This window comes from Tasmannia lanceolata, unplaced genomic scaffold (genome assembly GCF_043159265.1).
Source record: "Tasmannia lanceolata isolate RefF3 unplaced genomic scaffold, GAP_Taslan_0.1 ptg000008l, whole genome shotgun sequence".
In the NCBI taxonomy this organism is placed as follows: Eukaryota; Viridiplantae; Streptophyta; class Magnoliopsida; order Canellales; family Winteraceae; genus Tasmannia; species Tasmannia lanceolata.
The window spans coordinates 67,505,395-67,627,290 of NW_027518685.1; the positions used below are offsets into that span (position 1 = coordinate 67,505,395).

The window sequence follows — 121,896 nt, forward strand, 5'->3', positions numbered from 1 at the left end:
ATCAACCCAGTGCCGAAGGGGGCGCATCGTCTCCAAGGGTAGAGTGTTTTCCGGGGCTTGGGTAGCATGTTTTCAATTACTTTGATTTGGAATATCATTCTGGGGCTTGAGTAGCGAGTTTTCCAGCTGGGTCACGTTAGTTTAGCATAAACTACCGTTATGGAAACATTTCAAAACAGTTTTCAACATAACTTTTCATTAATCGCATCTCTTTAACTTTTTGAAATATTCGATCGAGAATACATAAAAGTTATTCTAGAATATGTTTGTTCTCTGCCTGCTTCTCCTGTTAAGTTTGCCCCCTTTTCAGTTCAATTTTTTAATCATGGCAAACATAATCATGTTCTCAAGGTGTCCAGGTTGTGTGAGTGCACAACCCTGGAGCGAAGTCGTTGTATCCTGGAGGCATACATTGGCGATCCATATGTACCATCCATTAGTCGTTTATGAGCTCAATATTTGCCTTATGGATAGCAGATTCATATTCATGCCTCAACTAAATTGATAAGTCACTTCTTTAGCATTTGATTCTTACATTACTTTCTTGCGATCAATTACTTCAGTTATGCCGTTTATTAGTATAATCCCAAAGCCCATGCTCATTTTCAATCACAAGTACTATAGTGAATAGTTATACTTAAAATGTTATTAGCATGGATAACCACACCGAAAATTTACTATAGTGTGGACACCCACACGGAGTATTCTATAAAGTGCGGATGGATTCAGTGAGAAAAGCTAAGCTAGTGAGGATGGCTATCATATGTTCTAGTGTGGATAACTACAATTAAAGTATGTCTTAGGTGTGGATCTCCACACTAAGAAACCCATACCGAATAAGGTATGGATAGCCACAATGAATTGTAACTAGATTTTTTTATGGGTGAGCTGGGGTTTGGCGGAACCCCTATTAGTGCATTGAATAGAAGGAAATAATACAAGAAGAACACATGAAAGTAGAGAACTAATTATAAACAAGAGTACAATTTTCCTTCCCTATCTGACTGGATTATTTCCATGAGCATTGGAGGGATGAGGGGAAGAGGGATATCTTCTCCCTTGCATGGGCAACCTCACTTTGAGAGGAAGTTTGCGGCCGAGTTTGCTTCCATCGACACGTGAGTTATGCACCGGGCTTTGAAAGTGTTGAGGATTTCTCGAATGTGGGTTATCATTGGGATATTTTCCATGGGGGCTTGGATTTTCCTCGTAATTACATCTACTGCATATAATTAATCGGCTCCAATCTATAGATTTGGGGTTCCCCATTTTTGCACCATTTTCACTCCCTCGAAAATGGATGAGAGCGCTAGTCCAAAAAATTGTTCTTTCATGACTTCAATGGAGAATAAACCAAGAACCATTCTTTCGTCATCTTGAAGAATTCCACCAATTCCAGCTTCTTCGATATTAATCATGAGCTCTCCAGGATCAGGATTCTTCGTTTCATATGGTTTGATTTGGAATATCCTTTCAGTAATAATGTCTGGTGTTAAAGAGTGTAGCATTTCTGACTCTTCAACAAATAGCATTAGTTTTATGCTAGTCGTTAGCAAGTGTTGTATTTTTAGGTGCCTTGAAGTCCTCCTTTGGAATGTATTAAGTTAGTCATTAAGATTACTTATTAGGTCTAGCTTAAGGCCTTGTTTGAATTGTAAGAAAAAAATTTCAGATGGAAAAAACTTTCTTGGAAAATTTTCTTCTTTCCACGATTTAGATGGAAATGATATGATTATGGTTAATTTGGAAGGATATTATTATAAATTGTAAGTTCCTCTTAGTAAAATTTGAATAGTGGTGGTTCCAATTAGCTTTTTCATCTGTAAAACAAGTAGGAAATTTTAGAAATATTTTTCCTTTCCAAACTCTTCCACAAAATCCTTGCCATCTAAACAGGGCCTAAAGGTTTTCAAGTCTGCTAGGAAGAGCTTGAAGTCTTCTGTAAGTTTTCGATAGCTTTCACAAGCAAGCAAAGGTTATTACTTTCCTTTTTTCGGTAGGTAAGCTGGGATTGAACTGCCAACCTCTAGGTTATCTTGTGCAGTTGTGGATATAATATTATACTATATTCTGATGGCTATAGATAGTTAACAATTTGACCTCAACCATTTTGGCATACTTTATGGATTTACTATGGGGTGATGATAAATTCGCACCCCCTGTAGGATTATTCACACCCTTTAACGTGAACTGACGTCAAAAAAGCGTTAAAGGCTGGTACTTGTTTATGATTTTTGACGCTTTTTGAAGTCAATTCACCTTAAATGGGTGCGAATCATCCTACAGGGGGTTCGAATTTATCATCTCCCTTTACTATATTCCAATGACTAAGGTAAATGGTATATATCTTGATGAGTTTGTGCTATATGGATTAACTAGATAGTAGAATGTTTTGAGCAAGGTATTCCATATTGTTTGTCATAGATATGTATTATGTGATATGAAGCTACTTTTGAGTGTGATGATAGATCATACATGGGGCCTTGTTTTCACCATATATGATCTCTCTTTAGTGTGTATGATGTGCCACATATAATCAGTCGAGATATCTGACACACAACATCCACATTGGATGTGGCAATTTGTAGAACATGACGAGAACAAGGTTTATAAAGCCCTATTTTACACAGTGATCTTTTCGTCATACTTGGAAAATTTTAATATGAGGAAATTGAGCTCTATCAAAAGAAATTTTTACAAGGTTTATAAAGCCCTATCAAAAGAAAGTATCAAATTTTATTTTTTCAAAATTTCTACTTTAAAACAAAAAACTAAATGTCAATTGTTTATTGTCTAGGACAAGATATATGCACCCATTGGCTACATATTATTATTTCCTCCTCTTCTTCCACTTGTGGGTTTCATTGGTAGTTGGTAGTACAACGAGCACAATTGCAGGAGATGAAAATATAGGAAAAATTATATGAGAAGAAGATGACAAAATGGTCTTTCGAACCGTGAGACACGCCTCTTAAGTCAATAGTTTTTAAACTACCATTCATCCAGAAATTCAGAAATTTTGAGTAATTACTTAGTAAAATGTCTATATATTATAGCGAAGATATCTCAGCTATCACTCTAAGAGGATGTTCTAGTCTAAAGAGATTGCTAGGAACATCCAACACAATCTGCGAGATCCTCACAACGCAGGTGATGATTATCTAACAATAATTTATTAAAAGTTCAAGAAGTTATTTTTGTGTGCTATCCCAGCCATATAATTGTTGATATGGAGTGATCAACACCATTGATTTGGGTAGGCGGTTTGATCTTTGTGGTCATAAGCCATTCATTGCAAAAATATCAAATTATTAACTTAAAACTCAAGATAAAGCTTATTATTAGTTCCAACAATCATTTTGCATTACAACTAAAGGAAAATTGTACCATTATTTGAAACAACAATTTTTCAAGTAACTACGGAATTCTGAGAGGTTCTCAATCGACCGGTCAATATATGCATCCATAGCTCTGAAGTATTTATGCCTCCCATTTTTGTTGAGGATGAGAAAGCCGATGAATCCCCAAAATCCCAAAGCATATGACATTGCCACGAATGAGTAGAAAATCACAGGATTATCAAGAACCCTAGAATTTTTTCCCTCATCTTTAGGAGGTTGTGAAGGGTTTTCCAAGGAGCAATTTCTTTCTAGTGGTGGTCCACAAAGATTTGGATTTCCCTCATAGCTATCCTTACCAAATGTGGTAAGGTGTTTATCAAAAGGGATCTTACCTGATAGGTTATTGTAGGCGACAGAGAAAGCACCAAGTGAATCCAGTTGAGATAATTCACAAGGGATTCTCCCAACTAACTTGTTGTGGGAAAGATCCAAACTCTCCAAGCTTTTTAGGTTTTGAAAGGATTGTGGAAGATAGCCAGTTTGCAGGTTGTTGGAAAAATTTAATGAGCGAAGCATTTCCAAGTCTCCTGTTTGGAATGGAATATCACCCTGCAATTGATTCATGGACAAATCAATTCCAGTCATCAAGCCAAAAGGAAGGCCCTCGTAAGTGTAAGTTTCACCCTTTGTGGTGAAAGAAGTTGAAGGCCTAGGAAGAAAGGCAAGAAAGGCTGTTGTATTTAAAGGAACAGAGAAAATTTGGATTTGATATGTTTTCTTCCATGAACTTATGTTGTTGAGACAAGAAGGTATATTTCCAGAAAAAGAATTGTTGGAGAGATCCAAGGTATGGAGGTTACTTAGTTGACACAGTTGTATTGGAATGTTTCTTCGAAAGAAATTATTCCCTAAAAGAATTGATACCAATTTTGAGAGGGAGAATAACCAACTAGGAATAGTGTCGGATAGGGTATTTTTTTGCATATCAAGAATCATCAAGTCAGGGCTATTTAACAGGCCAGATGGAATTTTTCCAGTGAAGTTATTGTGGCTGGCAAATAAATATTGCAATCGTATCAAGTTAGCATCAACTGGGAGAATGTCTCCTTGCAATCTATTACTTGATATATTAAGGTAAACCAGCTGAGTGCAATTTTTGGTGAGTTGATGTGGCATTTCTCCTGAAAAGTTGTTGGAAGATAGGTCCAATATAGATAAGCTTTCTATTTCACCCATGGATGAGGGGATCCTACCTTGCAAAATATTTTTGGATAGGTTGAAGTAATTCAATTGAGGGAAGAGTGTGCCGATGTTTGTAGGAAGTGACCCGCTTAGATTATTGTCAGAGATATCTAGAACAGTGAGATTTGATATAGTGTTGTGGGTAGACTGAGGAATTGAGCCTTCGAACAAGTTACCCGTCAACGACAAGGAATCACTTGACATATTGTACAATAGCCAAGATGGGATGATCCCTTTAAGAGAGTTATGACCCAAATTTAAATTCTGTAAATGAAGCTGAGTTGAAATGAAGCTAGGAATGGTACGAGTGCTATGTTTGTTGAGGTTGCAATTTTCTAAGGACAACCTCCGGAGTTGAAAAGTAGGAACCGAATGTGGGTGTTGGGTTTCGACTTCTAATTGGACATTGTTTGAAAGGTCAACATTTAAAAGTTGCGAGAGGTTGGCAAAACTAGAAAATGAGAACACACCCATGAACTGATTATTTGAAAGATAAATAGACTCTATCTTCGTTAGGTTGTTGAAAATGAATGAAGGAATCTTCCCTGTAACGCAATTGTCGGAGAGAAAAAGCCCTCGCAGGTTATGCATGCCTTCCATACATGGATGAATGCCCTCAATTGAATTGCTCATGAGATACAAGTAACTCAGGTTCCTTAGTTTGCAAATCCCTGTAAGAATAAGACAGAGAGAAAATTGTGACAAAATTAGATTGATGTTGCAAAATGATAACGAGGAAGCCCCATTGTATGATTATGAGGCAAGATAAAATTCTTCGCTAAAAAACAAGTTTCTAATAATTAAAATTCTATTTTTCTTTTTTTCCAATTTATTAGTGTAAATATAAATAGTCATATTTTGGGAAATAATATTCTCACACCTTGACTCAATGTAAGGCCTATCAAATGTAAGGATAAGATCAATCAAAGGTGGGACCCTCAAGACCACCAACTTCCTCTGGATGACGCCCTCATACATCAAATCTCCAACGTGGGGTCCCATTCGCTATTTCTTCCCTTTTTCATTTTTTTGCTTATCTTCATAAAAAGGCCAGTGAAGTACGTAGAATAACATAACAATAATATGTAGGGAGGTTATCATGCTTTGTCATGTGTGTAACGTTACACTCATAATTATTTTTTAAGACAAAAATATCCCTCTTGTTAGGAAAATGATAAAACATTCCGTTATGTTTGAGAAAATCATGAAGGAAGTTCCGCTTCCTTTTTCAATGTTTTGTAGGCCTTAATCTGACGAATGGGATCTCAGTTAGGCATAAGACTTGGACAGTATGGGTTGACTTATGATGGTCAACTTGATCAACGGTCTTGATTACATCCCTGAGTCCCCTGACCATATGTGGAACTTAATGTTGACCCTAGGCTTCATCCTAATTAGTCCTGTAAACATGTGGAGATGATATACCTACAAGATATGGCCCAGTCATTGTATTTGGTTGTCTCTGTGTTGTGACTTGACTTGTGAGATCCAAAGATCTTAAAAGAGGGGGTGGGAATATCATTGCCCATTTTCTTTATTAAATGTATAGTTTAATTTTCTTAAAGCGGGTACTATGCCAGAAAGATAACAAAATCTTGTCAAAAAAATACCTGTTGAGATGGCGCCAGATGTGAATGTCAGATTATTCCCTGATAAATCCAGGGTTTGAAGGGAGGAGAGGTTGCCTAGACATGATGGAAGACTTTGATCGTGAAGATTGTTATCGCTGAGATCTAGATACGTGAGTCTCTTCAAGCCACATAAACCTACAAGAAAAATGATCAAGACATAAACACCCAAAACCCATTTCATTTATTACTAAACAATAAATTGCTCTCAATGGAAGGGAGAAATCTCAAAGTTTTATATTACTTATATGAAAAATACTAAACAAATCACCCTCAGTGGACATGATCAATGTGGCTCTTTATCATTTTCCCAATCTTGATAAGATGATCTTGAGCCTTGATTTAGGAGGTCTCACATCAAAAGCCGCTAAAGCTTTCATATTTGTATTCAATAATTAATCTTACTGATGGGATGGCCGTCAGAGGTGGTGCTTGGGCCATATGTGTTGCCTTATGATGGTTTGCCAGATCAAGGGCCTTGGTTACGCCCACCCTTGTGCCTTTATGCGATGTATCTGATCTTGGCCTAGTATTCATCCTATGAGATTTGTTTAGGCCCTGTTTGTATTGCAGAAACACATTTCTCGAACAAAATATTTCCGTTGATTTTGTTTATTTCACAATTTAGACTGAAATCATATGGTTACAGTTTGTTTAGACTGGTGCCATTATAAAATGAAAGTCCTAATAAATAGAACTTTGTAATCAATCAATGGAAAAGGAAGAAATTTTATAAAAATTTTCTTTTCCAAACTTTTTAAGAAAATTCCTGCAATCCAAAATGGCCATGACCATGAATGTGATTATAAGCATTGACCCTCATGGGGTAGCCGATAAGGTTCTGATCCCATTAGAAAGGGAGGTGATAAATTCACCCCTTGGACTCGGCATTCACTTCTCTAATAGAAGCTAAAGCTTTAAGAGGGTGTTTTTGTCTATTTGCAAAACCTGGGTTAGGGCTTCATATTAAACACCTAAAAATACAACTTTTGGGTGGTTTTTCTAGAGTTTAACCTAATCTAATCGTGCAACAGCCCTAAAGGAGCGTGTTCGTGTGGGAGAAAGTGGAGAGACCATCTTGGAGGCCGAAATAGTGATCCAAGCTAAGATCCATCCAAAAAATGATTTTGATCTTTAAAAACACTAAGATTTAAGTTCTGTTGATTTGGAATAATGTCGTTTTGGACATATAATTGCGTTTGAGAGGTCTCCGTGATTGATCTCAAATTCCTTGCTGTTCACCTTGTTCTTGGATCTCCATCGAACCCAAGATCTTTCGGTTTTGGCCTAACCCTCTGATCGGCGCACCAATGGACCCACTTTTCATTTCTTCCCCTTTTATTCCCCCTTTTTTTTTTTTTTTTTTGCCTAATTTATCCAAGAAAAACAAAACTTTTTTGTATGGCATTGATCGACCAGCATATGAGCATGAGTTGAATGGCTTGGATAACCAAACAATGGACCCCACCTTGCAACAAAAATATATTGTTTTTGCTAAAACCGAATAGACAATTAATCTAATGTGTATTTGTGTTATTTTAAAAATGGGAAAATGACCAAATAGAAGCGGTTTCTACTGAGAATGACATTTCAAAAGGGCTGTTTTCTAAATCACCAAACAGAAGTGATGTTGACTGGTTTGGATGACCATGGGACGGAAATACCCTTAGTTAAAAAACACGGTTTTAACTTTACTCTCTTTCTCTCCCTCTGTTTTTACTCTCTTGATTTTTTTTTTACTTTTTACTTTCCACTGTTTACTCTCTCTCTCTCTCTCTCTCTCTCTCTCTCTCGCTGCAAATACGAGCGTCGGCGGAGAAATTCCGGCAAGTCTCTCCATCTCTCCGTCTCTCTCTCTCTCTCTCTCTCTCTCTCTCTCTCTCTCTCTCTCTCTCTCTCTCTCTCTCTCTCTCGGCCTCTCTGTATCTCTCTCTAGGTAAATCTGAGCGGCAAATCTCAGCGGCAAATCTCACAGGTTGGTAACCCATTTCTCTCACTGTCACTCTCTCCCTTTCAGTCTCTATGTGGTTTTGTCATTTAGGGTTTTGATAAGTCAGTGATTTAGTCGTTTTCTCAGTTAGGGTTATGAAAAATCAGTGGTTTAAACCAATCTCAGTGATTTAATTGATAAATGAGGGATTTGAAGTAACTATTGATGGTTATAATCCCCTAATTTGTTAGAAAGCAGTGGTTTAAACACCTAATTTCTGAGAAATCGGTGGTTTAAACTCCTAAGTTCTGAGAAATTATTTGTTGAAACACCTAATTTGTGAGAAATCAGTCGTTTAATTGATAAATAAGGTGTTTGAACTAACTATTGGTGGTTTAAAAACCTAATTTAGGAGAAATTAGTGGTTTAATTGAGAAATGACGCGTTTATTCTCCATAGTGATTTGCTCAACACCCTAATAGGCTTGTAATAAAATGAATGGACATGTCATTGCTCTATAGGGGCTGAATTTGTTACAAATCAGTTGTTTAAACCCTTACTTTTTTATGTTAACAGTGATTTAATTGATAAATTAGGGGTTTATTCTCCGTAGTGATTTGGTCAGCACCCTACTAGGCTATTAAAAAATAGAATAGACATTTCAGTGGTATATTGGGTTTGAGTTTGCGAGCAATCAGGTGTTTAAACCCCTAATTTTTCATGTTAACAGTGGTTTAATAGATAAATTAGGGGTTTAATTCTCCTTAGAGATTTGCTCAACACCCTAATAGGCTGAGATTTGCTCAACACCCTAATAGGCTTCTAAGAAATTAAATGGATATTTGTTAATTTGTTTCCTCACCTTGTGTTTGAACAGGTCCACATCTGATTATTTGGATTCATATTCATCTTTTGCATATAATAATCATCTCGTGAAATCATGGTAATGCCTCCTGTTATTCTTTTAAGTGTTGTATTTCTGGTAATGTGCTATATATATATCTAATAATGCTTTATTTTCCAGCCGTCTTATGTTACGTCAAGATGCTGCCCCTCCAAGTTTTACGACTTCTTCCAGTCCCTGCAGTTGAGGAATGTACATACTGATATCCTAAGTAGAAGCCCATTTGGAGGCTTGCTTAACCTAGAAGGTGTATAATTGCACAAGGCAATTTTGACCACCCTCGTGCGATCCTGGATACCCAAGTCCAGGGCATTTAGAGTAGGCGGCATCGTGATCCCCTTTGAGGTTAAGGATGTAGCATTAGCATTAGGTCTAAGCCTTAAAGGGGATAGAATAAGGATAGACTGGCATTCGACGGAAGAGGTCGAAGGTTGGAGGTTTGGCAGTCCAACGGCAAGATTCGCTGAGATTGCGAAGGTTATTAGGGCAGAGTCCATGTCGGACGAGATTTTATCGATCCAGGCGACAGTCAGACATGTCTTGCTACTCCTCTGCTGCTCTGTGCTTTTTGCACATGCCGACGCCACGGATCACAAGACGAAATCCTGCATTTTCCCCTACTTAGAAGCAGAGACCATCAGAAGAATTGGTTGGGCATACCCTGTCTATGACTTCCTCATAGAGTCATTGGATTCATATTCGAAGAAGGGGATGGGATATATCAACGGTTGTGCTATTCTGCTACAGGTAAAGAGTACATATAGTATGTACCATATAAGTGATATGTAAGTTAAATTTTTGTTCTCTAATCATCGTACGTCTTCATTCCAGGTGTGGCTATTCGAGCATACTACCCTGTGGGAACCTTCAGTTCCAGATGCGCGTCCACACCTATTGAAGTGGACCTCGAGGATCGATACACGGATGAAGGAGCAGACAACCCTCATTACCCTGATCCGTGATAGGAAGCTAAAGAAGAAGGAGGTGAGACATAAAGCTTCTGTACTCCTCTAGGTCTCACTTATTCTAACCGAAATGAACTATTCGATTTCAGGTTCTGAAGTGCTTACTACCTATTCCTGAAGAAGAGAGTCTCTTATCCATCGTAGCAGATGATGTAGACAATCTCGACGATCCTCTTCTTCCTCGAGAAGAGGGACAGCGGCAGTCCGTCGTAGAAGATGATGTCTTAGATGTCGAGAATGTGTTGATCGAAAAACGTTCTACTCCGATATCAGTGGTAAGGAACATCACTCTCTTGCTTACATAGGGTCATTGTATTCAAGTTATCTAAATTTCCTTTAATCTTCGTAGGTTTATAAGAGAAAAGGTGTTGGAGACAAGGATCGTCTCCAAGACATTCACATTTCAGAGGAAGAAACGATAGCGTCCCTGAGTCTACTGGTACGGTCTTTATAGTTCATTTTCAATAACTATATATTTCATATGTTATTAACTTCACATTTACGTTTTGCAGAGCAACGTAGCTGTTAAGAGAAGAAGATGGACAAAAAAAGAAACTGATAAGGAAAAGAATAAAGTGGATGGAGAAGAGAAGCCTATCAGCAGGGCTGAATTAAATTTCATAGTGGGGAGGTTAAGACAACTTGAAGATGAAGTAGCTGAGTTGGAAGATGAAGTAGCTGAGTTGAAGAGGAAGCTGGCTGAAGGGGACCAGGAGGCTGAAGGGGAGCAGGAGGCCGAAGGCCAGGATGGAGATGAAGGAGGGGGGGAGGTGATGAAAGGAGGGGATGACCGACAGTTGGTCATCATTCCCAGCCAGGATACACCGAAGGTGGTTGAAGGTGAAGGTCCGGATGGAGGGGACGACCAGCAGTTGGTCATGTTTGGAAGCCAAGACCGACGGGAGGGAATAGAGCCGGTAGTAATTTCCATCCACGACACTCCAGTAAAACCTATGGGTCCGAAAGTTTGGAGTATTGAGAGAGTAGTGAAGCTGGGTTTAAGAAGGAAGAAAGCCTCTAAATACACTAGTTCGCCGTTTAGAGGTATTGGGCGTAAGAAGACGAACAATAAACAGACGGTGACAGAGCCGCAAAACCATCGGTTGCTCGGACCGCTTCTTGCACTTCCGAAAAGGTAAATTGGATTGAAGCTCTTCTGTAATATAGTTATCTACCCTTTGTAAATGCTAAACAATTCGGAGTTTTGCAGCCACCGAGTCATACAGATCAACAACGCGTACATGTGTGCGGAAGACTTGGTTATTCTTAACGACCCCGTAGCGTGGTTAACTTCTCCGGTAAGTGTTTTGGTTATTTTTTCTAATACTGACTTCTTTCAGTAGTGATATTCGTCTCTAATATCTATATGTTATCTTACGTAGCTTATGAACGTATACGGCGAGTATCTGAACGTCCGGGATGAACGGAATAGAAAACCTGGAGAAAGAGCCTGTGTTTCCATCAGCACCTACCTCTACGTAAGAATAAATCGTTTTTCATTCCCAAACTTTCATTTTATAATTTTTTAGGAAGCTTTGAATGTGTTTTGGTCACGAATCACTTTGCTTGTATTGCTTCTGTAGGATTGTATAACTGACAAGGGCTACGCCGGGCCCGACTCCGTTGAGAAGTACGTTTGCCGCTTGAATCAATGCCCGCCGGATACCCTAAAAAGAGTCCTCTTCCCGGTGCATGTCCCTCAGCATTGGATTCTTCTGGTCCTTGATATGGTGGACGAAAAGTTCTACATCTACAACTCCTTGAAAGATGTTAAGTACTGGACAGAGGTTCGACCATTGGTGAGTTCGAGTCTCACCTTCCTTCGTTAAATTTGTAAGTATATAAAACTGTTACCCTGTAATGATTGTTTCATAGGTTCGATACCTGGAGGGGCTATACTTAGAAAAGTGGAAGGTGGACGTAAGTAAGTTTCTAGTGGAAGAACTTGACAAGAGGCCCATACAGAGAAACAGGTACTAAATTTCATTAGAATCAGGGGTTAGGAAACTTAAATTCATTGTGCCTCTTATTTGCGCTCCACGAGCTTGGTGGATGATGTCTTCTTCTCTTGCAGCAATGATTGTGGGTTGTTTGTGCTGAAGGAGATGGATTTCCTGGCACGTGATGTGCCGCCAAAGTTCAGTCAGGCAGAAATCACGGTCATGAGAAGACAACTACTGGAGGATTTTTTAGATGGCCGGTGTGGCACGACTGTCAACTTGTAGGGGCTGTGGTGGTGTTGTTGCAGGTCGACGCTCTCGAGACATATCATTTCGAAATTGTAATGTCTGTAAATTGTAATGTATTATGGTGATTGTCAGACCACTTATTCCATTTCTTCAGTTCCAAATTGTAATGTGTGTAAATTTGTCCATTGTGTAAGGATCAGACAATCTCTTCCATTTTCCAACTCCAATGCAGGTTCAAATCGAATGTAACTTTCATGACCTTGGCATCTAATAATTGGTTGGATTAGGATTTGATTGTTGCGCATGGTCATGAGTTCACATATGCTGCTTGCAGTGAGATACACTATTCGAAACAAATTCAATTTTTTTTGTTTTCATGGGGATAGGATGGATGGAAAAGGCTTCAAAATAATGGACATAATGGAGGTGGTCAAACAAATCCAACATAGCACAATAGGGTACATATGATATTTATGTTAGAAAAAAAAATTTTAGTACTGGTCGGAAGTCCGACATTTACTCGGAATTCCGCAGCAAAAATAAAAATTCTCGGAATTCTCGGAATTATTTTCGGAATTCCGTAGAAAGTATATGCAAATTTATGGGTTTTTCACAACCCTGGTCGGAATTCCGAGAGTTTCTTCTCGAAATTCCGCAGTAAACTTCGACTTTTTGGAAAATGCAAAATCTATGTGGTCGGAACTCCGAGAATTATGTCTCGAAATTCCGCAGCGAGTCTGATGGTTTTTAAAAAACTTTCGGAATTCCGAGACATAGTCTCAGAATTCCGACACTTATGTAACCCCTTTTAAACCCTCGAACGTGCTTTTTTTTTCATTTCCCTCTTCTAATCTCCCTTCGTTTTCCGTTCTCTCTGAAAACCGTTTCCAAACCCTAACTCCATTAACCATTCTCCCTTACAATCCGTTCAAATCTAACCCTAATTTATCATCTTCATCCTCCACAACCCTGTTTTTTACCCAAAAACCCATAAAATGCGTCATCCCTGCTAAAACCCCCAATTTCTCTTCCTATTCCTCAATTTCTTCCTCCTTTTGTCAATTTTCTTCCATTCACACACCTTCTCCTTCCATTTTCTCTTCTTTTTCTTCCACATTCCTCATTTTCTTTGTCATCTCTTCCATTATAATCAATTTCTCTTCCATTTTCTTTCATAATCTCCATTTTCAGAAATCTAAGGTTTCCCATCTTCCGTTTTACCCTCCATTACAACTTCTCTTATTCCCTAACTGTTCTCAAGATGCCTCGAACCAAAAATGTCCAAATCAGAGGTTCTACCCAACGCCAGGACGATGAAGGACCATCGAGGAAGCGGTCTAAGAAAGCTACGGCTCCGGCTCCCGAACCGGAGCTTATTCCAAATTCCTACTTCTCCTCTGCACAAGCAAAGAAGGCATGGCCGAAAATGGCTAATCGTGGTGTCCGCACCGGACGCTTCATAGAGCCCGACGTCCTCAAACACTTCGACCTTAAAGCTCGGTTTGACGCTCTTGGATGGACACAATTTCTTCATCTTGATGAGCTTATCTATCCTAGATTGGTACGTCTTTTCTATGCCAATCTCACAATCAATCCTACGTACTTCGAAATTGAGTCTCGCGTCAAGAAAACAACGATTCGACTCAATTATCATAAACTTGCTGAGATGCTTGAGATTAGTCCCAATGGTTTTGAGCATTACTTTTGGCCTGGAAATGGGATCCATTCACTTAATGATCTTGATCACGACACTGTGTATGGTCGGATTACCCGGAGTTATAGATCCAACATGATAGTGAAAGCCTCCCATCTCATTCCTGAAGCTAAGATGCTTCACAACTTCATGTTCAGCAACTTCACCCCTCGCGGGGGCATGACCGATGCTCTAAGGCCCTTAGAGGCCTACCTCATCTATTGTATTCTTGAGCGTCGCAAGGTTTGCCTACCCTATATCATCTTCCGTTTTATGTTCCAAACACTTAAGCGGTCCAGAGCCTCCTTGCCATATGGCATGCTCCTTACGTGTATCTTCCGTAACTTTGGCATTGCTCTGGATAGTGAGGCGACCATCATTCCTACCGCTCCATTTGATGATAAGTCTTTCCGGCGCATGGCTCTAAACAAAGAAGTAGTTGAAGTTGCAACTGGAGAAGAAGACGAAGAAGGAGAAGAAGAAGGAGAGGAAGAAGAAGAAGAAGAAGATGAAGAAGAAGAGGCGGATCAGGATACTGAGGCACCTGTGGCACCACGGGTATCTCAGGATTTCACCGCTATGCAGGAGGCCCTTCAGCTATCCATGGCTTCTCAGTTTGAGAAGCTCACTACTCACGTTGACAGGGAGATGACCAGTCGCTTCGAAACGCTCACTACTCACGTTGGCACGGAGATGGCCAGTCGCTTCCAGGCGCTCAGTACTCACGTTGACACGGAGATGGGTAGTCGCTTTCAGACTCTTACTACACACATTGATGAACAGTGGACCACCTATTACCAGTACCTCTCCGGTGGTCAGTGGGGTCAGCAGCCTGCCAGTTCCTCATATCCTCCACCACCACCTCCAGAGCAGTAGATGGCTTCAGTTATCCGATGATGATGGATACTTTTTTGCTCAGACGCTTTATATATACTGACATATGATGTATTAAGCTTATCTTCTTGGATGATAATTTGGATAATGTAGTTCGTATGCTGGCCAAGCACCTGATAGGTAGATTCTCTGATCAGTCGCTTTCAGGTTTTGACAATTGTAAGTGCTCCTTTGCTTCGTAAAAAAAAAATTCTCATTAATTATAGCACCCCATTACAGAAAACATACATGTACTCCAAAAAAACATACAATTATTCCAAAAAATGTTTATGAATTCCAAAAAATGCCGGGCCTGCAATTCATACTTACAGAAAAAACGGAGGCAGGCAGGATAGACCAGGCCTGCAATAAAATTTGCACGAATCGATTAACGCCAGCACGGGTTGTATCGAGGACTAGTAAAAAAAACATGTTAGATTGATCATACCTGTTCTCCATTGGTGCAGAAGGCCCGATTGGAGCCTCGTTTTGCTGACGATTTACGATGGGAGGATTCTTGCACGATCTCTTATTATGTCCAAGTTGCCCCCGCAGGTACCGCACTTATGATGCACTCCTCTTTCCAGTCCTCTCTCCACTCTGACTTTTTTTGGTCGCCCTGGTTGTCGTCTTACTTTTGGCGGCAATACCAACGGCAAAGTATGGGAAGGATCTGGCCATTGCGATCGATCTAACGTGGGATAAACTACTCCATCATAAGTCTTCCGATATGCATCGGCCAGATACCAATCCTGGCAGTAACAGTATGGATCTTGGTGGTTTAGTCCCATGGCTGCTATCGCATGCCCGCACGGAATTCCCATCGTTTGGAACATACGACACGTACATGTTTGCTTAGCTAAGTCCACCTGGTCAACGTGATACCTGGACGTTACTTGAAATTCGGTCCAACTACACTGCCCGGCGTATAGGCACCTGCTTCTTTACGTGCTTCCACCAACCAGGATTTCGCTTTTGGTGTCAAACGAGTCGTCCATTTGCTACATGTCTTCTGACGGAACTGAAAGAAGTCGCAAACTTTCCATCTTGTGTGTTCGACAAGTGCTGCAATTGGCAACTCCCTTGCTCCCTTTAAAACGGCATTGAAGCACTCAGCTGCGTTAGTTGTCAACACATTATATCTGCATCCCTCAAAATACGCGCTCGCCCAATTTTCTTTAGGAATGTCCGATATCCATTGGTGTGCTCTTTTACTCTGACTTTTAATACTCTCCATCGCATCCTTAAAAGCACCCTCCCTTAGGGAATATGCAGCTGTCATAAAGAATTTCCGGAGCTTTTCATTTTTAAAGGTTGAATGGAAGTTGGCACTGAGGTGATGGATGCAATAGCTATGGTGTGACCTGGGCAAAGCTTCAGTTACGGCTCTAGGCAACCCCTTCATCCGGTCCGACCCAATCGTGATGACATCTCGACCCTCTGAAATGAAATTATGACGGAACAAATGCAGAAACCATACCCAGCTTTCATACGTCTCAGCCTCGACTACTGCAAATGCTAGCGGGAATAACCCACCGTTGCCGTCTATCCCAGTTGCGGCTAGTAGAGTCCCCCTGTACTTCCCCCGCAAATGGGTCCCGTCAATTAGGGCGAGGGGCCTAACTGTTCGGTTGAATGCAAGTATGCTAGGGCCAAATGACCAAAATAAACGGGCGAAAGTATCATCCCCTCTTGGCCGTAACTCTCGGGATCGGCACAACCGTATTATTGTGCCATGATTCCTTCTTACCAACTCCTCAGTATACGCAGGCAGGATGCGGTAAGACGCCTCGGCATTTCCGCACTTAATTTCGTGTATAAGCTCCTTCGCCATGTGGGCTTTTCGATAGGACAAAGTTATACCCCACTGGACCTTGATGTACTCTCTTATCAAAGTAGCCTTGACGTCTTCTGGCCGAGGGAATAAGGCTACACAATTTTCAGCAGCCCATTTTGCAGTGGCCATGGGATGATCGTTCCCTTTCACTGTGCCTGAGCATGTGTGTTGGGGGATAAATGTTTTTACCTTAACATAATCTGTGTAAGTGGTCCCTGTGATACGCCACGGGCAACTACGCTCCTTGCATCTAACGCCATACTTTGTGGGATTTTTCTCCTGTGGGACAAACACAAAATGATGCTGGATTGCATAGTCTCTGACTTTCTTTTCAAAGACTTTAAGATTTGGGAACATTGCCCCAACCGTGAACTCCTCAAGTCGCACAATCTCATTTACTTCATCAGCCCCTACAACCATTTCATCTGCTTCCATCGGCTGCCTTTCATACATATTTCCCAAAGCATTGCCTAGATAATTAGTAGGTTCATCCTGCTCATCACCCATGTCCTCACTGTCACTGAAGTCCTCTTCATCATCACCAAAGTCATCATCATCGTTATTACTGCCATCGTTCGGTCTAATCAATTCATTAGCATGAACATCACCTCCAAAATTCCTAGACAACTCCTCCTCGTATTGGCTTGGGTGGGTTGTCTCAAACTCGGTCTCAGTGGTGTCGGTCTCATTAAAATTGGGATCATCAAAATCCTGATTCAAGTCCACTTCGTAGCTGCACATCGGGTAGCAATTAGAGATAAAATATTCGATTCATAAATGAAAGGAAGGAATATGAATAGCACTCAACAATTGCTCTCTACTATAATTTACCGATGTATGTTATGACTACTGCTATGTCTTCTTTTTTTTCCTTCTCGAGCAACGACCGATGGACTCGGTAATGCAGGGACAGAATTAATTTTCGGCCTCGAAGCGTCTGCAAATGAGGTAGGGATCGTTGCGACACCAACATTCCGGTAAGAAATATGATCTTCATAAACTTCACTTAAGTTGGCGTGACATATGCGCAAAGGTGAGTAACAATAAAGGGAAGGCAATTTCACAAATGGATTGTAAACAATCAACTATTTTACCTATCACTCGTATATCTATCACCACATCTTCCTTCATTAAGAGGATCTCCACACCGATACAGCAGACCGACATCCGTAGGGTGAGGAGAATTGTTTCCTCCAAAATTGTACTCTTTAGTTACATACAAGCTCAGAGAATTAATAACCGTACTATCAAAAAGCATCATCACCAGATCAAGGTCGTTATCATCTCGAATATCGTATAAGATGATCTGATATGGGTCTAAAATATATCGACACTTGATGGATAAAGAAACATTACTTCGATTAGTCCCAATTTTCCTGTGAATTAGAGTGTCAAATTCTCTAAATTTTATTTTCTGACCCACAATTAATGGCAACTTCTTCCCTCCTACGTATTCAAATGATACCGCATCCTTTACAAAGCCGTCGACGTGTAAGATAAAAGAAGCTCTTCGTTCTACTGTTCTCCTGTTTACACAAAATTAAACCATTGTCAAAATAACCAATTCAAAAAAAACCATTCCAATTAACAAGTAAAGCACCCATTTTTGAATTATGCACAACTTCAACCATTGCTAAGTCTCCATAAAACAACATAAACCACTACTAAGACCTACTAAGTCATGACAAGGAAATATGAACCACTACTTACCCCATATAAAGCACTTAGAAATACTATAAACCACTGTTAAGCCAATATAAACCACTGTTAAGCCAATATAAACCACTTATAAACACTTTAAACCAATGGTTATCCTAAATAAACAACTTATAAACACTCTAAAACCACTGGTAACTCTATATAAACTACTTATAAACACTCTAAACCACTGATAGGGTTATATAAAGCAGTTGTAAAAACTCTAAACCACTGATAAACCTATATAAACCACTTATAAACAGTATAAACTACTTCTTACCCTGTATAAACCATGTATAAACACTCTAAACCACTGATAAGCCTACATAAACCACTTATAAACAGTATAAACCACTGATAGGCTTATATAAACCACTGATAGGCTTATATAAACCACTGTTTACTTTATATAAAGCAGTTGTAAAAACTCTAAACCACTGATAAACCTATAAAAACCACTTTTAAACAGTATAAACTACTTCTTACCCTGTATAAACCATGTATAAACACTCTAAACCACTGATAAGCCTACATAAACCACTTATAAACAGTCTAAACCACTGATAGACTTATATAAACCACTGTTTACCTTATATAAAGCAGTTGTAAAAACTCTAAACCACTGATAAACCTATATAAACCACTTATAAACACTATAAACTACTTCTTACCTTGTATAAACCATGTATAAACATTCTAAACCACTGATAAGCCTACATAAACCAGTTATAAACAGTCTAAACCACTGATAAGCTTATATAAACCACTGTTTATCCTATATAAACAAGTTGTAAAAACTCTAAACCACTGATAAACCTATATAAACCACTTATAAACAGTATAAACTACTTCTTACCCTGTATAAACCATGTATAAACACTCTAAACCACTGATAAGCCTACATAAACCACTTATAAACAGTCTAAACCACTGATAGGCTTATATAAACTACTGATAGGCTTATATAAACCACTGTTTACCTTATATAAAGCAGTTGTAAAAACTCTAAACCACTGATAAACCTATATAAACCACTTATAAACACTATAAACTACTTCTTACCCTGTATAAACCATCTATAAACACTCTAAACCACTGATAAGCTTATATAAACCACTTATAAACAGTCTAAACCACTGATAGGCCTATATAAACCACTGTTTACCTTATATAAACCAGTTGTAAAAACTTAAACCACTGATAAACCTATATAAACCACTTATAAACAGTATAAAATACTTATTTCCCTGTATAAACCATGTATAAGTACTTTAAACCACTGATAAGCCTACATAAACAACTTATAAACAGTCTAAACCACTGATAGGCTTATATAAACCACTGTTTACCCTATATAAACCAGTTGTAAACACTCTAAACCACTGATAAGCCTATATAAACCACTTATAAACACTATAAACTACTTCTTACCCTGTATAAATCATTTATAAACATTTTAAACCATTGTTAATCCTTATAAACCAATTATAAACACTCTAAACCACTGGTAACCCTTAATAAACCACTACTTACGATTATAAACCACTACGGAGGAATCTTACCCAAAGAACCTATATAAACCACTTATAAACACCCACTTGAGTACTGGTTTATGGTAGTGAAATACTGGTTTAACTTAAGAAATTAGTGGATTACAGTAAAATAACAACGATTATAAAGTGTTTAAAGTAATTTAAATAAGATTAAATAGTGATTGAAGGCTTTCTGCAATGGAAGACAGTAGTTTAACATGAAAAACTTTCATTCAAGTTTATAAACATGCCTTATAATGGAAAGAGAAGGGAGAGGGGTACCTTTCCATTCAATGGAAGCTTTCTGCAATGGAATGGTGGTCTCTAGTGAACATTTTTAAGATTTCCAAATCTAATAACGTTTTTTCCCAATATTTGTTGAAAATGGAAGCGTTGTGCAATGCAATGAAGGGTTAGGAAGGCTTTCACATCTAAAAATGAGGTTTTTAGCATTAGAATGGAGCTTTTGGCATCTAACAATGGAGGTTTTTGGGTTTCAAAAATGGAGGTTTTTGGGTTTTTCATACGTACGTTTTTTTGGTAGGTGGGAGGAAGAAGAAGAAGAGGGAAAAAGGTGGGTTTTGGGATTTGTTTTCTCCTAAATGTAATCATTTCAAATAGGTGATTTGATAGGGGGAGAGAGAGAGAGAATCAAGGGCATTTTAGTCATATGCACTCTTGATTGGTGATTTAGAAAACAGCCTCTTGAAATGTCATAGTCAGAAGAAACCCCTTCTATTTGGTCATTTCCCCTATTTTTTAAGACAAAAATATCCCTCTTGTTAGGAAAATGATAAAACATTCCGTTATGTTTGAGAAAATCGTGAAGGAAGTTCCGCATCCTTTTTCATTGTTTTGTAGGCCTTAATCTGACGAATGGGATCTCAGTTAGGCATAAGACTTGGACAGTATGGGTTGACTTATGATGGTCAACTTGATCAACGGTCTTGATTACATCCCTGAGTCCCCTGACCATATGTGGAACTTAATGTTGACCCTAGGCTTCATCCTAATTAGTCCTGTAAACATGTGGAGATGATATACCTACAAGATATGGCCCAGTCATTGTAGTAGTTGTCTCTGTGTTGTGACTTGACTTGTGAGATCCAAATATCTTAAAAGAGGGGGTGGGAATATCATTTCCCATTTTCTTTATTAAATGTATAGTTTAATTTTCTTAAAGCGGGTACTATGCCAGAAAGATAACAAAATCCTGTCAAAAAATACCTGTTGAGATGGCGCCAGATGTGAATGTCAGATTATTCTCTGATAAATGCAGTTCTACCAGGGAGGAGAGGTTGCCTAGACATGATGGAAGACTTTGATCGTGAAGATTGTTATGGCTGAGATTCTGTTTTGTTAACTAACTGACGAACACAAACCTGGCCCATTATTGTTTGTCCAACCTTGATTGAATGATCCTAGCACTTGAGTATTAGGATTCGTTAAGTTTTCCCTATCAGAAGCTAAAGCTTTGATTATTTATAGCAGCTAATTGGGTGAATGGGATGCCCATTAGGTATCGGACTAGAACCATATGGGTTTTCCTTGTATCACAAGGCTTGGAGTCGTGCACTCATATCTCTAGGCTATATGTTATATATTGGGATAATGCTACAGTAGGTTTCTTCTCTAAGGAGAAAGAAGAGTGACAATGACAATAAGCATAATTACTTAAAGTATCATATTGTTAGGGAGAACGTTCGGGATCATCATTTGGGTATTAAGTACATATACACTGTGATGATAGTTGCTTACCAAGTGACCAAAAGGCTTCCAGACATATCACATAAGGGGCATGTAGAGCATATGAGATTGATTAGTTCAGTTAGGTCCTGTTTGTTTTGGATGCCAAATGTGAATGGTCATGTCATTTAGGCTCTGTGCATATATATGGGAATTTCAGAGTTCATTTTTGAGAACTTGAGATACTTGATCGCATGAAGGGTCACCATGTCCCATTACATCTTGTAAATGACAAAAGTTTTAATGCATTTTTTTGTGTTTTCATTTTTACTACATTTTTTGAACCAATATTGTATTGAACTTGAATTTTTCCAATCCCCGTCCTTTTTGTGGTGCCGAATCACGTTTTGCTAAGTACGCTTTTAACTTAGGTTTCGAGCGCGGTGGATCATGTTTCATCTGGGACGGTTGCTCTCCAAAAGGCTAAGAAATTGCAAAGGAACAAACGGAAATGGACGTGCTTTGCTATTATACTCCTTCTCATAATCGTGGTTATCATTGTCGTTGTTGTCATCAAGCCTTGGAGTAAGAGTGGTGCGTGATTTGCGTAGTGTTTGCGTAATATACATCAACAAAAGCCCAACTAAAATCTTTCATTTTTTTTCTTTTTTCTTCTTTCCCCTTTTCAGTGTGGTTTATTTCCCTGCATTATTGTTATATATTCTTTTCTGATCTATGTTTTGTGTACTTTATTATGAGAAAAACAGATCTTTTATTTTGAAATATGAACTTGCAATTGTCTTTATATTGTTCAATAAAATTGAAAGGTGCAAAAATTGAACTTCCATCTTAGGTATTGTATTAGTGTATATTCTAGGCTACTAATGTTGACACTCCCATGTTTTGATAATTGCACTAACTCATCTTGTCTTTTATCATTTAAATAGCTGTCAAAGGTTATTATAGTTCCCCAAAAGCACTCAAAGCAATTAAGGAAGAAAAGACAAGCTGAGATTCTGCAATTATGAAAACAGAGTAGTGCCAATATCAGTAGCCAAATTCTACTGTCACAAGGTTGGAAGATTATTTTAGGGGGACTGATATCTGCACTACCATATTTTGATAATGACACCACAATATTCAAGATGGTATAAACATCCACTCATAAAAGGTGCAAAACAAAGTGAGTAATAGCATTATCACTGTACTTGGTTAAAGAAGCAAAAACACCGCCCGCATGTTACAAACTTATATCATCTTTTAAAGCACCCTTAGATTTTTTTCCTATTGATCACTTTCTGGGCCCACTGGTGCCATGTGGAAGTTGATCAATTCTGTTGATTTAGCTGACAGCCACAAAAATGGGCTCTTTATCATTTTCCCAATCTTGATCAGATGCTATTTTCTTTATTAAATGTATAGTTTACTTTTCTTAAAGCGGGTAAAGAAATGCTAATAGCCCCGTACCTGTTGAGATGGCACCAGATGTGAATGTCAGATTATTCCTTGATAAATCCAGGGTTTGAAGGGAGGAGAGGTTGCCTAGACATGATGCAAGACTTTGATTGTGAAGATTGTTATGTCCGAGACCTAGTTGCGTGAGTCTCTTCAAGCCACATAAACCTACAAGAAAAATGATCAAGACATAAAAACCCAAAACCCATTTCATTTATTACTAAACAATAAATGGCTCTCAATGCAAGGGAGAAATCTCACACTAAAAGTGGACATGATCAATTCTGTTGATTTAGCAGACAGCCACAAAAGTGGCTCTTTATCATTTTCCCAATCTTGATGAGATGATCCTGAGCCTTGATTTAGGAGGTCTCAAACCAAAACCCGCTAAAGCTTTCAAATTGGGAAAATGACCAAATAGAAGGGGTTTCTACTGACTATGACATTTCAAGAGGGGTGTTTTCTAAATCACCAATCAAGAGTGCATATGACTAAAATGCCCTTGACTCTCTCTCTCTCTCTCTCTCTCTCTCTCTCTCTCCCTATCAAATCACCTTTTTGAAATGATTACATTTAGAGAAAAACAAATCCCAAAACCCACCTTTTTCCCTCTTCTTCTTCTTCCTCCCACCTACCAAAAAAACGTACGTATGAAAAACCCAAAAACCTCCATTTTTGAAACCCAAAAACCTCCATTGTTAGATGCCAAAAGCTCCATTCTATTGCTGAAAATCTCATTTTTAGATGCGAAAGCCTTCCTAACCTTTCATTGCATTGCATTGCACAACGCCTCCATTTTCAACAAATATTGGAAAAAAACGTTATTGGATTTGAAAATCTTAAAAATCCTCACTAGAAACCACCATTCCATTGCAGAAAGCTTCCATTTAATGGAAAGGTGTGTATTTTTACCCCTCTCCCCTCTCTTTCCATTATAAGGCATGTTTATAAACTTGAATGAAAGTTTTCCATGTTAAACTATTGTCTTCCATTGCAGAAAGCCTTCAATCACTATTTAATCTTATTTAAATTACTTTAAACACTTTATAATCATTGTTATTTTTCTGTAAATCACTAATTTCTTAAGTTTAACCAGTATTTCACTACCATAAACCGGTACTGAAGTGGGTGTTTATAAGTGGTTTATATAGCTTCTTTGGCTAAGAATCCTCCGTAGTGGTTTATAATCGTAATTAGTGGTTTATTAAGGCTTACCAGTGGTTTAGAGTGTTTATAATTGGTTTATAAGGATTTATAAATGATTTATACAGGATGAGCAGTAGTTTATAGTGTTTATAAGTGGTTTATATAGGCTTATAAGTGGTTTAGAGTGTTTACAACTGGTTTATATAGGGTAAACAGTGGTTTATATAAGCCTATCAGTGATTTAGAGTGTTTATAAGTGGTTTATGTAGGCTTATCAGTGGTTTAGAGTGTTTATCATTGGTTTATACAGGGTAAGAAGTAGTTTATAGTGTTTATAAGTGGTTTATATAAGCTTATCAGTGGTTTAGAGTGTTTACAACTGGTTTATATAGGGTAAACAGTGGCTTATATAAGCCTATCATTGGTTTAGACTATTTATAAGTAGTTTATGTAGGCTTATCAGTGGTTTAGAGTGTTTATACATGGTTTATACAGGGTAAGAAGTAGTTTATAGTGTTTGTAAGTGGTTTATATAGGTTTATCAGTGGTTTAGAGTTTTTACAACTGGTTTATATAGGGTAAACAGTGGTTTATATAAGCCTATCAGTGGTTTAGACTGTTTATAAGTGGTTTATGTAGGCTTATCAGTGGTTTAGAGTGTTTATACATGGTTTATACAGGGTAAGAAGTGGTTTATATAGACTTACCAGTGGTTTTAGAGTGGCTTATCAGTGGTTTATAGTGTTTATAAGTGGTTTATATAACCTTATCAGTGGTTTAGAGTGTTTATAAGTGGTTTATATAGACTTACCAGTGGTTTTAGAGTGTTTATAAGTTGTTTATTTAGGATTACCAATGGTTTAGAGTGTTTATAAGTGGTTTATATTGGCTTAACAGTGGTTTATAGAATTTATAAGTGGTTTATATAGGGTAAGCAGTGGTTCATATTTCCTTGTAATGACTTAGTAGTGGTCTAGAGTGTTTAAAAGTGGCCCGAATTGTCTTAGTAGTGGTTTATGTTGTTTTATGGAGATTTAGTAGTGGTTGAAGTTGTGCATAATTCTAAAATGGCTGCTTTACTTGTTAATTGGAATGATTTTTTTTCAATTGGTTATTTTGACAATGGTTTAATTTTGTGTAAACAGAAGAACGGTAGAACGAAGAGCTTCTTTTATCTTACACGTCGACGGCTTTGTAAAGGATGCGGTATCATTTGAATACATCGGCGGGAAGAAGTTGCCCGTAATTGTGGGTCAAAAAAAATTGTGAAAAAATTGGAAGCAATTAGGGGTTTAAACCAAACTTTAGGGCTCTAAACCATACAATTCTAAGAAATTAGGGGTTCAGACAAAACTTTACGACTTTAAACCATATATTTCTAAAAAACATAACCAAACTTTAGGGCTTTAAACCATAGATTTCTAAAAAAAATTAGGGTTTTAGTTGCTGATTTTCCAAACTGAAAGAGAGAGAGTACCAACCCTAACTTATTGGTTTGAGTCTAAACTGATTTGGGAAAATTATAGAGTTTTCTAAACTGATTTTTCAAAATATACGGTTTTCTCAACTAATTTGGGAAAATATAGGGTTTTCTAAACTAAATTTCTAAACCAAACTTGGAGGTTTAAACCAATAATCTGTCAAAAATTTGGGGAAAATTAGGGGTTTAAACCAAACTTTAAGGCTTTAAACTAGGGTGGACATGGTTCCGGTTCGAGCCGAGGAACCGAACCGAACCGGCACATATGGTTCGGTTCGGTTCGGTTCTATATGTATATGGTTCGGTTCCGGTTCCGAAATCCGGGAACCGGTTCAGATTCGGTTCGGTTCTGGGTTTTGGATTCCGGAACCGAAAACCGAACCGAGAACCGACCCTCACCTTAAGTTCTTAAAATCACCCCCCGCCAATTTGATAAAATCACCCCACTATCTATATAAAGTTATAAACACTCTGGACTGCCAGAAAAATGGAAAATGGTACAATAAAAAAGTGCATGAGAGGCCTGATATGCGCCCACCCATGTCAGATAGTGTGATCTGAACCCTTTATTTGGTAGACCTTGTTGTGAACATGACATGATCAGAAAGTTAGTCTCACCGGATGATCCCAAACATCCAATCAATGCCTACAAACAGACAGCTGCAAAAACAGAGTAATATCCACAATCAGGTTGTATGAATGAATTGTTAGAAATTAGGGGTGGACATGGCCTAATAAACAGGGCCATTGGTGAAGGTTGGGTAAACCCAGAACCGAACCGAACCGAACCAATTATATATGGTTCTAGTTCGGTTCGGTTCCAAACATATATGGTTCGGTTCTGGGTGTAGCCCAAAACCGAACCGAACCATGTCCACCCCTACTTTAAACCATAGATTTCTAAAAAAATTAGGGGTTTAAACAACTGAAAGGGAGAGACTACCAACCTGTGAGAGGAGGTTCACTCAGAATAAGAGGATACCGGAGAGAGGTGTACGAACCTGAGGGGCATTGTGACCCTCTAATGGACGGTTGGGATCATCCCATGAGAGAAAGAGGGCATTGTGGCCCTCTAATGGACGGTTGGGATCATCCCATGAGAGAGAGGGGCATTGCGACCCTCTAATGGACGGTTGGGATCATCTCATGAGAGAGAGGGGGCATTGGGGCCCTCTAATGGACGGTTGGGATCATCCCACGAGAGAGAGAGAGAGAGGGGCATTGTGGCCCTCTAATGGACTGTTGGGATCATCCCATGAGAGAGAAAGAGAGAGGAATTGTGGCCCTCTAATAGACGGTTGGGATCATCCCATGAGAGAGAGGGGGGCATTGTGGCCCTTTAATGGATGGTTGGGATCATCCCATGAGAGAGAGGGGGGCATTGGGGCCCTTTAATGGACGGTTGGGATCATCCCATGAGAGAGAGGGGGGCATTGGGGCCCTCTAATGGACGGTTGGGATCATCCCACGAGAGAGAGAGAGAGAGAGCCCTCTAATGGACTGTTGGGATCATCCCATGAGAGAGAAAGAGAGAGGAATTGTGACCCTCTAATTGATGGTTAGGATCATCCCATGAGAGAGAGAGAGAGGTGACGGTATTTTAAAAATGAGGGTATTTTTGTCCTAAACCCTTGCAAACCAGTCACCATCACTATAGATTGGTTATTTCCAAGTCTCCCCTCTTCATATGTCATAGTCAGTAGAAAGTCCTTTCATTTGGTCATTTTCCCTTTCATATTTGTATTCAATAATTAATGTTACTGATGGGATGGCAGTTAGGTGTGGTGTTAGGGCCATATGCATTGCCTCATGATGGTCTGCCAGATCAAGGGCCTTGGTTACGTACACCCTTGTACTTCATCATGGGGCAGCCCATAAGGTTCTGATCCCATTAGAAAGGGCGGTGATAAATTCGCCCCTTGGACTCGGCATTCGCCCCCTTTAACTCCTCTCTAGTAGAAGCTAAAGCTTTAAGAGGGTGTTTTTGTCTATTTGCAAAACCTTGGTTAGGGCTTCATATTAAACACCTAAAAATACAACTTTTGGGTTGTTTTTCCAAAGTTTAACCTACTCTAATCGTGCAACAGCCCTAAAAGAGCGTGTTCCTGTGCCCTAAAGGAGCGTGTTCGTGTGGGAGAAAGTGGAGAGACCATTCTTGGAGGCTGGAAATCGTGATCCAAGCTAAGATCCCATCCAAAAAATCTTTAAAAACCTTAAGCTTTAAAGCGGGTTTTTTTTTCCGCCTCCATTGTTTTTTTTTCCTTGGATCATACCAGGAAAACCATCCCCGTCACACGAACTGCAGCTTATTAGGATACTTGAGGAATTCTCTTTGTTTTCATTAGACTTAGAGTTTTAGAGATTTAGCAATTGGAGGAGAGCCTCGTTGTTCGATTCCATAAGTGTTCTTTTTCGCTTTGTTCTGGACGTGCAATCCATTCGGTCCTCTCTGCTTTCATTGCTGGACATCATCTCTGAGATCTTTCCTCATAAAGATCTAATAGATCAAAATAGAAAATGAAGGAATCTATTCATGTTTTTCATGGAATTTCGAAAGCCTTCCTTGAACAGAATTGAAATGGGGAAAGGAGTCATCTAGGAGGCAATAAAACCACTGTGTTTTTACACTACTTCATGGCAGATAATTCGTCTTTGGGAAAACTGATCATTCGTCTTAATGAAATACAGAGTGCTAACTGTTAACAACAAGTATTGTGGATCCTATACTTATTATCTTCTTACATCTCTACAAAACAACAAATCCACTTGATCTTAAAGAATTCAACTTTTGTTTCTTATATTCTAGAAGAACACAGAAACAGAGTACCACCGACACTCTATTTTTGAGAAAATTCTATGCTTTTTGGTTGTTCGATCCAAGCAGATATTTGAGAATTGGTATTGATGAACCTTAGATCCATTTTGAGCTGGAAGGAGAAAAGACAGCGTGCTTTGTTATCATGAAAATCAACTATGTGGAGTTTGAGCTGCCACCTGCTTGTCGTATCCTGGCTTGAGGCGATAATTTTCTGAAGCTGAGCTTCGGTCTACCTGAATACAAAGGCATTCCGGATCTACAAGTTCCGGCTCTCCACTCTGGAATTCTACAAGTTCTAGGTCCTATTGCTCCTTCTCTCTGATTTGTATTTTTTCCCCTCCAATACTTGGGTTCAAGTGCTAGATCTAAGTTTCATAGAACAGGAGAACTCAGAGCTGAAGGTATTCAGTTACCGATTTGATACTTCTTAATATCTTCTCTGGATCTACTTCTCCTCTTCACAATAAACTTGAACCAGTTCAGAGAGTGAAGGAAACCTCGCTGAACTCCAATCCAGCCAACTATTGTCAAACAACAAGTGAGTGAATCTGGCCAAATTGAGTTTACTAAGGAGCAATCATTGGAGGAGTTTGTTTCAACCTGGAGCTTGCAAATCTGAGATTGTTTTGCAGCTTCCATCACTGAAACACAACTGAATCCCAAAGAATCAAAAGTCCTTGGTTAGAAGAATCTTCAATCTGAGCAGTAGTATACATTCGTGAGCATTAATTTTACAAAGAATATAGTGATAGTGAAGCCTCAGCCTGACCAGAATTCTAAAACTCATTTATGAAGAGTGAGTAGATCGAACTTCATCACTGTTGTTGAAAGCTTTGCATTTAGATCCAAGTCTTGAATATCAGATCTTCAGAGTTTCTGCTAACCTTTGGGAACTAGTATGACAATTTGATCTAAACATGGCGATCTACATCAATTGATGTGTGTACAATGAGCAGGTTGATGATAGATTCTTGTGTGGAGACGGGGGAGTTTGACACACAAAGTGAGATTTGTGAGGATTGTGGTACACTAGTTGAGATTTGGGAGGATTGTCAGTCTGACGTCGTAGATACAAGGAACACTTCATAGAGGATGAGGGAGAATGGATGGCATTTGCAGAGGACGACCATATTGTGCCCAGAGGTGTGGGCAGTGGACGGTCTGGATCTTGAGATGACAAGGGACCATTTTGACTTAATAGAGCTTTTCATTCACGATCCTTTTCTGGATCATGATAGAACATTATGGCAAAAACATTTGATTCGTGAGGATAGCCTTGGGACATAAAACTTACTTGAAATTCAAGATGGAGATAAAGACAAGGCACTATCAGAATTAGCCAGGTGGTGCGATACACCATTGACAACGAGGCAAGGTGTTGACACGGATCGGCCCCGGGCAAAGGGCCTCCTAGAACCTGTGTCGAGTCTGCCTGGAGAAAGACGTGAGCTTGAGGGAATGTTCTTTTGAAGGGGGAGAGTTCGAGGAGCGCGGGTTTCTTTTTAGCATAGAGTAGTCGTATTTTTACTTTCCTTTATGCGTACAGGGGGTTAAATATTGTAATGTCAATGTTGTCATATGAGAGGCAATATCAGGTAGAAAGGATGGTTGGGCATAGTCGGTTGGGAGGACTGATTGTTAAAAGGCGTTAAAGCACAAGAACACACCATGTGTCACTCAATTGGGAGCTTAGAGAAAGCGAGAAGGGGGGCCTTTGGGCAAGAAGGGACCACATGATTGGGAGCCTTACAAGAAGCCATGTGGCATGCCACCTCAGCAAGCCAGCTGGCTTGAGCTGTCATAAGATGGCAGCAGCTTCTAGTAGACTTCTCTTCCTCTATAAATAAGGAGTTTCATTTTTGGCCGTTTTCAAAGGTAAGGTGCTTCATTTCATCTCCTTTATCTTGAATTTCTTTGAATGTAATCAGTCCCACACTTGTAAAATTTCTCTTTCAAGTAACTTTGAATCTGCAAGGATCTTTCCCATCTCATGTCATTTCTATGTTCAGATGACAAGTGTGAAGAGAAATTAAGGAATCTCCTTTAGCTTCCACCTACTAAATCAGTTCTGCATCCATAGTGATCAGAATCAGATCCGATCATTTCCCTAAGCGGTCAGTGGGCCAAGAAAAATAGAAACATGTTCTTTCATGAGTTGAAGTTAACGTTCTGTTTTAAGTGTTTCTTTTCGGCCTATCGGTTCTGAGTTGTTATTGATAAATCCTCATTCATTACAATGTTCCAAGATAGAGTGTGGTGTTTCTCTAAAAATTAAACTTGAATTTTGACCTAAAACACCTCAGTCTATAGAGATTAAAGTTTTTCAGCTTAAGACCCATTCCCTACTCACCTGTTCCACATCACTTTATGAGAGAGTGAGGTGTTGATGACTATATTTCCTCCCCCTTTGTAATAATAATAAAAAATATATGGGCCTCATGCCGGTAATGAACTAAAAGAAAAACTTGATTTGCTAAACATCCATCAATATCTTTGAATTGCCTAAGAAAAGAGATTGAGGGTTTTTATGCAATTTGAGGAAGTATTTTATAAAATTGGAGGAAACAAGCATTACCTTCTGGCATAACCCATCCACCGATCTGATTCAAATTCAAAACTAGTGACTCCAATTCTTTGAATTGGGCAAACAGAGTAGCATTAGGATACCACACTCCTAATGAAGGATCCCTTGCATTGAAAAGGTCGATTCCTATCACGCGAGTTGAAGAATTAGAGCATGATACACCCCCCCATTGACAGCAATCCTCTCCAACCCAATGTTCCAAGACAGGATAAGTAGCATTAGTTGGATAGTCGTTGATGGAGTCTTTCAATTGCAAGAGAGCTTTTCTCTCTTCCTCCAAACATGCTTGGCCCCCGTAAAAGCAGCAACACACACTCACAAACCACAACACCCCAACAATACTATACGCGTGTAAACCCCTCATATTTTTAGCAAGTATATCTCCAAACTAAAAGCTCGGTTGTAGTTTCACTCTATATGTAGAGAAGGAAAGGTGGAAGGTGGATCCAAAGTCTTTCTAGTCTTCGCCACCTCACCATTCATAAATCTGGACCGTCCAAATGTCTAAAGTAGAAGCTGAGGTCACAAATAAGGGAAAAACGCTTACTAATAATGACATCTCATAAAGAGTGAGACCCACAAGTGTGACAGGAAAGGTCGTCTCTTTTTCTATCCGTGGTAGGTCACAAACTCATTATCATTTTTTGTAACGTTTATTTATTTGTTTTCTATTTATTTAAAGAAGATGCAGGTTTATATATTACAAAATGAGAATTAGATCAAAGACACTTTTGTCATTTTTATATTAGATCAAAGACACTTTTGTATGCACAGCTAAAAACAAATAAGGTTCAAAATTTTAAAGTAAATAATTCACGGCTGTAAACTTTTACGCCCATTTTATGGCAAAACAAATTGACCCTAAAAAGGAAATATATGATGATTGGATTTTTTTTTCATGGGTACTTCCTGCTAAATTCACACCCAAAATTTCTTCCATTCGCCCTTGGCTCAAAACTGGCAACCTGATTTTTGGGGTGTCAACAAGCCCACTGTCCACTCGGATCTGTTTCAAAGCGGATCCAAATTGTTCAAACTCAGGTTGTTCAATATCTTAATGGAGAATGCTAGGTTGATAACCCATGGACAATATTTATGTGTGGATTATGCACACATGTAAGCGGGAGAAGTAGATCCAGAGATGATTATTGAGGCACAACATATTTATGTTATGGTAATCCATATGAAGGGTTTGGATCTTTGAACAAAGCGGGACCGACTTTTTTTGAAAAATACTCATATCTAAGCACATACATCATATTTAAAATTTAGAACTATGGTTTCATAATAAATTTCCTATTTGTTGAGTTATACAAGTTTTTCTCCAAACTAAAAGCTCGGTTGTAGTTTCACTCTAAGCTTTAACATAGATATATATGTAGAGAAGGAAAGGTGGAAGGTGAATCCAAAGTCTTCCCAGTCTTGGCCACCTCACCATTCATAAATGTGGACCGTCCAAAATGTCTAAAGTAGAAGCTCAGCTCACAAATAAGGAAAAAACGCGTAGTAATAGCGACATCTCATAAAGAGTGAGACCCACAACTGTGACAGGAAAGGTCGTCTCTTTTTCTATCCGTCTAACATGAGAGTAAAGAGAATACTTCCACTGCGTGCCTCACACTCTAAATCACTCATCAATAATTCCTTCACCTTACATTAAAGGATGGTAGGTCTCACACTCATTATCATTTTGTGTAACCTTTATTTATTTATTTTCTATTTATTTAAAGAAGACGCAGGTATATATATTACAAAATGAGAATTAGATCAAAGACACTTTTGTTCAATCTAGACCGTAAAAAAACTACAGAGCTGTCCATGATACTAATCCCGTCAAACCCTACCAATGGATTATCCACAAAAGTGACCGTTAGGATTTGTTTGAATATAGGCTCTGTTCGGATTGTAGGAATTCTCTCCTTTCAGGAAAATAGAGGAAAATGATATGGCTACGGCTTATTTAGAAAAATACATCATAAATTGAAAGTTTGTTTTTCACCAAAAATTGAACAGGTTCAAGTTATTTTTTTCATATAAAATCAAACAATGGAAAAGAAGGAAAAATTGGATAAGTGTTTCCTTTCATTTTTCATAAAATTCCTGCAATCCAAACCAGGAATATACATATTGTAATACATGCATGCAAGAAAGATTTCGTTTGGGAAAATGTTTTGATAATTTCACTAACTCACATTGTATTGTACTATTCAACCAGCGGTCAATGGCTATGACAATTTCATAAAATGCTATAGAAGCAAATTATGAAATAAAAGACAAGGTAACCTAGTGCAAATATCAAAACACAGCAGTGCCAAAATCAATAGCCTTCTTATAAACTGCATATTTAAAACTGGTGGGACTGATATCTCCACGACAATGTTTTGATAATGAGGACAACCCACCTGGTTTTACATTTTTTTAACGAGCTGTACTTTGGTTATTTTTATGAGATATGAGTATTTTTGTCATGAGAGAGTTGCTTTGGGCATTTTTCAAAAGGAGATAACGAGTTATGCACAGCTAAAAACAAATAAGGTGCAAAACTGGCAACCTGATTTTTGGGGAGTCAACAAGCCCACTGTCCACTCGGATCTGTTTCAAAAGCGGATCCAAATTAATTGGGTTTTCCCTCGGATCGTACATTCAATTTTATAATCCATAATTGTTCAAAATCAGGCCATCCATTGGATTGTTCAATATCTTAATGCAGAATGCTAGGTTGATAACCCATGGACAATATTTATGTGCGGATTACTGGATTATGCACACATATCACATGACCTAACATTATCAGATTGGAATGACTTTTTAAATAATGCTTAGGCGTAGTTATGCCTTATTTATTTTTTATTTTAAAAACAAATAGTTGAGCCGAAGTTTGTCTACAGATTAATGAGGAATGATAGATGCAAGGGCGCCCTTGCATAAAGAGCTGGAAAAGGGCCCTTGATTGCATCACATCATTTTCTGAAATACAAAAATTACACTTGTGGGACTTGAGTTTGAGTAAATCCATAGCCAAAATTACTCTCTTGGAAGTTTATCAACTTTGTTCTTTGCTTTCTTTTCACAAATCTATTCTAGTGTACTGTTTTCTGCAGAAACAGTAACCGGTGTCTCAAATACTTGTTCATCCAAAGGTGATTTAGAGTTTGTTTCTGCTTAGTGCAAAGCGTCAACAAACATTAGATATAGATAACACCAAGCTTCATTGTATTGTGGAGGCAAATTCTTGATACCCCTTGCACACTAACTAGTGGGGGCGAATATTATCTTAAGGAAAGCGACAACGCGCTTTGAAGCATCTCTTTCTTTTCTATTTCCCACCATCACCACCGACATATTCTCTCCAACAATAACTACTCAATAGGGAGGAGACAAACATTTGATCTACCTAGAATTTACCTCTTCGAATAGTGACAAGTAGTGCATGGTTGCCAACCTTGTAGAGTAGTGGGAGGGGTGTCATTACTGGTATAAAAAGGAAAGAGAGAGAGAGAGAAAGAGAGAGAAAAGGCATTATTCTCCAAGCCAAAATCCACATATTTTGAGAAATTTGGCTTGGAAAGGTGGAAGGTGGATCCAAAGTCTTCCCAGTCTTCGCCACCTCACCGTTCATAAATCCAAACCGTCCAAACGTCTAAACTAGACGCTGAGCTCACAAATAAGGGAAAAACGAGTACTAATAGTGACATCTCATGAAGAGTGAGACCCATAACTGTGACAGGAAAGGTCGTCTCTTTCTCTATCTGTCTAACACGAGAGTCAAGAGAATACTTCCACTGCGTGCCTCACACTCTAAATCATTCATCAATAATTAAAGGATGGTAGGTCTCACACACATTATCATTTTCTTTATTTATTTTCTATTTATTTAAAGAAGATACAGGTATATATATTACAAAATGAGAATTAGATCAAAGACACTTTTGGTCAATCTAGACCGTCAAACCAGGCATATACATATTGTACTACAAGCATGCAAGAAAGATTTCGTTTGGGAAAATGTTTTGATAATTTCACTAACTCACATTGTCTTGTACTATTCAAGCAGCTGTCAATGGCTATGACAATTTCATAAAATGCTATAGAACCAAATTATGAAATAAAAGACAAGGTAACCTAGTGCAAATATCAAAACACAGCAGTGCCAAAATCAATAGCCTTCTTATAAACTGCATATTTAAAACTGGTGGGACTGATATCTCCACGACAATGTTTTGATAATGAGGACAACCCACCTGGTTTTACATTTTTTTAACGAGCTGTATTTTGGTTATTTTTATGAGATATGAGTATTTTTGTCATGAGAGAGTTGCTTTGGGCATTTTTCAAAGGAGATAACGAGTTATGCACAGCTAAAAACAAATAAGGTGCAAAATTTTAAAGTAAACAATTCACGACTGTAAACTTTTACGCCCATTTTATGGCAAAACAAATTGACCCATTTTTATGGCAAAACAAATTGACCCATTTTTTTCACACCCAAAATTTCTTCCATTCGCCCAAAATTATTATATAACGCTTGGCTCAAAATTGGCAACCTGATTTTTGGGGAGTCAACAAGCCCACTGTCCACTCGGATCTGTTTCAAAGCGGATCCAAATTGTTCAAACTCAGGCTATCCATTGGATTGTTCAATATCTTAATGCAGAATGCTAGGTTGATAACCCATAGACAATATTTATGTGTGGATTACTGGATTATGCACACATGTAAGTAGGAAAAGATGGCGACACTCATATCACATGACCTAACATTATCAGATTGGAATGAGATTTTATATAATGGTTAGGAGTAGCTGTGCCTTATTTATAATGATAGATGCAAGGGCGCCCTTGGATAAAGAGCTGGAAAAAGGCCCTTGATTGCATCACATCATTTTCAGTAACTGTCCAAATCTTTATACTATATATAAAGCGTGAATCAAGGGTTAAAGTCATCCTCACTTTTTCACTATTTCCGTTCATGTCCCACAGCCCAGCACAATACCCTTTGCATTGACATTTCTGATTTTCTTTAGGGGTATTCTCGTCATTCATGTTGGGCAATAAATACGCGTAAACGTCCAAAAATAATGCCCTTAACTTTTTCTTTTACCGTTAACCCCTTTAGGATCAGCCTATATCGATTGGAGGGCTACGATCAACCTATGGAAATGATTTTACGGGCACAACAACCGATTGATGTTGTGTTCCATCCATGGTTTAAATTTTTTGTTTCGGTAACAGATCAGTTATAGAAGTAATGATACAGACCTTTTGACACTAATAAAAAAATGAGAAGTTATCCAGGTCACAGGCGTGTGTTTGCACACAGAGGTGTTTGAACTTTCTCCAAACAATACTTCCACTACGTGCCTCACACTCTAAATCACTCATCAATAATTAAAGGATGGTAGGTCTCACACTCATTATCATTTTGTGTAACCTTTATTTATTTATTTTCTATTTATTTAAAGAAGATGCAGCAGGTATATATATATATTACAAAATGAGAATTAGATGAAAGACACTTTTGGTCAATCTAGACCGTCAAAAACCACAGAGCTGTCCATGATACTAATCCCGTCAAACCTACCGATGGATTATCCACAAAAGTGACCGTTAGGATTTGTTTCAATATAGGCTCTGATCGGATTATAGGAATTCTCTGAGGAATATAGAGGAAAATGATATGGTTATGGGCCCTGTGGCTTATTTAGAGGAATACCTTCATAAATTGAAAGTTCCTTTTTCACTAAAATTTGAACTGGTGGGTTCAAGTTATTTTAATTTTTCATATTAATCAAACAAAAGAAAAGAAGGAAAAATTGGAAAAGTTTTTCCTTTCCAAACATTTTCATAAAATTCCTGCAATCAAAACGAGGCCATGGTGATTTGGTCCAGATTGAACAAGTTGGGTGGCATATACATTTTGTAATACATCCATGAAAGAAAATTTTAGTTAGGAGATGTACACCGTGGTGAGTTTCACCTTTGATTAATCTGGACCATCCATTAGGGTCGGCCCCATCTTTCCTTCTCAAATTAGCTTGGTGATCCATGTATCCTTGTTCAGAGTTGGGTGGAGAAAAATTAAAACATTAATTTTCATATCCATTAATCTATAAGATACAACGATTTGGACAGGAATTTACAGTTGGGGGCCGGACTAATTTACACTTGGCTGCATTGGTCGTTGGGGGACACGACGACTAAACTAGCTAACCATGCATCATAAAAGAGATTTTGCCAGTCAGTGGGGGCCATGGCACCCCTCATGCTATGTGTGCAAGACCCAAAAGTTCACTGTTAAAATTAAATTCGACCAAATTGTATTAAAAGTTTACCGTCATACGCAATCCAAATAACATCTCTTAAGTATGTGATATGATACACAGACTCTGTTGTAGCACATTCAATCATTTTGATAGGCTCCTGAAATTTGCACGCCATAATTCCGTCTCAAATTGGCTTGGTGATCCATGTATCCTTGTTCAGAGTTGGCGTGGGTGGAGAAAAATTAAAACATTAATTTTCATATCCATTAATCTATAAGGTACAACGATTTGGACAAGAATTTACAGTTGGGGGCCGGACTAATTTACACTTGGCTGCATTGGTCGTTGGGGGACATGACCACTAAACTACCTAACCATGCATGTAAAGCCATGCATCATAAAGGAGATTTTGCCAGTCAGTGGGGGCCATGGCATCCCTCATGCTATGTGTGCAAGACCAAAAGTTCACTTTTAAAATTAAATTCGACCAAATTGTATTAAAAGTTTTCCGTCATACGCAATCCAAATAACATCTCTTAAGTATGTGATATCATACACAGACTCCGTTGTAGCACATTCAATCATTTTGATAGGCTTCTGAAATTTGCACCCTATGTTCTGATAATTTCACTAACTCACATTGTCTTGTACTATTTTACCAGCTGTCAATGGTATCACAATTTCAAAATAGGGATTTGCTGGCGTCCTTCGCAGACGGCATTTCACGGAGAGTCTTTTGCATGAGGGAGCAGCCAGCTCAGATGAATTAAATGAATAAGATGCTCCGCAAAATGCCTTCGGCGATGGACGCTAGCAAATCCCTTTAAAAAAATCTCGTAAAAGCAAATTAGGAAATAAAAGACAAGGTAAATTAGTGCAAGTTAAAAGTGCGGAAGTGTCACTCGGATCTGTTTCAAAGCGGATCCAAATTAATTGGGTTTCCCCTAGGATCGTACATTCAATTTCAAACTCAGGCCATCCATTGGATTGTTCAATATCTTAATGCAGAATGCTCCATTCGCCAACCCTATAACATGAACAGTAGGCAACTTAATGCTTTTTTACTTCAAATCACGATACGCGGCGGAGGGGAGGTTGATGCGTCCTGCAGGGGGTGAAAATATCATCGCCCAATGACAAAACTTAAAGTTAAAGATATTTTAGGTTTTTTAATTCTTTAAGGTTAAATTTTAACTTTTAATAAAATTCCATAAGTACTATTTTATAAAGAGGAACAAAACCATGGGGGGCCATATTTTTGGGGGATCCAAAGCATTCATTTAGAAGGCCCTTCCAAAGATAGTGTGCGTACCAAGAATCAACCCTATAAGATCATCTTAATCCAATCAAAGATAGAGGGGAAAATGGACAGACACTGTGTGTCCATGTTTGTGCTCATTTCCCCCCTCCACAACTGGCAGGGTTAGGATGATCCTATAGGGCTGATTTTCGGTACGCACCCTATCCATGGAAGGGCCTTCCAAATGAATGCTTTGGATCCCCCAAAAATGCGGCCACCCTATGGTGTGGGCTCTGCTCAGATAAGCCTATTTGAGCAGCTGCTCACAAACCATTTCCTCTTTTATAAAATATGTAGCCAGGTATTCCCTTGTTGATGGCTTATGAAAAGTATGGGACCCAACTGAAAATGAAAGGACATCTCCTGTGGACAACTTTTACACCTAAGAAAAGCGTTAACATCTGCCACAATTCATGGTAAAAGGGGTGCTAATCATCCTACAGGGGGTGCAAAGTTATCATCTCCCAGAAGATCAAAAATCTTAATTTGTGGGACCTATCATCCTTGGATGGAAGATGATGAGTAATCGAGATGGTTATGTCTAGTGTGGAGTACGCGTCGGGCTGTTTTTAATGTCTACTAGTGAAAAAGCAGTCTTGCTGATAGAGATTTAAACAACTAAAATTTAGTAGACCATGTCGTGTCATACACACCACGTGACCATCACAATCACTCGTTAGTATGTCTCTCCTTAGATTCATTGATAACAGTCCCACATGACTCAAAGTAGTCTCCACGTAGACCTGGCAAAAAGTGACCCGGACCCGCGGGTCCACCCGGCCCACCCGTAAATTACGGGTCTGGGTCACCAATCAGTGACCCGTTTGAAATTGACCCGCGGGTTCACCCGGCCCGTCAAACTGGGCCGGGCCGAGTGGACCTGCGGGTGCCCATAGAGAAGTTATTTTGGCACCTTATGACACTTTTTTCTCCGTAATTGTCATAACTTTGATATTTTCTATGTATTTTTTTTCCGTCATTGTCATAACATTTGATTTTTCTACGTATTTGTTTCCTTAATTGTCATATTTTAGGACATTCTTTTGGGTTTTTTTTTTTTGTAATTTTTATACTTTGCTTCCAATTTTCCGTAATTTCTCATTTTAAACTTAGTACCCATGGTTATTATTTATTGCTAGCCACCTTTTCACAAATGGTACTTCTGCCAATCTTTGCAGTTTTCACCATGCCACAATAAGACAAATCTCTCAAACAGTGAACATAAATGGGTTGCGAAGGTGGCTAGCAAATCCCTATACAAATAAAAAAAAATCTTAAAAAATATGTCAAAAATCGGGGTGGCCCGCGGGTCGACTCGGCCCGTACGGGCCGGGTCTGTGTCCAAGCATAGTGACCCATTGTAGACACTCCCATTTTGTTCCATTTTAGCCAACAAAGGCTTCTTCTTTTTTTTTTCCACATTTTAGAGTTAGATTCTTGGTGTTTTCCCTAGGTATGCATCCTTTTCCGTTCGTCTCCATCTATTATCTCTCATTTTCTTAGGGGATTTTTCATGGAAAATTGGAGTTCTAAAGAGGGTAGAATTTGGCTTATTTTCTTTTGGGGCCAACCAACTTTGAGGAAAGTGAAAAAGAATAATTCGAATTTAAAGGAAATATCAATTCGGCCAATTCTAGTGGGGACTACCATTTTAAATTTTGATTTTTAGTGGGGCCGTTATTGTTAAAAATGCCAAATTTTATGGGAGGCCTATCATTTTAAAATTTAAATTCCAAGGATATTCGGCCTACTATGGTGGGATCCACTAATGGATTCAAGTATCATTTTAAATCTTCAGATTTCATTGTGGAACCCGCCTTTGTTTTGAAAAATCATATTTTGTGGCAAATAGAGAATTCACCCAACTTGTAGTTGGGCCCTTTATCATTTTAATCCTTGGAATTCGATCACACTAGGAAGGGCCCATCCGCATTAGATTTCGAATTTTATTTTATAAAAAGTAGGGCCATTTTGGAAATGAACCCCACTCGTATTTAAATTGTGTGTGAAATTTGGTCAATATAGGTAGGGTCCACTTTGGGAAAGATAAGCTTATCATCTCTAAAAAGGAGAGAAGGAAAAGAACATTTCTTATTTAACCTTTTCATCTTAGAAACAATTTTTTTGAAAAAGGAAAAGATCCTTGGAGATATTATTTTATTGTTTTCAAAATGTTGTGGCTTTAAAAAGTGAAAGCAAAGCTTGCTGATGGAAACAAATTGGGGAAAGCTTCTACATTTAATAAAAAAATACTTTTTTTACTATATCTCGTAAGATAAATACCTATGAGATGTACATGTATTTGAATCGCCCAAATTCTTTTCAATGTGCACTGTGTCAATTCTATATACACCGAGTGCACTTCAAGGGCTATACACGAACATATCTCCAAGCCCTATGACATGCATATGAGTAATGCACATCAAAAATAATAATTAAGACCATACATTGTGCACTGATTATAAGTGTTGTGCAAGCCTCTTCAACTTACACTCGGGTCCACCCCAAGTCAACCCTACCTAACCCAACCCGGCTTGACTCAACCTAGCCCCGTCAAGCTCAACCCGGTCCGAGCCGCACCCCTAACCTGGACCCTACTCAGCCATGTCTTAGAACTCAGCCACTTCGGCTCACCTATAGAACTAACTCGACCCATGTAGCGCAACCCATGTACCCTAACTCATGTAGTGTAACCTAGGTAACCTACCCATCATACTTATGCACAAACCACATGCCCCATTCACCAGTAGCAGACCCCACCACAATAAGCTCACGGTCAAAATTCATACTCCATCACGCATAGCCATAAGCCTCACATCTCATCACCCATGGTCATTACCCCCATCCCTATATCCACACACACATACTCCCATCCTCCATCCCCATGTCCCATGAGGCCATCAGCCAACTAGTTTACTTCATGACCATTACCCCATGCAACCATCTCATAGCTTCATCATTCCAATCAGACATACCCATCTCATCCCTCATCACCCATTTAAATACTCACTCCATCAGACATCCCAATTAATTCCATTGACCCCTGGTTATTCCAAATAATTGCTATCCAATAAATCTTAGCCACCTAGCTTAATCCCATGTCTCATCTCTCCTAGCTTAAGCTACATCCCATAACTGAGCACCCACACCCCAGCCCAAGCACATTCATCATCTTCAATCCCCATGGCCATCATGTCCCATGCCTCAACACCCATGCCTCATATCCACATCCCTTCATATTTAATTCCGTCCAGCCAGCCCCCCTAAACCAACCGAGCCATGACACCAGAGCCATGACACCCAAGCCAACTTGGATCAGTCCAACCCGGACCCAACCCAGACAAATCCAAGTCAACCCAGACAGACCCGGTCCCACTTAATCCGATCGGTCCAACCCCAAGTCAGCCCTTACCCAAACCTGCGGCCACCCTCAACCGGCCTATTCAGCCTACCGCAGGACCCCACACTACTCGGCCTAGCCAAGGAACCCACCTAATCGGACCAACCCGGTCCAATCTAACGTAATCTGGTCCAACTCGCACCCAACCTTGTTCAACCCGGTTCAGTCCCCACTCGGTCCAACCCAAGCCGTGCCCAAGCTGAGTCTAACCTGAGCCGCACCCAACCGGATCCAGGTTACACCTAACCCAATCCCTCAACCTTAAAGCAGCCAGACCCAATCCGGTCCAACTGGTTCAATCCAACCCAACCCGGTCCAGCCCAAGCCAACCAGAACCAACCCGGTTCAGCCCCAACCCAACCTGATCTCAATCCCAACCGAGCACCCGTTATCCTTATTCAATCCCCACCTAATTCATATCCCATCCCATGCTGCATCCGATCAACATGCCTCTCCTATCACCACACCCCATAGCCCATCATCTATCTTACCCAAAGTACATGTATCATGCCTACTCCCATTATTCTACCATATCAGTAACTATATCTACTCATTAGGCACATCCAACCTCCTTATTGACCCCATTCATGTCACCCATAACATGCCACTTACATCCATTAGTCCGTGCACCCAACCCATGCCCATTAGCCTACTTATCCTATGCCATCCCATGTACCCATAACCCATCTGACCCCCTCTCTATGCAATGGACCTCATAAACAATATATTAATGGAACAGTCCTTGCACTCAAACCATGGCCCACTCTGCCAATGAACCGCACCCAACCAAAATCCAAGCAACCTCCCTATGGAACTACGTGTGGCTTGATCCCCACTACGGGGTATGTAGGCAACTTGGCACTCCCAAGTTCAGTCGCACATTTCTCCTTCCTTCTCATTCCCCCACATCCTTCTTCATCTCTTCCATTCCCTTTTCCACCATTTTCTTTTTCTTAAACCTTTTTTTGCATGATAGATGTTTCTTTTCGTCTAGTTGCATGATTAATTACATGTTTAGATTTCTTCAGTATCATATGCTTGTTAGTTGTTTTGCTTTGTTACTTTGCATATTAGTTATTTTGTATGATTAGTAGTGTTTGTTAGATTTGAAACTCAAAAGAATTCACAAATCTTAAAGAATTTAAAAACTCGTAATCACTTAAATTGAAACATCCAAGACATAAAGTTGTAAGGTTCTAGACTTAGAAATCACACTCCAGGTTCCCCAAAATAAAATTCTTGGAATCCAAAATTCACAAATATACTAAAAGTGCAACTAAAATCCATTGCATTAGTCTTAGGTGCATGTAACGTAGTTCTCACAATATAATCCAACTCAAACCAAATCTCATCAATCTCAATAAAATATCAAAAAAAGTAAGCATGTAGTTGCATGCAGGATGCACACCTGGCCCGCATGAGTCTAAACTGTGCACGGTCAAATCATTAGTAATATTTAGATTTTCCAAATAAAACTCACATTCACCCCGTTTTAGTTAAAACTTAAACAACTAAAGCATTTAAAAGGTAAAGTCTGACTTTCGTCAGGCAAGATCATTGATGTACACTTCGTGCGGTACACCTTCCGATCTCGTAACCAGATAACTTACCCAGAATTTAAATCGTAGAACAAATATACAGAGTTAATCATGGGTCTTAGATCCCTAATCTAGGTGGCGACTCTGGCCAGTTGCTTCTTTCGTGAAGTTAGGATTTTCATCCTAAATTTATGGAAAAAGCAACCATATTCAAATCCAATGGACAAAAGCGCCATCATCATAAAAAAACACACCCTCGTGGGCCACCACCCTCCGAGACAGTATCCACACCCGTAAAATTTTCTGGGTCATTTTGACCCTGACCCGTACGAGCCGGGTCAAAACCGGCCCAGCCCATCCATTTGCCAGGTCTATCTCCACGGGATCTAAAATCCAAGAGATATTATGGGAATGATGAAGAGGTATAGTCAATTTGTTTACCTTCCAATTTGCTTTTTAGGCCACTTAGCAATTGGAGGTAGGAGACTTTTTATTGTTATCATCTTTTCTCAATTGCAAACAACATGGGTTGCCCACTAAAGTTAGTCTCTCTCTCTCTCTCTCTCTCTCTCTCTCTCTCTCTCTCTCTCTCTCTCTCTCTCCCATCTACTTTCTTTTTCTCATTGTCCATGTATATTCCTCTTATGAAAAGAACACCCCACTAAATGTCTATGTCGTGCCATATACTCCATATGCTGGGGCGGAGCCAGGAATTTACTCAAGGGGAAGACAATGGTTGTTATAGCACGTTGGGCCCACCATTTTACACTTCATGTTTTGATAGGTGGGGCCCACCACCTCCCCATGACCCAAGAATGTTAGTGATTTAATAAATTCGATCTGCCCAGAAAAAGATCACTCTTTACTTTGAAAATCTCAATAATTTGATCTGCTCCTCACTTCCGCTACACCAATTGTACCATCTAACACCTTTTTACGAATGAAATGATTATTGATCTCAATATGCTTTGTTCTTGCATGACAAACCGGATTTGTAGTAAGTTTGCGTGCACTTTGGTTGTCACAAAAAATAGTTGTCGCCTTGTGAATAGGTAAATGAACATCTTCAATCAACTGCTACAACCAAACACATTCTTGAGACGCAAGAGCGGCGGCCTTATATTCCGCTTCCGTTGTTGAAAGAGACACCAAGTCTTGTTACTTACTACACCAAGAAACACCTGCCGATCCACACAAAAACACATGACCGGAAGTAGATCTTCAATCATCCAAGTCCCGTCCATAATCGGCATCGGTAAATCCATTCAATACAAAATCAACTCCTCTCTTGTAAAGCAACCCACGAATAATATGCCGCTTCATTCGTGCCTCTGAAATGGGCTCTTCCGGATCCAATAAAGAAATCTCAGAACAAAGATTCTTGATCTTAAAAAGAATTGAGAAATAGAGAGACTACCTTGTATAGTATTTGCCAACTCATTCTCCAACATTTCTAAACGAGCTATATTTTTCTTGTTGAGCAATCCATTAAGGGTAATCCAAATCTCACTTGCCGATTTACACCCAATGACGTGCTCAAACAAGTAATGTGAAATAGACCTCTTCAAAAGAAATTCGGCCTTGGCATTCTTCATCATCCACGCCTTCAATACATCAGCATTCTCTTGTGTATCTTCCGAAACTACTACGGCATTGCCACAAACAACCTCCCATAAATCTTCTCCCACAAGATAAGACTCCATACATGTTCTCCATATCTTGTAATTTGATCGATTTAACAACTCAATATTGAGTCCACTAACCCTTCCACTCATATCCATCTTCAAAGCACCGATGGAACTTCTTCACCAAGGAAATCTAGACAAGCACCAACTACCACCCTTGTGGCTTTGATACCATATGGAGAAAGACAGATTTCACAACACCAGAATATCCACTTCTCAAATAGTGCAACCGAGGTTTACACTAGCCCAAGAACAATAACCAAAAGAGAAGAAGAACAATCACCACAAGATGTAATCCAATATATATGAGAGAAGAACAAAACTACAAGTAGAAAGTTTCAAGAGGAAAGCTTCAACACATAGAGAAAATATGGAAAGTTGGTCTTTGCTTCAAACCTAAGCTTGAACACAACAAAGCTTCAATAGCTTCAATGGAGGTCTAGGTAGATAGTGGAGAATCTCTACCAAAATGAAGTTAATGAGAATAGGCTTAGTCAATGGCAAGTAAAGAGAAAATAGCTTAGGTAAGTGGAAGTGGGTATGGGAAAGTGGTGTCATTATTGCTTAGGGAAATGGTGGGTTTAGAGTTTCAAGTAGGGTTTGAATTTGAAATAGAAGAGTAGTGGGAAAAGATGGAACAAACATGTGTGGCTCACACATGTGCAAGCTAGGCCAACAAAAGACCAAAATGTCCATGGACACAAAATACATATTTCTCCCCACTACATCTCTCAAAATAAAAGCTACCCAAAAATACACTTTAAAATTTAACATCATCGTCCTTTCCCTTTCCAAACATCACTAACTTTGTTTCCGTAAAACTTGACGGATCCAACTACCTACTATGGGAAGATGAAATGAATTCCATCTAATCTCCTCTGATCTTTTGGGCCATGTTTACTGTTCCATTGAGGCCCAACCAAAAACAATTGAAAAATACCTTCGGAACCAGTACCATTGCTAACCCGGAATACACAAAATGGCGTAAAACCGACCATTATGTCAAGAGTTGGCAACTCTAACTGAAGGATTATCTGCACAAATACTTGGTATTCCAACCTCAAAAGAAATATGGGATACACTATATGAACTCTTCATCTAACAATCACAAGCAAGACGTTCTTTCCTTCGAAATGAACTCGTTGAACTCAGAAAAGGGTAAAAACCCATCACCGAATATCTTCAAACCATTAGATCAATTTTTGACTCCTTGGCTGCCAATGATGACCATTTATAAGATAACAACCTTGTCACATCGAATCTTAATGGATTAGGTCCGGAGTATTATTCCTTTGTCATTGCCATGGAGAGTAGATCGAATGCACCAGGTTTCAATAAGCTGCATGCTCGTCTTTTGAGTCATGAACAACGACTCACCAGCATGCATGTTGCCATCGCTGACTTAGGCAACCAATCAACACTTTACTCTAGCCAAATCACAAGAATGGACAGCGTAACAACTCCAATAGACGGAATAACAACTCTTGGAATCGTGGCTTTTCTTATGGTTCTGGATCTTGTCCTTGTCAAATTGACTCTAGCAGCAACAATGAGCCTCGCAACTCCAATACCAACCAATCCAACTCCAAATCATCTGATGGTCCAAATCGGTGTCAAATATGCGAAAAAATAGGTCATGAGGCAGATAAGTGTTATTTTTCATTATGGATCTTACAGCAATAGTGGGCTATCTCATGATTTTGCAGGCTAACATCTTACTCCTCGAAATCAAGGACAACAAAATACTCCCCGCAATTTGCAATGGATTCTCGATTCAGGAGCGACCAGTCATATGAGCTTTGACCCATCACTCCTTCAGCAATCACAGGCTTAAGATGGATCGGATCAAGTCTTCATTGGTGATGGTAAGGCACTACCTATTAAGAATATTGGCCACTCATTTATTTCCACTCTGCAATCTAAATTGGCACATGAAAATGTTCTTCTGGTACCTGGCATTACACAAAACTTGTTATCAGTTGCACAACTCACAAAGGATAATAATTGTTCTATTGATTTTTTTCAATGGGGCTTTTCTATTAAGGATCTGCGGTCCAAGATACTGGTGCTAACGGGCCCCGTTAAGGACAACCTCTATCCTATCCCAATATGATGTCAAGATGCAGTTACTAAGCAGTTCATCGTGTATTATGGGACCAAAGCTCCAGCACGCATCCGGCATAGGCGACATGGATATCCTTTCGCAAGGATACTTCTGATTTTAAGATGAGTAGAACTCTAGAATTTTCAGACTTCTTATCTGTTAATACTATTTGTGACTCTTGTCAGATGGGTAAAAGTAGGGAACTTTCATTCTCTTCATCTAGTAGGCAGTCTACTGCTCCATTGCAACTTGTCTATTGTGACATTTGGGGACCTGCACCAGTTAATTCTACTAGTGGTTTCAAGTACTATATTTTGTTTATTGATGACTTTAGTCGCTATGCTTAGATTTATCCTCTGGTTGTTAAGTCTTCTAGCATTGAGTGCTTTAGACACTTTAAGTTAATGGTTGAAAATCTCTTCTCTACTACTATTAAGTGCTTTCAAAGCGATATTGCCTATGAGTTAACTAAAGGGGACATTAAAATTTTTAAGATATATGTGGTATTGTTTTGCGGATATTTTGTCCCCATACCCCTAAACAAAATGGGGTAGTTGAGCGCAAGATTAGACATAATAGTAAGATGGGTACCACTCTTCTATTTCAGGCTTCCATGCCTAGATGTTTCTGGCTTGAGACTTTCTATGCTACGATTTATTTAATTAATCAGCTGCCTACACCTGTACTACATGGAAAATTTCCTCATGAAACTCTTTATGGACAAAGTCCAGACTATGGGCTACTTCGCGTGTTTGGCTGTCAGTGTTTTCCATATCTTAGGCCATATCAGCGTGACAAACTGAGTCCAAAGTCACTCTCATGTGTTTTCCTGGGCAACAATGACACTCAAAAGGGATATCGCTGTTATGAACCCACATCAGAACGTGTTTATATCTCGACAGTTGTCTTTAATGAGGACATTTTTTCATTTGCTATCTCGCATGTTGTGTCTCAATCTCCCTCTACAGTGAAATCTGCTACCACCTCAATTCCTATCCCTATTGTGGATCTACCAACATTACCCACTAACTCCTCTCAGTTGGCTCCTCCTTCACCACCGCAACTACCTCATTTGGCTGATCCCATATCCCCATCTTCACCACCACCCAAGTCCCCTCATTTGGTTGATCGAACATCCCCACCTTCACACCCCCTCCCCCACCACGGCATCCCATGGTTACATATCTTCAAGACAGTACTCAAAAGCTCAAAGTGTACTTTGCCACGGAACATCCTCTTCCATCAGCCTATGTAGCCATCCTTGAGTCCAATTCCCTTGAGCCATCCACCTACAAACAACACATCATGATCCTAAGTAGGTAGCTGCAGTGTCTGAAGAATACAATTCCCTTCATGAGAACAACACGTGGACCCTTGTTCCTCCTCATCCAACTATGAATGTTGTTGGTTGTTGTTGGGTCTATAGGATTAAACATTGCAGTAATGGTACAATTGAGAGGTACAAAGCATGAATCGTTACTAAAGGATTTCACCAACAGCCTGGCATAGATTTCTCAGAAACATTCAGCCCCGTTGTCAAACCTGCCACCATTAGAACCATTCTAACTGTTGCTCTCTCTAACGGTTGGTCTATTCGCTAACTTAATGTTAATAATGCCTTCCTTCGTGGTCTTCTTGAAGAAGAGGTTTACATGGACCGGCCTTCTAGCTTCATTGATGCTGCTCATCCTAAATATGTTTGCAAGTTACATAATGCCATCTTTGGACATTGTAAGGCCCCACGTGCATGGTTTCAACAATTTAGCACATTTCTTCTTACTATTGGATTCCGTCATAGTATGGCAGATACTTCCATGTTCGTTTTTTCTTGCTCTGTTGGCACTATTGATCTCTTACTCTATATTATCCTCACTGGTAACAATACAACACTTATTTCTACCTTTATTCGCCATTTGGGGAAAAATTTGCTATGAAAGATCTTGGTGATCTTCACTATTTTTTGGGTGTTGAGGTCAAACGCTCTTCATCAGGCCTTCTTCTCACTCAAACCAAGTATACATTGGATATTCATAGCCGCACAGGAATGATAGGCTGCAAGCCATGCTCCACACCTATTACTAGTGGTTCTAAAATGTTTATATCGAAGGATCTCAGACCCTCATGAATACCGCAGTATTGTTGGAGTATTACAATATCTTACTCTTACCGAACCAAATATTTGTTATGCTGTTAATCAAGTTTGTCAGTTTATGCACAATCCGACAACAATTCATGAACAAGCCGTTAAGCGTATTCTTCGCTATCTCAAAGGAACATTGGGGCTTGGCCTCACTCTTCGACCTGGACCTCTATCGCTTATGGTATCCTTTTCCATTGCTGATTGGGCCGGTTACCCCACTAGTCTTCGCTCCACCACCGGATATTGTGTATTTCTTGGCTCCAATCTTCTCTCATGGGGCTCAAAGAAAAAACTCATTGTTGCTCGCTCAAGTGCCAAAGCTGAGTACAAGGCTCTTGCTATCACCGTATCAGAGATGTTATGGCTTATGTACATCCTGTGTGATCTTCATATCGCTCCTAAGCTTCCTCTTACCCTCTATTGCGACATTGTTAGTGCTACCCACATGGCTTCTAATCCTGTTTTTCATGCCCACACTATACACATTGAAATTGATTACCACTTTGTTCCCAAAATAATTGTAAAAAACCTGTGAAGATCACGTGTGATTAATGAGACTTAACATTAAAATTCACCTTTGGTCAATCTAGACGGTCACATTGTCATAGGTCACCTTGGCCTGTAACCATCCAAAAGCACAGAGATGACAGAGCCAATAAACGTAAACATCTGATAAAGACCGGACAAATGGATGATCATATAAAAAAAAAGGGAAATGATATTTACACCCCTTTTATCACCAGGGACACCCATTTGCTAGTGTACTTTGCAACCAAAGCCACAGGATTTTTCTAACATAAAGTACATTAGCCCCCTTTTTGCCATTGATACAATGATGCTGGGTGTCCCTAGTGATCAAGAGGGGCGTAACTATCACTTCCCAAAAGAAAAGGAAGCAAAGATCCATATTTAGTTGACAAAAGTATACTTTTGAATAGGCAATTTCGGGGAAAGCCATTTCGCGACTGGTTTTTGCATGTGAGAAACTCTAATCACTGCAAATTGTAATTTCAAAAGTTGGTTGAAACTCTAGCAAAACTTTCCAAAATTCTGCAATTTCGAAATTAAGGTAGAAGGTTTAGTACCACATCGACTCAAACCATCCATATCCCATAATTTGAGGACTATATATCGCACTCAAATCAATACAATTAGGGCCCGTTTGGATACCTCATATTTTGTATTTGGATTTGGAATTGAGTTTTGACTACAAAATGAATAGATCCGGCAACTGATGTTGAGAGAGAGAGAGAGAGAGAGAGAGAGAGAGAGAGAGAGAGAGAGAGAGAGAGAGGCGAGGGTACTCCCAAGTGGAGGAGAGAGATCGAGGAGCAAAGAGGGTGAAGGAAACTGCCATAATTGTGGATTTCCAATTTCTTATTTTCACAGCAAATTTAGAAATCTGATTTTTTTCATTGTCAGATGCTGAATTAGAAATCCAAGAATTTGATCCGATCCAAATTACAATGCAAAAAGGGCTGCAAATGTGAGAAATCAAAATCAAAATCTTTTCAGCATCCAAACAGGCCCTTAGATATATAAGAAAATTCCATGTACAATAAAACTCAGAACGTTGTACAAGAGAATTCAATGTATAAGAGCAATCCTTCATCCTTCCAGGAGAGAATGTGCCTGAGTTCTTCTAGAACAGAGTTAAATAACACTCGATCTTTAGAAATGTTTCCCCATTTTTGGATTGTGACTCGTAGAAAAAAAAGAAGATCTTAAGAGTAGTCACTACAACAACAGGCCCATTTCTAGTTATATCTCTAAGTATATTTGCTGCGTTTTCATAGTAAATTTCCATTATTACATTAGGAAACTGAGTTTCCTTCTAATTTCAATTCCTTAGGAAAGATCCATATTAGTTGAGATTTTTTTCCCTTTCCTTGTTTCTTATCCTTCCAATTCTAGAGTTGGATATTATTGAGGCTAAGCTCTAGATCATAGGAATTCAGGTTTGAATCACTGGGGACATGTTTGAGCTCAAGGTTTCGTGAAAATGTCAAATAGGTCTTCCTAAATAGAATAGCCTTATACAACATAGCCAAAAAAATTTTGATATAATTGACATTGGATAGATAGAATGGTGGGTACAATGATGGGTTTTCTATGTTCAATTACTTGTCTATTTGGTCAGTTTTATTCTATTAGACCTAATTAAATAAAGAATGAAAGCATTCTAGAGCTATATATTTGTTTCATTATGAATTTCAGAAACATGGAGATCAAATCCATGCAAATGGATCTGAGTCCGGATTTTGATGATTCAGGATAACAATCTTTGAGCTATTCATGATCGCATACGATCATGCAATCACAAATGGCATCAGAACAGTTTATTCATGGAAGCCATATTTTCAAGTAGAGACTAATTCATAAAATCATGCAGAGCCGATGCCGTTTGATTCCATAACCTGTCCGGGAGCCCATTTCCAAGTGTAGACCGATCTCTATAGAGTTAATTTCGGTCCTACAACTATTGTGGGTGGCGAATAGTGTAAAATTTGAGAGGCTAGAGCCTTTTTCTCCAATTTTGAAAAATGAAGATGAAGAAAAGTAAACAGATGAAGGGAGACACGTGCTATCTATCAATACAAATGGGAGAAGATGGCTCTCCTCCCCGGTTGAAATCTAGTATCTTTACAATAGGATTTTGATGATGTGGCTTTGTTTGGCTGCAGGTAGTTACCTTGATAATTAGTGGTATAAGTAGTCTATAGGGAGGAGAGAAACATTTGATTTACTTCGAATTTACCTTGTAGAATAGTGATAAGTAGTGTTCAGTTACCAAACTCATAGAATTTGACTTGGAGAATGATGCTCTTCCTTTCTTGTCTCTCCCTCTTCGTTTTCTATATTGGTAATGACAACCCCTCCCACTACGAGATTCGGAACAAACACCAAGGGGCCGTTTGGATATGCGGATTTTAGAATCTTGGATTTTCTCAAAATCCTGGATGGAAGATGAGAGAAGAAGGAGACCGTCTGTCGTTTTCAGATTTGACGCTCTTCTTTCCGTCGAGCCAGAGAGCAGGAGATCGTCCCATTTCCAGGTTTTAGAAAGGGATTTTTGCTGATTAGTCCCTACATGGCAAAATAATTGCTTATTAGTCCTTAAGAAAAGCATATTTGCTTAACGGCCCTACTTTTAGAAAATATTTGCTAAAAGGTCCCTAAAACTCACGAACTTCAATTTTCTCCGTTAAAAATTTTAAAATGGCAAATTTACCCCCCAACCCATTTAATCTTTTTTAGCGTTTTTGGATTTCCCCTCCAATTTTTTAGGAAAAAAACTAGGAAATAGGCGACAATATTATCTCTTCCAATATTCTTGCCAAAAAACCTCCAACAAAAAAATCGTTTTAGGAATTAAAAAAAATGAAAATCCCTCTAAAATAAATTAAATAGGGTCAGTTTGAGTTATCTTTTCTTCATAGATAAATAAAGTAAGAAATTTTTTGAATATTTTTCGTTTCTAATTTTTCTAAGAAATTCCTATCTTGGTTGGATTGCAAGAAAATATCTCTAATGGAAAAAAATTTCTAGATATTAAATCGAGGCACCTATTCTATGACAGATCTCAACTTACCCTCTATTTTTGTGCCTTTAGTGGGCCTAGTATTTCCGGCAATTGCAATGGCGTCTTTATCTCTTCATGTTCAAAAAAACAAGATTGATGAAAAATTGCAGAATTCTTGGTAAAACTTCGTTTGAAACGATGTGGTAGAAAGCAACGTGCGACTTGAAAGACAACGAGAAAAGTTCAAAAAAAATATTTTCGAGTTTTCAGAATTTTAAAAGAAAGAACAAAATGTTGTCTAAAGGTCTAAATTTTTTCATTGAGGAATTATGTCTCATTAATTTAGAGGGATAACATCATAAACCAAAGGTCCCTAACTGAAAATTTGAATAGGGTTGGTTTACCTTATCTTTTTTTTATGTGTAATAAGAAATTTTAGGTTTTTTTTTCCTGTCCTAACTTTTCCAATAAAATTCCTACAATCCAACGGGGCCTAAGTAGAAGGCATTTTGTAAGAGAAGCACTAATCCATCTTGCTAGGAAAGAGCTGCAGTTTCAAACAGTTGGAGGTCTCGGTGTTCTTGATCACTGCCACCGGTCGCAATATGATAAGCTTTTAGTTTTGTTTTGGGAATAAGAACTAGGGTTTTGGCTTCTAATCTTAGGAGAAGAAGAAGAAGAAGGGAGAATTTCAAAGGGAAAGTAAATATTGGAAGAGAATATTGTTGCTTATTTCTTAGTTTTTTTCCTAAAAAATTGGAAAGGAAATCCAAAAACGCTAAAAATGATTAAATGGGTTGGGGGGTAAATTTGCCATTTTAAAATTTTTAACGTAGAAAATTGAAGTTCATGAGTTTTAGGGACCTTTTAGCAAATATTTTCTAAAAGTATGACCGTTAAGCAAATATGCTTTTCTTAGGGACTAATAAGCAATTATTTTGCCATGTAGGGACTAATCAGCAAAAATCCCTTGTAGAAATCTCAAGATGGGAGATTTCTGGGAGAGATTTCTAAAACCTGGATTTCTCACTTAAAATCAAATAAACGCTATCAAGACAGCATACAACAGCTTGATCATGAACCCTCTTTTACATTGTTTTCAAGCTAAAACCTGGATAGAAGGCTGCCTCTTGTCTCCCATCTACAATTTGTAAGAAATCCAAGATTCTAAAATCCCTTTAGGGGCCATTTGGATACGCGGATTTTAGAATCTTGGATTTTTTCAAAATTGTAGATGGGAGACAAGAGAAGGAGACCATCTATTTCGCTTCTCTTTAGAATCTTGGATTTTAAGTAAAAAATCATATATTACTCATGCAGGACACTTGCAAAATATTGACGGATTCCGAGCACCTAAAGAGGAACAACAATTATGGAAACCTCTATTGATTGGAGAGCTAGGATCAGCCTATATCGATTGGAGGGCTAGGATCAACCTATGGAAATGATTTTACAAGCACAACCGATTGATGTCGTGTTCCATCGCATGGACGGTTTGGATCAACCTATAACCCTCTATATATCGGAGGGTTTGGATCAACCTATGAAAATTACTTTTGGGGCACAACCCATGTAGGCAGCGGCCCATCTAATGGACGGTTTGGATCATCCTATGTAGGTAGAGAAAAAAAGGAATTTCTTTTCTTTTTATCTGAGATTTACACGTCAGCATTACTCTTTTACCATTAACCCCTTTGCTAATATCAAGCATCTATCTCTATGAGAAATTATTTTAGGGTAAAATCGTAATCTACATATGAAAAGTACCGACACGGGTACCTGTCTATGACAATTTCGGAAAAAAACTACCAAGAAGAGGTAAAAACATATGACAATGACGAAAGAACTACTTTATATTACACATGCAGGACACTTGCAAAATATTGACGGATTCCGGGCACCTGAAGAGGAACAACAATTATGGAAACCTCTATCAATTGGAGGGCTAGGATCAACCTATATCGATTGGAGGGCTAGGATCAACCTATGGAAATGATTTTACGGGCACAACCAATTGATGTTGTGTTCCATCACATGGACAGTTTGGATCAACCTATAACCCTCTATAGATCGGAGGGTTCGGATCAACCTATGAAAATTATTTTTGGGGCACAACCTATGTAGACAGTGGCTAATCTAATGGACGGTTCGGATCATCCTATGGTACGGGTCATACCGTACATTTTAATAAAGTGAGGAGTGCGATCATCAAAATACGGTGAGTAGTGCCATTAATTGGAAGAATGTGTTTGTGGGTGAAAGAGAAAAAACATAAAATTTTGTTATTAATTTTGTTTTTTGCCACTTATATCAATCACAATTATTTGAGGAAGGTAATTGGTGCTCCTATCCCTTTTTTGGTTTCTTCTTTTGAGGGAGAGAGGGAGGGAGGGAGGGCAATATTCTTTAGCCTTGAAGCGGATGAGAAACCTAGTATGTGAAATACTAAGAAAATGAAAGGAAAGAAATGTACAGCCTATAGAAGAGAACCTAAAATTATCTGATTTTCCATCACCTTCACAATCCAAAAATCTCTAGTACAAAAAACAATTGAACCTATACATCAGAGTCTGACTCAACCTAACTGCATTTCGTGATCCTTGCAGGACCTCACTTCAATTGATCCATTACTGATATTGCAAAAAAGTAAACCATTTAAAAGAGAAATACAAATTGTTCTCAGCTTCAAAAAAGGGCGACATAAAAGCAGGTAATTCCTTAAATAGAAGGTGAAGGATCTAATCTCACTATCAGAAAATTCAAGCTCAAGGCAGTAAGAGTAAAGTAGATAACAAAGTAAAGAATAAAATGACAAAACATATATGGAAAAAATTAAAAAAAGGAGATTAAATAGAAATAGAGATTTCACAATTAGAATCAGTAAACGCGTCTGACCTTCGGTGGTCTTTGAGCAGAGATGAAGAGGTTTGTGCTGCTTCTTTGTAAAAAATCCCCTCCCGTTATCAGAGCAAAAGCCTATAGAAGCCCTAGAAATGCCCCTATATAGAACATAAAAAGATAAAATTACAGAACAAATACTCGTAAAAATATAGAAGAATTTTTAAGTTATAAGGAAAATTCCAACTTACACACCATTTTTGCAGAAGGCCCTGTAATCCTCACCAATCTGACCGAGAATCAGTTGACGGGATGCTTAGCCAAAGGAAAGATCTGGGCAGCCATGGAGTGATGGAGATGAATTGGAGGTGATGATTTTTGGGAGATGAAGAAACCCTCTCAAGGTTGGAAGTAACGATTTAGGGTTTTGCTCGGTTGGATAGATGGAGGGATGTGGGAAGAGAAACATCGGGAGGACACGTCTCGCGTTACATGATGTGGACGCACGGAAATCGAGAGAGAGAAAGAGAAAGAGAAAATATGGAGAGAAAATCTTGAAACTATCGGGCGGAGATTTTCTCTCGCTAACTAAAAGGGTTAGAAAATATCGAGAGAAAATCTCTAAAATATCGGGCGGAGGTTTTCTCTCAGGTGAGACGAAATAGGAGGTTGACACGTAAGCAAAGTCTTTTAAAATCGTAGAAAATATACGGTAAGACGAAAGGAGAGGCCGGTCCTTACAGTTCTTTGTCAGTCCGTGCATCGCACGGGGTTTTTAACTAGTATATATATATATATATATATATATGAGGAAAGTGAAGCTACACCGCCGGTGTAGCTAACTTAGTTACACCGCCGGCTTAAAATACAATGGGCCCACATTATTTTGGTGATTCAAAGAATTCATTTGATTGGCCCTCACATAGATAGGGTGTCCACCAAAAATCAGCTCCATAGGATCATCCCAACCCTTCAAACTGTGGAGGCAAAAATGGACAAATTTGTGAAGGTTTTTACACGTTCATTTTTGCCTCCACAAATCGTAGGGTTGGGATGATCCTATGGAGCTGATTTTTGGTGGACACCGTATCTATGTGAGGGCCAATCAAATGAATTCTTTGGATCACCAAAACAATGTGGGCCCATTGTATTTTAAGCCGGCGGTGTAGCTTCACTTTCCTCTATATATATATATATATATATATATATATATATATATATATATATATACACTACAATCTAGCGAGAGGAAAAAGAAATTTGTTTTCTTTTTATCTGGGATTTACACGTCAGCATTACTCTTTTACCATTAACCCCTTTGCTGATATCTAACATCTATCTCTATGAGAAATTATTTGAGGGAAAAATCGTAATCTACATACGAAAAGTACCAACACAGGGTACCTGTCTATGACAATTACGGGAAAAAAATACCAACAAGAAGTAAAGACATATGACAATGACGAAAGAACTACTTTATATTACACATGCAGGACACTTGCAAAATATTGACGGATTCCTGGCACCTGAAGAGGAACAACAATTATGAAAACCTCTATCGATTGGAGAGCTAGGATCAGCCTATATCGATTGGAGGGCTAGGATCAACCTATGGAAATGATTTTACGGGCATAACCGATTGATGTTGTGTTCCATCACATGGACGGTTTGGATCAACCAATAACCCTCTATAGATCGGAGGGTTCGTATCAACCTAGGAAAATTATTTTTGGGGCACAACCTATGTAGGCAGTGGCCCATCTAATAGACGGTCTGGGTCATCCTACGGTACGGGCCATACTGTATATTTTAATAAAGTGGGGAGTGCGATCATCAAAATACGGTGAGTAGTGCCATTATAAAATATGGTAGTGAGGACATTAGCACTATATATAATTTGAAACCATCGTTGTTACTTGGATGTTCCCACGCGGGTCGGATTCAACCCGAACCCAACAGGTTCAACCCGAATTTGGGTTGGGTTGGGTTGGGAAAAATCAACCCGAATTGGAAATCGGGACGGGTTGGGTTGTCGAGCAACCCGACCCGACCCGAAACCCGAATTTGGGTTCCATCTGAAGAAGTTCTGTATATTTCTTTTTCTTTTTCAACATTGAAATAGCCTCCACAGTCTACAATGGAAGATTTGGATAATCCTAAGGTGCGAGCCATACCTTACTTCAATAAAGTGAGGAGTATGATCATCAAAATATAGTAGTGCATATAACATTTCCCTTTGTTAATTGTTAGTCTCTGTTTGGTTTGGGTTTTGAGAACCAATTGTGAGTTAAAAACTGATTATTGGTGACTCACTATTGGTTCTCAAAATCTAAAACAACCCAGCTTGAGTTGAGGTGGTCAACAATTGGTACCATATCAAATCGGGAAACCCGACCCAACCCAACCCGAATTGGAAATCGGGTTGGGTCGGATTGAGGAAATTGCAAATCGGGTTGGGTCGGGTTGAACCCAGTCAGGCTGAAAATTGGGTTGGAAAACATGGGTTCCTCGGGTTGAGACCCAAGTTGCACCACTAACAATGACGAAAAAACGACTTTTCCTTATCCACTATGTGCAGGTCAAATTACGAAAAGTTTGATATTACGAATGTAGGACACCTGTAAAAATATTGACGAATCCTGGGCACCTTAAGAGGAACAACAATTATGGAAACCTCTATAGATTGGAGGGCTAGGATCAGCCAATGGAAATTATTTTATGGGCACAACCTATTTATGTTGTGTTCCGTCACATGGACGGTTTAGATCAACCTATGATGTGGTCTGTACAATTCTTTGTCGGCCCGTGCATCGCACAGGGTTTTTTGCTAGTATATATATATATATATATATATATATATATATATATACTAGTAAGACGCACGGGGTGAAGAAAAAAAAACTGTATAAATGAAGAACCAAAAAACTGAGTATAAATCAGGAACACACTTGAACCACTCCACCTACCTGCACATATATATAAATCAAGTCTATAGACATTCAATTGAAAATACCACATCAAGAGTCTAAAGAAAGGAAAGAGATCCAAGAGAAAGGAAATAGTTTTCCAGCTATTAATTAAACAGCCAGAAAGGAAATAGAAATAGATATTTCTTAAATTTGAAGCACACAAAGACAAAATTTTCGCGAGCATTACTTCTCATCACCTCAATCTCCTCGTAGGGTAGAATAATGTCTGAAGCTCTAATCCTTCTTATTTTTCTCTTCCTTTTGGTTGCACCAAGGAGGATAGAAGTCTCATTGCAGCAAAAAACCATATGATATTTAGGAAAAATCACCTACAAAGTTTATCTAAGAAAAATCTAAATTTTATCTAAGAAAGAATGCACATAAGGACAGAAACCAAAATCACATATGAGAAACTAATCCCATCAAGAACAAAACAAATATAAACCCATGAGACCTACTGAAGAAGAAATGTACAACAATCCAAAAATGCCATCACATATTAGAGAAAATCCCAAAAGATTGCACACTAAAACAGAAAAGCAAGAGTAAGAAAGAATAAAAAGCAAAAATAAAAGGAATAAAGAAGTTTTTTTTGTTTTCTACTTTCACCTGTGCATCATGTATGGGACGACAAAGAAAAAGTAAACAACATTTAGCAGTGGGTTTACAACTTGTAGAATTGCATAATCAAGTAAATCAGTTGTAAAAAGAGATCTGCAGTAAGGAGTGGAGATAACAAATGAATGAAATGTTCTTGGGAGAGCTCCTTTTGAAATAAGCTACTTGCTGGCCTTAACACTTCTTATAATAACCTCTCACAAAAATCATAGAATAACCAGTACCCTATCACAGGCAGTGGAGAGCCAGTTGTTGTGTTGTATTGCAATGCAAATTCCATAGACAATTCGAATGGGGATTCAAGTTAAAACAGACAAAACGGTTGCAAGGTAGCAAGGGAATACAATGCTTGGATTGTTCGGTACCCAGGATATACACTTTTTCCTTTTTTGAGATTATAAAAGAGAGACAGAAAAATTATCAGGAAAGAAACATTGATCCTGCGGTACACAAATGCAATTTTTTTAATTTATTGTCACGGAATTCAGGATACACACATTTTTTACTTCAAAGGATGGCGCAAATAACACATCAAGAAAGGGAGTGAGATTGTAATGGAGTTGGCCTGATGGTGAAGGCATCCGCCGATATGAGTTTTACTCGAGCGATTTTATACTTGCAAGCAAACTAAGATCATAGAAAACCAGGGGTCATCCTAGAGATGATGAGAAGAGCAGGTTAACAGTTCCTTCCAAGTAGAGGAAAGTTTAAGTTCTCAGAATCGAAAACTAACAATGCCTAGGGAAAAATAAAACAGGTATAGGGGGGAAGAATGCCTGGAATTTGCACCTAATCCTTGAATAAATTATGTTTCAATAATATGAATAAATGCCTCGTATTCATAACTGCTTCAGATTTGAAAGTATTCTTCATATTCAACTCTTTCAGTTTCAGCTGAAAGAAAGAGCGCACCTTCAGCTGAAAGAAAAACGCAGTCCTCCCTCAAACTTAAGGAATTTACAGCCTTAAATTGAACAACTTTGGGACTAACACTTCATACCCCATGAGAAAAAAATCTGAGAAGATTAGATCAATACTGAATATGTTTCTCTGTCCAACATTAGCAACTAATTTTTACTTGCATAAGCTCGACTAAATCCATGTGGGATCTAGCTCACATGCATATTTGCAAACAACCTGATTTTCAAAATAAGCATAATCTCATTTTAGGAATAAATGAATGAAGAAAGAAGATGAAAAGATGTAAACTGAAATAAAATCAAATTAAAAACAAAAGCAAACTGAAAAAATCTGAAAAGTATAATGTACCATGAAACATAATTGAGAAGCTTCTAGCAAAAGCAATATCCGCACATTCTCATAACTATGAACTGTAAAACGTAATTGATGTAAGACACAAAAATATATGCACATTGGACGCCTATTCTGTAGAATGCAAATAGCAAAAGAAGGCATCAAACCCTAATTTTAATGTAAATTACCAAGGACGTTCTAAGTTCAAGTAGCCTGCGTGAAAATCTCCGTGAGCATTGGCCTAATCCCAACCTCAAGGACGGAGTATCCCTCCTCTCCAAGCTCTCTGGTCAAGACCTCCTTCAGCTCCGGGAAAAAGCCCATCAGCTACAAACTAAATGGAAAAAATAATTAGAAACAAAAGTAAATAGAGATATGAGGAAACAACATAAATTTATGAAACTCTAGTATCTGAATTGAATAGCAGGAATGGGAGAAAAGTAGAAGAGAAGAACAAAATCCACCTTCCAATCTTTACTCATCAAATATATATGCTAATTTATAAAAATATCCATATCAATTTACCTCAAGATCTAGACCTGCTGAAAATATCTGGTAGAAAGGTGATGGATGAAGGAATCTCAAATGACCCTGCATTTTAAAGGTCAATATTTACAACAAAAAAGAAAAGAAAAGTAGGTAATCTGAAATTGACCTGCAATTTTACAGAAAACCCATTACGATCTCGATCGAAGGGGAAACCCTGAAAGTAGAAAACTGTTTTTGAAATTCAACAGAATGATGTAGCATGATAGATAAAAGGAAAATAACACAAAATGCAATTGAAGTTCACAACATCTATCCACAAATCCAAATAGATTAGTTAAAAACATTGCAGAAAAACAAATCAAAAGTGAATGGATTGTAAGATTTAGAGAAGGTAACTATCGTTGCCCGGGACCTTCTCAAATGATTATGTACAAAGTAAAAGGGAAAAACACATTAGATGGCTGTAAGTGGTTAAACAACACCAAACAGTTAATTCATTGCATTCCATAAATTGAAACATACCTTAGGCCCTGTTTGTTTTGGATTTTGAGAGGGATTGGGAGTCAAACTATTGGAATTCAATAGTCAGTTTAGGACTCAGTAATTCCGAATCGCGTTGGTCTATAGTAGGAAATAATAAAAAAGATGGTAAATTAGGGCAGTTTCTTTATCACCCATACCTCGTTTTAAGAACTCCCACACCACACATGTTCAATTTCGGAAAATAGGGAAAGTAAGAAACAAAGGCAACCACAGAAATCCTAAGGCTACTTGCATATGATCCAAGCTATCAAACAAACAGAATTGCCATAGGAACCCAACAACAGAAGTAATATGCACTTTGCAGTCAAAATTACTCACATACAGACCATAAAATGAGAAACACAAAAACAAATCAGGTGATAGTGCTTCATTAACATGGTTGTAACAATCTAGTTGTCTCGTGGATTTCTTCTCTAAAGTAGTGCACTTCTCTACTCACCACTAAACAATACATTCCGAACAATCATCAAATGGGATCACATGGTCAAACCAAAGGAAACCAAAAAGCTAAGAAATAGGTTGAGTTAGAAGGTCTCACTATTTTCGATCCAGAAGTACCTTGTTATTAGTGAATGGAAGGTGTTTTGGCAGACTAAAAAGGCTCACTTATCAACATCTTGCATCCCAATAGGGAGTCAAACTCCTTGTCCTAATAGCAGTTTAGTAGAAAATTAGAATGCATGTGCATAGAAACAGAGATAGGAGGTATGTTGGTTGTTTAACTTCATAAGGAAATTGTCAGGGTTTGATATCTGAGATTTGTTACGTTGGCTAGTACCAAATTCCATGATAAATGAGTGACTCCCATTGATTCCTCCCAAGAGAATAAGTCTGTGAGAAATGAGGGTGAGTACCATTGATTCCTTCCAAGTGAATCAGCGACAGAGACAATTTGCCACCTCTGATCTTTTCCAGCACATCACTTGCAATAAATCTGTGAACGGAAGAAATCTTAATGAACAAACAGGGGAAAAAAGAAGAGTCATCGTTCAAGAAACAACATCCTTTAGAGGCCGAACAGTAGAATACAAACATGGAAAATGGGAAAAACAACCCAATTTCCACGTCAACGCCAAGCATATGAAAATGGAAAGATTCAAAACCAACCCCAAAAGAAGACTGCTAGGCTCAGCAAAACACTGTAAAAAATTCAATATAAGCCTAGAAAAAACATGATTAAGCAACCAAGGACCACATGCTCGCTGTTAGGAAATGGGTCAGTTGAAAGGATATATTAAAAAACGGGAAATTCCCTTACCGTGCCAATTTCTTTCAGAACTACTAAGTAATGCTTTGTTGTGGACCAAAAAATCAGAAATTGAGAGGAATAAAAAAAGGAACAATTCAAAAAAGGAACTACTAAGAGGAATCCAAATGCGGAACAATTCAAGGAACTACTAAGAGGAAACAAAAGAGGAATCCAAATTTTCTTGTGGCAATGCTCGGCATATCTCACAAGCTCAGTCTCTCTCTCTCCAAGGACGACGGCACTGCTAACCCAAAATCTCGCCATCTTTCTCTCTCGATCGGCCCCATCTCTCTCACCATCCCTTGCACTACCACCACCCTTGCATCGCCATCAAATCAGCAAAAGCCTGGATTTATGCCGCAAGCATAATATTAATTAATTGATTGGAAAAGGGTGCATACAATCTGTTTACATAGAACAGAATAAAGAAAATGGATTCATAGATGGACTCACCTTCAGTTGCTAAAATGCTCCCAAGGAAAACTAAGCCTCGAGTTGATTGAAGCCACTTTGACAAACCCGAATTTTCTCCCCGGATTCAGTTGGGAGTGAAATTCCATATCAGAAAAACCCTAATCGGCTAAGAGAAGCATGAAAATATCGAAACGACAACCACCAAATCCAAATACAAACCTTACAAACCCTCGAGCAAGTAACCAACTGTTCCAAACCCAAATCGTGCCCCAGCTTCAATGACATGAAGATATTGCAGGTGAGGGAAGGAGAAAATCTCGCTAGATTTTTCTTTTGCGAAAATCTCGCGAGATTTGTTTATACCTGCAATACAATAGAAAGAGTAAGATCATAATCAAAATAGATAAAACCCTCAAAAAAAAAGGCTAGAGAGGTGAAATTAAAGTCTGGAACCCAAACTTAGCAACAGATGGCAACAAAAGGTGTCTTAAATGTTTGACGCCCAAAAGCCTACTCCTGGAAGAAGAAAGGAATCGAATCAACAGCAAAAAAAAAAAAAAAAAAAAAAAGAGGAGGAAGAAAGGAAGAAAGAAATTCCAAAACCAACAGCAGAGCTTGAATAATCCATATTAAATATAGAAAATGCCCTGAGGAGGAAGGAGAGACCTACAGGTGTCTTTGAACAGTGGAAAATTTGTTTAAACAGAAAAGAAATACATCTACTATATATCTACTACAATAAGCTGGGATGAAAAGAGAAGGGTTTTTTCCATTTTTTTGAAAATCACGTGAGATTTACACGTCACATTTTTTTGACTTTTTTGAACAAATGCACCCATTCAACTAATATAATTTCAACCTTACCCCCCAATACATGCAGCTTCTTCTGTGTATACCTTCTTTTAAAGAGAAAGATATACACTGTATTTCTGTGTATAGAAAGGAATACCCTAGAACAGAGCTCTTTCTCACCGTCACATTTCCCCTGTCTCTCTGCCTTGCTCCCTGTCTCTCTGGCCTTGCTCCCCACGCCATCTTTCTCTCTCTCCCCCCTCATGTCTTCTTCTTCTTCTCATGTCCCCTAAAGATTCATTGCTGGCAAGAGGATCCTCCCACGCTGATGCCTGCATCGGGGATAGGTGATTTCCTAATCGATTTAAAATTCCAACAAATCAGTAGAAGCCGAAGCTAAAACTAGATTGCCAAAAAAAAAAGAACTTCTAACGGTATTTTGTTCTTGAATACTTTATTCTTTCAATTTTTAGGGTTTAGGGTTTCTATGGAATTTGGGTTTAAAATATCTGGGTTTTGGTTGTTGATGTAATATCTGATCTTTCTTTTTTCATGTGAATTTTTCCTTTTGTTGATGTAATATCTGATCTTTCTTTTTCCATGTGAATTTTTCCTTCTTTTTTTGGCAGTGCTCTCTATCCATGTGAATGTCGTGGCTGCACTGAAGGAGATATACAGAAGCTAATCAAGCCTTGCCCCTTATGTGTTTGATGATATTCCCAAACTAGGCAGTATCTGCCCTTCCACTTATTTCTCTTAGGACACACAGATTTTCCTATTATAAGCATTATCAAGAACCTGAAAGTAGATTTGATAAGGTTGTGATATTTATGTATTCATTTACTGATTTAATAATCTGATATTTCGAATTGACTATTTGATAAGAAATGCGAAGACTGCGAACTAAAGATGCACGTGACCTCAGAGGCAGGTGCTAATGCTCATGGATTTTTCACCTGTGCATTATATGCCATTTTGATGTGCCAGTGGTAATTTTTTTTATCAGCATTTATTTCTTCACCTTTTGCCTCTTATTTTCCTTTAGCTGCAAAGGGTTTAAGGGTTCAATTCAGTTGGTTTTCCTGCCATTTTTTGCGCACCCGGTGCTGAAATTCGAGACTGGATTCCTTTATTTCAAGTGCATTAAATAATGTTTTATCAACCTCAATTGGTTGCGTGTTTCTTGATATATCATGGAACTAGAATTTGATTAACTAAAAATATTGATTACTGCAAAGAGTCAAACTATAGATGTAACTCACCAATAAATTGATTAGTTTTGAACTTCCAATGAAAGAGCTAATTCAACGTGGTTACATTTTGATTACTATCTCAAAACACTAAAGCTTCTCTGTTCAAATTGGCAATATAATTAAATCCCAAAACTTCTTCAGATGAGTTATTGATTTATTCAAAGATTTCCATTCGTATTTCTGTTGCTTTGGATTCTTTTTTTTTATGCTTTCGAGTCAAGTTTTTTTCTATTTGATACGGCATATAGGATCTTTCATTAAGCTGTTTTCCCATAGTGGCTGAAAATCACAAGAAACAATGAACAAAAGCTATAATGTTTCATAGCTTCCATTCGAGCTTGGTCAGTGGATTTTGGGAAAATTAGTTATTTTCTTTCTATTATCAGTTTTTTGAAAATTTTCTAAAGGATTCATTAGCCAACCTCAACGAGTTCGGGACAAAGGCTTAGTTGAGTTGAGTTGAGTGGAGTATCAGTTTTTTGTATGGGTACTAATATAATTCCATCAAAAGATGGAGTCTTTACATTTTTAATCATTCCAGTCAAATCTTTCTACTAGGTTCCTGTAATCAGGTTTTTCAAACTGATGCCGCAAGCATAACTCGATTGCTCTAGCCTTCTCTTTGGTTCTATCATTTTTATTTCTTAATTTTTGATGTGGTTTTTGCTGGAAATTTTGTTGTCCTCCTCGGGAATTTCTGTTTGCAAATTAGGGGTTTGATTTCTTGAGTTCAAACAGAATGTTCAGCTCAAATTTAATGCCCTGTTCGTTTCTCCTGACTAATATGTTTTTTTTCCCTGTTATCTTTTCTTTCTCTCTGCTTAAATTTGTTGGTGAGTTAACCCCTGCTGTGGTTTTGGTTTTTGTTGCCTTTTGGTTTTCCTTTTTGCCAATTTTTTCCTGTGTTTGCATTTTGTTTCCATTCTCTTTCATCAGCAGTAGAGTTTACCCCTGTTGTGGGTTTCGTAGGTTTTGGATGTGATTATGTTTCATCACAGATGGTTTCTCCAGGCACATTCTCATCATTGTTCGACAATGCCCATGTTTGTTTTGGATTTTGAGGATTATTTTTTGAGTTCAAACATATTATTCAACTCAAAATTAATGCCCTGTTCGTTTCTGATTTTGAGAATTGGTTTTCACTCCAAAAACTGAATATTGGATTCAACTCTAGCACTGACGGTTTTTTCTGATTAGTAATCATGTTAGCTGGCGTACCAAGACTTGCTTTCTTCACCCCTTTCATGGGCGAATGAATGACCAATAGTGGTACATGTGACTTATTTTTCATTTTTTTCAATATTGTGTTCCCATTTCAAGCCCCTCATCTTAAATAAATTGTACTAATTTTTCTCCATTAGATTTTGAAGCTGCTTCCTATTCCATATGATTGTACACTAATAAACTGATTGTTATTCCACTTTTCCTTCGATCTCAACCAATATGTTAGTTACAATTATTTTGATCTGTGTGTAATTTGATTTATCCGGAATTATTTGAAATTGGTCTTTTTTTAGAGCTTCAGGTAAGTTTAGTTTTCGAGACACAACATATATAAAAAAGGTAGGCTAACAAGTTTTATAAATTTAAGAGATCAGACATCATTCGATTTAATGATGAGCACCGGATTATTAGATCCATTTGATTCCTTTTTCCTCTTGGAGTTTTGATGATTACACTCTTTATATTACACTCCTCTATTTCTTCACTCTAAATTAGCTTTCAACCTGTTGTTGCATAGCGTTCACCCCGTTTGTGAGGCATGGTTCATTGTTAATGTATTAACCGTACAACTTCACATTCTTCTGGACCAAAGGTGAGTGAAAGAGCCATCCAAGATTTTTTAGAGCATGGTAGTTGTTTTCCTTGCCACATATACTTATGTAGATATGCATCTCAGTATATGTGGATATGCCACGATTATAAATGTTTGTACCGCAAGTTCTATCCTTTTGAAATTGAGTCAGAAAAATATCCTTTATATTTTGCCAAATTAATCAATTAATTGTCTTAATTGAGTTGGTGGGAAGTTGATGGTAGTTATACATGGAGTTCAATGACTTTTCTTGCTAATTACGAAGAGGATAATTTTCTTGCTAATGAGGAAAGAATTGAGGAATGAGTTGTCTTTCACATGTTAATCTCTATCATAGTATTTAAATGCCTGGTTTATCCAGGGTTGCACTTCTTTACAAATACTTTAGAAAATCTGTATTTCCATTATTTTCCTCATTTATTTTTGGAATCATTTACTTTTCTTTGTCGTGCCGTGCCATGCATCGCACGGCGAGTCTTTACTAGTTCTATATAATCCAGTTGGTGATTAAAACACGGGAAAAGAACTGGAAAAAACAAACTAACACCTAAAATAATTTATTAGAAAACACAAAAATAAAAATATCTGTTGATATAGTATTTATACTTGGACGACATGGCTAAGGGAAGTAAATAATTCATAAAAAATGAATTTAAAAGATGTATTTATAGATTTTCTCTAAATCTTTTATAAAGTAGCGAAGGGGGAAATGTGAGCAATAGGAAAAGTGGTTGAATAAATGGGCTTGCTAAGCAATTTAGCCGAAAGCCATTTTGTGGCTAACTTTTGAGCCAGAGAACCGCCACCTCAGATAAATAAAAGGAATATGGTAGGAAAAGCTTTTCGAGTGCACCATTTTTTGGGAGTGTTGATATGAAATTCGAGGGGAGGAGGTTTCATTTGATGTAAGATGAGGAGAGGGTGTGTTGTGAAGAAAAAAAATATACGAAAGAGGCGCCCTTTAGACCCATTTTCAAAACCTATTATACATGGGAGTTGGAGACTTGTGTTTTCAAATGTAGAAGTAGAAGTTAAATACACATTTGGGGATTAGGAAAATAAATAAAAGTTGAAATTGTCAAAAAAACATGTAGAGATTAGATAAAAAATTTAGTTGAACTACCTTTTGCATAATAGGATAACCATCTCAGATGAATAAAATGAGGACAAAATCATCTGAAAAGTGAGCCTCCGTGGATTTTCTCACATGCAAAAGTCAGCCGCGACATGGCTTTTCTTAAAATTGCCTAGCAAGTCCCAATGAACACATGTATAGTACAACATCAAGTGGTCTTAAACTATGTTTCCTGTAAGAACATTATATATATATATATATATATATATATATATATATATATATATATATATATATATATATATATATCGAAAAAGTGTTGCTACTCGGTCTTGTAGCTAAGCTTATCTACTCGGTCGGGTCAAATACAGTACGGGCCCACATTGTTTGAGTGATCCAAACCATTCATTTGAAAGTCTCTTACCTAGATAAGGTGTCCACAAAAAATTAGACTCATAGGATGATCCTAACCCATCCAACAGTGGAGGGGAAAATGGGAAAAAATGGACAGACACAGTGTGTCCATAAAGAGGAAGGGAAGTTTTACTGTTCACAGACACGTGTCATCCTCCCCTTCCTCCTCCCGTTTATTTTGATTTTCTCAAATTCCCAAAAAATCAGCAGAAAATACAAAAAAAAGAAAAAAAAACAGGAAAAAAACCATTAAAATAGGGAAAACCCTCTCTTGCCGAGAATATTGCCCTCTATATCTCTCGCTCGCCCCCAAAATCTTGCCTAAGAGAAAATCTCAATCTCGACCCAAGATTCCGACGAAGACTCTCTCTCTCTCTCTCTCTCTCCAAAATCTCGGTATCGCGAGATCATTAGCAAAGCCCGAAAATCCTCACTGAACTTATCTTCTCAGGACCGCCTTGACACACGCACCACAACTGCCATACAGCTGCTTCATCAACCACGAAGTTTTTGATTTGTGATTTGTGATTTTCGGTCTTGGGATTTGTCCGAAATTTTGTATCTTCTTTCTACTTAGAAGCCTGATTAATGTTTTTTTGGGTCTTCTCTCCCATATTTCTGCCCCTCTTCAAGAAACCCTATATATTTGAAAAGTGTTGCTACTCGGTCTTGTAGATAAGCTTATCTACTCGGTCGGGTTAAATACAGTGCGGGCCCACATTGTTTGGGTCATCCAAACCATTCATTTAAAAGTCCCTTACCTAGATAGGGTGTCCACAAAAAATCAGACCCATAGGATGATCCTAACCCATCCAACAGTGGAGGGAAAAATGGGAAAAAAATGGACAGACACAGTGTGTCCACAAAGAGGAAGGGAAGTTTTACTGTTCACAGACACATGTCTTCCTCCCCTTCCACCTCCCATTTATTTTGATTTTCTCAAATTCCCAAAAAATCAGCAAAAAATACAAAAAAAAAAAAGAAGGAAAAAAACCATTAAAATAGGGAAAACCCTCTGTTGCCGACAATATTGCCCTCTGTATCTTTCGCTCACCCCCAAAATCTCGCCTAAGAGAAAATCTCGGTCGAAACCGAGATTTTCGACCCAAGATTCCCACGAAGACTCTCTCTCTTTGGGTTTTCACAAATGGGTTTTCACAAAAGATTCATATAATGGAAAAAGCATTCAATGTAAGTCTCTTTGCCATAAGATTCAATAGATTTCAAAAAATAACGGAATTAGCATGCAAGACCCAAGTCAAGTCTAAAGTTTATCAATGGCTCCAAAGATTCAGAGAGTTTGGGATTCACAATCAACAATGGCATAGTATTCAAAAGGTAAATCGCAGCACTAAAGTAGTACGAAATTACGTATCTCAAATGCCGAATATATATTCCTTCAACAATTTCTAGGGCACAGTACCTATCCCAAACAATGGCATTCATATCAATAAATAGGCCTAGGATAGTGGCCAAAGCAATGGTTAAAACCTCCCAAAATTAAGAAAAATTCTTCAAAAATTTCAATGGGTTCGGAAGTCCGACACTATTCATCGGACGCCCGCACCACTATTCATCGGATGCCCAACACTATTCATCGGACGCCTCTGCACACTTTCGGATTCTCAGTTTACTATTCATCGGATGCCCGACACTATTCATCGGACGCCTGCCACTATTCATCGGACGCCCGCAGCACTATTCATGACTGGTTTTTGCCAAAATTCCAGATTCGTCCCGATTGTCTCAAAACTTCAACGGACGATAACTTTTCCGTTTTAGCTCCGATTCGCTCGTGGTTGGATTCGTTGGATTCATATCGACGAAAGAAATCCATCTAAATCAATTTCACGCTCCGAATTGGTATGAGTAATTATTGTAAAATAATCTAATATTTTAGGTTAAGCTTTTTAAAACTAAAATTCTATGACATAACTGCCAATTCTTGGGTTTGTTGGGGGTTGAAGGGCGATACTAACCCTAGGAATCCAAGATCAGTCAAAATATTCTTATTCTAAGCCATATTGATCACAAATCTTATCTTTTAAATACTTTAATCATTTTTTTAGTGTTCTCAACATGCTAAACCTTATATAGAACATAGATCTTACCTCGATTCACGTTCTCTCTTCTTGAATCACGTTCTTCCTCTCTTTCTCCCCATGGATCTTCTCTTAGGGCCACAAAGACAGTTTAGGGTTCTTAATCTCTCTTAAAGTTGTATTTATAGGCTTTTCTGAAGGAGCGCTAATTCTAATCCAACTTCTAATGACAAAATTACCCTTGATTCACAAGGCGGACGAATATTAAAGGGAGGGGTAAATTTGGGTATTTACAGTTATCCAAATAAAGGTATATAAAGAGACGTTTATCTCCAAGGAAGAGGTACCAGAACCAAAATCCAAACAAGTTTTAACATTTTATCTTTACTTTCAAGCACTGTACCTATACTTTTCCCAGCTATAGATTTTATCCGGATTAAGGATGTAATGAATTTATCTTCCCAAGTGAGTCCTTCCCTTTAATTCAACTATCCCTCGCACTGGCGTTTTGTTTCTATTCTTTTGTCATTTAGTTGAAATAGAACGGCTTGTAAACCCTGAGAGTCGTTTGCATTCTGCTTGAATCGATAGCGACATTTGCGTTCTGCACTCGGTGACGTTTCCCTTGCCAATCGCGAGTCATTCATGTTCTTCGCATGTCGACGTGTCATTGACAATTTCCGCGTGTCGACATCTCCTCAGTTGGCATTATGTATGTACTGAAAATGTCCTTTCCATCTGTGTATAGACAGAGGAGCCCGAGGAAGAAGTGACGTTCCCCTCTTCATCTCAATCACCTGAAATCCAATCTCAGGGGATGGAAATGTTTCGGTTGCCGAACCGTCGAAATGAGTTTCCAATTTCATACCTCCTTGGCTGGCACGCCCTTGCATCACTCACACGTATTCACACTCCCCACACACGTTTGCACTGACTAACTGTGCCCTGGCATTTTAGACTGAACAGGACAGTACAAATGCGTCATGTGAATTAAATGAATAAGACAAAATGTGCTGCTATGTGGTTGTTCTTTCTCCAAAAAGTGAGTCACGAAATGGCTTTTTCGTGAAATTTTTCCCATCCAGATATAGCATTTGATTTGCTTTATTTCTTTTGCTCCAGTGGTCTCCTGTTGGCAAGATCAGATTTTCTTTTCATCTTTTCCTTCTTTACTCTTTTTTTGAATGTTAGTTGAATATTAATTCACAAACTTTCCACTTAATCTTTTAATTTATGCGTCTCCTGTGCTAAGAGTTTATGATCTAATATGCACTTAATAATTATATTGCTTTGTACTATCTTATTGCAGTCACAGCTTTTGGATTTTCTAGGATTGCCATGATTTCAACCATGTGTTCATGTTTTCTGGGATTGCTTAGTAGTTAATACTATCATTTGAGTTTGTATGACACACAGGTACATCTGGATGAAGGAGCCTAACTTAAAAAACCCAGTGTAGCCAAGGTTTTGTCTACTGCCATCAAAATTTAGCTTCCATCAGTGCTAACATTGTGAAAATTCATGTCAACATCGTAAAACCATTTTCTCAACTCTATTAATCTTCTCCATTTAACCCTTGGTCACTATTGGTTCCTTGGTGTTTTCATAAATATCAAAAGAACAAAACTGTAAAATATATATCTTTGCTCGACAGCTGCACCCCAATGGATGCCCACATATACAGCATCCTTCATGAATTCATAATAACCTATGCATTAGGGTGGGCCCCACCATAATCTAGACTAACCTATGCATTAGGGTGGGGCCACAATTTTTACACCCATGCATAGTTTTTCTTGAGATCCAAACATGGCCTAAGGGAGGTAAAGATTTTTCAGCTATATGGGCTGAAATCTTGCAAATTTTAATCTTTATTTTTCTCTAAAATAAATTATTTGAGATGGAAAAAATGACCCAATTAATTCAAAATTTTATTCCCTTCTAAATCGAGGAAAGGAAACATTTCCCCTAGAAAAAGTTTTGGTCGGAAATATTTTTCTTGAGATCCAAACATGGCCTAAGGGAGGTAAAGATTTTTGTAGTGGGCGCCTCAATTTCATATTTGTTGCTACGTCTTTGGATTTAAGTTAAGGACTGAATATGTAGTGGCTTCAAAGCACACCAATTCTAGAGTTTCTACTGCTGTGATTAAAAGTTGCTTTTGCTGACCACTCTACATTTGATTGGTATCAGAGCATACCAAATCAAAGAGTATAACTGTATAAGTTTAGAAGCTTCAATGATTTCTGCTGCCAATGTTTAGAATCCACTTGGTTTTCACTTCCGCTCCACATCATATTTAGTATTAAAGCCAGGTTGTTGTATAAATTTCATTTTATGTGGTCCTGTGTGCTCAAGGCAACAATTCAGAGCAAGGTTCGTGTACGAGCTGCCATTGAGAGTGTTCTCATTGGATGTTGTATGTTGTTGCCCCAATCTGTTTACTGTGTCCACTAGTTTTTTCTTACTATTTTTTGTCATTTATTTTTGAGTTTATTTATTTGGATACCACACTTTCAAATCAGGCACACAAGAGGGGTATCCTATAGGTGTCTATTTAGTTTAATTTTATTCTATTTAAATTACGACCTACATATTATTCATGTGTTTGCTTCTTTGTCACTTGTTATATAGAAAAGAGATGAAAAAGAGGGGTATTTGTAACCGAGTTTTTATATGGTGGCCGACCGTGAAAATCACAAGGCAGAGTGTCAAATCTCTGCCCCTTGATTTTTGATCTAAGTGGAAAGTCAAAAAGGGGCTTTGACAAGGATAAAAAATCAAGGGGCAGAGTTTTGACACTCTGCCCTTGTGATTTTCATGGTCGGCCACCATATAAATTCTCATTGTAACCTATTGTTCTTTTATTTTTTATTTCAATAAAAGATTACCTTTTACCATAACTAGTAAAAGGCTACAATCCTTATTTTTTCCAAAAAGTTTCTTTTACTTATATTTCTAAAATCTTTGTTCTTTCTAATAAATCTTCTAACTACATACATCCAAATATAGAAGAGAAAGTTTCTCAAAAACTGTGTTCTGTTGGAGAAATTACTTCAGAATGGAACCATTATGACATTTCATGTATGTTTGGTGTTGTACGATTAAAAAGACCAAAATGCCTTATTCTCATTCTTCTTTGTTTTCCTATTGTTTAATCTCCACCACCATGGCTGACCATCGCTGCAACTTGAAGGAGGAAGAAGAAAACAGAAAGAATTGATGTCGGGAAAAATAGAAGATGCTAGAAAAATGGAAAAGAAGAGGGAGAAGGATAAAAAGGAGAATCGACACTCGAAAGAATGGATCGGAAAAAATGAAAAAGGGGAAGAAGAGAATGTTGGGGTCGTATTGGTGGAATTGGGGTCGACTCGGTGAGATTTAGGATTGACTCAGTATTTTTTAAAGTCAGCTTGGTGAAATTTAGAGTTGACTCTGTGAGATTTTTCGGTCGACTCAGTGACGCCACATTTCACGAAGTCGGCCGCAATCCTCACCGACACGGCCCCAATTTCTGCTTCCTCTCTCTCTCTTTTTTAAAATTTTTTCTAGAGTCTTCTACTTTTTCCATTGTCGATTCTTTTGTTTCCTTCTTCACGCTCTTTTCTTCATCTAATTTGTCCACTTTTTCATTGTCTTCTTTCTCTTCTTTCTCCTCTTCTTCCACCTTTTTCCAGTTGCAGCGATGGTCGTCGGTAGTGGTGGAGATTAAAAAACAGGAACAATTAAAAATGAACGAGGCATTATAGTCTTTCTCACAGTACGCGAAATTGAATAAAACACCATTGACGTGTCATTTCAGAAAAGATAACACAATTTTCGACAAACTTTCCTATTATAGAAAAGGTTATTTTTTTGACATACAACCCTATTTCAATTAAAAATAATCATTTTTAGTTTAGGCACTCCCCAAATATCTTTTTTTTTCTTCCATTTTCTTTTATAGCAGTACAAAAAATGGACTCCTATCCTACTTCTAAAAAAATAACAGTAGGCTCTCCTCTCAAGAGGATCTTTCATTTCTCTCTTCCCCTCAAAATCCTAGAAGGGGGTGGGGTGGGGATATTTCCCTCGATTGGTGCAATTCCCTCTCTCTCTCTCTCTTCCTCGCCTCCTATTGCTCAAAAGGTTACAGGAGAACTCTCTTAAAAAAAGTCATTTCTTTCTCTGCACACACTTTACTATAATGTAGACTTTCTACAATTGTTTTTTTTCACCATACAAGCCATTAATACACAAATACAAACTAGAATTTATACTTTTTTCCAAAGCATTTTATTTAATCTCGATCTTATATATTGGGGATATTGGGGCGATGCGCGAGTCAAATCTTCGGCATTCATATTGACTTTCACACAGGGCTTCTACGGAATACCAACTTCTCAATCCATCCATGACAGATCCACCAGCAATGATTGGACCCACGAATCGCAAGCATCGTGAAAGATTTAATCCTCTTCTTTTATTATTCTATTGTTTATTTATTAGATCCATACATAAACAGATTGCACATAAGCTATTCTTAAATTTTATTTATTTAAATAAATTTTTTCTTTTGGTTATTGTTTTATGCATTTTATAGTAACCGATCATATGCATACTTTATCATTTATAAATTTCCATATCAAATTTGTTTGATATAGATTTCTTTGAAGTTATTATTTTATTTAATTGTAATCTTTGCTTGTAATACATCATTTTGTTGATAAAATTACATATTTAAAGCTTTCTAAACAAATTTTAGGTTAAAACTTTTACATATTCACTTCGACATGTTGAACTAGTCATGACCCATTAGAAATCCAACTTCACAGTTATATTTAAATTCGAAATTTTGATGTCCTCTCTTCCTACTACATTCAAAATTTCAAACCTTTTATTTATTTTTAATCTTGTTTTCTTTGGTGTATGAGATCAAGGGATAAATAAATACATGAAAAAAAGATCTTCTAAAGAGCATGTATAATTGAACTCTGTGTAAAGAAAAGATGGTAGAGAGATGGTGTGTCTAGTAGCAAAATATAGAGAAATGACTTGTTTCTAAGAGAATTATATGATGAAAGGTCTTATGAATACGTACTCAGCATCCCATCCTTCATATTTGATCCTACAGCAGCTCACTTTTTGACGGGCTGCTGTTGGACCAAATCTCAAGGATGGTACCTTTATCGTACCGCCTTTATGTGTTCATACGGCCTTTCAGCATATAATTTCCTTCTAAAATGGGAGGGAGAAAGATATTTTGGTACAGGCAGATTTTAGCTATAATATAAAATTTTATTTCTTTCTATATTTATGTATTTCAAATTTAGATGTTTACAACATCCTCTGTAGAAGAAGATGAAGAGATTAATTTCATACTTGCGCAGGGGTCGGGCTGTCTCAAATGTAAGCAAAAGTGTGAGTGTTCTTGATTTTTCTGACAAGGAAAAAGCTGCTAAACCACCCAGACGCCTCTCAATTCCTGCCAAGTCTTCTGTCAGCCCACTACCGAGACCGGTTAGCAGCATTACCCCAATATCAGAAATTAGAACAAAGAAATCAACTAGCAGCCAGGGAAATTGTGATACACCTGCCTATGATGCGTCAAAGTTGACAAACAGGCGGAAATTCAGTGTTCTCTCATCTGTCTCTTATTGGATATCACAGATTAAGATATCTGAATCTGCCGCTAAGCATTCAATTTCACTTGGGTTTTTCAAGCTTGCCTTAGAGTCTGGATGTGAGGTATCTAGGCCCGTATATTCTTCAATTTCACATTACACACACTGCTTGTATTCTATGCCACAAATATCTCCAATATTTTCAAATTATCACGTTTTTATAGCGACATTTTGATAAAACGACAATTCCGAAATAATCCCTAGATTTTAAAAATATAGCAATAATATCATAAAATATTGCAATAATATCATGATGTTACCCTGACATTTTTACGATTTTTTTATATTATATATTTTTCTTAAATTTTATATATTTATGTATTTTTAAATAACTTTATTTTTATATTTTTTTCCTGATATAAACCTGGAAAAAATAAAAGAAATTTAATATATTCTGAGATTTTCCTTTGCCTAGAAATTCCCAAGAACGATATTTGTGACATTGCCTGTCTTGATTTTTCTTTCCCACATAATTTTAATTTGCTAATGCGTTGTGGCTTGAATTCACAGCCTTTTCAGCGATTGCGTGATGAGCTGAAATCATATGTACTCCGACATAACCTTCTGGAACTTGGAGAACCCACAAAGGAATTGCTGAGAAGCTACAATATTTCAGAAGATTTAGAGCAGGTACAGGTCTCTGAGACATGCTCTCTGGTCCTGAGTCATCTGATGAAGATGGTCATTCAACTTCTACTGCAAGAGCTGGCAATTTGAAACCCAAATCATTGAATTCCGAAAATATTAGAGCGTCTGTAGTTGGAGAAGCAATTTAGAAAGAGGGTGGTAAAAAAAGAACTGCAGTCAAGAACAGGGCATCAGTTAGCAAAAGCTCTTCAAATTTGGCATCTGTTATTGATAATAGGAATAATTTGCAAAAGAAATCTCAGGCCAAGTAGGCAGGATACCAACAGAGAGAAGGGGAAGGTCAAGAATTCAGAGAGTAAGTTTGCTAGTGAGAAAGGTAAAAAAACCATCTCGATTTTTTTTTTCTGTTCTTTTTTTCTTTCTTTTTTTTTGAAAAATGATCAGGTGTATGGTGTTCTTTCTTGCCTCAAGACCTTTTTTCTCATGGGAAAACTGCACGGCATTCATTTTTTGTTGTTGTGGCAGTTGACCTCATGGTTACTATTCAATGCTCTGTGGATAAACCCATGGTGAATGTATAATGTCAACCTTTGTCATGGCCTACAAATGGAAATTATTAATTTTAGGGCAAATTCTTAAAGAACCCACCTTTTTGATAGGGTCACAAATGAGAGTAGATAAAAGGGGTTTAACTGTCAATAGCAGTGCTCTTCAGTTGGCCTTGCTCATCTTATCTTTTTGTTATGTTACAGATTCAAGCAATCCTATGTCTAACGAGGAAACACAGCAAGATGACAAGGAAATTTGGTATGATATTTTCTTCAATAAAATGAATTTCAATTGACTGTTTTTCTAGAAGGATGGGGCTGCCGTTATGTTTTTTTTGTTTTTTTGTCACATTATAATACATGTGGCACACTTAGACATTTGTTCCACTCATTTAGCGTGCCACCATTACCTCTAGTCTCACCATTATTGGGTGATCCTCACCTGGATAAAAGGATATGACTGTAGGATAAAAGACATGATTTAACATAAAATGAGGACATAATGTTAATAATCAAGCTGAACACTTGATCACCTCGGGACTGGAGGCAATGTTCTAGACTAGCTGGGCACACCAGATTGATGAGGATGAACACCATTGGGTGTGCAATTTTTTACAGTTGGAAACCTGTATTACCAAAAGGTAATATGGGCACATCTATTCGTATCACTATTCATTTCTACATTGGCGCCTTATCTGAATTTGAAAGGTCTTTTCTTAACTTCTTCCTGCCACATCTGAATTGAAAAGGTCTTTTCTTAACTTCTTCCTACCATATCTGAAGAATTGAAAAGGTCTTTTCCTAACTTCTTCCCGTTACTGAATTGTTCATTTGAAAACTCTATTGCGATGTGTTATATTCAAATGCTAGAAAATGAGAAATTAACTACGGGTTCATATTCAACGAGGACAACAATCTTCTGACTAGACAACTAAGATTGTTCATCTAATGAGGGTTTCAGGCTACTGCATATTCATGGTTCGCTTAGCTAGATTATATCTTATGTGTCTAGTAGATGGTTACATTGATTGGGTTTTGGTACATATATTGCTTCAAGGGATTTGCTAGCGACTATCCCGGATGGCATTTCATGGCTGGCTGCTGCATGTGAGAGCAGCCTCACAGGCTCACTTTTCATCAGATTTTGTTTTATGAACTTTATTCATCTGAGGTGACTGCTCTCAAATGCAACAGCTTGCCACAAAATGCCTTTCTGTGATGGTCCCTAGCAAACCCCTTGTTTCAATATATGGTGTTACCTCTTACCTGTTACCTTGATAGAAAATGTGCGTCTCTAGTGGTCTTTCTGAGCATGACTTTGTTCAACTTGTTTCTTACAAACCTCTAGTCTTCATTATTTCAGCACTGTCATATCAATATATGGTGTTCCCTGTTACCGTTATAGAACAGGTTTCATCAGAGGTGTTTTGGTTGTTTTGAAGGTTTTGGTTCAACCTTTTAAGCAGCAATGATGGTTTGTGGCATTGAGCCTGTTCAATTAGAAGGTCCATAAATCTTACAACTTTTTATTGTTTAGTCCTCTCGTACTATTTTTTTCGATTTTAATCTGAGGAAAGGTATCTGCCATTACAACCATAGTTTTAAAACGTCTCAGCATCATCGTCGACTCTGTCGTGTCAACTCCCTTTTACGCTGGATGAGTTCCTGTCCGAATCCACATTTTCACCCTTCAAAGTAAATAAGATATCCTTTGACTCCATAATTATGACTATTTCATCTGGGTACTCGATCGTGGCATTCAAAGTGACTAGGATTTGATTTGGCTTCTTTTTGAAACAGAGATTAAAACATTATTTTAATGATTTTGTTGTTTTTGCCTGTAATCCGAAACAAGTAATTCAAGTATTCAACTACACTTGATTTGTTTTCTTTATTGTGATGATCCAGAGATCTAAAGTGACCTTAGAATATGATTTTAGTCATTTAGTTGAAGGATTTTACTCACTGAATGTTGATTGTCGGTTGTGTATTGTTATTGCTATTGTCTCTAATCTGATACAAGTAGTTCAACTGTACAAGATCTGTACTGTTGATTGTACTGACTCGAAGCTCAACATTTCCCTGGTAGCCGATTTTAATTATTTAATTGAATTCCTTTACCAATCGAAAGCTGATTGTTGGTTGACTTATTAGCAGTAATCCATTTGTGGTTCTTGAAATACCTCTAATCCGATGCATGTTTTTAACTCAGCTATTGAGGGGCTGTAATCCAGTTCTTTTGAAGGTTTCCTTTTTCCTTCAATACCGACCCTTTCTAATTTCTGACATCCCCTCAATCCAAACATAAAAGGATGTTTTTGGGGGTCTAGCCTAACTGCGATGTTACTCACAAGAGGAAGGGATTAGAAACACCCGTAATTGAATTAAAAAAAGAAATGGCAACATTGGATAGTCCCTTGATCATTTATCAGTTTCATACCCCTTAGACCCCTTGACAGGGCACGAGTATTAAAATAAGAAATTGTGGATTACATCTCCTATTGTTATTATTATAAGTTGTTATATGCTTTTCGTTTTGTTTTCTATCTGTTTGAAGGTCAGTAAGAACATTTGATGTATATGCTATTCTCGTTTTATTTTCTATCTGTTTGAAGTACACAAATCAGAAGGTTAGTTTGATCATTTGATGTGAGGCACTTTTGAAGTACACAAATCAAAATGCTATTCTCGATAGCAGCCTTCAACAGGTAAAATTGTTGAGATTATGAATAAGTTTCTCACACTTGTACACTTGCCTGTTAATATGTTTCACCCCAAAAATGCCCACCAATTTGTCATCTAAATGCTCTGTTCCTGTTTTGCAATTTTTCTTGTTTGAAGGTTTTAAGCAGAAGACAAAGAACAAGTGTTTGTGTTTGAGTGGTGAACAGTGATAATTGCTGTGTGTCATTGTTTTATTCTTGTGGTGATTGCCAACACTATATTGATATCATTTAATTTTTTGTTTTGTATACATTTGGAACATAAATTATGGGTTTTTGTTCTGAAGGTTGCATGGTTTCTATAGTGCAGATATCAACTGTACCAGCTATTCACAAAAATATAAAATAAATAGTGAAACGCCATTATCAAAATTTAAAGTGCAGATATCAACTCCCTCTAGTTATGGGTTATGGCTTTCAGTTTTGAATCAATGCATTGAGAATCACAGTCCAAATTGCATGAGGGAGAATGGAAGAGAATGCTGGATATTTGGAGACAAAACTAAAAAACAGGTGAATGAAACAAATAAGACAAGCTAAATCAATCAAACAAAGAGAATTGAAATACGACAGGTCGGCAGGCATATAAAAATGTATAAAAATGAAACCAAAAGTGCTTAATCCACACATAAATATTGTCCATGGGTTATCAACCTAGCATTCTGCATTAAGATATTGAACAATCCAATGGATGGCCTTAGTTTGAACGATCCGAGGGAAAACCCAATTAATTTGGATCCGCTTTGAAACAGATCCGAGTGGACAGTGGGCTTGTTGAGTGTTGACTCCCCAAAAACCAAAAGTGCTTAATGCCTAGCTGTTTATGCATGGGTCTTCCCACTTTATTCACTCAAGGAACAACCTCTTTTTATTGTCTCTTTCCTCTCCCATTAGATCTTAAGACCAGAATCAACCCAGATCTTGAGAAACAAAAAATTTTTGTATCATAGTGAGGATTCTCAACTAATATGTACAAAAAGTCCATAAAGACAAGAGGGGGTCACTATCCATCCATATCCACTTTTGGCGTCAACTTTTGCTCAAGGGTCTAGTCTCTCTTTTTATCAACTTACTATAAAAATTTTCTATTTATTATCTATAAATAATGAGAAATTTTGTAGCTGGCCATCGATAGGCTCCTTGTTATTTAAAACCTTATAGATGCTTGTCCTTGTAGTAACTAAATGTAGGGCTGCAACTCGGGTCGGGCGGGTCGGGTTTTGGAGAACCCAACCCTACCCGAGAAATATCTCGGGTCGCGTTTTTTTCGGAAAACCCACGATTTCCAAACCTGGCCCTACCCATGATAAATCTCGGGTCGGGTCGGGTTTTGTCACGTTGACGCAATTTTTTAAGGAAAATTCTTGTTTGGCAAGGCAACTCAACTCATAGAAGCAGAAATTACACTCACATTACACTTGAATCAAACAATGCTGTAATCAAACAATGTTGTAATTACAATCAAACAATGCGGAATCAAACACTTGAATCAACTCAACTCATAGAAGCAGAAATTACACTCACATACAATAGCAGTGGGTGCGTGGGTTTTCACTTTTAACTTTTAACTAACAATAGAAAAAAAATGTACATACTATAACTTATGTAACTCGGGTCGGGTCGGGTCGGGCCCCTTCAAACCCGGCTTGACCCGAGATTCATGCGGGTCGGGTAAAACCCGGCTCGAGTTGCAGCCCTAACTAAATGTCATATCTATGTTATATATCTGGTAACTAAATATCATATCTATGTTACATATCTGGATACTATATATGATGTGGAACTTGGGTGGCCCCATGCTATTTTTGTGAATGGTAGAAAAGTTTATTAAAGAGGAAATAACGGGATAATCCGTGTCTCAGGGGTCAATACAAGACAGAAAAGAAGTATACAAATACAGACACACGTACTACTAGTCGGCCGTTAAGGAGGGAGAAAATCAAACAACTCTAAGCCTTCCTTAGACACTCTTGCTCTAACTAGCTTATTATTGGCTTCGCCATTTGCCAATCTTACATGCTGGAAAGAAATATAGGTCCCAATATAAATGGCTAATGGCCACACAATTCAGTACTTAGTTGAATTTTGAGATAAGAGTTGCTAAAATTCTCTGCATGCATGATGGCTCCAACTAGTTTGCTCTTTTTTTCTTCCACCTCCAAATATAGTAGCATTGTAGTTCATCTTCATTTTATTTTCAACATCTTTTTGTTTTACAAAATCCCCTTTGAACATTGTGGTATGTTTGCTCTCATATGAGGAATCGATTCGACCCCGCGTCCTTTTTCAATTAACAAAATATCTACAATAAGGTCTTCTCAGTTGCTGTAAAGTGAAAAGAGGAGTGGACGTATCAAAGCAGATGGGTGTAAATACTAAACCCATTCGTTTGCTTTGACTGTAAACTTTCCATTTTTCAAGGAATAAAATATTTGGGCTTTTGATCAAAGCAAAATGGCTCTTTACAAACGACAATGTCAAAACTTGGAGTGTAGCAATTTTATGGAAAAAGTTTGGAAAGGGAAAAAATATAAAAAATTTCCTACTTTTTTTTTTTGATAATTTGAATCCACTCTATTCAATTTTTATTTAGAAGGACCTCATGATATATCCCTATAAATTAACCACAATCATATTATTCCCTTCGAAATCGAGGAAAGGAAACATTTTCCATAGAAAAAGTTTCCGTCGGAAATATTTATCTTGAGATCCAAACATGGCCTAAGGGAGGTAAAGATTTGTCAGCTATATGGGCTGAAATCTTGCAAATTTTAATCTTTATTTTTCTCTACAAAAAATTGTTTGAGGTGGAAAAAATGGTCCAATTAATTCAAAAATATTGACTCTAAAATAAATTTACAAGTTTGAATTTTTATTGGCTGTTATAATGATTAAATCACACAAAAATATTGGACCATAAGATACCACACATTGCCGACAACTACTGTGGTACGTAAAATGACACAAAAATGTCCATGATTGATGTAAATTACAACATCTATGTGCCTGTGAAATCCCTTATTTTTCAAAAACTACTGTGGACCCACTTCATATGATGATCGAAACCGTTCATCTGTTGGGCCACAACTTAAATATGTGGTAACCGGTAAATCATCTCGATAGGATGATCCCAACTTCCCAATCTATAGAGTTTTTTCTAAAATGTGCAGTCTCTCTACAAATCGGAGGGTTAAGATCATCTTGTGGAGATGCTTATTTAAGTTGTGGCCCAATATATGAACGGTTGGGATCATCCTATGAAGTTAGTCCTACAGTATTTTTTTTGAAAAATAATGGACTTCTTGCCCGCAGAATATAAAACCCCCCTACTTTGCACCATGTTTTGATACGGTGGGTCCTACCAATTTCCCTCAAACACAGGAATAGGGTGGGGCACACCAAGTATACCAGTGCTCACTATCTCAACCCAAATCCATACATAGAGTCAGGCCCACCATCTTACACCATGTATTCGTTGTGTGGGTCCGACCACCCAAATTCATATTCATGTATAAGGTGGGGCCTACCATTTTACACCTTGCTTTGATAAGGTGGGTCCCACCATTTTAATGGAATGATAAATACAGTAGTTGGACCTGTTGGGTTGATTTGGATCTTAATGGAAGGAAGGAATCTAAAGATGTAGACTTGCTGAAATCCATGCCCTCTTGTCTGCCCACAAGCGCTAATTAAAACACCGAAATAGGGTCAGATCTTAGCTCACTTGCCAACGCTCCTTCTCACACTACGCACGTGCCGCCGACACGTGCACTTTCTTACAGGACTTTTAGCCTATCATTTGCCCCTCTGTTTCTACAGAAAGCTCTTCTCTTCCTTCCTCTGCTCTGCACTGCTCTACTTCTCTTCTGTTCCTTTCACTGCCACTCTAGACCACTTCTCTTCTTCTCAACTCATCTTCTTTACACCCACTTCAAATTATCTTACACCCATCTTTTGAAGCTCTTATTTTTAACATTGATTGCTGAAATGTTTGGACTTTAAAAAAAAAAAAATCTTTTCTCTTTCTATTTCTCTAACTCCTGACACATCTGGGTTTGTTTATCTTTAAATCCTTCAATTTTAACTCTTTTTTTTTCTGGGTTTTTTTTTGTTATCAGTACTTAAAATTCAAAACCCATTTGCAAGGACTTTCATCTTCTAGTAAATGATTTCTCCATCTGGGAAAGAACACTGAAACTCATACTCACTCCACACCCAAAACCATTTTGCATTGTTCTTCACTTTCAGATCAAAATTTTAGGTAAAATGGGAAAAAAATTTCATTGTCTTTCTTAGTCTGTGGATTTTACACTCCATTTTGCACCAAATTTCAGCTTTGTTTGTTTTCTTGGGTTTCAGTCCCTTCACAATTAATTTCCATAAATGGAGAGGACTGAGATTTAGACTCAATTCTGTGACTAGTTTCAAGTCTTTTAGTTTCTAGTAATAGAAAAATTGGAGTCCTTGTTTACTTGCTTCTTTCTTATATTGCTGAATTTTCATTTATGTGATGTAGGACATTTTTTGTTGTTTCTTTAGATTTCTTATTTTCCTTTTGGTTTAATTCTTAGTTCTATTTGCATTAGGATTATTTACAGATAGTAAAAGTTATGTATAAATTAGGAGTCTAAATCGCCGCATTAGAATGTAAATATTTTTATCTGTGTTCTTTCTACATTTACCAATCTTTTCTTCCCAACCATGGAAAACACACATAGTTTTACCTTCCTAACTATTCTCATTTTCTTTGTTCTTCCATTCTCTTTTGCTCAATTGCTTCCCTCTGAAACCATGGCCTTGTTCCGATTTCAACGCATTTTGGAGTACCCATCTGTTCTCAATGGCTGGAACAGGTGGACTAATTTCTGTTACATTCCTCCTTCTCAGTCTCTTAAAATAGTCTGCTCGGGAAACCATGTAATTGAATTAACTGTCATAGGAAACAAAGGATCCCCTTATCCTAGTAAAGTCTTTTCCATCTCTTCTCAAACTCTATCTTCGAATTTTTCGATCGACTCCCTTTTCACCACTCTTTCTAAGTTGTCAAGCTTGAAGGTACTGTCACTTGTGTCATTGGGTTTGTGGGGGCCTTTACCTGCAAAAATCAATCGATTTTCGTCTCTTCAAGTACTGAATATAAGTTCAAATTTTATTTATGGGAAAATCCCATTGCAAATTTATTCATTGACCAGCATTCAGAGTTTTATTTTTCATGATAATTTGTTCAACGGAAGTGTTCCTGATCTTAGTAGCTTAACAGTTCTTGAAGAATTGGACTTGGGTTGCAATATCCTCGGACCGGAGTTTCCCTCATTGGGGAATAAGCTTGTCAGTTTAGTATTGAGAAACAATTCTTTCCACTCAAGTATTAATTCTGAACTTCAGTCCTTTGATCAGCTCCAAAGATTAGATATCTCTTTCAATCAACTTGTGGGGCCAATCCCATCTCTTTTGTTCTCTTTACCTTCAATTCAGTACTTGGATTTGGCTGGTAATAAATTGAGTGGAGCTCTTCCAATGGATACATCTTGCAGAAATGGACTCAATTTTGTGGATCTCTCTCATAATCTTTTGATTGGAGGTTTGCCTCCCTGCGTCTGTTCTAATTCTTCAGACCGAATTGTGTTGTATTCATGGAATTGTTTGTCTTCTGGGGATTCAAAGTATCAACATTCAAACTCATTTTGCCATGTAGAAGTTTTGGCTGCAGTTATGCCAAGTAAACAGAAGGAAACATCAAAAACCAAGTTAGGCCTCTTACTTGGAATTGTTGGGGGGATTGTGGGATCTTTGGTAGCATGTATGATGTTAATATGGGTGATAGTTAAGAGCTTGGGGAAAAAGAATGAAGGGAACTCTAGATCCCAGAAATCTGTCATAGAAAAAACGTCAGTTCGGATATCCCCAAGACTGGGTACTGAATCTAGTAAGCTGTTCTTTCTCTTCCACCATTATTCATTGCTATCTGTCTATAGAATGACCATGAATGATTTTTCTTTCACTTTCACTTTACCATCGTTGAAAATTTCAGTAGAAATGTACCCAAGTTTTCCAGACTAGCGTCTATGGTTTAAGGGCCTAATCTTTCTGAATTTCTTTTGTAATGTTTCTGCTTGGTAGTGTATATAGACTTTTGTAAATGGATTCTTGCATGGAGCTCTCAATGTTTCTTTGATAGGAATGATTAAAATTTGTGAAGCCAATTTTATCTATGACAGGGCATATGTCTCAGGCAATGAGGCTCGGAGCACTTGGGCTCCCACCATATCATGCTTTTACTCTGGAGGAACTCGAAGAAGCAACAAATAACTTCGAGCCGTCGAATTTAATGGGGGAAGGATCTCAGGGTCAGGTATGACAGTGAATCTATTTCAGATGGAAAATATCGGCTACTACTCATAATAACAATCTTATATATTTGTTCTTAAAATGCTCGGGGACAAATGATCATGTAATTAAATGTTTCAGTATAATGTTGACTTTGTCATCCTAACCACTGCATTGATTAATGAAGGCAACAGAATAGGTAGATCATTTACGAAATGTTAATAAACTCTAAAGAAAGGATAAGGGGATAGTGTTGTATTTTCCTTCTTCTATCTAGAGCTGAATAGACTACCCAAGTTGTGGCTCTAACCATGACACAAGAGTGAATGTTTCCAACGTATGTGCCTGTGAGCATTGAAACAAAACTGACTGTAGAAAATAGATGACAGATTTTTAAGATCTGGTAGACCTCAATGAGTCCTGTTTATTTGCTCTGTTTCCACCATAATTTGCCAATAACCGTTTAACTGTTGATTTTTGGACTGTGCCTGTTGTGTCACTTAAACTCTTTTGAATACTAATTATTTTGTTCATGTGTTCGACACAAAAATCCCCTCAAGTTTCAGTCTATTAAGTGGTAAGTAGTGAATTTCATATAAAGTTATCCTCCTTATCAGTTCTCCATTCCCTTAGCAGCCTAACTCCCAAGTTATGAATGGATCAAGAGCAATGAAGAAATGTTTTTGGGTGTCTACAGTGTAAATCTGTCTGAAAGATTCCAAATAGCTAAGCTGGTTTCCGAATATTTTATTTTCTCAAAATTTAAACAAGTAATCACACGCACTCACGGTAAAGATCTCAAAGTAATAAAGGTTCTTTGAAAACATTATAGGCCTAATTCAGTCGGTAATAGTGTTCAACTCTATCGAAAAACATTTATTTTCACTTGTATGATTTGTTATTCTCAGATCATTTTGAGTTTTCACACTTTTATAATTTCATGTAGTGAAAAGTTGGATCCTTAAAAATGCATCAATGCTCTGTTTTATATCTCCACTATCAGTAGTTGATTGGATTTACTTTTTCTACGTTTGAAACTTCACTTGGTCAATCATTGACTTGCACAAGTCAACTTGATTTCAGATCTACCGAGTCAGTAAAACTCGTTGATCCACCCGATGCAATCAGCTTGCTGGCTAAATCATTGACTGCCTGATTCAACCCACTTTTGCTTTGGGTTGACTTCTTGACCAACGATGAGATTTTAAGCACTACCATATCTCTCTCTATATGGTGTCTTTCAATCACTAGTTATACCAAGTGAATTTTCTACGTACATAAGTCAAATTTGCGTAGTTATACTTATAGCTCCTGAACTAAAGTATCTCAAGAGGACAGTAAATTACAGTTTTCTTGTAATGTCTATGTCATTAGAGTTTCCAACATGGGCATCCTAATAAGGACAAAAGATTTGGACTGTTCTATTTAATGTCCCAGAAATGAGGATAATATTCCCATTTTCATATTTTGCAGTAACCTTTCCTGATTATGGTGTGTCTTGCTGGGCCAATATAGAATATTTGAAAAACTGGAAGTTATTATTCTTTTCTGACATTGGGTGATGATCCATCATCATATCTCCATGAATTTGATAGAATTCTGTAAATTGATATGGTTAGAACATCATCTCTACTAGACACAGACTGCTTCACTTTCATTCTTTCAATGTTGACATCTGAATAATTTCACATCGTCTTGGCTTCTTTTGTAATTTTAGCTGTACAAAGGCTGGCTCAGTGACGGATCACTGGTCGTGGTGAGGTGTCTGAAACTAAAGCAAAGGCATGCTCTTAAAATCTTAAAACAGCAAATGGAAGTAATTTCAAAGCTCAGACATCGCCATTTGGTCAGCATTCTTGGACACTGCTTTGTCACTTATGAGGAATCCCCTAATGCCACTGATACCATCTTTCTTGTCTTCGAATACGTTTCAAATGGGACACTGAGGAGTCATCTTACTGGTAAGGGGAATAACCATTATCCTATTGCTTTTCAGCCATTAATATCTGAAATATCATAGGATTTCAATTCTTATAATTTATTTGGCAGAACGGCGAAAGCAAGAGATGCTGAAATGGCCACAAAGATTAGCTGCTGCTACGGGAATTGCAAGAGGAATCCAATTCCTGCATACAAGAATTGTGCCTGGTGTTTTAAGAAATAATTTTAATATAAAGAATATTTTGTTGGACGAAAATCTCACAGCAAAAATTAGTGATTATAAGCTTCCAAGACCATTTATCAATAAGATCACTATGGTGAGCTCCAACTAGAGTGAATAGTTCAGGTTTTATGTTTTGTTAATATGAAGTATCCACATTTACTTAATACACCCCTAATTTTATTGATCTTTTTTTTTTGTTTGAACCAAAAGGTCTCAATTTCAGCTAATTTTCATCTTTAATAATGTAGGTCGGTTCTGAAAGCCCTTTCAATGGAGCAGAACTTGACGATCTCGACAAGTAAACAACCACCTTTTTGATATAATGCTTATAGCTGGAGTGTGTCTTATATAAAACCCAAATCAAAATTAAGTGTAGTTTGATCATCGTCAGCCTAAAAAGCGTTTATATTTCTTACATGTGGGAGTGTATATAGTGAGGACCACCAAGCATGTTACTGTGAATTGAGTTCGAATTGGTTTTTACTTTCTTTATCTGCAGTACTGGACATGGTGATAAAGAAGATGTTTATCAGCTGGGAGTTATTCTACTAGAAATTATTACAGGAAATCCCATCACATCTCAGACAGAATTGGATGTCTTGAAACTTAAGGTAAACAACCCATTCCTCAATTTTACTATTAATGCATTTAGAGAGAGAAATTGAAACCTTTTTTTACTATTTCTAAGCTATTAATCAGCTATTTCTAAAACATATTTCTAGTTTTTAAAAAACATGGAAATCTCTTCAGAAAAGATTCAAGTGTTTGGATTATTCAAAAAACAAAAAAAAATTCCTTTAATAACTGGAGAAAGAAGGTTTTGTTAGTATGTTAAGGAAATGAATTCCTTATATTAGGAAATTTTGAACCCATGATTGCGAGTTGTGACACGCCATTAGACATCAAGATTGAATCATGAATAGATTTTTAGTTCATAATAGTATGTTGAAATTTTAGTAATTTTTTTATAGTTTATATATGTTTTTTTGTGGTTCACAGCTAGAGAGAGGCCTAGCAGAAGGCCCGAAAAAACTGAGGGGGGAAACTGATCCTTCCATTAGAGGTACTTTTGCCTATGAGTCCTTAAAAACTGCAGTTGAGATCACCATAAACTGTCTATCTGAAGATATTGGTGAGCGTCCATCAATAGAAGATGTTCTCTGGAACTTGCAGTATTCAGCTCAAGTTCAAGATGGATGGACGAACAGCGAGAACCTCAGTACACATTCATAGAGATTAATGTATCCTTCATTTTGTATTTATTTTTATCACTTGGTGGTGTTTCAAAAATCCGGATCATGGTACTTGTTTGTATATTTCTACCCATCCTAATCTCTTATGGTTCTTTCTATTTTTTATGACAGTGATTGATAATGAAGGGAGGATACGTTAAATGAGCAGGGGGAATAAGATGTCTTATAAAACGAGAAAATCCTGAAATAATCCCGAGAATTTAAGAAATATCACGATATTTTCATTTTTATAATTCATTGTGAAAATAGCATGATAATTTAATGATATTTTTTATTTTATACTTTTTCTTAAATTATACATTTTTATTTAGCCTACTGATGATATTTGTTAGAAAATTAATCAATCTTAAGCGGAAAAAGATCGTTACCTCTGCCATGATGATCAAATTGAAGGTGCAAATGATGCACATTATCTGAACGTTGAATCATCTCCTTGACGAACTTAGTTTTGATGTAGCCTTCAGATCTATCCAAAGCCTTATGCTTAAATCAATGTGAATCCCAAGTAGGACAACCACGAAACAGGGGGTGGGAGTTGGTTGGCTATTAAAATTTTAAGCTCTTTAAACGTTGATCTTTAATCCTAACCCTTTTGCTTATTAATCTTTAGTTGAGTGGTTAGCCAAGTAGAATGAAAATATAAACACGATAAGCATAACTAAGAGAAGAAAAGAAGATATGGGAAAGAGAAATGTACACCGATCATTTATAGTGATTCAGCCTTCAAACCATGGCATACTCCACTCTTCTCAAGTTTTGCTCATCGAGGCAATCTACTATTGCTATCCTCCCTAGTAGGCCGGATGCGAGCCCATACAAGCTTGAAGCTTCAAGGGGTTTAATATTGGTGCCCTTCCACCTTTACAATGAGAATTAATGAAGAAGAGAAAGATCTTGCTTTGCCTCATTTTAGGGGCTGATTGCACGATGAAGAATGATGAAGAAATCTCTCACAATAGAATACAAGTTGAGTATAATCCAATCTCTCAAATGTTTTAGCCAAATCAAGACACAAGAGATGGAGACAGTAGTTTTAAATCCAAAATAGGTTTGCAGATGTTTAATCAATGCTTAAGAGTGTTGGTGAGTCATTAGAATTGAAATAAATGCAAATGGATGTGTATTTATAATGTACCAACAAAAACTAGCCGTTTTACGGCTCTAACGGCTCTGGCGATAGACCTCTCGGTTGACCGCCCAACTAGCCGTTGGGCTATTTTAAAAAGCTAGTTTATTGGGCATGGTCGACCACGGGGTCTCGGTCAACCAATCTTGGTCCACTGGACGGGGTTCGGTAGACCGCCCGATAGACTGTTCCTTTTATTTTTTGCAATTTGTTGGCTCGCAATCGACTGAGGATCAAGGACTTTCCAATTTTTTGTTCAAAACCATTTTTATGAATTTTGAAGTTTGGGGACTTGGTTTTAAAATCATTTTTAAAACATTTTTGTAATATTTTTAGTGCGACTTAACCTTGGAAAATATTAAGAGACAGGATATACATTCTAAGTTGAAAGTTCACTCTCTTAAACATGTCTTCCACTTGATTTTCTTCTTGATGCTTGCTTGCTTGAAACCGACTTCAATTGAGCTTGTCTCTTGGATATCTTCCAAGGATGAGTGTCTTCCATTTAGGTCTAGATCTGTGACATTGTTTATGGTTTATCCTCAAGCTTTGAAGGATGTGCAGTGCTAGATGAGATATATCCACTGTAAACCGTCTTACGCACATACGCTTCAAGGCAACTCATTAGTCCCTAAAACTAACCAATTTGGGTTTGTTAACCATCAAAACATAGGTGATTAGTTGAACCCTTGGGCTAACACAATGGAATAACTGGTTGTTCATGGTAGATCCAGGATGCGCCAGAGAAAACAAAGCCCTAACAACCTTTGATTACAGTTAAGTGTTCTTTCTTACATTAAGCAAACACATCTTTAAAAGGTTAGGGATAAATCAGTTTCCTAATTACTCTGAAACTCCTCTTCACTTTGGGATCTTACTGAGAATTATTGTAAAACCCGACCCCACTTTGGGTCGGTGAAGTAGGGTATCTTACACAATCAAAGGGCATGCTGTGTTTCTTTAGAAATTTGATAGTTTAATGGGTTCAATTCTCCAACAGTCCTATTCCCCTCATTGATGGATTTTCAATGGCGAAGACACCTGTAGCTTCCATCCTTAGAGAATTGTCATTTCCCTAATTTTCCCAATAAGGAAGTATTCGGAATGTCCCCTAATAAATTAATTTTATAGTCATATGCCAATGCCACCATACAACCCTTTAAATTGTAAGCGTAATATATATATATATATATATATATATATATATATATATATATATATATATATATATAGAGAGAGAGAGAGAGAGAGAGAGAGAGAGAGAGCGAGAAGGGTTTCTGCTAACTTTAGCAGCTAGCTTAGCTGCTAACGTTATCGTAAAACAGCAGCTAGCTTAGCTGCTAACGTTAGCGTAAAACAAGGGTGGGCCACATTGTTGGGCTGATCCGAAGCATTCATTTGAAAGGCGCCATCATGGATGGGGTGTGTACCAACTCATTGGATCATCATAGGATGTCCATTTGTGGGGGTGAAAATGGACAGAGACTGTTTGTCCACTAATCTGCCCATTTTTTCACCCCACAAATGGACAACCTAAGATGATCCAATGGAGTTGATTTCTTGTGGACACCCTATCCATGAAAGGGCCTTCCAAATGAATGCTTTGGATCCCCCCAACAATTTGGGCCCACCTTGTTTTACGCTAACGTTAGCAGGAACCCTTTCCTCACATATATATATATATATATATATATATATATATATATATATATATATATATATATATATAGAGAGAGAGAGAGAGAGAGAGAGAGAGAGAGAGAGAGAGAGAGAGAGAGAGAGAGAGAGAGAAGCTTAATACGAACTGTCTTATTTTTTAGTGTTCATGCGACTAGTGTAGCAAACTTTTAGGTATGCCACACTATTCAGGGACCATTTTACACAAAAAAAATGATTACTCTAAAAGAAGTTTAAAAATAATGCCTTGTATTATAATTTTGGGCAAGGTCTAGGGTCGGTTGAACAAATGAATGGGTTAGATCACTTAGATAGGTGGGCCCCATCGCATAAAGTGAGGTGTAAATGGTGGGCTGTGCTCTATGCATGATTTGGATGGTGAATGGTGGGGCCACATCTCATAGATTTATGAGGGTTTTTGAATACGTATTCCATTTTGGGCTAAGCTAAGTTAGAAACTAGATACTTCAACTAGGTAATTATTAATCTGCTAGGTATAATTATTAAGCTGCTCTCTTACTGATCTGAAATCTGTTGGTCAAGTTTTATCTTGGCATAATAGTTCCAGGGTGGATAACATTAAACTGAGAAGACTTGATCGTGCTCTTGTAAATGTTGATTGGCTCTCTGATTTCCCGCATTCTTTTGCTCATTATAAGAACTCTGGTCTCTCTGATCATGCTCCTATCATTGTGAACCTTTCTCCTACTCAGGGATCAGGTAGTAAGCCTTTCAAGTTCCATAATATGTGGTTGTCTGATACCTCCCTCTATGAAGTTGTGGAAAGAAGCTGGGCTGCTAGACTCAAAGGTAACCCCATTTTTCGGATTTGTAAAAAGCTCCAGGGTGCCAAATTGGCTATCAGAGATTGGAACAAGAATTTTTTTGGTAGGATAGATACTAAAGCTCCGTTGGTTTGTCAAAATCTCAGTGATGTTCAGGATAGAATAGTCAGGGATCCTTGCAATGTTGGCCTCTGAAGTGAAGAGAAGACTATTCAGGCGGAATATATTGTTCTTTCCACGCATGAAGAGCAGTTGTACCATCAGAAATCTCGTGTTAGCTGGCTGAATTTGGGGGACTCTAACACTTCTTTTTTCCATTCTGCCATCTCTATGCGGAGAAATCAGAATGCTATTTCTGGTATTGAGGACCATAATGGTGAGATTTGTACTGACCCTAGATCGGTTGAGGAGGTTTTAGTTAATCACTTTTGTACTCTGCTGAACCACTCTCTGACTTCGAATGGGGTAATTCCTGAACCTACTCATTGTTTATCTAAAGCAGATGCTGATATGCTCATTTCTCCTGTCTCTTCTGCTGAAATCAAAGATGTGGTTTTCCATTGTGATGGCAACCGGGCTCCTGGGCCTAATGGTTTCAACGGGGCCTTTTTTAAAACATTTTGGTATTTGGTTGGTATTGATGTGATTGAGGCCATTCAGTATTTCTTCAGCTCAGGTAACCTCCTTCCTGTCCTGAACACTACTTTTATTTCTCTCATCCCTAAATGTAATGGGGCCTATAAACCGGACCAGTTTAGACCCATTTCTTTGTGTAATTTTGTTTACAAGGTTATTACTAAATTGATGGCCAACCGGCTCTCTAAAGTCATGAATAGTACCATTAGTCCTAATCAGTCTGCCTTCATCAAGGACAGACTTATTCAGGATAATGTGCTTCTCACCCATGAATTGTGCCATAATTTCCAGAGAGACACCGGAGTTAAAGCTATGTGTATCAAATTGGATCTTCGGAAGGCTTATGATCGCGTTATTCACGATTCCCTCATTCAATTCATGACTAAGGTTGGGTTCCCTCAGAGTTGGTGTAACTGGGTTCTTCAATGTATATCCTCTGGTTTTTTTTTCCTGTGCTAGTCAATGGCTCTCCGAAGGGGTTCTTTCCTTCCTCTAATGGGCTCCGACAAGGGGACCCTCTTTCTCCCTTTCTGTTTTGCTTAGTTATGGAGATGTTATAGTGTTCACTTAACAGCGCTCTGGCCTTGGGTAAATTTAAAACCCCATTTTTCAAAGGGAATCTGTCTATTTCCCACCTTATGTACGCTGATGATGTTATGATTTTTGCTACTCCAGATGTAGAATCTGTTGATGGGATCTTAGATTGCCTTAATTCTTTCAGAGATATTTCTGGGTTGGAGGCTAATGTTCTGAAAAGTGAGGTTTTTATTACTGGTATCCATGACCATCTCAGGCAAGTTATTTGTTCCAAGCTCAATATTGATGAAGGTCGCCTTCCCATCAGATACTTGGGCCTCCCATTTATCACCTCCAGATTGACTAACCAAGACTGTCAGCCGCTGCTGAGTAAGATCCGGAAAAGACTTGCTATGTGGGGTAATAAAATGTTGTCTAGAGCGGGCCGTTTGGAACTTATTAAGTCAGTGCTCTCTTCTTTCCAAGTGTACTGGTCTGGAACCTATAACATCCCTGCGACTATTCTTCAAGACATTGAAAAGATTTTTCGGAATTTTTTCTGGGCTGGCAAAGATCAGGTGAAAAAATATCATTAGATCTCCTGGGATCTTATTTGCCGTCCAAAAGAAGAGGGAGGTGCTGGAATTCGTAGGCTAGGTGACATTAATAAAGTTGCTCAGGTTAAGCTTCTTTGGCACATTGTTAATAACAGGAAATCATTGTGGGTTAACTGGTTTAAACTTAAATATCTCAAGAAGAAGAATTTCTGGGAAAGGCCTATGCCTTCGAAACCTCCTTGGGGGGTTAGAAGTATTTTTAACTACAGGGAATTTGCTAGTTCTCAAGTTTGTTATGTCATTGGGCATGGGAAGGGGATCAATTTTTCGACTCAACCCTGGCATCCAAATGGTCCTATATGTAAGCAAACTTCTGAAGGAGTGTTCTTCAATCAGATGAATCAGGCTACCATTGCGGGAATGCATGAAGATGGGAGCTGGGACCAGATAATCAGCTTTCCTCATTTGTCCCAACTCAGGGGCATTATCAGTACGGGGATTTTCCTGAAAGATTCTGAAGACCAGGTCATTTGGAAAGCTTCTCCTGATGGGAAGTTCTCCCTCAAATCGGCTTGGGACCAAATTAGAACTCGGTATTCTCGGCCGGCTTGGGCTAAGACTATTTGGGCCAATGGGCACATCCCGAGACATAGTCTCATTGCTTGGCAGGCTCTCAATAATCGGCTCTACACCAGGGACAGGCTTGGGTTCCTCGGTGTTAATAGGGAGGTCAACTGCTTACTGTGTCATGTTGGAGTAGAGTCTGTTGATCATCTTTTTTTCCTATGCTCTTTCTCGGCCTGGATTTGGAAATCTATCCTTTCGAGGTGTGGTCATAGGGGAGAGCCTCAAAAATCGGTTTTAGTTGAAGAACACTGGATCGTAACAAAATCAATGGGATTGGTCAGGTGGCGACTATTATAAGAGTTGGATTCTGCTCTGCTATCTATAAGATTTGGGAAGAAAGGAATAAGAGATATCATGGGACTCAGCCTCGGCATAAGCAACAAATCCTTCATTCTATCTTCTCCATTATCACTTCGAGGCTCTCTTTTCTCCAGCTTGAAAATCCCAGGACTCAAAGCAATATAAAAATCACTGAATTCTTTGGTTTAGGGTGTTTCCAAGCTAGTAAAGATGTTCAATATTGTTCTTGGCATAAGCCCCCCATTCAGTTTTTCAAGCTGAATACCGATGCGGCCATCCATGGTGATAATGCTGGGTTGGGTGGGCTTATTCGTGACTCGTCGGGGAAGGAGGTTGCTGCCTGTTCTGTCAGGTTACCTGCTGAAGAAATTCATGTGCTGGAAAATGAAGGCTATCCTTATGGGGGCTAGACTTGCAGCGGAAAAGGGTCTCACTTATACTTTGATTGAATCCGATTGTCTAACTGCTGTGAATGTCATCAATGATGATTGAACCTGTCCCTGGAAGGCCATCCCGGTTCTTGCTGATATTCGGGATGCTCTTTTATGTCTGACTAACTGGAAGTTATCCCATGTGTGGAGGGAAGCTAACACTGCTGCTAATTTTCTCTCTAAACCCACTTGCTGCATTGAGGGAGTGGATATCCTCGTGGTTGACCTCTCTATAGATTTGCTGGCCATCATTGTAGCTGATTCTAATGGGACTGTATACCCTCGCTTGTAGTTTTTTTTTTTTTTCCTTGTCTACCTTGCCTATTTTGGGTGTTTGAGCTGTAAATGGGAGCTTGTTCCCTCTTTGTTGGCTTTTGAGCCCTCCTAGATGTAATATGTTTTCATTATCTATGTTATCTGGTAGGGGTCCTGCCTAACCCCAACTTACCCATCAAAAAAAAAAAAAAAAGGTATAATACTCTAAAGTCCTAAATGGTAGTGGGTCCCAATTACTACCTTTTTGAAATTCAAAGAGGTGGAGGAGGAGTTCTCATTCCCTGAGACTCCTAGAAAGAGGATTACACTTGAATCAATAGTTCGTCTTTCTTGTGGACGTTGTTAGTGTTGCAAAGAGGTGAATATGAGAGAGGATTTTAAGGATTTGTTTTAAAGTAATACTTATCTCTATTACCAAAATTGAGTGTTTGAGTTGGCGTAGGAATTCAACCCCGCCGTCAGACCGGGCAGCTCTCCTCGCATTCAAATCTGGCATGACCGAGCACTACCTTGGCATCTTAAACACATGGACGGGTACCGACTGTTGCCACAACTGGTACGGCGTTAGTTGCGATCCTACCGACGGCCGAGTCGCCGATCTCAACCTACGCGGCGAGTCCGAAGACCCGATCTTCGAACGAGCTCACCGGACCGGCTTCATGTCCGGCACAATCTCGCCGGAGATCTGTAAACTCGACCGCCTAACTAACATCGTCATTGCCGACTGGAAAAACATCGGCCAGATTCCGGCCTGCATCACCTCAATCCCATTCCTTCGAATCCTTGACTTAGTCGGAAACCGATTGTACGGTCCCCTCCCTTACGACATTGGAAAACTTACCCACCTTACTGTCTTAAATGTCGCAGATAATCTGATCTCCGGTAAAATCCCGGCTTCGCTCCCAAATCTAGCCGGACTTATGCATCTTGATCTAAGCAACAACAAACTCTCCGGCGAGATTCCTCAGAATTTCGGAACACTGAAAATGCTCAGCAGAGCTCTACTTAGCCGGAATATGCTTTCCGGCGAGATTCCGAGCTCGATCTCTAACTTGTATCGGCTTGCCGACTTAGATCTGTCCATGAATCAGATCTCAGGCTGTATTCCGGCGGTGCTAGGAGAAATGCAGGTCCTCTCATCTCTCTATCTCGATAGCAACCAGATCTCCGGCGGGATTCCGGCAACATTGCTGAAAAGCCAGGGGTTGAGCATCTTAAATCTAAGCAAAAACGCGATAGATGGGAATATTCCTGACTCTTTCGGGCCGAGATCGTATTTCACGGCTCTTGATCTGTCCTATAACCGATTGAAAGGTCCGATACCGAAATCTGTATCGTCTGCTTCATATATCGGGCATTTGGATCTGAGTCACAACCATCTCTGTGGCCAGATCCCGGCAGGAGAGCCGTTCGATCATTTAGAAGCTTCGTCTTTTGTGAGTAATGACTGATTTTTCAGAATATCGTGTCCTGAAAACGGAGGTCTTACCATACGAATTAGATTTTAATTTAATCTAAAAAATTATAGATAATCGAGTATTCTTTCAAATGGCATCAGTTTTATTATTTTTGGACTTTGGATGAATATTTTATCAATATTTTAGTACAAGGTGTCTAGTCTGTCCACAATCGGGTTCTGGGTTCTGTTTCTTTTTAAACAAAACGAACCTATATCATTTCCCATTTTCCATTTTCTCGGATGGTATGACCTATAAGATATGGCCCAGTCATTGTATTGGTTGTCTCTGTGTTGTGACTTGTGACTTGTGAGATCCAAAGATCTTAAAAGAGGGGGTGGGAATATCATTTCCCATTTTCTTTATTAAATCTATAGTTTACTTTTCTTAAAGCGGGTAGTATTATGACAGAAAAATAATAAAATCCTGTCAAAAAATACATCAGTTTGGGTGAGGAAATGCTATTGCCCCGTACCTGTTGAGATGGCAAATGTGAATGTCAGATTATTCCCTGATAAATCCAGGGTTTGAAGGGAGGAGAGGTTGCCTAGACATGATGGAAGACTTTGATCGTGAAGATTGTTAGATCCGAGATCTAGTTGCGTGAGTCTCTTCAAGAAATTAACATAAACCTACAAGAAAAATTATCAAGACATAAAATCCAAAACCCATTTCATTTATTACTAAACAATAAATTGCTCTTGCTGCAAGGGAAAAATCTCAAAGTTTTATATTACTTATATGAAAATTGCTCAAAAAATCACCCTTAGATTATTTTTTTTCCTATGATTACTTTTTGGACCCACTTGTGTCTTGTGGACATGATCAATTCTGTTGATTTGGCTCTTTATCATTTTCCCAATCTTTGATTTTGTTTATTTCACAATGTAGACTGAAATCATATGGTTACGGTTTATTTAGAGGGGTGCCATTGTAAAATGAAAGTCCTAATAAATAAAACTTTGTAATCAATCAATGGAAAAGGAAGAAACTTTATAAAAATTTTCTTTTCCAAACTCTTTAAGAAAATTCCTGCAATCCAAAAGGGCCATGAGCATGAATGTGATTACAACCATTGACCTTGTACTTCCTCATGGGGTAGCCCATAAGGTTCTGATCACATTAGAAAGGGCAGTGATAAACTCCCCCCTTGGACTCGGCATTCGCCCCCTTTAACACCTCTCTAATAGAAGCTAACGTGTTCGTGTGCCCTAAAGGAGCGTGTTCGTGTGGGAGAAAGTGGAGAGACCATTCTTGGAGGCCGGAAATCGTGATCAAAGCTAAGATCCCATCCAAAAAATCTTTAAAAACCCTAAGATTTAAGTTCTGTTGATTTGGAATAATGTCGTTTTGGACATATAATTGCGTTTGAGAGGTCTCCGGGATTGATCTCGGATTCCTTGTGGTTCACCTTATTCTTGGATCTCCATCGAACCCAAGATCTTTCGGTTTTGGTCTAACCCTCTGATCGCCGCACCATTGGACCCACTTTCCATTTCTTCCCCTTTTATTCCCTTCTCTTTTCTTTTCTTTTTTGCCTAATTTATCCAAGAAAAACAAAACTTTTTTGTATGGCATTGATCCACCAGCATATAAGCATGAGTTGAATGAAGGAAAAAATATGTTGTTTTTGCTAAAACCGAATAGACAATTAATCTAATGTGTATGTGTTATTTTAAGAATTGAAGGAAGGAAAATTTGTTACTTTCGCCAAGAGACATGATACTAGCCTATTGATCAATCAATCCTCGTTTTGATTATATTTTTCATAGGCCTATGCCAGTCATTATATGATCTCCCCATCCATGTGGACAAGATGAGTTTGCTCTATTGTCAAAACAAGTTAGTGCCGTGATCAGTTGCCTTCTGAAAATTGAAAAAGGGTGCAGCTGCTGAAGATCCCCAAATACTCTAAGGCCTATACCAAAAGCGTATTATATGCATCATCTTATCATTGAAAATATGAGATAAGTGGAAGTGAAGAGAGAAACTACTTCAATCATCATCATTTCGGATGAGAAAATACTATTGCCACTCCGTACCTGTTGGGTTTCTAAGATTAATATTTGATAAATCTAAATATTCCAGGGATGAAAGGTTTCCTAGACATGATGGAAGACTCCGATCATCAAGTTGGTTTTCCATGAGATCTAGAGTCGTGAGTCTTTTCAGGCTGCATAAACCTACAAGAAAATGATGAAGGCAAAAAAATATGAGCAAATTTCATTTATTACCAAAAAAAATTCCTTTCAATGCAAAGGAAAAAAAAATCAAATTTCTATATTACTTATAAGAATAATGCAAAAAACAGTGATTCTTAGGCCCTGCTTTCTTTTGGATTAAATCAATCAAAGGTGTGACTCTCATGACCACCAACTTCCCTGCGATGATGCCTGCATAAAATGCCTCAATAGTAGTTTTTAATCATGGACCCAATTTCCGTTTCTTCCCCTTATATCCCCTTTTTTCTTTTTCTTTTTTTGCATTGTCCAAGAATAAAATTCTTTTTAATAGCATTGATCTACCAACATGTGAGCATGAGTTGAATGACATGGATAGCCAAAAAATGGACCCCACCTTACAACAAAAATGTGTTGTTTTAGCTAAAACGGAATAGTCAATTGCAAGAAGGAAAATTTGTTACTTTCGCCAAGAGACATGATACTAAGTTCTTTAACCAACCCTCGTTTTAAGGTTCCAAAAAAAGAAGAAGTTAACTTTGTTTTATTATATTTTCATAGTCTACGAGATAATAGTCATTATCAAATCTTCCCATCCTTGAAGACATATAACTTCCTGGGTTCACATCCTGGGCCCGCCACTTGTGCCCTGTGGACGTGATCTGTTTCGATGTGTTTCGTTAACTAACTGGCGAACATAAACCTGGCACATTATTGTTTGCCCAACCTTGATTGAATGATCCTAGCACTTGAGTATTAGGCTTCTTTAAGGTTTTCTCTATCAGAAGCTAAAGCTTTGATTATTTATAGCAGTTAATTGGGTGAATGGGATGTCCATTAGGTACGGGACTAGAACCATATGGGTTTTCCTCATCATGTTTCACCAGATCAATGATCTTGATTCCACACCCTTGTCCCTATGTATGACATGATGTTGATGCTAGGCTTGATCGTAAGACTCATTTGAGGTTTTGCTTGAGTGATGTTCTGTTTAAGGATCAGTCACAAAAGGCTAACCTTCTAATTTTCTTTATAAATACAATACCTCGATTATATGAAGTCTACTTTAGGGTATGTCCTCCTAGTTATGTGCAAGGAGGGAAATCTCATCTCATAGAAAACATGAAGCATTAGTGTCGGATCTTTTCTTCTAGTATGGAGGCAGAGTTTGTTCCATGCTACAAGACTGTGATACGGGCACTATGGTTGCAGAATTTTATCACAAGGCTTGGAGTTGTGCACTCATATCTCTAGGCTATATGTTATTTATTGGGATAATTCTACAGTAGGTTTCTTCTCTAAGAAGAAAAAAGGGTGAAAATGAAAGTAGGCATAATTACATATATTATCATATTGTTAGAGAGAACATTAGGGATCATAAGTTGGCTGTTAAGCACATATACATTGTGATGATAGTTGCATACCAAGTGACAAAAAAGGCTTCCATACATATCACTTGAGGGGCATGTAGAGCATATGGGATTGATTAGTTCATTTAGGCCCTATTTGTTTTGGATTTTAAGAATCTTTTGTGAGTCCCAAACTGATTATTGGACTCAAAATTACTTTTAATTTTTAGTCCAGTAATCATTTTTGAACTCACAATCCATTCTCAAAATCTAAAACAAACAGGACCTTCGTGTTTGATGGCGATTACGAGATACTTTTAAATTTAATGTTGAAACTACATTTGGTGATTTGTATCATATGTAAAGTGTATAACTTTGGATATAGTCAACGGAAGATTAACCACAAGCACAAAATAAAGTTGGAATGGAATGGATATTAGTTAGTCTTATCATAAAGAGTGCAGCACATTAAGTACTCATAAAAGGAAATCATTATTTCTTTGTTATATGGAATGTAATGCTCATTATTTGGGTATTTGCTGCCATGATCTATATATTTAGTTCCCTTTACATGAATGTACATTTTCCCTAAAAGACTAGAGTAAAGAGATTATTTGTTAAAGGAAATGATGTAAGTCCGTACTTCAGAAATTTAAAGTGTCCAGAGCCCGTTCTTTTTTTACCCAGAACATAGAAGTGTCAATATGGACCACTAGGAGAATTCTGGAATAATCTCTCGTGAGATCTAATAGGGTAGTCGACATTGCCACTTAGATTTTTTACTAATCCGTGTTTAGTATTTCTGCTAAAATGGATTTTAGATAAATTAAACATTAAATCTATTAGAAGTTCCACTTTAGGAAGGAAGGTGTGTTTCACTAGGAGGATTAACCCTAATCTCTTTTATTAATCTGGGTTTCTGATTGATGGAAGCAAGAGATATTCAGATCTCAGGATTTCTTATGATTTTTCTTTGATATACCAAGGTAAGGCCAAAGATTCTATTGATCTGAGCATCACGGCTTGGCTATATTGCAAAATCATTCCACTGATCAACAATACTCGAAGAGGTAAAGCCCAAGATTCTATTGATCTGAGCATCACGACTTGGCTATATTGCAAAATCATTCTAGTGATCAACAATACTCGAAGATAGGAGCATTTTCAATGGTAGCATATATCATAAAGCAATGTCAATATGATCATCATGGCAAGAGGTACTATCAATTTTCCACATTTCTTATTTGACTTAGATACTATAACAAATTTCAGCATCACTTCTATGAAAAATGCTAAAAATGTCACCCATAATTTTTTCCTCTAATGGTTATTTTATGCCCTATTGACATGATCAACTCTGTTGATCCAATCGAAGGACACAAATATGACCCATTGTTGTTTGTTCAACCTTGATCAGATGATCCCAGCCCTTGATTTATTTGTTCTTGTTAAAGGTTTTGCTAAGAGAGGCCAAAGCTTTAATATTTAATTTGTAGGCCTTAATATGATGGATGAGATGTCCATTAGGCTGGGGACTAGAACGACATGATTGGCCTCATGGCCTCATCTAGTTATCTAGATTTTGGAGGGTTCCATCCACTCTGCGCTTTCAGATCGACAGCCTTCCAGAACAAAATCTAGACTATTGACGCTTCCACATGCTCATTATAGATGATTTTGCCCTTTGCATAGAGCAGGCGAAATTGTGGATCACTTGCTCCTCCACTGTAAGTATTCTATACCTGTCTAGGCTAAAATTCTCGATAGGTTTGGAATCTGGATGTTCCCAGTCATACTGCTGATCTCCTCGGTTCTTGGTTTTTTGCGTCTTGGCCTAGGAAAGGCTGTTTTTATGGAAGTTCATTCTCTTGGTCGCATTCTGGGGATTATGGATGGAATGGAATGCTCACGCAATCAAAATCATGGTCAGAAGCACGTCCTCATTTGAGAGGATTATGTTGCTTACAATTTATTTCCCTTACTTAAAATTATACTCAGGCACAAATATCAGGCGATGTTGAGGGGGGGGGGGGATATTTTCATGAGTTGGATCGAAAGGTGTTAATGGCCCCTAGATGGTCCCCACACCCCGGTTGTTTGAAGCTAAATTTCAATGGTTCTAGCTTTGGGAATCCGAACCCTACCGGCATCGGAGGCCTTATTAGAGACGAGACTGGTGATACTAAGCGAGCCTTCTCTAAGCCTTTTGGTATCATGGAATCACAAAGCGGAAGTGAGGGCTGCTTTCCAAGGCATCAGACTGGTGGCATGGTTTAAATTTCAGCCGAAATTTTGAATTTCGGCCATGACCGAAACAAAATTCACAATGAGTCATTTGTTTTACACGGTTTCATTGAAATTCTAAAATTTTGCTGAAACTCTAAAATTTCATTTTCATGCTTATTTAAAAGATTTCCCCCGAAATATTAAATATTCCCATCGAAATTTTAAAGATATCAACCAAAATTTCCACAGAAATTGTTGAAAAGTCCACCAAATTTGCGGAAATTTTGTAAGCCCAATGGTTCAACGATCACCCCTGTTTTGATTGATCCCAAACCCAAATTGATTGAAATTTATAATCTAATGATTTGCTTGTTAGTACTGTGGATTAAGTTCAGGTCAATATGAGATTACTCCACAAGCAACTCAAATGGAAAGCCACATGACATCAAGGAGTGACAAAGACCTTCTTTGGTCGATCATATTTCCTCCATTGAGAGTTTTATAGTTTTCCATTGAATTTATTCACAAAATAAAAAACTGAGCATCACACATTGCTTTGCCTCCATTGTTTTTTCCCTTGGACCATACCCGGAAAACTATTCCCGTCACACGAACTGTAGATTATTAGGATACTTGAGGAATTCTCTTTGTTTTCATGAGAGTTAGTTATTGAGATTTAGCAATTGGAGGAGAGCCTCGTTGTTTGATTCCACATCCTTGAGTGTTGTTTTTCGCTTTGTCCTAGACGTGCAATCCATTCGGTCCTCTCTGCCTTCATTGTTGGACTTCATCTCTGAGATCTTTCGTCATAAAGATCTAATAGATAAAATAGAAAATGCAAGAATCAGTTCATGTTTTTCATGAAATTTTGAAAGCCTTCCTCGAACAGAATTGAAATGGGGAAATGAGTCGTCTAAGAGGCAATGAAACCACTGTGTTGTTACACTACTTCATGGCAGATCATTCATCTTTGGGAAAACTCATCATTCGTATTAATGGAATACAGAGTGCTAATTGTTAACAACAAGTATTGTGGATCCTATATTGATCATTCAACTTTTGTTTCTTATATTCTACAAGAACACAGAAACAGAGTACCACCAGAACTCTGTTTTTTGAGAAAATTCTATGCTTTCTGGTTGTTCGATCCAAACACTGGTATTTGAGAATTGGTATTACTAAACCTTTGATACATTTTGAGCCGAAATGAGAAAAGACATCGTGCTCTGTTATCGTGGAAATCAACTATGTTGAGTTTGAGTTGCCATCTGCTTGTTGTTACTCATAAACATCGTATCCTGGTTTGAGCGATAGTTTTCTGAAGCTGAGCTTCGGTCCACTTGAATACAAAGGCATTCCGGATCTACAAGTTCCGGCTCTCCACTCTAGAATTTTGCAAGTTCTAGGTCCTATTGCTCCTTCTCTCTCGTTTGTTTTTACCCCTCTAATACTTGGGTTCAAGTGCCAGATCTGAGCTTCTTAGAACAGGAGAAATCAGAGCTGAAGATATTCAATTACCAATTTGGTACTTCCTAATATCTTCTCTGGATCTACTTCTCATCTTCACAATAAACTCAAACCAATTCAGAGAGTGAAGCAAAGCTCGCTGAACCCCAATCCAGCGAGCTGTTGTCAAACAACAAGCGAGATCGTGTTAATCTGGATCTGGCCAAATCGAGTTTACTAAGGAGCAATCAATGGGGGAGTTTCTTTCAACCTGGAGCTTGCAAAATTGAGATTGCTTTGCAGCTTCCATCATTGAAACACAACTGAATCCTAAAGAATCAAAAGTCCTTGGTTAGAAGAATCTTCAATCTGAGAGTTTAATCTGAGCAGCAGTATAGAGATTCACAAGCATTAATTTCACAAAGAATACAGTGATAGCGAAGCCTCAGTCTGACCAGAATTCTAAAACTCATTTCTGAAGAGTGAGTAGATCGAAATTCATCACTGTTGTTGAAAGCTTTGGATTTAGATCCAAGTCTTGAAGATCAGATATTTAGAGTTTTCCGCTAACCTTTGGGAACTAGCATGACAATTTGATCTAAAAGTATCTACATCAAGTGATGTGTGTACATGAGCAGGTTATGATAGAGTGGGAGACAGGGAAGTATGACACACAAAGTGAGATTTTTGAGAATTGTGGTACACAAGTTGAGATTTGGGAGGATTGTCAATCTGACGTCGTAGATACAAGGAACACTTCATAGAGGATAATGGAGAGTCGATGGCATTTGCAGAGGATGACCATATTGTGCCCTTGGGTGTGGGCAGCGGACGGTCTAGATCTTGAGATGACAAGGGACCATTTTGACTTAATAGAGCTTTTCTTTCACGATCCTTTTCTAGATCATGATAGAACATTATGGCAGAAACATTTGATTCGTGAGGATATCCTTGGGGCATAAAACTTACTTGAAGTTCAAGATGGAGATAAAGACAAGACACCATCAGAAGTAGCCTGGTGGTGCGATACATCCTTGACAACGAGGCAAGGTGTTGACACGGATCGGCCCCGGGCTAAGGGCCTTGCTAAAGAAAGCTTTGTCTTTGACCTGGGAGTTGGTTTCATTGCCTCCTTGGCCGAACAATAGGGACGGAATCTGTAAAGCCCTAGAACTTGTGTCGAGTCTGCCTGGAGAAAGACGCGAGCTTGAGGAATGCTCTTTTGAAGGGGGAGAGTTCGAGGAGCGCGGGTTTCTGTTTGAGAGGCAATAAACAGTAGAAAGAATGGTAGGGCATAATCGATTGGGAGGAGGACTGATTGTAGAAAGGCTTTGGAGGCCACATGGCTGCTGCACAAGTTTGCTACATCAGCAGCCATGTGGCAACTAGAGGGTGCCATGAAGAAGTGGGACTGCTTTGAAAGCATAAGAACACACCATGTGTCACTCAATTGGGAGCTTAGAGAAGGGGGGCCATTTGGGCAAGAAGCGACCACATGATTGGGAGCCTTACAAGAAGCCATGTGGTGTGCCACCTCATCAAGCCAGCTGGCTTGAGCTGTCATAAGATGGCAGCAGCTTCTAGTTGACTTCTCTCCATCAATAAATAAAGGAGAGGAGTTTCATTTTTTGCAGTTTTCAAGGTAAGATTGGAAGTCTTGGTGAGAGTTGGAAGAGCTTCAAGCTCTAAGGAGTAGACGATTGCCTCCGAGGAAAAGAAGTTAGAGATTCTTACCAAGTAAGGTGCTCCATTTCATCTCCTTTATCTTGAATTTCTTTGAATGTAATCAGTCCTAAGCTTGTAAAATTTCTCTTTCAAGTTAACTTTGAATCTGCAAGGGTTTTCCCCATCTCATGTCATCTCTATGTTCAGATGACAAGTATGAAGAAGAATTAAGGAATCACCATTAGCTTCTACCTACTAAATCAGTTATGCATCCATAGTGACCAGATCCGATCATTTCCCTAAGCGATCAATTAGGGCTAAGAAAATTAGAAACATGTTCTTTAATGAGTTAACGTTCTGTTTTAAATCTTTCTTTTCAGCCGATCGATTCTGAGTTGTTATTGCTAAATCCTCATCCATAACAATCTTCCAAGATATAGTGTGTTGTTTCTCTAAAAATTAAACTTGAATTTTTCAGCTAAAGACCCATTTCCTACTCAACTGTTCCACATTACTAATTCTAACTGACAAAATCTACTCTTTGATTTTTCACACTGTTTTAGCAAACACAGAGATGAAATGACAAAATGCAGAATACCAGGTAAGTCTCCTTTCAGGTTATTCATATATAAGAACAATGCTTCCAATGCAGAGAACTTGCTCAGTAGACATGGTGGAAGTGCTTCAAAATTTTTGTAGCTAAGATCCAAATATAGTAGGTTTTCCAAACCACATAATCATGCAAAAAACGAGCAAATTATAGTGAAAACAAGCTTTTTACAAATGAGAAAACAAAGAAGAAAAGAATAGAAGATGTTTCATGCAAATCATAAACGCGATTCAATTTCCATCCAAAGCATGTCGTTAGAATGTGACACCACTGCTTTCAAATTACCATTTGTCCATTGTTGTTTTTGTTCTTTTTCCTTTTGGAGAATTCTAGAAAAATATATAGACGGTGAATCCATTTTAGGTCTTTGTTGAACTAAAAGAAAAACCTGATTTGCTAAACATCCATTAATATCTTTGAATTGCCTAAGAAAAGAGATTGAGGGTTTTTATGCAATTTGAGGAAGTATTTTATAAAATTGGAGGAAATGAGCATTACGTTCTGGCATAACCCATCCACCGATCTGATTAATGCTCAAATATAGTGACTCCAATTCTTTGAATTGGGCAAACAGAGTAGCATTAGGATACCACACTCCAGACCAAGAAGGATACCTTGCACCTGAAAGGTCGATTCGTATCACGCGAGATGAAGAATTAGAGCATGATACACGCCATGACCATTGACAGCAATCCTCTCCAACCCAATCTTCCAAGACAGAATAAGTAGCATTATTTGGATAGTGGTTGATGTAGTCTTTTAATTGTAAGAGAGCTTCTCTCTCTTCCTTCAAACATGCTTGGACCCTGTAAAAGGAGCAACACACACTCACAAAAAACAACACCCCAACAATACTATACGCATGTAAACCCCTCATATTTTTAACAAGGTTATCTCCAAACTCCAAACTCCAAACTCCAAACTCCAAACTAAAAACTCGGTTGTAGTTTCACTCTAAGCTTAAACATAGATATATATGTAGAGAAGGAAAGGTGGAAGGTGGATCCAAAGTCTTCCCAGTCTTCGCCACCTCACTGTTCATAAATCTAGACCGTCCAAATGTCTAAAGTAGAAGCTGAGCCCACAATTAAGGGAAAAACTCGTACTAATAGTGACATCTCTTAAAGAGTGAGACCCACCGTGACAGGGAAGGTCATCTCTTTCTCTATCCATCTAACATGAGAGTCAAGAGAACACTGCGTGCTACACTGGTCCCACGCTCATTATCATTTTGTGTAACCTTTATTTATTTTCTAATTATTTAAAGAAGTTGCACGTATATATATATATATATATATATATAGCGGGAGGAAAAAGAAATTTCTTTTCTTTTTATCTGGGATTTACACGTCAGCATTACTCTTTTACCATTAACCCTTTTGCTGAGAGTCAAGAGAATACTTCCACCGCGTGCCTCACACTCTAAATCACTCATCAATAATTAAAGGATGGTAGGTCTCACACTCATTATCATTTTGTGTAACCTTTATTTATTTATTTTCTATTTATTTAAAGAAGATGCAAGAAAGATTTTGGTTGGGAAATGTTTTGATAATTTCACTAACTCACATTGTCTTGTACTATTCAACCATCTGTGAATGGCTATCATAATTTCAAAAAATGCTATAGAAGCAAATTATGAAATAAAAGATAAGGTAACTTAGTGCAAATATCAAAACCCAGTAGTGCCAAAATCAATAGCCTTCTTATAAACTGCATCACGACAATGTTTTGATAATGAGGACAACCCACAATGACGACAATGTTTCTTATCAATAGCCTGGTTTTACATTTTTTTAACGAGCTGTACTTTGGTTATTTTTATGAGATATGATTATTTTTACGAGATATGGGCATTTTTCAGAAGGAGATAACGAGTTATGCACAGCTAAAAACAAATAGGTGCAAAATTTTAAAGTAAACAATTCACGACTGTAAACTTTTATGCCCATTTTATGGCAAAACAAATTGACCCTAAAAAGGAAATACATGATGATTGGATTTTTTTCATGGGTACTACCTGATAAATTCACACCCAAAATTTCTTCCATTTGGCTCCCTTGGCTTAAAACTGGCAACCTGATTTTTGGGGAGTCAACAAGCCCATTGTCCCACTCGGATCTGTTTCAAAGCGGATCCAAATTAATTGGGTTTTCCCTCGGATGGACCGTGCGAATGTCTAAAGTAGAAGCTGAGCTCACAAATAAGGGAAAAACGCGTACTAATAGTGACATCTCTTAAAGAGTACATCATCACTTCGTCAGAGAGAAGGTGCTTCGTGGAGAAATTTCTCTCATGCCGGTTCGTTCAGATGATCAAGTTGCCGACATATTTACCAAAGGGCTGAACTACAAGAAGTTTGTGAAGTTTCGAAAGGAACTTTGCGTGACTAGTGGAGAGTCAGCGCTGAGGGGGAGTGTTGAAAGTCATCGCTGACTCACAACACGGTGCCGGAGGGGCCGGGCCGGCGCGGCACGATGGGGTCCCACATAAGTAGTCGAGTCCTAGTTAGATTAGGAGAGATGTGTGGCTGTATTGTAGTTAGAATAGGAGTTAGTTTTTTGTTTTAGAGTTCGGTTGAAACTTGCTATGGAACTCTTATTAGAGTAGGACTTGATTTTTTTTTTGTCTAAATAAAAGACTCTTGGAACGTAAGTGGCAGAGTGTAGAGAGAGAGAGTTGTGTGTGAGTATAGAGAGCACAACAGTAATAACAGAGAGGAGAATAGCCTCGTCTGCACAGTAGTGTGTTTGGAGAAACGTTAATTAACGTTTTGAATAATGAAGTGGGTGTACGGCTATTGTCATTGAATAATATTCAAGAATTCTCTCTCCATCTCCTTTGATATTTTGTCCTTTGTCTTTTGTGGGTATCTTTTGTGGGTATTGTTTCTTGCTTTGGATTTGTGTGTAACAAGTGTATCAAAGCTTTGCTTCTTTGAGCTCTTGTTTTCTACAATTCCTTCCAAGTAAGGTGCTCCATTTCATCTCCTTTATCTTGAATTTCTTTGAATGTAATCGTCCCAAGCTTGTAAAATTTCTCTTTCAAATCAACTTTGAATCTGCAAGGGTCTATCCCATCTCATGTTATCTTTATATTCAAATGACAAGTATGAAGAGAAATTAAGGAATCTCCATTAGCTTCCATCTACTAAATAGAAAAATAGAAACATGTTCTTTCACGAGTTGGAGTTAACGTTTTGTTTTAAGACTTTCTTTTTAGTCGATCGGTACTGAGTTGTTATTGATAAATCCTCAATCTTACCAATTTATTTCTCTAAAAATAAATTTGAATTTTGACCTAAAACACCTCCGTCCATAGAGATCAAATTTGTTCAGCTTAAGACCCATTACCTACTCAACTGTTCGACATCACTAATTCTAAATGGAAAAAATCTACTCTTTGATTTTTCACAACTGCTTCAACGACACAGAAATGAAATGGCCAAATGCAGAATACCAGGTAAGTCTCCTTTCAAGTTATTCATATAAAATCAAACAATGGAAAAGAAGGAAAAATTGGATAAGTGTTTCCTTTCATTTTTCATAAAATTCCTACAATCCAAACCAGGCCATGATGATTTGGTCCAGATTGAACAAGGTAGATGGCATATACATATTGTGATCCATGCATACAAGAAAGATTTCGGTTGGGAAAATGTTTTGATAATTTCAGTAACTCCCATTGTCTTGTACTATTCAACCAGCTGTCAATGGCTATCACAATTTCAAAAAAAGCTATAGAAGCAAATTATGAAATAAAAGACAAGGTAACTTAGTGCAAATATCAAAACACAGTAATGCCAAAATCAATAGCCTTCTTAATGTAAGTAGGTGGTGTCCCAAAATGCATCCCTTAGGATGATCCTAACCCTCCTATCTGTATCATTTCTGTAATGCCGTCGTTCTGTTGATCCGGGGTTAGGATCATCCCATGGAGATGATTATTGAGGCATAACATATTTATGTTATGGTAATCCAAATGAAGGGTTTGGATCTTTGAACAAAGTGGGACCGATTTTCTTTTTTTTTTCTTTTTTCTTTTTTTGAAAAATACTCATATCTAGGTACAGACATCATATTTAAAATTTAGAAGTATGTTTCATGATAAATTTCCTATTTGTTGAGTTATACAAAATTTGTATGGGGCAGAGCAAAAACAAGTGCCAGCAGGACGGGGCCATTTTTTAGACGAAATGACAAAACTTAAGAGTATTTTAGGTTTTTTAATTCTTTATGGTTAAATTTTAACTTTTAATAAAATTCCATAAGTACTATTTTATAAAATAAGCAATCAAGTATTCCCTCGTTGATGGCTTATGACTATTAAAAACATATGGGACCCAACTGAAAATGAAAGGACATCTCTTGTGGACGACTTTCACTCCTATGAAAAGGATAAGAGAAGGGCGATGATAAATTCGCACCACTTTTACACGATAAAAAAGTGGTAAAGTCTGCCGCAATTCACGTTAAAAGGGGTGCAAATTTATCACCTCCTAGGAGATCAGAAATCTTAATTTGTGGGACCTATCATCCTTCGATGGAAGATGATGAGTAATTGAGACGGTTGTGTCTAGTGTGGAGTGCGGCTCGGACTGTTTTAATGTCTACTAGTGAAAAAGCAGCCTTGTTGATATAATATAGATTTAAGAGTATTTATATGATGAAGAGACGTAGAAAGAAATATTGGAGTACGATTCATGTCCCATCCTTGAGTAATGACCATCACAATCACTCGTTACGAAGTCCCTCCTTGCATTCAATGATAATAGTCCCACCACAAGACTCAAAGTAGTCTCCACGGCATCTAAAATCCGAGAGATATTTTGGGCATGATGATGAAGAGGTGTCGTGATTTTGTTTACCTTCCAATTTGCTTTTCTAGGCCACTTTAGCAAATGGAGTGGGGTTTGTTCGACTTTTTATTCTTATCACTTTCTCAATTACAAACAACATGGGTTGCCCACTAAACTCTCTCTCTCTCTCTCTCTCTCTCTCTCTCTCTCTCTATATATATATATATATATATATATATATATATATATATATATATATATATACTTTTATGTATATATATTTGTCTTTCAACCCATCTACTTTCTTTTGCTCAGTTTCCATGTATATTCCTCTTATGAAAAGAACAACACCCCACCAAATGTCTATGCTGTGCCATATACTCCATATGACCATCTCGGTCACTCATTACTAGGTCTCTCCTTACATTCAGAGTGAGTTTGGTTGCACAAAAGCCGGGGAGGCTTAGGGATTATGCTTGGCATTTGGTTGCCATGTCAGCAAAATTCTTCGTTTTTGGTTGCCAATATAGCATTGAATTCCTTGGAGACTCTCTAGCATGTTACCTGAGCAGGGTCGGAGCTAGGAATTTACACTTGGGGGGCCAGAATAATTTTGGGTGGGCCGTTTACAATTACCGGCGTTCCTAAACGCTGGTAAATGTATGTTCCTTTTAGCAGCATTCATGAACGTCGGTAAAACCATTTTTAGGTTGTACTCATAAAAGGAATTTTGCAAGTCGTTGGAGGGGGGGGGGGGTACCCCCACACTATACGTGGGTCCGCCCCTGCCTCGGTAACTATTTCATGTCTATTGATATGACATTCTTGTCCATTGTAACATACAAGAATTAACTATTTCATGTCTATTGATATGACATTCTTGTCCATTGTAACATACAAGAATTTTGCTTGTAGATGTGGCTCTGTTTGGCTGCAGGTAATTACCTTGTAGATTAGTGGTATAAATGTTAGTCTTTTTTCAAAATGAAAGTGTTTTGAAAAGATTTTATAAAGAAAAGTCTCTTTGGTTTGTAAAAGTGCCCACATTGGAAGTTCAAAGAGTTGTTGAAAGGTATATATAGTGTTACTTACTTCTCCCTAATGTTTTGTTACACAGTGGGTGGACCCACAAGACGGTGCAACGTGCGGCGTGGGCTGTAGGGTGCTAGTGGCGCTTTTTGGCGCACTTCGCATCATTGCTAGGAGCGCTTAAAATTTATCATATTTGATCTAGGCTGTCTAATCATTTCTGTTGATTGGTCGGATTGACCATGGATCGGTCACGTTGGTGGCCGAATGGACCGTTGGATCGGTCAAGATCCCATTCGATCGGGTTGGGCCATGATTTTGGTCATATGGGTGGTCGATATGTCGGTCCAACACGCTCCAACGGCTAATGCTTGAGCAGGTGAAATCCAAAGCGTTGGATCGTGGTGTAACAGCTAGTGGCTGATCGGGTGTGATGTGGACTGTTGGATTCTATTCAGTCACGTCCCAACGATCAAGAGCCAAAGGGTGCAATCCGCACTGTGGATCATTTATCTAGCAGTTAAAGGGGGGGGGGGTGTAGGTTTTACACAAATCAACAAATCACTCCAGGATCGATCTGGACTGTAGAATCATGGATGGGCGCGACCAAACGGCCAAATTTCAACTTGCATTGAAAAGGTGCCTTGTAAGGGTGCAAATAAAAAACAAAGGTTGCCAAATACTCTATAAAAACGGCAGACTACAGCCTTTGAAACAAAATACGAAAATTACACTTGTGGGACTTGAGTTTGAGTAAATCTAAAGCCAAAATTACTCTCTTGAAAGTTTATCAACTTTGTTCTTTGCTTTCTTTTCATAAATTCCATTCTAGGGTACTGTTATCTATCTGCAAAAACAGTAATCGGTGTTTTAAATACTTGTTTATCCAAAGGTGATTTAGGGTTTATTTCCGCTTAGTGCAAAGCGTTAACAAACATTAGATGTAGACTACACATTGCTTCATTGTATCATGGAGGCAAATTCGTGATACCCCTTGCACACTAACTAGTGGGGCGAATATTATCTGAAGGAAAGCGACAACGCGCCTTGAAGCATCTCTTTCTTTTCTATTTCCCACCATCACCACCGACATTTTCTCCAACAATAACTAGCCAATAGGGAGGAGACAAACATTTTGATTTACCTAGAATTTACCTCCTAGAATAGCGATAAGTAGTGTTTGGTTTCCAACCTTGTAGAGTATTGGGAGTGGGTGACATTACTAGTATATAAAGGAGAGAGAGAGAGAGAGAGAGAGAGAGAGAAGGCATTATTCTCCAAGCCAAAATACACCTTTTCTGAGAAATTTGCCTTAAAAGTTATTAGGAGGGGACATGGAAGGTATAAGGAAGGTATAAGGATGCCATGTCCAAAGTTAAATTTGCCTTAAAATATTTAACTTTGGACCTAATTTTGTCAATCCCATTAAGATTAAAACCCTTAGGTCAAAAATAAATCCAAGACAAGGTTGGGAATGAAATGTAGAGGATTTTGTCCAAAGAAAGCCAAAATCAAAGATAATAAAAGAACTCCTCAAGTACAGATACCCAAATGCAAAATAAAACCCCTAAACTATCCTGGCTTTGTGCAACCAAACACACCCAAAAAGGTGGAATTTCACTTTAAATTTCTTGGGAGCAGTGCTTTCTCTCTCTCATTGCATTGGTAATGACACCCCCTACTTACTCCCCTACTCTCCGAGCCTATGCCGCGTAACCAAAAACTTTTAACGACTATTCTTCAAGGTAATTCTAGGCAAATCCAATGCTTGTCTCCTCCATGTTGGCTACATATTCCACTACTCTATGAGTCCATGCAACCAAACAAATCCTCATAGAAAATAGTTCCACTAATTAGCATTTTTGAATTTTCTAAAGAATTAGATAAACTTGCATGTATGTTAGAAATGTATCTTACTTAGCAATTCAAAATTGTCCGTGTGGGATCTAGAAACCAAGAGAGTCAAGATAATCTCTCTATGGCGTGCTACACACTCAAGTGACAATCTCAATCATTCTTGGAAAACACTTCAAAACGGGATCCTGTGCCAAAAATAAAGAGATGAGAATCACCGAAGGATTTGGATTTTTTTATCCTTTTTTTTATTTGTGGGGATGCACGCTCTCTCTTTTTGTCTCTTCCGCACGTGTAACGATAGAGGATCTTGTGCTTCTTTCAGCACAAGATCCCGTCTTGCTAGCAACCCCCATCACTTTTTATATTGCCTTCATCTTACCCTCACGGATGATAGTCCCAATAACTAGCATTTGGTGCATCCCATATTTTTTTTAAGCGAAGTGATATTTTCACCCCCTTTTCGTCCTTAGGCCACACCCTTCTAGTGAAAAAAGAGTAGTCCTAAACAAGGTTTTAAATTTCGGCCGTGGTCAAGACCGAAACCAAAAGGGCCGAAATTTTGGAAATTTCGGTAATTTCGCTGAAATTTCGGATAAAATATTAATTTTTAAATTCTTTACCAAATTTCAGCTGAATTACCGAAATTTCGGTAAAAAAAATGAAATTTCAAGTTCCTTTATCAAATTTCGGCTGAAATTTCAGGATTTCAGCTGAAATTTCGGTTTCGGTGAGGACCGAAATTAACCCCGAAACTGAAATTTAAGTCCTAGGTCCTAAATGGCTAAATACAACAGAAGGGGTTTGACCAAGGTAGAAAAGGGGGTTATAATATCATTTACCAAAATAATTATGTAAAGAAACTGTGGAGACTAACTTTAAAACTCACCTTTGGTCAATCTAGACGGTCACATTGTCATAGGCCCACCTTGGCCTGGAACCATCCACAAGCACATAGAGCCAATGACCCTAACCATCTAATTAAGACAGTACAAATGGATGATCCACAAAAGAAAAAGAAGCAAAGATCCATATTTAGTTGAAAAAAGTACATTTTTGGCTAGGCAATTTCGCTGAAACCCATTTCGCGGCTGGCTTTTGCATATGAGAAACTCTAATTACTGCAAATTGTAATTTCAAAAGTTGGTTGAAAGTCTAGCAAAACTATCCAAAATTCTGCAATTTCGAAATTAAGGAAACTATCCATATTCCATAATTTGAGGCCTATATATCGCACTCAAATCAATACAATTAGATATATAAGAAAATTCCATGAATCCATGTACAATAAAATTCAGAACGTTGTATGAGAGCATGCTTCGTCCTTCCAAAAGAGAGTTCCTGCGTTCTTGTGGAGCTGAGTTAAATAACACTTGATCTCTAGAAATTTTCCCCTACTTTTGGATTGTGAAATTTAGAAAAAAAAATCTTAGGAGTAGTCACTACAACAATAAGCCCATATTTAGTTATATCTAAGTGTATTTGCTGCGTTTTCAATAGTAAATTTCCATTATTACATCAGGAACTGAGGGTGCGTTTGGCAACAATTCTAATTCTGTTTCTTGATTTTGATTTTGTTTTTAATTCTGATTGTGATTTTAAAAAACCGAATCACGTTTGGTAACTCACATAAAAAAAATCAATTTGTAATAACTCCTATATCAAGATAGCAGATTTCAGCTGCCATCAACCATGAAAAGTGAAGGCAAAAAGGCTCACTAGCTGAATATTAATTAAAACCCTGACAAAGTTTTTAATCTATACTCAAAAGAAGTTTAACACAAAGGTCTCTATAAGACTTTAATTATGAGAATGTAGCACAGGCCTTATCTCAAACACCTTGAGTGCATACATGAGAGAGCCAGTCACCACACATACTTCTGTAATTGCTGATCAAATGAAAGCCTTAAAATATTTAACTTATTTCCTAATTTTGTCAATCCCATTAAGATTAAAACCCTTAGGTCAAATATAAATCCAAGACAAGGTTGGGAATATGAGGGGTTATTATAGATTGTACGCATTGAGAATTTCACCCAGAGGATTGGAGGACTGATCAGTGACTCAGTGAGTAGGCTGCAAGACTTACAAAATACCTATTAGTGAAGGATTTTACACCAGAGTTTCCAGAGGTCCAACACAAATCAAACAGCCATTTCACCAGCTTTCATGCAGCTAACATACGAACACAAGTTGATCTGCCTTTTTTTTTCTTGATAATTCTCCACCGCAAATTGGACTTAAAATTCAGCAACTCGCAATGAACTGTAGAGGTTCATCGCGAGGATTTTGTCCAAAGAAAGCCAAAATCAAAGATAAGAAAAGAACTCCTCAAGTAGAGATCCCAAATCAAAATAAGAACTCGACGAACCATTTACTCAACCCGACCTGACCCGAGGAACCCGTTTTGCCAACCCGAACCCGAACCCGAACCCGAGTTCAACCCGACCCAACCTGAACCAACCCGAGATTTTAAGCTTAAAAAATAAAATAAAAAATAAAATATGTCGGGTTGAACTCAGGTTGGGTTGCCCAAGCCCTCAATCCGAACCCGACCCGAACTCAACCCGGGTTGAGAAAACCCAACCTAAACCTGACCTGAACTCAACCCAAGCCGACTTTTTTCCGGGTTTTGAGCCTACCTGAGTTGCACCCCTACCATAAATGTAAATAATCACACTGATAATATGTACTATACTGAATAGCTATACTTAAAATGTTATTAGTATGGATAATCACACTGAAAAATTACAGTAGTGTGGACACCTGAGTATTTTATGAAGTGCGAATAGACTCACTGAGAAAAGCTAAGTTAGTGACGATGGCTATCATATGTTCTAGTGTGGATAACTACAATGAAAGTATGTCTTAGGTGTGGATCTCCACGCTAAAAAAACCATACTAGATAAGGTATGGATCTCCACCCTTGTTTTTCAAAATGAAATGTACAGCTGACACCATAGGATGCTCCAAAGTGTCCATTTGATGGGCCACACCGTCAATAGATTGTGTCCCAAAAAATCATTTTCACAGGATAATCCTAGCCCTTTGATCAAATGAGAAATTGCATATTATGGAAACCTCTATAGATCGAAGGGTTGCGATCATCCTATGGAAATGATTTTGGAGCACAACCTATTTACGTTGCAGCCCATCAAATGGACAGCTCAGAACATCCTATGCTGCAACATCCTATGCTACGGACCCTGCACTTTATTTTGAAAAATATGGGTGGGGCCTACAATTGGGCTTTAATGTTACTGCAGGACCCACACCATAGGATGATCCAAGCCGTCCATTTGATGGGCCACAACAAAAATAGGTTGTGCCCCCAAAATCATTTCCATAGAATGATCGCAACCCTCCACTCTATAGAGGTGTGGGCATACAGATCATTTTGAAAAATATGGGTGGAGCCTACCTTGTTCAAAGATCTCCACAAATTAATTGTTGGGCCGAAGGCCGGTTGGAGTGGTGTCGTACCGGCTGTGGAGTAGAAGGGGGAGGGGGTATAGCACTGCCCTATTGATTTGAGAATAACTTTAAAGGGACACTTTCGAAGTTATAAATTACTTCCCAGAATCGAGGACCTCTTCCCCCTTGGTAAAGCCGTAAAGGGACACTTTCGAAGTTATATTCCAGATAAACCCTCCTTTCTTTTTTTTGGCTACATATTTTAATAATTGCACAAACCCAGCTTGTCTTTTTTAAATGGGCTATTGAGAGCCTTTTGGGAACTGTCGTAACATTTGACAGCTACTTAAATTATAAAAGACAAGGTGAGTTCGTATAATTATCAAAACATGATATAGCCAATATCATTAGCCTTCCTTTTTTCACTCGCTTATTTAATTTTCAAAAACAGAGTAGCATAAAGGAGAAAGCTAAATACAATACCTTGTTGGTTTGATTCTAAACCCTATGAAAGAAGGGACCGAAGGGAAAATCCCTAGAACAGTTGCTTTCCTTTTTAAGATCAGAAAGCAACCAAGAACTCAACACCCTTATCTCTTTCGTTAATGGGGTTTTGGTTGAGAAATCTTCCCTCTCAAACCCTCATTTGAAGAGACTGCTAATAAGCTTGTAGATTTTCAGACCCAGGTCAGATTTTCTTTCATTTCTCAAACCCTCATTTGAAGAATACCCATATGACCTTTGTTGTGAATTACTTGATGAAGGGTATAAAAAGTAATTTTTCCCTTGAAACATCTTTTGTTTTAGATTGGTGTTTTCTTCTTGAAACTATTGTTTAATTAGCTGCTTTAAGATTATAATATTTGGTGGGCTAGTTCTTTGCTTTGGCTTTTCAAATTTGTATTGCTGTTTCCTTCTTGCCAAGTTAGCTAAGCTTATTGCTTAAGCTTAACTAACTTGGTGTTTTCAAGATTCTAAATTTTAGAGTATATGCTGCTAGTGTTGCATTTTTCTCTTTGTATTAGATGCTCATCTTAGTTCTTTGGGAAGGTTGCGATTCTTGTAGTCTTTAAGGGTACATGTCCATATCACAGACACATATATTATCTACTAAACATTTGGCATTAATAATTTAATATAAGAACATAATTATGCTACATCTGATCAGACTAGACTGTCAAACATATACATTTTTAGCAGTGCTAATTGTGCGGAAATGCAGATAATACATTATTATTTAGCCTGTACAAGTTTTTAAAAAAAATGTTAAGGTAGTAATCAGATGCAGTGAACCAATACCTGGTCAAAGAGTGAACTACACCAAATTGGTGGTTTGGTGTGTGTGTGTGTGTGTATGTGTGTGTGCGCGTGCGTGCGTGGGTTAGGGGGTGAGGGGGGGGGGTTATGGGGACTGGGAATTTCAAAGCTACAGTATCGGGCTAAAATATTAGGTTGCAAGATGGGTTCTATCCCTAATACATACGTAGGCCTTCCGCCATGTATAGAATTGACTAACTTCAAAGAATTTTTTTATGGAACAATAAGGAAGAAAATAGAAACTATCATTTGATCACTTTGGATGCAACTAATTAAGGGTTGCAGTAATCATTTTTATATGGAACAATAAGGAAGAAAATAGCCTGACACTCTATTATGAAATTCTAGAGTCTCATTCAAAAAGGATTATGATTAAGGATAGGAGATGGGGAAATGATTAGATTCTGGTTAGATAACTTGTGTGGGGATGGAACATTAGTGTAGGACTGTTCAACATTATTTAAGGCGGTATCTCGCAATGATATTTTGGTGGTTGAATCTTTCTGTTGGGTTAATGATATAGTAGATTGGAATTTCAGATTCAGGAGGAATTTCTTTGAGCAAGAAATGAGAGAAATTACATCCTCTCAATGAAGAATTAACTCAATCTAAATAAAACGCGGCGAAAAAGACAAAAGAGTTTGGCAATGGATCTCAATGGGCACGTTGTCCCTCAAATCTTTCTATAAACACTTGGTCCTGAGTCATAATTCATCACTAGCACGGCTAGTTTGGGAAATTAAAACTCCTTCGAGAATTAATGCATTCTATTTTGCCCACTTGTTTTCATAAGATCCTCACCGTAGATCCCCTTCGTAATACACAAAATATTATGGTTAACCATTCTGCCATTTGTCTTTCAGATGTCGAGTCCGTTGACCACCTTCTTCATTGCCTATTTACTCATGAGTTGTGGTAATTTGTCCGTGTCTCTTTAAGGTTGGTTGGGTTCTCCCTGATCATATTGAATCATGGAGTTTTCCCCCTTGGCCCTCTAGAAGTAGGACTTTATAAACCCTATTCCTGGCTGCCACTTTCTTCCCAGTATGGAAGGAAAGAAACATGAGAGTTCTTTAAAGGTACTTTCAGAGGCATGTGAAGTTTACAGCAAAATTTTCTCGGCAATTGTTCGGTGGGCATCAGTCCTCTCTATGTTCAGTGAAGTTTCGGTAACAACTTTGCAGAGGTTGTGGGAGGTGATTAGGCTAAGCAGCATTCACTCGGAGCGCCCCGAACCCAATGAACCTCTCAACCTCGCCGGTTAAGACTGTACTTTGATGGTTCAAGTATTGGTAATCTTGGTCTGACATGCATTGGGGAGCTGTTGAGAAATGCTATTAAGGACGAGGCTATGATGCTTCTTAGTGGGATTCAATACGCTTCTTAGGAGCAGATTCAACATATGATCATTGAAGGAAACTCCCTCAATGTGGACAAATGGGTGAGAGACGAGATTAACTACCCATGGAGCTTCGTGGATGCCGTAGAGGAGATTAGGGATTCTTTGGAAGGACTTGATACCGAGATTCAATATGTATGGAGATTGGCTAATAAAAAGGCTGATTCGCTAGTGTCAGGGGTTAGCTGAGAGGAGACCCCATTTTCATATAACTTACCAGCCTGAGAGAGTATAGT

The 121,896-nt window shown here is 38.0% G+C and overlaps 3 protein-coding genes and 2 long non-coding RNA genes across 38 annotated transcripts; 3 read left to right on the forward strand and 2 right to left on the reverse strand.

Moving 5' to 3' along the window:
- Positions 1–51,791: 51,791 nt before the first annotated feature.
- On the reverse strand, positions 51,792–64,055 carry LOC143885509 (uncharacterized). Of its 24 annotated transcripts, none has more exons than XR_013253337.1 (8): positions 63,998–64,055; positions 63,787–63,843; positions 63,367–63,690; positions 63,121–63,259; positions 61,158–61,223; positions 60,821–60,959; positions 55,849–55,952; positions 51,792–52,517 (listed from the first exon to the last, which is right to left on the reverse strand). It is a non-coding gene; the product is annotated as an uncharacterized LOC143885509 (long non-coding RNA). The 24 variants fall into 24 exon arrangements; XR_013253340.1 differs by lacking the exons at positions 51,792–52,517; positions 55,849–55,952 and adding exons at positions 58,649–58,757; positions 58,948–59,047; XR_013253336.1 differs by lacking the exons at positions 51,792–52,517; positions 55,849–55,952 and adding exons at positions 58,764–60,515; positions 60,648–60,709.
- A 262-nt stretch (positions 64,056–64,317) lies between these two features.
- Positions 64,318–80,494, forward strand: LOC143885511 (uncharacterized). Of its 8 annotated transcripts, XM_077389713.1 has the most exons (8): positions 64,319–64,466; positions 64,749–65,108; positions 67,114–67,188; positions 76,089–76,446; positions 76,893–77,346; positions 77,723–77,777; positions 80,134–80,226; positions 80,360–80,494. In XM_077389713.1, the coding sequence occupies exons 2-5, from the start codon at positions 65,029–65,031 to the stop codon at positions 77,097–77,099; spliced, it is 720 nt and encodes a 239-aa protein (XP_077245828.1). In that variant the 5' UTR covers positions 64,319–64,466; positions 64,749–65,028; the 3' UTR covers positions 77,100–77,346; positions 77,723–77,777; positions 80,134–80,226; positions 80,360–80,494. The 8 variants fall into 8 exon arrangements, 7 of the variants coding, with proteins under 7 accessions (XP_077245828.1, XP_077245826.1, XP_077245830.1 ...); XR_013253359.1 differs by adding an exon at positions 72,136–72,183 and having other exon boundaries at positions 64,318–64,466; positions 77,723–80,494; XM_077389711.1 differs by having other exon boundaries at positions 77,723–80,226.
- Positions 80,495–84,001: 3,507 nt separating this feature from the next.
- On the forward strand, positions 84,002–90,081 carry LOC143885512 (putative LRR receptor-like serine/threonine-protein kinase At1g14390). 4 transcript variants are annotated; one of them, XR_013253360.1, is made up of 7 exons: positions 84,002–86,167; positions 86,460–86,593; positions 88,286–88,529; positions 88,618–88,826; positions 88,981–89,030; positions 89,167–89,343; positions 89,732–89,833. XR_013253360.1 is itself a non-coding variant. In XM_077389719.1 (7 exons), exons 1-6 carry the CDS (start codon positions 84,943–84,945, stop codon positions 89,340–89,342), a joined length of 1,908 nt encoding a protein of 635 aa, XP_077245834.1. In that variant the 5' UTR covers positions 84,005–84,942; the 3' UTR covers position 89,343; positions 89,732–89,867. The 4 variants fall into 4 exon arrangements, 2 of the variants coding, with proteins under 2 accessions (XP_077245834.1, XP_077245832.1); XM_077389719.1 differs by having other exon boundaries at positions 84,005–86,167; positions 89,297–89,343; positions 89,732–89,867; XM_077389717.1 differs by having other exon boundaries at positions 84,009–86,167; positions 89,232–89,343; positions 89,732–90,081.
- A 7,252-nt stretch (positions 90,082–97,333) lies between these two features.
- On the forward strand, positions 97,334–98,385 carry LOC143883767 (uncharacterized). The gene has a single exon (XM_077387083.1). It carries the CDS (start codon positions 97,411–97,413, stop codon positions 98,365–98,367), a length of 957 nt encoding a protein of 318 aa, XP_077243198.1. The 5' UTR covers positions 97,334–97,410; the 3' UTR covers positions 98,368–98,385.
- Positions 98,386–104,578: 6,193 nt separating this feature from the next.
- Positions 104,579–108,760, reverse strand: LOC143883768 (uncharacterized). The gene is made up of 2 exons (XR_013252509.1): positions 108,348–108,760; positions 104,579–104,944 (listed from the first exon to the last, which is right to left on the reverse strand). It is a non-coding gene; the product is annotated as an uncharacterized LOC143883768 (long non-coding RNA).
- Positions 108,761–121,896: the final 13,136 nt, after the last annotated feature.

Coding starts and splice junctions, on each gene's coding strand:
- LOC143885511 (XM_077389710.1), top strand. CDS start 65,029: ATGCACGTGACCTCAGAGGCAGGTGCTAATGCTCATGGATTTTTCACC. Junction 67,189..76,088: donor CACATTCTTCTGGACCAAAG/GTGAGTGAAAGA, acceptor ATACTTGCGCAG/GGGTCGGGCTGTCTCAAATG. Junction 76,447..76,892: donor CCTTAGAGTCTGGATGTGAG/GTATCTAGGCCC, acceptor TTGAATTCACAG/CCTTTTCAGCGATTGCGTGA.
- LOC143885512 (XM_077389717.1), top strand. CDS start 84,943: ATGGAAAACACACATAGTTTTACCTTCCTAACTATTCTCATTTTCTTT. Junction 89,031..89,231: donor GAACTTGACGATCTCGACAA/GTAAACAACCAC, acceptor CTTTATCTGCAG/TACTGGACATGGTGATAAAG. Junction 89,344..89,731: donor TGGATGTCTTGAAACTTAAG/GTAAACAACCCA, acceptor TGTGGTTCACAG/CTAGAGAGAGGCCTAGCAGA.
- LOC143883767 (XM_077387083.1), top strand. CDS start 97,411: ATGACCGAGCACTACCTTGGCATCTTAAACACATGGACGGGTACCGAC.